At 33.5% G+C, this 144179-nt stretch overlaps 5 protein-coding genes across 5 annotated transcripts; 3 read left to right on the plus strand and 2 right to left on the minus strand.

Annotated features, from left to right (window-relative positions):
- Nucleotides 1–2041: 2041 nt before the first annotated feature.
- On the plus strand, nt 2042–64923 carry LOC132749807 (ATP-dependent translocase ABCB1-like). Its single transcript, XM_060739709.1, has 28 exons — nt 2042–2191; nt 4399–4501; nt 21668–21822; nt 22502–22749; nt 23325–23443; nt 25931–26102; nt 26766–26937; nt 28554–28678; nt 28991–29168; nt 29713–29826; nt 30571–30681; nt 31522–31647; nt 32822–33025; nt 33351–33521; nt 34214–34375; nt 35602–35620; nt 42862–42974; nt 43156–43311; nt 46731–46832; nt 47813–47890; nt 49795–49878; nt 52032–52235; nt 53401–53642; nt 56230–56392; nt 56962–57159; nt 57854–58060; nt 59049–59195; nt 60139–64923. The coding sequence occupies exons 2-28, from the start codon at nt 4450–4452 to the stop codon at nt 60337–60339; spliced, it is 4023 nt and encodes a 1340-aa protein (XP_060595692.1). The 5' UTR covers nt 2042–2191; nt 4399–4449; the 3' UTR covers nt 60340–64923.
- Nucleotides 64924–71759: 6836 nt separating this feature from the next.
- Nucleotides 71760–112153, minus strand: LOC132749810 (gamma-tubulin complex component 5-like). The gene is made up of 21 exons (XM_060739713.1): nt 112053–112153; nt 103050–103161; nt 98418–98514; nt 97588–97667; nt 95294–95405; nt 94928–95072; nt 93927–94016; nt 92762–92918; nt 88951–89089; nt 87852–88105; nt 86366–86481; nt 85179–85435; nt 83491–83737; nt 82607–82769; nt 81777–81839; nt 80754–80930; nt 78055–78175; nt 76358–76515; nt 75504–75718; nt 73994–74094; nt 71760–73128 (listed from the first exon to the last, which is right to left on the minus strand). The coding sequence occupies exons 1-21, from the start codon at nt 112151–112153 to the stop codon at nt 73085–73087; spliced, it is 2949 nt and encodes a 982-aa protein (XP_060595696.1). The 3' UTR covers nt 71760–73084.
- A 4123-nt stretch (nt 112154–116276) lies between these two features.
- LOC132749808 (uncharacterized) lies at nt 116277–119863 on the minus strand. The gene is made up of 2 exons (XM_060739710.1): nt 119785–119863; nt 116277–118575 (listed from the first exon to the last, which is right to left on the minus strand). The coding sequence occupies exons 1-2, from the start codon at nt 119796–119798 to the stop codon at nt 116865–116867; spliced, it is 1725 nt and encodes a 574-aa protein (XP_060595693.1). The 5' UTR covers nt 119799–119863; the 3' UTR covers nt 116277–116864.
- A 7574-nt stretch (nt 119864–127437) lies between these two features.
- Nucleotides 127438–128286, plus strand: LOC132749811 (uncharacterized). The gene has a single exon (XM_060739714.1). It carries the CDS (start codon nt 127438–127440, stop codon nt 128284–128286), a length of 849 nt encoding a protein of 282 aa, XP_060595697.1.
- Nucleotides 128287–134396: 6110 nt separating this feature from the next.
- On the plus strand, nt 134397–142261 carry LOC132749809 (ATP-dependent translocase ABCB1-like; the record flags this gene model as incomplete). The annotated part of the gene is given in 3 exon segments (XM_060739712.1): nt 134397–134901; nt 139115–139464; nt 142068–142261. Coding segments are annotated over 3 exon segments (554 nt in total), but the record flags the coding sequence as incomplete, so codon positions are not given.
- Between the last annotated feature and the right edge of the window lie 1918 nt (nt 142262–144179).

Below are 144179 nucleotides of genomic sequence, written 5' to 3' on the forward strand. Positions count from 1 at the left end.
TCGCCAAGTAAATTTTTAACAGTTGTATGGTTTCAAAAGGTAAAATAAGTAAAATACCGAAATGATTATGTAGATACATATAAAGGAATTCATATACATGTATGACCATAACAAAAGTACTCAACATTTTAAAGGAAGACAGAGTAACAAAAAATATCACCTACAAGGGCCCGACGAAGCAAGGCAGAAGACGAACATTAAGGCAATTCAGTCCCAAAGGGCATTAAGAACTGTCCAAAGAGTAGAATATCCCACTTGGTCCGTCAGATGTAATCAAAAGAGGAAATGATCAACTGTTGAACACTAAGCATGCGGTATATCTAAAAAGTAGTCAAAACTTCTTTTGGTTAAACGTTTAATAATTTTATTAAAGGCAACAATGACCAAAGATTTTGCGAAGCTTGTTAATAACATCTCCATTAAAATCATTTTTGAATCACGACTGAATTTTGATATTAAATCAAAGTTACGATTGTTAAATTTTGTAAAATATCTACGTAATTTATAATGACGGTAGCACTGTTTGAGTAGCTTGCTAGTAATAAAAATATTTAGCTTGTTAAAATCCCTCATGTTGCTAATCTAATTAACTGAGATACATATACCCCGTCAGATGTTGCATGCGGTACGTCTCCATCTAAATGTGGATAGTTTACTATATATACCATAATCAAAATCATCACTTTTATCATAGATTTTTGTGTGAATAGAATTGTTTTTGATAGTAATATGAAGAGCCAAAATGAAGTTTAAACGTAGTTTAATTAGCTCTCAATACTATCTGCAACTGAAGTGTGCCTTTTTTTTTTTTTTTTTAATTGCGTTTATTTAAGGTCGCCGCCGGAGAGCCCATATGGGCGACCGTACACTCAAGTCGGGCCATCCTAGAGCGTCCCGCCGAGATTTTTCGTCGATTTTTTTCCAGCTTTATTGGTGGAGGAAGACCCCAGGTGCCCCTCCGGGCATTATTTCAGGCACGAGCGGGCACCTGGGTAGAACCACCGACCTTCCGTAAGCCAGCTGGATGGCTTCCTCACATGAAAGATTTCGACCCGAGTGAGGATCGAACCTACAGTGGTGAGGGACCTGTGATCTCAAGTCAACGACTTTAACCACTCGGCCACGGAGGCCCCTTAAGTGTGCCGCGGTTGGCCGTGGGTTGTATACCACCCGGAGGTGAAGGTCATTTGACGGCTTCGTAACAACGTACGAAGGCATCGTACTCAAAATACGACGTCTGCATGGTACCTATCCTGTGACCTCGCGTGTCCTTCTGGTAAACTACTTTGTAACAAAATTGAATCTTTAGGTGACTTCAGCTTGAGTGTGTAATCGGATGCGACCGTGACGTTCGTGTAGGAATTTAATCGTGTGCGGTGAGAATGGTAGATAGCGGCCCCCTTTGTAGGAAGGACCTTTGACAATTTTTGGCTGTTTGGAAAGAGCTGTGGGGACCTTTCACATAAAAAAAATTCATATTCGTATGCCCATCTGTTGTCAATTTCGGTGCATTATGAAAGAGCCGAGAAGATGCGATTAGTATTATAGTATTATAATTAATATGATTGCTCGAAACGCATATCATAATAAACAGAAATAAAGGGACGATAAATAAAGATTTTGCCAATGAAAAACCAATGCTGCAGATGCATTTGAAATGGATTTTTTAAATCGCCCGCTTACAATGATGTCTTGTAAGTGCACGTTCAGTTGGGTCACAAATGAGCACATCGTGAAAAAAAAAATGTGTTGATGTCAAAAAAGAGCACATGACCGCAACGTGCGCGCTGTGAAATTATATTGTTTCCGAATAGAAAAATATGTTGTACTCAACATCATAACCATATTTGTGCATAATTTTGATTTTTGAAAAGAATGATATGTTAAATATAAATTTAATTTTGCGTTTAAAACCCTTTTTTTCGGTCAATTTTTAGTACATGAAACAGACTATAGATTTATTTAAGGCAGTTTCATTGGTGCCCTGCTTCGATCAACGGCGCATGAAGAATCCGGGTAGATCACTTAAAAGTATTTATAGATCATCCCGCCATTAAATGCACATATAACTGAAGTTGGCAGTTCTTTTTTTATATAAACGTGAACTCTAATAAAATATTTGGAAATGAAGAAAATTCCTGATTAGAACAAAGACAGTTTGGATAGCAGACAAAAGAGATAAAATTTAAAAGTAAGTAGAATAATTTAACGCTGTTGAAATTGACTGATTCGTATCCAATTAATTTCGTACCCGATTTTATAATATTGTTTTAATTAAACTTTACATATTTTCTCTTCTCTTTGCTCTCTTTTGCTTATTTATGTACTGGACAAGTGTGGTCACTACTTGTCATGCATATCTTAATATAAGATTTTTTTCTTGTGAAGGAACATGGTCCCATGTTGTGGTGCCATGCAAATGTCACAGGGTGACTAAAAGTGCTGCCTGACTATGACTCGAACCTAGGACCCATGGAATACCATTCTGCTGCTATACTTACTGAGCTGTCTAGCTGCTTGCACATCTTCTCCCCTAGTATATAGTGATACAGATAGTTCTAAATGCTTGACACAAAGAAGTTAACTGAAAGTGAAACACAGTGTACCACGGTGCATATCCATATCGGTACCCTCTTTGCGAAATCTGCTGAAACGGTACCCTCTCTGAACATGCACAGGTCATTCTCTGCTAAAAACAAACCAGCGATGGATACCAATCCAGTAACATTTCATTGTAATAAGGAAAGGAGGTATGTCACGTAGAAAAGATGTATACCACGGAACACTAGGATGTTTTATTTATGTGCTGATTTGTCATGTGCCCAATTTTCATGTACTGCAACTTAACAATAAGCTACAAAAAATCGACATGTCTTGCTTCGCCCATCACCTCGACATATTTTTCGGACTGAAATGAACCCGTGGCTTGATTATATATGCATCATACATATTTAATATGTTCATATACATATCATCTTCGGACAAATGGCAGTATATTGTCAAAAATAAATGTAAAATTCATAAAAACACCCTACTTTCGGTTTTGCAGCGGCACGGGCTACCTCTCTTCATTTGAATTTTTATATCACAGGTTACCTCTCATTTTTTAACACATGGGTAACCTCAAAGCACGACATATGCTTTTATTTGCGTTAATCGTTAAGTATGTAATATTTACATAAAAGTAAAAAGTATTACATACACACTTAACGAATAACGCAAAAAAAAGTATATGTCGTGCTTTGAGGTTACCCATGTGTTAAAAAATGAGAGGGTACCTGTGATATAAAAATTCAAATGAAGAGAGGTAGCCCGTGCCGCTGCAAAACCGAAAGTAGGGTGTTTTTATGAATTTTATATTTATTTTTGACAATGTACTGCCATTTGTCCGAAGATGATATGTATATGAACATATTAAATATGTATGATGCATATATAATCAAGCCATAGGTTCATTTCAGTCCGAAAAATATGTCGAGGTGATGGGCGAAGCAAGACATGTCGATTTTTTGTAGCTTATTGTGAAGTTGCAGTACATGAAAATCGGGCACATGACAAATCAGCACATAAATAAAACATCCTAGTGTTCCGTGGTATACATCCTTTCTACGTGACATACCTCCTTTCCTTATAACAATGAAATTTTACTGGATTGGTATCCATCGCTGGTTTGTTTTTAGCAGAGAATGACCTGTGCATGTTCAGAGAGGGTACCGTTTCAGCAGATTTCGCAAAGAGGGTACCGATATGGATATGCACCGTGTGTACTGTACTAAATATTTCTTTTCTATATGTGTGTTTATTTCTTCAAAAATGTAGTTAAATTGAAAAAAAATCTAGAACTATGTAAACAAAACGGTGATGGAATCCATTTTAAATACTGTTCTGAACTATTTTCGTTTCATTATTTGGGAATCTTTAGTAGAATTTCAGATACCACCCTATTCCAAATTGCCCTAATTAATTACTGGTAGGTGTGAATGATTTGACTCTGTCTCATTTTACTGTTTTTTTTCCTACTGTCAAAATGACATTGCCTGTTCAAATATATCTCAATGTCTCTTTGACAAACCTAATAAGTTGGACTAGAATAGACCCCTAAGCACATGAAAAACTGCAAAAAATAATTTTTTTATATGTCCTAAATAAAATAACTTATAAAATAACTTACATGAAAAAATCAAAGGATTTCATAACAACATTAAATTTAGTTTCTCTCTTTTATTTGATAATAATAACTATAGATGTAATAAGTGTGAGATTTCCCAATTTAATTTAAAATCACCCAAACAAAAGATTATAAACGATGTCTGGTAGTCTGGTCATCTTCTAAAAATGGTGAGAAAAAATCTGTCAGAAGAGGAAAATTGTTAATACATGTATTTTTTTTGTCTGCAGAAGTAGTTGGCCAAGTGTCATTTGGTTGTTGAAGGAGAAAAAAAGACTGAAATGGCAGAACTCAAAGGATATAGACCTACTTCTGCTGGGGGTGAATCAAATGGTATGTGTTTTTTTGCTGGGAAGACTTCATAAAATAGAAATATAACTGTGTGAACACAAACACACCTGTATACTCTACAAGATGTAAATTTATTCTCCTAAAATCACTAACATTGAACCTGGCTAGACATGTTATTGAGCAAATGTGCAATATCATATGTATATACATGTATTATAAACTAGCTGATCAGCAGTATATCAATGTAAATTATCAAAGTAGTCTGACACGGGTCGGTCTATTTACCCCAAGAGTGGACACCCCAAGACTACCCCAAGACACCCTAAGACTACCCCAAGAAACCCCAAGACTATCCCAAGACACCCTAAGACACCCCAAGACTATCCCAAGACACCCTAAGACACCCCAAGAATACCCCAAGACACCACAAGACTATCCCAAGACAGTGGTTTGTTGATTATTTAGCAATTGTTAATCATTACCTTTAAGTTAATATAACAATAAAAAATATTTAAGGTAAAATAACCATGATGAAATTTTAGATTTTGGTAGCTTTATCATATTTATTTATAGCTCAGTTGTCACAGAAAAAAGGTGAATCATTTTCAATAGAACTGATCATAACATAATAGTGACCCCAGTGACGGGCTTGAACTCGAGGTTCCTGGAATGAAATGCAAACACTCTTAGAGATTGTATCTATAAACATGTATATCATGCTTATTAAATGTGCATATTTTACCTTTGTTATATATGTCATAGGGTGAGGAAAATATGCAACCTGACCGGGACTGGAACCCGTGACCCTCAGAATATCGCGATTGCAACCTGACCGGGACTCGAACCTGTGACCCTCAGAATACCTCTAACATATGAGCTATCCTGCCGCTTACACATTTTCCTGTCTAAATAGTGAACAGTTCTGAACCGTGACATATATTAAGTGATTCAGAGTTTTCATTATGAACAAATTAGCGATCCAATCATCTGATGAAATGTTGTTAAAATCGGTTGTATTTTCAGCCTGTAGGTTAAAATATCCTCCTTGACCCTTGGCAAGATCGGCTGTTTTGGTTGGCACCTCTGTTGCCATAGATATCAAAAAAAGAAAACCCCGTATTTGTTATTACATATTTGATATACATGTCTGCTAACTGACCTTTGAATCATATTTTCTTTACAGTGACACGATTTAATAGATAAAATGTAAAAAACTGTTCAACAAAGACAAAAAAACCTTCCTTTTGTTGTGTCAAGTAGCCCTACATGTATGTCAACATGATTCTTTTTTATCTCTTAGTTTCGTCATTCAATTTAAAATAAGATCATTTTATATGAATTGTAATGTTAATTGTAATTTACAAATCTTTGAAATATTGAAGAGTCATCCAGCTAGCTTAGAGAAGGTCATTGGTTCCACTTGGGCACCTGTCCGTGTACTTGACATAATGCATGGAGTGGCACCTAAAATCTTTTAGCTTGAAAGTCGCCATATGACCTTCTTATACAAATATTGTGTGGAGATGATCATGATGATGTAACTTAAAACCAAAACCAGAAACTCTAAAAAAATGAAAAGCCGCAGTGAGGCAGTCAGCCAACAGTTTAATGAGATTTAAACTAGATGTGCAGACATGTCTGACTCAAGGCTTGTCATAATGATTGCATTATATCACTTGCCATTGACATGGTCTTGACTCTAGCATTCCGAAGTGTTAACTTGTCTTTAAGTAGGTTATAGTAAAACTACTACTATTTAAAGTGTGATAAACTTGTTGAAACAAGACACAAGATAACAAACACATGGACTGATAATGAATGGTGCAGGGATAAGATATTACTGATACAACTACTGAAGTATTGAGGGAAGGCCCGAAGAGCTTGTTCATAACATGACAGTCAAAAGAGCTAGATAGAGATAATCCCACTTCTTTTTTATTACGGGTTATCAATACATAAACATTTTTTTTTGGTTTATTTTTTATCTCTTTTAGATAAATTGATAGTAGAGCTAGTGAAAAATATTTAAGAATATACCGGTAGCTCTAGTATTTTAAGCCTTAAACATTGTGAATGTCAAAATTTAAGCATTAATTCAAATTCCTTAAAGGCACATCCATCAGTCATCCATATTTTTTAATTCTTTAGAAATGTCAAACATGGGTGTAATAATGTTTAAATAATGAATTAAGTGCATGTTGGATGTTTTACAACTGAAAAAAGTAGCGCTGAACAATGTTATGTGTGACGTAAAGGTAGCAAAATGTAAACAAAGTAGTATTTTGACTTCCATACATTATACTATTTCACTATGATTATCATAAATTACACTCTGAACTAAAGACTTTAACAAGATACCAAAAGTAAACAGTTTTTGAGCAATAAAAATGATAGCATTTCTGAGACATAATGGGCCTTTAACCTTTTCCCTTATATAAGCGTGTTTCAACGGCTTTTTGCCCCCCCCCTTTTTTGAGGCCTCAAACAGTGAAAAAATGCCCTATTTAGACCCCAAACACTGTTTTTCGTTTGAGAAATGTTGTTAAAAAAAGTGACCACTTTTTCGGCGCCGTCCCCCATCCAAATATTACATCAGGGGGTTGCCAGAAGGGGGATGTGCCCCCTTCTGTTTGGGGGGTTTGAAGGGGGGCGGAGTCCCCCTCATCGCCAAGAAAATTTTGGACATGTGACAGGCTAAAAATGGCCTCAGGTCGATCTTAGGGTAACTAGTAACCGACGCTGAAAAGCCTTTTACTCTATCTCAATTCATTGAGAAGTTGCAGCACTTTGAAATCAGTTTTGATGGAAAAAAACAATGCAAAATAGTGATTTTTGGCAATTTTGAGACGTCCCCCCGTTGCCATGGTAACAGGAAATTTACCATTGAGCATGCTGTTACAGAGGCTATGGTGTAGTCAACATTTGTGCCAAGTTTCATTAGTATTGAAGCATTTTTCATAGTTTCATAGCAGTTTGAACTTGTTACAGGAGGCTTTTCAATGAAAACGGCCATTTTTCGCAATATGCTCATGGGGTAAAAGGTTAATACTCATGAGTTTTCATTCAATGATTAAGTACAACTGCACTGGTTATGATAGTGATATTGCTATAAATGCTAAGTGGTTTACAAAATCATTCAGCTGGCAATAGTGAATGTGTGTTTATATCAAGATTTAAGTCACTTGATATATGAAAGGAAACTTTGGCAAAACACCTTAAATAATGTTGTTATGCTCCAATAAAACTGACCTAGTTTACTGACAACATATAATTTAAATTTCATAAACTTCTGATACCCCCATACATGGCTTAACGAAATATTTCCAAAATGATGAATGGGCCTTAATTGATAAAAAAAAATACACCACAGCTTGAATTGGTTAGGTTACAATAATCCATTGATGTAAGATATACCCCCAAAAAAATTTAAAAATGTAAAATATTAAGGTATATGAAGTGTTATATTTATATTTCACCAGTTGCGGTAAACACTGTTTGTGAAGGAGTGTTTAAAATATAGTAATACTATACTGTGTATATTATGATGTGCTAAATTTTGACTTTTTAAGGAAAAGTTGTAAAATTGCCCAAATGCTCATGGCCAATTATAAACCAATTAACTTCCGACTAGTAGTATCTACTTGTGTGTAGGTATTATATACATGTATAAGATGGTGCCAATTTAAAAAAAAAGTTATGAATGGTACCTACCTTTAGTGACAGGACTTGTTACTAAGTATATTGTATAAAATCTGGTCAATGAGTCTCAATTTCATCATTTCTTTACTAAATTTGAATTTTTTTAACTTTGTAATCTCAACATTTTTTTCGGAGGACAGTCTAAAATATTCTTCACATGAGACATCTAGGTCTTGTTACACAACTTAAGCAAGGAAAAATTTGATATACCATAATCGGTCATAAAAATATATCATAACTAAATCAATAATGAAATACAAACTTTCGCTCTGTTTAAAAGTTTATGGCCTTTAAATACAGGTTCAGTCGACAAGAAGTAGTAATACCTATTTACACACATACCTTAAAATGTCACCTGAATATTTTGTGGAAAACTTGTCTAATCTTAACATGTTCATGTTCAGAAGACAAAAAGTTTTAAAGCGCATAACTCCAGATTCATTCTTATTTTCGTGAATAATTTTTCAAAATGTATTTAAAAGTAAAATATCGTAATGTAAATAAAGAAAGTAATTTAAACATTGCAAATTGTGAAACAGCACTTAAAATCCACGTAAATTACCAAAATTGAATAAAGGCCAGAATAAATATGCAAAAATAGCCTTAACTGCATTAGAAGATAGTGATAAATACTGCAAAATCAGTCATTAATTTCATGAAACATGTAAATTAATTCTTGAATTTTGAATATATTGAATTTTTCTTAAAATTCTCTTAAATTTTTTTTCTAAAGGTTGATTTTCTTGAAATTCAAATTGGCTCATCTGGAGGCATGTAGTTTAAAAATGTCAATAAAACATTGACAGTTCATTTATATAAATGCAATTTGTTTCGTATGTTATTTTAAGTCAAACCAAGTATTTAAAGTAAACTAAAATGTTTCACCGAATTCTCCCTACTAGTACAAATAAAAACTAAAAAAACCTCAAAATATGTTATGAAATATCCGGCTTGTTCAAAGTTCAAAACTCTTGTGATGTGAGAAAGTTTATTTACCAGGCAAATATTTAAATTCCTTTTAATTGAACAAATGTGAAATACAGGGATATAGATTATATGTATGAATTTGTTGAGATTTATTTCTTAAAGGCACATTTTGCCTCAGAAATCAATATATTTTTTTCTCTCAATTCTTTAGAAAGGTCAGATACTTGTATGATAATATTTTGATAATGACTTTAGAGCATCTTAGATGTTAAACAACTGCAGAAATTAGCATTGACTGAACATTAATGTGTTGTAAATGTACATTAAGCTTAGTGTAAACAAATAGTATTTTGACATCCATACAAAATACTAACTCACTATAATTAAACCAGTTGCCAAAAAGCAAAAGCATCGAAAGATATTTCATCTATATGGCAAATGAGTAATTTTTTGGAACTGTAATATGATAACAAAATTAAATAAATAGACAAAAAAATGATAGCATTTCAAGGCTTAATGGGCCTTTAAAAAACTTTTGAAGCCTTAAAATCAAATTGCTTTATATTGTATCCCAGTAACAATTTAAATTTGTTATATTCCGGGTGAAAAAAAAAAATATAAAATTTTTGACAGCTTATATGACCCTACATATAAAGAATTGTTTGTTTATACATGTATTTGTTATACTGCCAATAACTGTTTGAATTAAGGGTCATATACTTTCCCTGTTAGGAATCTTTATTTTGAATTTATATTATATACAGCAAACTTCCTTTATTAGCGGAAGAAAATAATTGACCTCATAAATTGACGGCAGCCAATATATAAAGTTTATATAAACATCATGATTATCCAATGAAAAGCCATGTTACAAATGTGAAGTTTTATAAAAGATATAATGCAGGGAAAAATATATACACATGTTGACAAATGTACATCTACTGGATGTTACTAATAATTACTTCCCTTGTTTAAGCAAATTCTTCATTTCTCAATAGATTTCAATCAAACCTGTATAAAAGAATGATAGTAATGTACATAACAATATATCCCCCATCTGAACGCCCTGTTTTCAACATAAATTTTTTTGGATTTTGTAATTTGATCACTTTTGGCAGAGTTATGGCCCTTTGTTTTTTGTTATTTTTACATAAATGTTAATTCGCATTGACATTTTTTGGTGTTTTCTAATCACTTGTTTTTAATCTTATAAGTGAACAGTACACAATCTGAGAATTATGTTCACCCAAAAGTAATGAAAAAGTCTCAAGTTGAGAAAATGATATAAATTTGTATTTCCGTTTTGTATATATATCGGGTATATTTGAGAGATATTTTAACTGCTGAAATTTATAGTTTTTCTCTATTTAAATGGAAGTTTTGTATGGTTCAGATTTCACGTAAAATGCAAGATTTTTTTTTTACATAATATATATAAACATTAAAAGATAGTCTTCTGTAGTATATAAATCATGTTTAGTATTAAGTTACACAGTAATCTTTCATTTTATTCCCGAAGAAGGCCAGTTTTGGAAAAAATAGGATGGAAGAAGGGCATTCCTTTTCTGGTAATATGATTTTATGAAGTTATTTTTATTTGCAGTTTGTTTCTGTTTTTTTATTTAGTTTCAAGTTATAAATGTTTTGATTACTTTGAGCAATTATAAGTTCTGTTATAAAGTTAATTTATTGTAAAGCCATACAATTTGTTGTCCACCTGCTAGGGCTGTCATTGAATATTGCATTATCGATATACATCGATATTTATCATCCGATACAATATCGATACACATTTTCAAATATCGATACAAGCTAAAATTTATTTATTTCTGTTAGTGAAAATACTTTTCTATTTTGCCTAATAAGAGAAGTCACTTTTTTCCCAGTTTTCTTGGCTAACTTGCTTTTTAAACTCTGTTTTCAAATGTTAGTGACAAAAATAACAGAAAAAAATAAACTTTCTGTTGGTTTGTAGTATATATTATTAATGTATAATACAAGCATGCATATTATAAGACCATGAGCTTAATTCATTATAACACATGTTTAAATGTTTTTCATTGTATCTACTGTCAAAGTCGATGTATTGATATATTGTCGATATTTGTCTCTCGATATATCCATACAAAATTTTCCATCAATGACAGCCCTACCGCCCGCTTAGCTGACAACAGTGATCAGCATCAGATTCCAGGGGTTGTTGGTCCGATCCTTGAGCAAGGCGGTATTTCTTTGTCACATTTGATCTCGGACATTGAGTCTAATGGTCGTTTGTTTTTTGACCACTGATTAAGAAATCGTGTGGGATGAGAATTGAGTAGTGGGTCACTTGTGGAGAAGTTGTTAATCAGTAGAGGTTATATAATATAATAATAGAGAAAAGCAGGTTATTAGGTGGATTATGACTGCTGAGATAATTGAGCAAAAAGTTGTTAAAATTGACATAAAAAATAACTAACTCTGCCTGGTATATTGGAATCGCACACGCATTCTCAATTGGAGGATATTGGCGATGCTGCGGTGATGTTTGTAATCTTAATGCGCTCACCTCGGCGTTCTGAATTTTCTTTTATTATTGAAGATTTAAAGTGGATTAACCAACAAAATACAGAATTAACAGAAATACAGGCTGGCCTGGCTCTATTGTACTGTTGGCAAATTTTAAGCAAATAAATGCATTCTGAATTTACTCATTTAATGAAAACAATATTATTATTAAACTTTTCAAACTTGTTTTCTTCTACCTTAAGTACTATAGAAAATACATTGAATAAAGACAAACAAAAACAAAAATGAAACATTTCTATCGGAGTGTGTAATTGCCTGAATATATCAAATTTTGTTTTACATTTTTTTACATTCAAGTGCATGCATCTGCATATTATATCAAATTTTATGATACCTTATTTATTATATTCATTTTGCAAAAGCTCCATGCTATATATGGATTATAGCACATCTGCTTCGTAACGGGTGTTTTAACATGCAGATATGTCTATTTTTCAAAATAAAAGGGAAAATGGAGAAATTAAACATATTGACACATGAGCTGGTTGAGGTTATTTATATTGTGTACCGGTTTCCAGTTCTGTCAAACCTTCATCAGGATTATAGTATACCTAAAGTATATAAAAGTAGATGTCTTTTAAGTTACTAATAATAGAAATACTGGCATAGTGCCAAAAAATTTAGATCGAAAATCGTCCGATTTGTCATTTATGTTCTGGTTTTGAAAAATTCCATAAATAGTAATAGTAGATATTTACCAGGTATAATTTGTTCATTGTCACAATTGAACATAGCAGTTTCGGACTTTTGAGTTGGTGGTATATTCCCTATTTTGGACAAGTAGCAAAATGTTTTGAAACTGTCACAACTGTGGTATTTGCCTCAAGAAAGTCGAGACTTTCCCACAATTTTTATCTCCACCGTTAATGTAGTCATAAAGATTGCTCATTTCTAAATTTACAGTTTTTATCACCTAGATTCTCTTGTATTGGCTTTAAACTTGCATTTATTGATGTTAATAATGTTAACTTTAAAGGAACTCCACTGAGGTCCAAAAGCCTAAAAAACAATAGCATTTTAGATTTTTGCATAGATGAACTGGCTCACTTAAAATGATACACAAATCTTGAAAAAATATGTCCATCTTCCCCATGCCTAAAAAACTCAGTGAAGTCCCTTTAAAATTTTAAATCTATTTTATAGTATTTGAATTAAACTTATTTTTTGTCCAATACGATTGCAGTTTTTTTTTTATTGAATCGTAAGACATTTATGTTATTTTGTTATCATTGCATGTTTATTGCATTTAAAAAATAAAATTGTTCATCGGCTGCACCTATACAGTATCTGTTTTTAGAAACAAAATAAATTATAAAATGTTATTATTATACAAAAATTCCTATACTTTATTTCATTTTATGGCTCTGTTGACTATTGACCCAAAAACTGATCTTAAGGTCAGATTAACAAGTAGCTGTTTGAAGAGTGCAAATTCTATAGTCTGTTTCACAATTATTTTATTATGTGATTTTTGTTTTAACCATATATGGTAAAGGTATTTTTAGAAGTATAAAAACATTTTTCCGCTATATTATACAGGTGAGAAAGGCGATATTGCCAAATATGGTCATGCAATATGACATAATGTTTGTCATTTAAGTATTATTACGAATTAATTCTATCATAGCTTACAAAGAATGGTGATAGAAATCTGTTTGGTTTTTTTTACTGACTATAATTATAACCCAATTTGTTTAAACCTCGGCAGTTCGGGAGAATTATCTTAGGGCGTAGAACTGTTATACTGTACTCACATTATCGTCTGTGTCAGCCATGCTGTGGCCTTCACACTTGGCTATTGGGTATGTTTTTTCATGCAAGCAAGTTGGCATCTCCAAAACTAGTGAAGGAAATGGGTTGAAATGTTCTCTGTGGTTATCCATAACTCTGACTGAATTATTTCTTTTACAGAGTTATGTCACTTTTCTAAAGCATGCTGTCTTTTTGACAGTTTTTGTTGTTTTGGTTTTATTTTGAAACTGTCGAAGATAAAATTTTAACATTTTATATCAAATTTTTTGTTAATTTCTTGTTCATTGGACCTTGGTTTTTATGGTCTCAATTGGGAAAGACCAGTAATATTCAGTTAGTATAGTGAAAGAGCAGTGGTTTCCCAGGTCTTTAATCTGAAGAGGTCAAGGTTGATCACCAAAAGAGTCATTTATATGTTGAGTCTGTCAAAGCCAAAGCATTAATTCAGCTTTTATTTTTTGTTGGAAAACAATTCCGTGTTGTTTCAAACTTGATACATATGTATTTCAGTAATTTTATCTTATCTAAAAGTGTATCATATCACTGTTTTCCAAAACTGCATCCCAAGAGCAATTTATAGGGCGCCTGTTTCAGGAAATAAATCATGCCAGTGTCGGGGAAACAAATCCTCCGCTTTACTATTGTAAATATAGAGAGACTTGGCCAGTAGATTATAGGTAATGATCGAGGGGTCTTCTTATAATATGTTTATGTATTTTATTGATGGCATATTTCATTTTCCACCTTAATTCTTTTCATTTGACAATTATGAAACAATTTATTTAAAAATAACATATTTAACCTTTAGAAAAGCTGAAGGCTGCTTTAAAACTAAGAGTTAGCTGTTTGTAACATGATTGTGATGCACCTTTTATAAGCAGCACTCTGATTGGCTTAAATGATTAGAAGTATATTGCAGATATTGAATCATCATTTGAGCTATTTATAGTATCATTTATGTTCAAAGATTTTAGAATCTTGGAGAAGAATTTCTTGGTAATATGATGCGAAGCTGATGAAAATAAGCCACATAAGACTGTTAGCTCTTCAAATAATGTAAATTTCTTTTACATTGGATCTTGCTTTACAGAGAATTCTCAGATATTCTGTAGTCTTAAATGGTTAACCAATGCATGTACATGAATAGTTATTGAAATATTATTCAGGCGCTTTGTAGAACAAATTCTTCAATTCTTGATATAGGAAAAAACATAACTTAGCTTCAGAATGGCATTAATGGCAACGCTACAAATGTTTGCGTTTTAAAGGTAACTGCATTGTTTTATTTTATCACTTGTATTTATAGTATTGTTGTGGCTGTTGTATAATATTCTATATTACAACTCTTTCAAGCATCAGTCATAAGATTAATATGGAGACCGCATTATGATTTTTCTGTTGTTTTTTTTTAATTTTACAAAAATGTTTCATTATAGATTATGGCTTTTTACCTTTTGATATAAGCATTTTGAACCTGATGTATGTGTTTCAGAGGGCACAGGTATGTAAATATGTGACCTTTGAGTATATAACAAAGAGGGAATGCTTTAATGAAGCAATGATGAAATATAAGTAATAGAAAAAGCATCGAAACAGGACGCGTATCTGATTTGTACGATGGGGCGTGGTCTTAGTGTCACATGTTTTGATGTTCGTTCTCTTTTGTATCATAGGAAAAAAGAAAAAAACGATCCTTGTTGTCACAATATGTTAACACCCAGAAAAAAGTAACCAAATTGTACAAGCATCCGAATTCGACTTTTCTTTCGTTATCCCTTTCCCTGACGCCACAATTAGTAAACCCCAGTAAAAATGTAGCCCATCAACGAGCATGGTCTATTTTTATGCTCCCCGAAAAAATTTCGGGGGAGCATATAGTCGCCGCCTTGTCCGTCCGTCCGTCCATCCGTCCGTCCGTCCGTCTTTCCGTCCGTCCGTCCGTCCCCTTTTCTTGTCCGGGACATAACTTTGTAACAACAAGAGGTATCAACATGAAACTTTGTAGGTAGATAGATCTCATTGAGTAGAAGTGCAGTGCACAAGAACCGTAACTCTGCCTTGCCTAATTTTTGAATTATTCCCCTTTGTTTATTTTTACACTTTGAACTTTGTCCGGGACATAACTCTAAAAGTATAAGAGGTATCAACATGAAACTTTGTAGGTAGATAGATCTCATTGAGTAGAAGTGCAGTGCACAAGAACCGTAACTCTGCCTTGCCTAATTTTTGAATTACCCCCCTTTGTTTATTTTACACTTTGAAATTTGTCCGGGACATAACTCTAAAAGTATAAGAGGTATCAACATGAAACTTTGTAGGTAGATAGATCTCATTAAGTAGAAGTGCAGTGCACAAGAACCGTAACTCTACCTTGCCTAATTTTTGAATTATCCCCCTTTGTTTATTTTACACTTTGAACTTTGTCCGGGACATAACTCTAAAAGTATAAGAGGTATCAACATGAAATTTTGTAGGTAGATAGATCTCATTGAGTAGGTGTGCAGTGCACAAGAACCGTAACTCTGCCTTGCCTAATTTTTGAATTATCCCCCTTTGTTTATTTTACACTTTTAACTTTGTCCGGGACATAACTCTAAAAGTATAAGAGGTATCAACATGAAACATTGTAGTTAGATAGATCTCATTGAGTAGAAGTGCAGTGCACAAGAACCGTAACTCTGCCTTGCCTTATTTTATTAATTATCCCCCTTTGTTTATTTTACACTTTGAACTTTGTCCGGGACATAACTCTAAAAGTATAAGAGGTATCAACATGAAACTTTGTAGGTAGATAGATCTCATTGAGTAGGTGTGCAGTGCACAAGAACCGTAACTGCCTTGCCTAATTTTTGAATTATCCCCCTTTGTTTATTTTACACTTTGAAATTTGTCCTGGACATAACTCTAAAAGTATAAGAGGTATCAACATGAAACTTTGTAGGTAGATAGATCTTATTGAGTAGAAGTGCAATGCACAAGAACCGTAACTCTACCTTGCCTAATTTTTTAATTATGCCCCTTTGTTTATTTTTACACTTTTAACTTTGTCCGGGACATAACTCTTAATGTATAAGAGATATCAACATGAAACTTTGTAGGTAGATAGATCTCATTGAGTAAGTTTGCAGTGCACAAGAACTGTAACACTGTCTTGCGTACTTTTGGAGTTATTGCCCTTTGTTCATTTTGACACTTTGAACTTTGTCTGGGACATTACTCTAAAATTATAAGAGATATCAACATGAAACTTTGTAGATAGATAGGTCTCATTGGGTGGAAGTGCAGTGCTTAAAAATCATTACTCTGCCTTGCCTTATTTTGAAGTAATTGCCCTTTGTTTATTTTTACTTTTTGACTTTTGTCCTGGACATTACTTTAAAACTATTAGAGATATCAACATGAAACTTTGTAGGTAGCTAGATATAATTGGATAGAACTGCAACGCTTAAAGAACCTAAACAAAGCCTGGTCTAATTTTGGAGTTATTGCCCTTTGTTCATTTTTTTTATACTTTCCTGTGTCCAGAACCTTCTCGGGGAGCATCACCCGGTTCAACCGGTTCTTGTTAGAGTCAGACAGTGTGGTAACAGTTGACGCACTGTGTAACAGATGACGCATTGTGTAACAGTTGACGCACTGTGTAACAGTTGACGCACTGTGTAACAGTTGACGCACTGTGTAACAGTTGACGCACTGTGTAACAGTTGACGCACTGTGTAACAGTTGACACACTGTGTAACAGTTGACGCACTGTGTAACAGTTGACGCACTGTGTAACAGTTGACGCTCTGTGTAACAGTTGACGCACTGTGTAACAGTTGACGTACTGTGGAACAGTTGACGCACTGTGTAACAGTTGACGCATTGTGCATGTACGGGGTCTACGATTTAACTCTGACGCATTTTCAACAGAACGCATTCCAAATCTATTATACAATATGTCAATTATTAAATTAACATGATGACATTTTGCCTGGAACCTGATAAATTCTGAGTGCTTATCTGCAAAATGTGCAGGAAATATTTGACCAGCCAAGATGTGATAATAGCTCAATACATGGGATTATACAGTTCTTATCTGAGTCTTGGAAATATTCTAGAGAATAGATAATTGTTTGATTCTGTTAAACCCCAGTACCTGATAATTGTACCTGGATATTAATAATGTGAACATGATGTTAGATAAAGTTCGGAATCTTTGATTTGTATCTCAGTCAGGATTTAAAATATTTCTTTAAACAAAAGTATATTTGCATTAAAGATAATTGGTTAACAGTGGTATGTACATTTTCCGCAAGTGTTTCAAATATTTATAAAAACAATAGAAATGTATCACTTGGATAATCTAAAGGACGTTTTTGCTAGTTTTCTTATAGACTTAAAGGCAGAATTTAAATTGTTCAATAGAATTTCTTTAAACTTGGCATGTTATATATGATATAACAGAAATATTTTTTGAGTGAAAATAATTTGGGTGTCACTATTCTCAAGTTGTAGTACCAGTAATAATCTAATTTTCAATTTAACTTTTGAGTAAATACTGAAAAATTATTCATTAATCACACATAATATGTAATATTATTACTTGAATCTTGAAACTTTTTACTTTTCCTTACATCTTAGTACATTTTTCTCAAGTTTGATTTTATTGAAATATTTTGACTCATCTGGAGGCATGTAGCTTTAAAGGTTAAGACGACACCAAACATTTTTATTTTGACTCATCTGGAGGCATGTAGCTTTAAAGGTTAAGACGACACCAAACATTTTTATTGAGTGATGATTAATTAAGATGGCTGTTAATTGAAAAAAAAAACACCAGGACGTTAAATATTACAATTATGTGAAACAATGTAGTGATCAATGTACAAGTAAAGTACAACTGTCACCTCGGGGCTAATGAATAAATACAACTGGAAGTCGGTTTTATGGACAATGTTACTATAAATTTGTGAGGATATCTCATGTTATTTGTGATTATAAATAAAATTTGCTTCTTAAAAATTCCTTATAGTACAAAGCAAACTTAACACGTGTATTTTACCTGCAAAATTGATGTTAATTGTTTGTGTCAAAATCACATGTAGTTGTTGAATATTTTGATTTAGTGTTAATTTTTGATGATATTCTGTTTGATTTAAGGTTAAATTTTCACGTGTTTTCCTCCTAAGGGACATAATCATCACCTTTGCGCAGTATCGGGTTTACTCCTTATATATTTTAATACTGATATAGTTTAATAGGGGTTAACCCGTTAATGGACATAGGTGACGATATATTACGTACATCCTTTATATATGTAATTAATATACAGTCATGTATATGTAAAATATTGTGCACTAATAATCACCTGCTAGGTTTGCTTTGACGCTATAAATAACATCTACGTAACTGAATATAAGATATTCTAAGTGACGTTTATTCTGGAGGAAATTATTGGAAAGAGTTGCCATGGAATCAACTAGGTATGAAAAAGTGGCCAGTAATGACTTTGTTGATGACACTACAGGAAAATTAGGTAGGATTTTGTGTCATCAGTTAATATTATGTTTGATGTGGCATTAAGAAAAATGTGAAGTATTTTATTCATTATGTTATGATTATTGTTTGACCGATTGAATTCTTGTCATGTGCCTGACTGAATTTGTGTCATATGCCAGACTCAATTTGTGCCATATGTCTGAGTAAATTTGTGTTATATGCCAGACTGAATATGTGTCATGTGCCAGATTGAATTTGTGTCATATGCCAGACTCAATTTGTGCCATGTGTCTGAGTGAATTTGTGTCATCTGCTGGACTGAATTTGTGTCATGTGCTTGTTCTGCTGTAATTTGCTGGAATTGTTTACCCATATGCTGTTGAAATTTTTAAAAGTGGACTTGTGCAGCAATCATTTATGAAATTTTCCATTCATTTGGGGATAACAAATATAAAATGTTAAAAGTTGTTCAGGCAACCCTGACTGCTTGGGTTTGTTGACCAATCACATGACAACCTGACAGATATTTATGTTTTCTGACTGATTAATTGATTCTTGATTTGTTGATTCTATTTTTAGGGAAATTCATGTTTAAATAGAGGCAACTGGTTTACTCAATCAGGGATGGGAATGAGGCTGAATTTCAGCCAAAAGTTTTGAAATCAGGGTCTAAATGTCAACTGATACCTTCACATTCTGGCATATACTGTATGTGGATTTGTAAACAATGTTCCCAAAATCAAGCTAGTAGATATGTTAATATCAGGGTTAAGTGATTAAAATGACTGGTTCCAAATTTAAGATCCCAAAAATTATTAGAGTAATTTCATGTACATTTTTCTAAACTATGTTTAAGACCACCTTGGAATGTACAGTCTAACCTGTATGTAAGACCACCTGGGAAAAGTGATCACCCTGTAAATAAAGGCCATTCTTTAACAAACCTTCACTAATTAAAATAGTGGAGAGTAGCCTCCAAATAAAGACCACTTATCTAAAAAAAAGTCATGTTTGATCTCTCACTTGGATGGCCTTTGTTTACAGGTTATACTGTACAAAGGACTCTTTAATTAAATAACAGGTAATATGCCAGATTATTGGTTTTCTTTGTTGCTTTTTAAATTTTCATCAATATTTAATAAACATTTTCCTTCTGATAAGATAAGCCATGCAAACAAGGTCAAATTTATATTTGTCACACAGTGCTTAAATATAGCCAAGCCTAAGTGCACTCAGTATTCCTTAGATACGTAGAGAAAAATTGAATGTTTCTAAAAATTTTCAAAATGGATCTTTAAAAATTTTGTTAAAGACATTTTCAGACTGGAGATCGGATAACTTTTACCTTCCTTTACCATTGTGAAGCTATAAAATTGGATTAGTGAACAGATTGAATTCTCTTGTTTTATTCCAGACAGATTTTAAGACCTGTTTAACAGGAGGAAATTTTGTTTATATTTGTGAAATCTTTATGTAGCAAGGAATGTGAGAGCAGGTTTTATGTGAAATGGAATCTATAAGAATTTGTTGATAGTTTTTTTTGTGTGAAGACTCCATAGAATTTATGTCTGTGTAAACCCAGATGTTTTATCTCAGTCTTCATTTCTTCCCTCCATCCTGAAAAATCCAGTTTGTTAATTTTCATGTCTTTCTTCTCAACTTTTCAATTGAGGAGATTAAAAATTGATGCGAAGAATCAGTTTCCTTAGCAACCAAAAAAACCAAAAACTCTGTGATCCAAGGCTTGAGCTCCAGGTGTAGTTACCAAAAGAATAACTCTGTGATAATTCTCTCCTTCCAAGACTAAATTTTCAAATTTTATCATCATTTCATATGATGAGTGATGGTTAAAGTTATCTGTTAGTAAAAATGATAAAAGAATAGCAGTTCTAAGATGCAGAAAGACATTATAAACTTCTTTTGTAACAAAGAAAAGTCTTGCACAGTACTACACCATCCCTAACACATATACAACATCAGGCACAGAAATCTGACAAAATAAATAAATTAAAAAAAATTCATAACATAAAGGCCTCTACATTATTCAGACAGGTATATTATAAAAAAAATCGTTTTCCTTATATTAACATATATTTTATTTATTCATAATTTTAGTTTTATTTCAATTACAGGATTAGTAGTGTACTATTTACATGATTAAAAAAGTTTATTGATTAATTGCAGGACGAGTGTCTTTACATGATTAAACATGAAACTATATCATAACAGAAGGAGACATGATTAAACATGAAACTATATCATTACAGGAGGAGTGTCTTTACATGATTAAACATGAAACTATATCATTACAGGAGGAGTGTCTTTACATGATTAAACATGAAACTATATCATTACAGAAGGAGTGTCTTTACATGATTAAACATGAAACTATATCATTACAGGAGGAGTGTCTTTACATGATTAAACATGAAACTATATCATTACAGGAGGAGTGTCTTTACATGATTAAACATGAAACTATATCATTACAGGAGGAGTGTCTTTACATGATTAAACATGAAACTATATCATTACAGGAGGAGTGTCTTTACATGATTAAACATGTATGAATTGTAATGTTATAACAGGACTATAAACAAAAATAGTGCCTCTTCATGATAACCCATGTTTGAGTTATAATTACAGGGCGAGTGTCTTTACATGATAAAACATAAAATTATATCATTACTGGATGAGTATCTTTACATGATTACTCATTTATGTTATATAATTACAGGACAAATGTCTACATTATTACCCATATATGATATACAATTACAGGACGAGTGTCTCCATCGGACATTAAAGCAATGGAGATGAAAGATAGGAATGGTTTTGAGAATGGGACCACTTCTAAAATCAATGATAAAGATTCAGACAGTAAAAATGGTAAAGATAAAAAAGAGGATGCCCCAATGGTTGGCATATTTGAAGTGGTAAGTGGTAATAAACATCATTTTTAGCTCCATCCTTTGCATTTGAGAATAAATTACTACTTTTTCTTACTTTGGGTCTCAAGACATACTGGTGGAGGTATTGATAGTTTTTTCATTCCGGATCACGACAGTAAGCCACATTGAATTTACTGCAGCACATTTCAGCCACTGCATCGTTCCTGGGCTGACCGTCAAGCAGATTTTCAGTACTAGTTGCCTTTAATTTTGACTTCTGTACATGCCAGAGCAAAGGTGCAGTGCAAATTAATGACCGTAGAAAGGATTTCATGATCAATCACAACAAAAGTAACCTGCACTGTCTTGGAATCGAACCAGGAACGCTTGATTCACAGTCCAATGCTCTACCTATGGAGCTAACCGAAAGGTTTCTAAAGACATAGTTCTAGAGCCATGTTATTCATACTGATATATTATAGTGCAAAATCATGGTTAAAAAAATTGGAAGAATATTGAAGAACATTGGAATAAGATTCTTAAGGTCAAAAGTATAATAATTCCCCTTTCAGACCAAAATATAATTTTAGAGGCTACCATTATATAATTTTATACAACTCATTCAATAAATTCCGTATGGAACCTACACTCATTCATTATGCTCTATTTGTTATTATTAATAGCTTTGTGAAATTAAAGGGCACATATTTTTCATTGATTTCAGTTCAAGTATGCTGAAAAGAAAGACGTGCTGTTCATGATACTAGGAACATTAAGTGCTATGGTACATGGGTCAGCATTCCCAATCATGATCATAGTATTCGGTGAGATGATTGACCTCTTTGTGAAATCTGGGGAATTTGGCGAGGTCGCGAAATTATTGGAGTCAATGGGTATCCTGGCAAATTTGAGCTCCACCTACAATGTCACCCTTACATACAAAGGCATTATCGAAGATCCAACATTACTAAGGTGAGTAGTTTTACCACACTGTTATTGTAAATTCTAACACGACCAACTTTTTTCTCTATTGAACATAGAAGGACCGAAAGTGTGTTTAATTGTGCAATTACTGTTGACATTTTATATTTAGACATGTGATGTAACCATAAGACATGTAATGTAAACATTAAAATGCGAAGCTCTAATAAATAGGTACAGAAACAAATCTGGCACAATTTAGCTTTATATCAAGTATGGCAGCATTTATTTGTTCATGTCGTGTTGAAATAATATATTACCATCATTGATTATATTGCTGTTTGTCGTTCAAAAGCACACCATTATATCACAAGGGCGATATTTAGCAAGAAAATCACTGTTTGGGATATATTATTTCTTAAATCATGACTTTCTAGCTGATCAGATTCTTGAAATCCTAAAGTTTATTTTTCTACACCATTAAAATAGTCTTTTTTTCAAGAGTATGATTCTTTAAGAGTAATGTCCCTTTTATATAAATCAGTGATTTCACCAATTAAAGCTGTGTTATTTTTATGCTCCTGGCCTGGGCAAACAATAATTGAACTGTTTTTATTTCATTTCAGTAATTATGAAACTGATATAAAGAATCTGTCAAATGGACTGGTAGATTTTGCAGCGGTACGAGAGGCTGTACAAAATGACCTTCTGGAGGTCATGCAAGAGTTTGCCATATATTTTATTGGTAAGATACAGTAGATGTTGTACTTGTACATGTATATTATATAACGTTCTAAAAATAAAATATTTTTTTCCCACCTATGTATATTGCATGAAAAATGATGCTTTACATTATATACATGTCCAAATAGCAAGTCATGTAAGAAGCAATACTCCTTGCATATCAGGCAGGATTACCTACTGTTTACATCGGTGTTAGAAAAACCTGTGTTACAACCCCACAGTACGACAAGTCACGTGCTTTATATGGTGTCTGATTGCTGTGCGTCTTTTATGAATGAATTGCGTTCTTTGGATGACTTCATTTACTGCTGTGAATGAAGTTGTAAGTTCAAATGCTACTAGACGAAGAAAGTGCGTTATGAGAATATCAGTTTTCATACTTTCCTCACTGAAAATAATTGATATGACATTGTATTATGCAAGAAAAAGAATCAAACACTGGCTGTCGGTACAGACAGGAATAACTAGCTCTCTGGTAACTGTTTAGCGGAAACTCGGCAGAGCCTCATTACCACAGAGCCTCGTTACCTCCGTAAACGAGCTAGATATTCCAGTCTGTACCGGCAACCATTGTAACATTTTTAGCTCGACTTTTCTATGAAAAGGGGAGCTATCCTACTCGCCCCGGCGTCGGCGTCGGCGTTGGCGTCACACCTTGGTTAAGTTTTTCGTACCACCCCACTTTATTTCAGAAGTATTACAAGTATGGCTTTGAAACTTACCATACTTGTTCACCATCATAACCTCCATCTACAGACAAGAGTACATAACTCTGTCAAGGTTTTTGACAGAATTATGGCCCTTTTTTGACTTAGAAAGTGTATTGAGCTTGGTTAAGTTTTTTTGTACCACCTCACTTTATTTCAAAACCATTGGAGGTATTGCTTTGAAACTGACCATACTTGTTTACCATCACGACCTTCATCAACAGACAAGAGGACATAACTCTGTCAAGGTTTTTGACAGAATTATGCCCCTTTTTGACTTAGAAAATACATTGAATATGGGTAAAATCCACTTATTGCCTTAACCCTTTGAGATATTGCTTTGAAACTTTTAATGCTATTTCACATCATTACCCCCATCTGTACGCAAGAGAAGGTAACTCTGTCAAGGATTTGTTTTAAAAATTAAGGCCTTTTATCGACTTAGAATCTTGGTTAAGTTTTTAGTACCAGTCCACTTTTTGACTGAACTGTTTGAGATATTAATTTGAAAGTTGGAATACTTGTTTACAATCATGATTCCCAAACATGTCCAGGAGAAGGTAATTCTGTCAAAGATTTTATTTGAATTATGGCCCTTAACTGTCAATGTTTTGTATTATAGGCAAGCACTAAAAAACTTAAAAAATCTAAAAAAATTCATTCCTATCCACTTGTTCACTTTACCATAAATTATGTCATAATAAAATAATTCTTCACTAAATATCTTAATGCTCATGGCCATTGTTCACTTTAAAAATACAGAGATTCTTGTATTGCCTTTTACTGCAAAAACTTTTTTTATTGGCAAGCAATAAAAAAGTCGAGCGCGCTGTCTTACGGACAGCTCTTGTTATAACAGTACTTGGGACCTCTTAGCGTGATAGTAACCAATCAGTCAGCCGGCCCCTAATCATTGGACTGATCCTTGGCCCCTTGATTCAGTCTGTTAAATGAATGTAGATTAAATGATTGGTCACTATAATGTTATAAAAGCACAAAGTGTGGTGCACTTTTTCTTGAATAGGTCTTGTTTTGCATATTTTGATGTACTGCTTTCAAATACTTTAATCTAGTTATATTAAAAATGAAACATAAAATGCATAAATGAGCTGCATCATGACAAAACCAACATAATGGCTATGCGACCAGCATGGATCCATACCAGCCTGAGCATCCGCGCAGTCTGATCAGGATCCATGCTGTTCGATATCAGTTTCTCTACTTGTAATAGGGTTTGTAAGCGAACAGCATGGATCCTGATCAGACTGCGCGGATGCGCAGGCTGGTCTGGATCCATGCTGGTCGCAAACCCATTACATGTATGTTGGTTTTGTCATGACGCAGCTCAAATTTGTTTCACTTTTCAGAACCATTTACACAAAGACACAGCACGTACATGTACTTTTTTAGAAAAATTAAAACAATTAAAAAAATATCATCAATATTTATATCTTACATTTATGTAATTGTAAACATGTACTGTCACCCTGTGACTATATGTGGGATAGTGTTGATATTACCCATGTTTTTACCCTTTGTCCATCCCTGCAGTATAGAGTCAATGTGGTGTTTTTTGTGTTGTTTTTTTTTGTGCCAATAAACAGAGCATATTTCCCTCTTGCTGCTTCATTTAGCCATGAGTTTGATACTATATTAAAATACTTTCAGGATGGGCACTTTGCTAGGGTTTGGAAAAACAAAAGTTAATGTCTCTGTTAGGAGTGGAAGTTTACAAATTGACAAAAAACATCAAATTTTAAGTTAATATGGCAATATTTCAGTTATTGGTGGTGTCGTTTTTCTGGTCGGATATGGTCAGGTGATGTTTTGGATGATTGCGTCAGAGAGGCAGACGCACAGGATTCGTAAAAGTTTCTATAACAACGTGATGAGACAAAACATTGGATGGTTTGACACGCACGAATCTGGGGAACTAAATTCAAGAATTACTAAGTAAGCCATGTTGTCGGGGGTTTTTTTTAACAATGAGTTCTTTATATGAAACATTTTAATTTTTAAAAGCCTTGTGATCAAGCTTTCAGATTGATTAGATTTATATGAATTTATCATTTTTGGCAGAATTATCGTCATTTTTTACGTCTTTAAGCCGAAGGGAAATTGACAGAAAACCCGTTTTGAAAAAAAAAAATCTGTCACTTACTAAGGAATTAATGTTGTTAGGCTTTTAAGATTTTAAAAGAAATTGAAGGAAGATAAGAGTTTCAGCTCTATTGTGCATAAAAAGGTTTCCTGCTTTTTATCCCTAAATTTGCCTTTAATCCTATTATGTTACTGAACATAATTCATTGCTAAAAACCGCCTCTGTGGTCGAGGGGTTAGAGTAGATGACTTCTAATCCAGTTACCTCTCTGGCGTGGTATTGATCCCTGGGAGATGCTTTGGTAGTTTAGCACGGAGGAAGGTAGTCTAGTACTGGTGTAACTCTCCAGAAACGATGGTAAGGAAGCTACCCGCCTATATGACTGAAATACTGTTGGGAAAAGGCATAAAATGAAACAAACAAACAAACATTGCTAAAATGAGTGATATCATTTCAACGCCATAATTAGAGATATAGTAAGATATACAGATATTTTAACATTGAATCTTTTTCAGTGACATATCAAAAATACATGATGGTATAGGTGATAAATTAGGCGGCTTTACACAGTGGTTTACAGGTGGAATAGCGGGTTTTGTTGTAGGTTTTGCATATGGATGGAAACTGACGCTTGTAATCTTAGCGATAAGTCCCCTACTAGCAGGAGCAGCTTTTATAATGACAAAGGTAAATAGTTTAACATTTGATATTAGGATCATGTCAATATAAGGATCAATGGTGTTATTAGTTATGTTGATATTAGGACAAATCATGTTAATATTAAGATCAGTCATGTCAATATTAGGATCCATCATGTTAATATATGGATCAGTCATGTCAATATTAGGATCCATCATGTTAATATTGGATCAGTCATGTAAATATTGGAATCAATTTTGTTGATATTAGGATCAACCATGTAGGTATTAGATACAATCATGTTTATATTAGTATCAATTTTGTCAATATTAGGATCAATTATGTTGGTATTAGGATAAAATATGTTGATATTAGGATCAATAATGTCAATATTAGGATGAATTATATAAATATTTGGATCATTTATGTTGATATTAGGATAAATCAAGTTGGTACAACATAAATCATGTTGATATTCGGATCAATTAAGTAAATACAGTAAAAACTCTGAAAACCGCACCCTCTGAAAACCGGAATCCTTTGAAAACCGGATGATTTTAAAAGTCCCATATTTTTCCTTATAAGTCCATTGAAAAAATATTCTCTTAATAATTGAACCTCTGAATTCTGGAAAACGGACAATTTTCTATGGCTTCTAATGCTAATCATAAATCATAAAAATCTTCTGAAAATTGGACAGCAATTGAAATGTCAACTTTCTGTGTATTTTAATATGGATTGAGATATACTCCCAACAAGAGAAATGTTCGATTACCAGTTATTAGCACCTGCTTTTTATCTATGCAGGTGTTAAAACACTTGTAAGTGTGTATTAATTTCTTATTAAAGCTGTTTCATGATAAGTATAGGTATGATTTTTCAAAATGTTTTAATTTGGGTTTTTTCGTTTTGTATTTTTTAATATTTGGTATAAAATGTCGAAAAAGAATTGTGAAACTTTTGTTAAATGATTCCTGTTTTGCTTAAAAATTTGATCTTTAAGTTATTTGGGCATTAATTTTATGAAAAAATATTAATTACATATTTTAAAAGTCAATTAAAAAGTTATATTTTTGGGAATGTTTGGTTAAATTTCTTATTTTATAAATTATATTTTTGAATTTGCATGATTAATTTACTCAGGACATTTATTGCAAAAACAAATTAAAATATGACTTAAACAAAAGGGTAAAAAGTAAACATTAAATGATTTAAACAAAGTCAATGTTGAAACACACATTATAAATATCAATAAACGTTTAAAACCTCTGAAAATGAGAATCCCTTGAAAACCGGACTTTTGGTTAAGATCGGACAGGGTCTGGTTTTCAGAGTTTTTAATGTAATGGGATTAATTATGTTGATATTAGGATCAATCATGTGATCAATTACAGGGAATAAAATGTTTCCATTTTCTCAGCCTAAATAAAGCTTTGAAATAAAGAATGCCATTTGATGTAACTTATGAAGGTCTCTGTGGCTTACAACTTACAACACAACAACAAATACAACAGCAACAACAACAAATGTTAATATATATTCGAACTGTAGAGGACTTAAGAGTGATCTGAACTTATGCAGAGTCATCATTCACAAATTAATGAACAAGTTTTTTTCTCACCTTTTCTTTTCTGCCTAACAATTGACTATATTAACATTAACAGTTGATAGGGCTGGCGTCATCATTGGAGTTGAAAGCATACGCTCGTGCTGGGGCCGTAGCTGAGGAAGTGTTGGGAGCTATACGAACTGTCGTAGCATTTGGTGGACAAGAAAAGGAGTGTAAAAGGTATTTTCATCTTTGTTGTCATAGAGACAAACCATATAGGGAGTGGTGGCCTAGTGGTTAATATATATGCCTCTCAACCCAGGGATTATGGGTTCGAGCCCTAATCGGGTCACAACCATGTTTCTTTATATGACACCAGTACTGGGTGGTTCCAGGAAGCGGACTCAAAAGTGGTCAATATAAGTAAATCTAGCTTAAATGAATATTTTTTAGCCAAACCGATCAATGAAGAGACAAAGTCGACCCGGCTACTAATTTATGCTTTTAAAAATAACTCAAGTGTTAATCATGTTGTAATGTTTTTGACTTCAGGTATGACAGTAATTTGATAGAAGCCCGAGATTTGGGTGTGCGGAAGGGGTTGGTGAATGGTGTAGCCATGGGCATGACTTGGTTGATTATATTTGGAGCTTACGCCCTCGGGTTCTGGTATGGAGCAAAATTAGCTCGCGAGGAACCAGATGTTTATTCTATCGGAGATGTAATGATTGTAAGTTTGAAAAAAATTTAAGACAAAATAAACTTAAAGGCACATTATGCCTCAGAAACAAATAATGTTTTTTCTTCTAAAGAAATGGCAAAAGTGAGTTTTATATAACAGTTTAAGAGCATGTTAAATGCTTATTACTTAAGAAATTAGCACTGAATATGAAATTATTTGTCATTAAAGTAGCAAAATGTAAACAAAGTAGTATTTTTACTTCTATCACTATAACTGTACTCATTGCCAAAAATCAACAGAAGCAATAGATAGTTTCGGTAATTGGCCAGTGGGGAACTTTTAAGAAACTTAAATAGGACACAAGAAATGCAGAGATTTTGAGAAATAAAAGTAAATGCATTTCTTGGACACAATGGGCCTTTAATGTAATTAAGAAATCCATCCAACTTTAAACATACTGTTTAAAATTCATGGTAGGATATGTCCATTACAGAAAGTGTAGTGAGAGTTGAAAGATTTTTCTAATTATAAACACTAATGAATAACTGTTACATATATCAATAAATTATTATTTATTTACTCTTTATTTCAGGTATTTTTTGGTGTGCTGATCGGAGCTTTCTCCCTGGGCAATGCTGCACCTAACGTACAGAGTTTCGCTATCGCAAGAGGAGCTGCTTATATTGTATATCAACTAATAGAGCAGGTCTGTTTTAATGTGTATAATATTAGTTATAAAAAAAATTATATTTCAGGCTATATGGCCATATTTATAATACTGCACGTTCGTAACGTCGCTTTTCATTGGATAATCGTGACGTTTATATAGTTTTATATACACGGCTGTTGTCGATTCATAAAGAAATCTTACTTTTTTCTGTAAAAAATGATGCTTGCAGTATTATAAATTTGTTATAAAGATTGCTGACAGGTTATATAAACCGCTGTTTGCAATATAACCCTGCTTAGCGGCTCGGGTTATATTTACAAATAGCTGTTTATATAGGGCCATATAACCTGTCAACAATCTTTATAACTAATAATATATAGGGGCATTGGTGGCCAAGTGGTTATGGTCGTTAACTTAAAATTCAAATTTTATGTTTTTATACTTTTGTACCTTGGAGGAGTTCCTTTAATAAAATTGATGTGCATTTATATAACTTCGTCATTTATTTATCGATAAGATTCATACTTGGGACCAAACAACAAGTGTGACTAGACAGACCTATTAAAATTAGGGATAAACTTTTTTTTTTAAATTTACTTTCTAAAGATTTGTTTAGATTTTAAATTGTTTGCTTTTAGAAAAAGTAAAATAAATTGAGCGTTGCCTCCGCTCTGCGTTGGCTCTTGTTGAATGTGTTAGACATTTTGTATAAAAATATAACAACGAAAAAGGCACATAATTTGTTGTCTAGTTTTAAAATGTACCCTGTATATATTTTAGGAGCCACCAATAGACAGTGCATCAACAAAGGGAGAAAAGCCGCAGAAACTTGAGGGAAATATAATTATGAGAAATCTTTACTTCAATTATCCATCCCGACCAGATGTTAAGGTATAAGTTATTAACACGTCACATGATGAACATTTTTGCAGGATTTTCAGACTCACAAACGTCATCTAAACATAAAATAAGAAATGAAATTGCTATAATCAGGTTTTTACAGGACGTCTTTTGCTCAAGAGAAGAGCTAAAATTTTACCCAGGTGTTGGCATTGGTGTCGATGTCACACATTGGTTAAGTTTTTTGTGCATGTTGGTATCATCAAAACTGCTGAAGGGAAAAGGTTGAAACTGCACAAACTTACTACATAGCATAATAGGAAGTCACTTCCAGGGCCCATAACTCTAATATGGATTTTGACGAAATTAATGCCCTTTTTTCACATTGTTGAAACTGTTTCATTATCCAGGCTCCTGTTTTACTATCAAGCACTGAGAATAGTCAAGCAAGCTGTCCTACTGACCACTCTTGTTCTATGAACACATCTGCTGCAAATTTAAGGATTTGTTTTTGTATTGTTGATAAAGACTGGATGGTCTAGATAGAGTGGTATAAACAAAATGCCACGAGTGGCGGAAGTCACAAGTAAAATATGATGATTTTCATACCACAAGATGAAGATAAATCCTGTATTTATAGAAAAAAATTTAATATAAATTTTTCGCTTTTAAGACATTTGAAGCTTAGAATACTTAAAATTTTGCGTATTGGCTGAATTTCGTAGATAAGTACTGCAGCAAGATACCAGTGAAAATATGGGAAATATGTTTCACTGCAATGAAAAATAAATTTTTACTGTGAAAATACAGAAAATAAAAAAAGGCATTTTATTTCATCACTATTTCTTAATATTTCATTATTAAGTGTATAATAAAAAAGTTTATTTTTAGGTATTACAAGGTGTTGACCTTGAGATTAGAAGAGGTCAAACTGTGGCCTTGGTGGGGTCAAGTGGGTGTGGCAAATCCACCATTGTTCAACTTGTGCAGAGATTCTATGATCCAGAACAAGGCTCTGTAAGTATTCTATGTATTCTTTTCTTGCATATTAGACAGGCTTATCCAGTGTTTTAACCAGTGCTGGAAAAAAACCTGTCTTTCAAGTCTTGTGCTCTATATGATGTCATTTCCTGTGTGCCTTTAATGAATTAATTGCCTTTTTAAGATGATGTCATTTTTTTTGTCATCATGAATGAAGTAGTAAATTCATGGGCTACTTTGAGAAAAAAGTGCTTACTGAAAATATTAGTTTTCTTAACTTCTTTTTGAAATATGATTTAAAATTTGTATGTAATATGCAAGATAAAAAATCAAACACTGGCTATCGTCACAGACGGGAACATCTAGCTCTTGGGTAACTGTTTAGCGGAAACTCGACAGAGCCTCGTTGCAAAGGGAAACAGTTACCCTCAAGCTAGATATTCTGGTCCTGCAGCCATTGTAATATTCTTATATTTTTCACCTGTCCAGAAATATTTCCTTATTGTTACAAGTTTTTGCAATGGTTTGCATTTAGTGTTTAAAATTTACTTTTTGGCTGCACCACTCTTGACCAGTTAAATTATGTAAATGCTTTGTTTTATACTGGTATATAATTGATATACTTGCCTGATAAAAAAGTATTTTTTAGATTTTAGATAAATCTTTTTTTTTATTTTTTGTTTGTTTAAAGCTTAAATTAGTCTGTTGATTCTTTGGATTGGAAGTCCTGTTAATTTTAATAAGAAGTTTAAAGTTTGTGTTAATGTATGATTGATAATCCAAAATTACGCATGAAATTTCCGCTTGTGGCCTAGGGGTTGACTTTACGGGTCAAGGTATTTTGAATTGCAGCCACCATTTAACCCTGTGTTTTTGGAAAAAACAACTAAATGGGTTTTAATTTTTGGAGTCTACGCATCTCTTAGCTCTAGCAGGTGAGGTGGTTTTGACCCCTTGTGTTGGTTAAAGTTTGCCTGAGGTTAGCCAAAATCGTCTTCCCTGTCTTGGTGCCATATGACCTAAACTGTGTTGGTGCGCGTAAAACCAAACAAAATGCTTGAATAACTTGAATAATAATTCATCTGTGTATTGTACTACGAATTTGTACCAGTTTATTCAATATACTTTCAGATAAATTTTACAAGTTAAATATTTGACTGTATATATTTTGCTGATAACAAAACATGACTTTTAATTTTTTTTCCGCTAGATTCATATTGATGGTAGAGACCTTAAAGATATGAACCTGAAGTGGTGGCGAGAACAGATCGGTATAGTGAGCCAGGAACCTGTGCTGTTCGGTACAACAATTAAAGAAAACATCCGTTACGGGCGTGAGAATGTAACAGATGATGAGATAGTAAAAGCAACACAGATGGCCAACGCTTACGATTTTATCATGAAATTACCATTAGTAAGTACTGTGGTTTTATAATGACGTAACTTCACCAGGTTTTTTTTGTTTTTGGGGTGGGGGATGGGGAATAGTTACTGTGGATGGGGTTGGGTGGGATTTTCACATTGTTCCTTTTTTTTTCTGCCTGGGGGGAGGGGTGGGGATGGGAAAGGTTGATTGGTTGGGGAATAGTACCTAAATAGGAGGGGGAATTTTCATGTAATTGCTGCACATTGACAATATTCAAGTTGTTAGTGACAATTTTAACACTAAAAAGCAAATTTCAATAATGAATGAATTTGTTTAAACAATAAGGTATTTATGAAGAAGTGATTGTTTTCAGAAATTTGAAACAATGGTGGGAGAAAGAGGTGCTCAGCTTAGTGGGGGACAGAAACAGAGAATTGCTATTGCACGTGCCCTCGTGCGTGATCCCAAAATATTGTTACTTGATGAAGCCACATCTGCCCTGGATACTGAAAGTGAAGGAGTAGTACAGGAGGCCCTGGAAAAGGTAGAAATAAAACAGTATTTTATTACATAGAGAACATTCACAAGTGAAATACAATTTGATCTTACATACAAAACAGACGCATTTTCTATTTATTTCATGCTATTTTTAGCTTGTTTAAGTAATTTTGTCTGATTTTGCTGTGTAACATGTAGTCAACTTCATGACATCATCAAATCAAATGTTGAAATGTTTACATAAATGACATATTTCACTTTATCACATATACGTGCCTAATTTTCCACACTGCAAAAATGGTATTGCATGGCCATTCATATATTTTTGATGTTACGTCAAGTGTGTTATACCAACATAGTGTAAAGACGCGTTAAATGTTAGAGATACACTATAGGTGTAACTAAATATGATTCTTTTGCAGTCTTTAGTTTGAGTATATGAGAAATAGAATATTATATTCGTGTAAGTTCATTACTGAATTTATTCAACTTGTTGAATAAAATATTATGCTCGCCAGAGGCTCTCATAGTATAATTTTACTTAACTTGTTCAAAGTCAGTATTGAACCTACACTCATTCAATATCTTCTATATATAGAACAGATTATGATATTTGGGAGAAAACACTTATAGTACAAAGAAACTGAGTTGGTAGAACAGTATTCCAAGAGTGTGAGACTCCCAGGTTTGAGTCAAAGGATGAACATTTTTCCTCACCCAATGACATATATTTTTTAGGCAAGTCATGGCCGAACTACCATTGTTATAGCCCATAGATTATCCACAATCAAAAACGCCGATATGATCGCCGGATTTAAAGATGGCCGAATAATAGAGAAGGGAACGCACGATGAACTTATGGAAAGGAACGGGATATATTATCAACTTGTCACCCAACAGGTATGGCATACATTGATTTTAATGTGCTTTTGACAGGCATTTGATTATATTTGGTTTATACAGAATTGATTTTAGTCCGATTGTGTAGGAAGACACACTTCTGCATCCATTTCTGGAAGCAAAAATATCGTGCTTACGTCATCCGTCTGTCTGTCTGTGACTCTGAGTTTTGAATTGTCTCCATTTATATAATTTCCAATAACAGACACAAAAAAGGGTGAATAAATATGGCAGGTAACTTCTGATTTATTGTTTGAGTTCTTTCCCTTTAATGTTAATATTACTTGTTTTCAAACTCAAACTGCCATTGGACGCAGTAGATTTCAACTCTGTATCATATTGAACATAACATGACAATATTTAAACAAGAAGAAAAAAACAAGATACACCCATGTAGCTGAAGGGTTGCCTTTTATAGAAGAGGCATAAACATTAGCAAATGTTTGTCCCTGCATGATCAGAAGAGGTGACTAAATGGGATCAAATTTCTGGAGTCTATACATGTCTTAGCTCTATCAAATTAACCCCTGGTGTTGCTTTGAAGTTCGTTACACTCTAAATTAACCAAAATCATCTTTCCTGTTTTGGTGCCATGCAACCTAAATTGTGTTGGTGCACCATAAACCAAAAAAACAAAATAACACAGATACATTTGTATATCCAAACAAGGATATCTATTTCAAAATGTGTCTTTCTTAATGTTTTGAGTTTGCCCGGCCACCAGTGCAGTGTCTGGTCAGACTACATGGCAGGATGGCTTTATACTGGAAGCAAAATAATGCTTGTTACCTTCGGTTCAAGCAAGAAGTGTGCCCCTCACCGCTGTAGGTTCGATTCCTGACAAGGGTTTAGATTCTTTCATGTGAGGAAACTATCCAGCTAGCTTACGGAACGTCGGTGATTCTACTCAGGTGCCCGTTCGTGCCTGAAATAATGCACGGAAGGGCACCTGAGGTCTTCCTCCACCAGTAAAGCAGGAACGTCGCAATATGACCTATACTGTGTCGACGTGACATTAAACCCAAAACAAAACAAATAAAACAAGCGAGAAGTGGGTTAAGTGTGTAAGGTTAAGATCCAGTAAAATAAGGAAGATTAAATTGTAGATTTAGTCACATGACAAGTAAATAATTTATTTTCATAATAGAAAAATATTTCATGAGAAAAATGAAACTATCATTATAATAATCAAATACTTTACTGTGTTTTCATTGGTTATATTTCAGAGCATGGTTTCAGAAGATGGTAAGCTTCTTAACATTTTTTTTTGTTCAAAAAATATTTTATTTTGTTAGATCATTACAAACCCACAACTATGTAGTTTGTATTCTGATTTTCAAATTCAGAGTTATTCCCCTTTATCTATCAAATTTAGAGTTATTCATCAGATTTACTTTAAAAACTTTGTAGGAAGAGTAACTCCTTAATTTAATTGTTATTTGAGGTAAAAGCCGATTTACTTACTTAACAGCTCATCTGATATTACAATATTTCATGGGGTTAAGCCACTCTGGAAACAATTGATTAATAAATAAACAATCTCTTGCACAAAATAATTTGTATTTTGATTAGTTTTAGCATGAAAATATTTACTCTGTAACCATTATGTAGTGTGTACTTGATTATTGATAAGGAGTGTTTAATAATGTATGATGTATATTTTATATTTTTGCACCTTGGAAATTGGTCATTATAGAAGGTAAAGTTGTACTAATTATTGTTACAGATAGGCCTGATAAAATTGACACAGACTATTTAAGTATTCATTACAGTGGTACACCTGTGTCAAGTTTATATAGACTGTCTATATGTGTATAAAGGGTATATCCAAGTTCTTCCTTTCAGATTAAAGGGAATTGATCATAATTGTCTTTATTGCATTGTTATTTGTAAATTTAACTATAATTGTCTTAGTTCTGGTCATTAAATTTTAATATTTTAAGTATTGTAGGGTTTTGTATAAGAAGGATCGGACGATATGAGTTTGAGCTGTAAAGGGACTGGATATGAGTTTTGAGTCTTAAAGGGACTCCACTGAGGTTATTTTTTTTTTAACATGACGGGACTGGAAATAATTTTTTGAGATCAGGGCCTTTTGATGTAGGGCTAGATCAGTAACTTGTGTGCAAAATATAAGACTATCCGCTTTCTTGGTTTTTCCAGAATAATCATTTTAATTTGTAAAATGATATTAAATTGAAAGGCATTGCAATGCTTTTCACTCAAATAAGGCTAAAAATAACACAACAATATGATTTTCAATTTATTTCATTGTATATTCTAAATAATATTTTTCATATTCTTTTGTTTTAAGTGTACAAGCTGATCTTTGCTAGAAATTCAAATTTTATGTTTTTAGAATTTGGACATCAGTGGAGTTCCTTTAATTAAGCTCAGTATTTTTAACAATTGTATTCAAGGTTGTAATGTGTTCTGTACTGATCTGTTTTTAGAATCTTAAATTTTCCAATTTATTTTAATTGCCATTGTCCACAAAGTGCTGTAAACTCCACTTGTACGATATCACTTATATGACACACTGCTTATAACGATATTGGGGCAGTCCTTGCTCTTGTTTTCATATTGGTTACCTCTCTTGAGATAACAATATAACAATATATTGATATAGCAATATAAATTTGGTGGTCCCCTGAATATGAGTTAATTATAGTGCCATTCTTCAGTTTGTAGGTAAAGGTGAAAGTCATTCGTCACTTTGTGAAGGGAACTGGGTGTGAGGGGAAATGGGTGGGGGATATGCTTAATTGGGAAATTTCCTTCTATGTATAATGCAGGCTTTACATTTATTTTTAAGTTACAGATGTTAAATTAGAACGATTATTTAATAGATATGTTTGTACAGTTTAATCATGAACATCATTTTTTAAAATAAGTACAAAAATCTGTGAGGAAAAACATAAATTCTATGCATTGATTGCCTCAAAATTAACCAGATAGGTTTGCCCTTCAGATTTCTTTCATAAGGCAGTTGATGTATCAATATTGTAATGGCTAAAATATATTAATAATGTAATGGCTAAGAAATATTAACATCGTAATAACTAAAAACACTTTAGGAATCAATTCTACAGTCAGCATGAAATTTTAATGTTTGCATGTAATGAACTTGGATGTTTTCTTTATTTAAACCATTGTTAACCTATTGTTTGCATGATACAGACCAAATCCTTTGCTTACCTAACTGTTGACAATTTAAGACAATATCCTACCCATGTTCACTACCGTTGTTCACTTTTGTTCTTAAATTTTAACCCCCCTTTTTGTTTTCCGTTTGTTGTAAATGATTCCCCACTGAGAAATGTTGTAAATGATTCCCCACTGAGAAAATAAAAAAGACAATATTGAAATGACTTTGCCAGTTGCTATGTCCAATTAGCAAAGCCATATCTTGTATTAACAGGTGGTTCAGGAAAGTGTAATGACTTTTAAAATGACCTTTATCAAACCAAAGTTCAGTCAAAATTCATCCATGAAGTTGTGAGTTGTTGTTTTGAAAAGGGCATTTTTTAAGAACAATAAGTATTTCAATCTAAAGTCAATTTTTGGGGTCAATAATAGCACTGCAGCTATGGGTTCAGTTTGTTTTTATTGAACCAATATTCAATATGTGCGTTGTTGTTTTGAAAAAGGGCACTTTTGAAGAACAATAAGTATTTCAATTGGATATAAGGTAGATTTTCTTGGTCAAAAATAGCACTGCAGCATTGGGTTCCCTTTGTCTATATAGACTTATATAGCAAAAATGACAAAATGTTTTCTTTTATGGTTACTTTGTTTTTAAGTAAACAGACCTAGTGAGTTTTCTTGATTGAACAAAATTTCAACGCTACAAGCTTAAATAATTGAATATATTTCAGAGCAAACATCAGTTCTACAAATATTTAAAGAGTTATAAAGCTCTGGTAAAAAATTATTCACCCAATGTGACCTATATACTGACTTTTGCATTGAAGAATGGGCTTACTCGGGAATTATGAATATTTTGGGGTTTTCTCCCAGCTAATTCAGGGGGTACAAACATACTTTCACAGTTACAGCTTCAAAAAATAGGGGAACATGTTGACTAATCTATTGTGATCGGTAGTACACTGTGAAGCTATAACAGTAAAAGTTTGGTTGTACTTGAGGATTAGCTCAGAAAAATTTAACCCACATTTGCCGAGTTCCGGATCCGGAAAACATATATTGTGACCTAAATTTTTAGCAATATTTCTCAGGTGAGCCATCAAAGGGTCATTATGACCCTCTTGTATGATATTTTTATGTAAGATATTAAAACAACGTATCTGTTGGTCTTCTGCAATTATCATTTTAATTTATAATTGTCATATTTTCAAAAGTTCATTTTTTTTTTATTTCATTATACAAGGTAAATTGTTTTTAAAGTGGATTGGTGTACATTATGGACACATATTCCATTAGTATTTCAAATATTGATAAGAACAATAGAAATTTACCATTTGGATTTTCTTATAAAAATACTGCTTGAAAGATAATAATGATAATGTCTAAGTGATTTAGAATAGACATTTATCTGATAAATGATAATATTTTGTTCTAGAACGCTTTATTATCTGCTATATAAATATATATGTAATATTGCATCATGTATCTTAACGCTTGTCACCAAGAAAATTTAGAAAAATTGAGCTAACCATCAGTTGTAGAGATTGGTCAGACACCACAAATTGTCAATATTCAAACTAAAATTAAGATTCTACGAAATTATATTAATTATAAAGGAATTGTAAAGAAAAAAAAACATTACATTTTAACATAACAGAATTTCCTATTTTCAACTGGAATATTTGAAGAATTCTCACCCCAGCAATAAAAAGATTCAGTCGGTAAGAATGGTAATATGTCAAGAATTAAGACTACTGTTTGTCAGATATGACATCAAGAATTAAGACCACTATTTGTCAGTTATGATGTCAAGAATTAAGACAACTATTTGTCAGATATGATGTCAAGAATTAAGACCACTGTTTGTCAAATATGTGTCAAGAATTAAGACCACTATTTGTCAGTTATGATGTCAAGAATTAAGACAACTATTTGTCAGATATGATGTCAAGAATTAAGACCACTGTTTGTCAAATATGTGTCAATAATTAAGACCACTATTTGTCATATATGATGTCAAGAATTAAGACCACTGTTTGTCAGATATTATGTCAAGAATTAAGACCACTGTTTGTCAGATATTATGTCAAGGATTAAGATCACTATTTATCAGATATTATGTCAAGAATTAAGAACACTCTTTGGCTGATATTATGCCAAGAATTAAGATCAATTATATTTGTCAGATATTATGTAAAAAGTTAAGACCACTATTTATCATATCTGATAAATGTTTATATTAATACAGTTAAACCTGATAACAAAGACAGGTGATCCAAGGGAGAGACTTAACATGACTTAAAGACAAGTTGTCTTTATTTAATGGTTACTCTGCTCATTTTAATTAATGAAAGTTTGTTAAAGAGCAGCCTGAATTTTCAGGGATGATCTCTATTTCAAGGTGTTCTTAAACACAGGTTTGACTTTATTATTATAACCAAGAAGAGAACTTAAAATTTATGCTGTTATAAGTTTATTTTTATTCTTTAAATGCATCAGGATTGAACAGTAATAAATATTGTTGTACATTAATTCATGCAAGAAAAATCTTTATGATATGATTTTTCATAAATGTTCGTCATGACAAATTGCTGTCATGACAATTTGTTTTCGTATTAAAGCTGCATGCCTCCAGATAAGCCAAATATTTCAAGAAAATCAACTATGAGAATAATGTATATACTACTAAGATTTTAGAATAGTTCAAGCAATGATTTATATGTTGTATGCAATAAATGACTGATTTCTGAGTACTTTATTAAAATATAACCATGTTTCTATTTTGTGACTAAACACAGTACAGACTATTATTGAATATTTTGACCTTTATTTGTTAAAAAATTTACATGGTTACTTTCTTTGTTCACTTGACAATACTTTACTTTTAAATACTTTTTCAAAATTTTATGAAAATTAGCAGGAATCTGGAGGAATGCTTCTTTGACATTTCATTGTGTATAAGTTTAGAATAACATATCTGGAGATATCTAGCATGAATTATTGTACTTTAGCATGTTGGTTTATTTATATTAAGTTATAATTCAGTTTATTATAACATAATTTTCATCCTCACCAATTCATCAGCTGAAAAAAAAAGAGGTTAATGTTATCATCTTCAATACTAGAGGACATAAATCCCAACTCCACATTAATCCACCTAACTTTAAAGGGACTCCACTGATGTCCAAAACCCTAAAAACATAAAATTTTAATTTCTTAGATCAACTTGGACACTTAAAACAGAAAGATATGCAAAAGCTTTTTAAAAAAATATAATAAGAATTAAATTGAAAATGATATTTTTTGTGCTATAATCTGAGGAAAGCATTGCAACGCTTTTTAATTTGGGTCATTTTTCATGATTAGAATAATTACTCTGGAATAACAGAGTGATCAAAATAATGATCTGAAATTTTACTCACAAGTTACTTGTCTAGACCTACATCAAATGGAACATTTATCTTGAACAATTATTTTCAGTCCTGTTATGTCAAAAAACCTCAGTTGAGTCCCTTTAATAAATAAAAGTCCTCACTCATCTTTGACCCACCTTTTTCAACAGGCAAAATGACTCACTCTTTCATTATTCCCCTTACTTCAACAGGCAAACCCCTCTTATCATTCTGTATTCAGACATCCATTTCACTTCAAAAGACAAAATTCCTCATTTTCTACATACCTGGTCAATTACTTTGTAACTGCCTTTGTTATAAATAGAAACTGTCACAGATTTATTATATAGAATATGTAATATTTATTAATTAATTAATTTAACCATAGATTATTTAAATATAATATTGATTGTAATGTTGAAGTAATGTGATAATTTATAGTTACAAATTGATTGCTATGCAAATCATATCACAGCAACACATTTGAGCCGTGTCACGACAAAACCAACATAATGGGTTTGCGACCAGCATGGATCCAGACCAGCCTGCGCATCCATGCAGTCTGATCAGGATCCATGCTGTTCACTATTAGTTTCTCTACTTGTAAAAGGGTTGGTAAGCAAACAGCATGGATCCTGATCAGACTGCGCAGATGTCTATTATCATTTATGGGAAACTGTGTATTGAAATGAAAATTTACAGTTGGTTAGCCAACAGGCTAGAGCCCGGTCAGACTGCACGGAAGTCTGGCTCTTAGTCTAATTACCCTGGTTGCAAAGGTTAATCCACTTTCAGTTCCAGGGTTATTAGGCTTAAGAAAATATTTTCAAGGAGTATGACTGTAATGCTTATAATATGGAGCTGGATTATTTCTGGTGGTTTGGCTTTTGCATGTCTCTTATTCAGGAACTTATCCTAAAAACTGGGTTTCCATATTGGTTTATACAGAATTTATTTTTAGTTTGATTTTGTAGGAAGCTATAAGCTTATAGACACACATGGGAATGTGTTCCTGGAACCAACCAGTAATAAGCAATGAGTGTAAAGTTTCTTGCTCAAGGAAACAACGAGTCTTGCCCCTGACAGGGTTTGAGCCCATGCAGCTAGCGATCATTAGTTTACTAGTCTGACGCGTTTACCACTCAGCCATGCTACCACAATTTTGTAATGTTGTATATGTATTTTATTGACGGCAATTTTTATTTTCCGCCTTAATTAAATTGATTTGCCAATTAAATTGTAATTGAAACATATATTATTAAAAATAACATATTTTACCTGTAGAAAAAACTGAAGGCCGCTTTAAATTTGATTATTTGACAAATGTTAAATAATTAAATATCAAAACATGCATCATTCGTTATTCTACTTATTAATATATTATGTTTGTTTGGAATTAAGTATTTACCTTACTCATTATTTATAAACTATACAAAAATACATAAGTTTGGTTTGTTCATGTATAAACAAATATCTAGATTTTAAAAATATTGGACATTAATATTATTTGAATTTTCCATTTCATTGCAGAAGGTGTAATAATCCATTGTGTCCATTTGTCTACTTTGCTCTAATGCTGATAATAATAATGTGTATCTGCAGCAAATTTCTATCAATATGAAATTAGCTATTTTAATCTTTTATATTCTATACTATTTACTGCTTCTTATCTTTTCATAGATATATTTATTTGTATTTTTAACTTTTATTCTATAAAAATATTCTATAATACAAAAGATTTCTGTTCTTTCTATAGATTTCATTCTATTTAATTCATCACACACCTGTGCCGCTTTTGAGACTCTGTAAAAACATTACTACACCAGTTGTTTTGCCAGTATTTATAGATTTTGTATTCTATTTATAGATTTCTATTCTATTTATAGATTTTTTATTCTATTTATAGATTTCTATGCTATTTATAGATTTTTTGAATTCTGTTTATAGATATAGAAGCAGAGTTATATGACAAACAAAAAGCTGCGCTCAGCACACAGAAGTCACTTATTGAGTCTCCACTGAAGCGGGTTTTGTCTGTAAAAGGAGAGACATCTAAAGATGTAATTATAAATAATCATTTATTGAAACAATATGTCATCAAAACTGTATTTTGGGAAACAGTATAGTTAAAGTAATGTTTAAATGCTTCTTAATGATAGACAGATAATTTTTCGATGTTAAGTATTTTTCAATTTTTGTTATCATTGGTTGTCATAGCAACATATTTTATCTGTTGTACAGGAAAAGGAGAAAAAAGAAGAAGTGAATGCAGGAATGGGACGAATTCTTCGTCTGAACGCATCAGAATGGTATCTTATAGCTCTGGGTTTAGTAGGAAGTATCATTAATGGAGGACTCATGCCTGCGTTTGCTGTTATTTTTGCTGAAATTCTTGGGGTAAGTGAGTACCATTATGAAATTTTGATTGATTGATTTTGAGTGCTTGTTAAAATAATCTTAGTCTTATACTTTAAGTATTGGGTAAGTTTTACCTATGGGTTGGGTTTGTCTTACCTGTGTTTGGGTTAACCTTACCTGTGTGTTGGGTCTTACCTGTGTGATGGTTAAGTCTTACAGGTGTGTTGGGTAAGTCTTACCTGTGTATCTGACTAGTCATACCTGTGTGTTGAGTTAGTCTTACCTGTGCATCTGGCTAGTCTTACCTGTGTATTGAGTATGTCTTACCTGTGTATTAGGTTAGCATTACCTGTGTGTTGGGTTAGTCTTACCTGTGTATTGGGTTAGTCTTACCTGTGTGTTGGGTTAGTCTTACCTGTGTATTGGGTTAGTCTTACCTGTGTATTGGTTTTGTCTTACCTGTGTATTGGGTTAGTCTTACCTGTGTATTGGGTAAGTCTTACCTGTGTATTGGGTTTGTCTTACCTGTGTATTGGGTTTATCTTACCTGTGTATTGTATTGGGTAAGTCTTACCTGTGTGTTGGGTTAGCCTTACCTGTGTGTTGGATATGTCTTACCTGTGTGTTGGGTATGTCTTACCTGTGTGTTAGGTTAGTCTTACCTGTGTATTGGGTTAGTCTTACATGTGTATTGGGTTAGTCTTACCTGTGTATTGGGTATGTCTTACCTGTGTGTTAGGTTAGTCTTACCTGTGTATTGGGTTAGTCTTACCTGTGTGCTAGGTTAGTCTTACCTGTGTATTGGGTTAGTCTTACCTGTGTGTTAGATTAGTCTTACCTGTGTATTGGGTTAGTCTTACCTGTGTATTGGGTATGTTTTACCTGTGTGTTAGATTAGTCTTACCTGTGTATTGGGTTAGCCTTACCTGTTTGTTGGGTATGTCTTACCTGTGTGTTAGGTTAGTCTTACCTGTGTATTGGGTTAGCCTTACCTGTGTGTTGGATATGTCTTACCTGTGTATTGGGTTAGTCTTACATGTGTATTGGGTTAGTCTTACCTGTGTATTGGGTAAGTCTTGCCTGTGTATTAGGTTATGTCTTACCTGTGTATTGGGTAAGCCTTACCTGTGTATTGGATTAGTCTTACCTGTGTATTGGGTTAGCCTTACCTGTGTATCTTGCTAGTCTTACCTGTGTACAAACATGAATATCATACAATTATTTCAAAATTTTGTTTCAAAGGGCAAAATTTGCAAGGTTTATAATTAAACTTTGTATCATTCTTCAGACTTGAGAAATAGCATACAAACAGGAAAGTAAGGCAATAGTTATAATTTGTGCCTGTAAACTTTTACTTAAAACTACATCTTCTCATAAAGGGATTAGCCAATTTCATCCAAACTTCATAGGAATGTTTTTTTGGTAGTCACCTATAAAAATTATTCAAAGAATTTAATTCCATGCAACCAAAAGAAAAGAAATAACTTAATATATCTTCTTTTAAAAACACCAAAGAGCTAGAGCTTAGATATTTGGCATAAAACATCTTCTAGTGAGTGTTAATAAAATCCCTTGGGTTTTCCCTATATGTATATAGTAAAAACAAACAAAAAATCTTCTTTTAAAAAACCCAAAGAGGTAGTAGAGCTTATATATTGAGCATGAAACATCTTCTACTGGGTGTCAACTAGGATTGTTAAAAAAAAGCCCTGGGGTCAAAAGTTGCCCCGCCCCAGGAGGTCATTGATTTTCCTTATATGTACATAGTAAAAACTTTATTTATTTTTTAACCAGGTTTTCAACGAAAACCGGGTTATTGTAATGCCGAAGTCGGCGGGCGGGCGGGCGTCAACTTTTGGTTTCCGCTCAATAACTTAAGTTTGCTTTGGCCTATTGACACCAAACTTGGTGTGTAGGTAGCTTATATCAAGAGGCAGCTTGGGATTGCTACCCAGGTGTCTGTGATCAAGGTCAAGGTCACTGTTACTATAAATAGAAATTCAGTTTCCGCTCAATAACTTGAGTTTGCTTTGGCCTATTGTCACCAAACTTGGTGTATGGATAGCTTATATCAAGAGGCAGCTTGGGATTGCTACCCAGGTGTCTGTGATCTAGGTCAAGGTCACTGTTACTAAAAATAGAAATTCAGTTTCCGCTCAATAACTTGAGTTTGCTTTGGCCTATTCACACCAAACTTGGTGTATGGACAGCTTATATCAAGAGGCAGCTTGGGATTGGTACCCAGGTGTCTGTGATCAAGGTCAAGGTCACTGTTACTAAAAATAGAAATTCAGTTTCCGCTCAATAACTTGAGTTTGCTTTGGCCTATTCACACCAAACTTGGTGTATGGATAGCTTATATGAAGAGGCAGCTTGGGATTGCTACCCAGGTGTCTGTGATCAAGGTCAAGGTCACTGTTACTAAAAATAGAAATTCAGTTTCCGCTCAATAACTTGAGTTTGCTTTGGCCTATTGACACCAAACTTGGTGTATGGATAGCTTATATCAAGAGGCAGCTTGGGATTGGTACCCAGGTGTCTGTGATCTAGGTCAATGTCACTGTTACTAAAAATAGAAATTCAGTTTCCGCTCAATAACTTGAGATTGCTTTGGCCTATTGACACCAAACTTGGTGTATGGATAGGTTATCTCAAGATGCAGCTAGGGATTGCTACCCAGGTGCCTGTGATCAAGGTCAAGGTCACTGTTACTAAAATTAGAAATTCAGTTTCTGCTCAATAACTTGAGATTGCTTTGCCCTATTGACACCAAACTTGATGAATGGGTAGCTTATATCAAGAGGCAGCTTGGGATTGCTACCCAGGTGTCTGTGATCAAGGTTAATGCATTTAGTTTTCATGTTAAAACTTGAGTTTGCTTTGACCTTTTGACACTGAACTTGCTGAGTGGCAGCTTTGGATTGCCACTTAGATATCTGGGTACAAGGTCAAGGTAATTTGCTTACAATAGAATTTTCAGTATCTACTCAATAACTTCAGTGCACTTTGACCTATTGATTGTTGTCACATCAAAAGTTGGTCGTTGAAAACCTGGTTTTCGTCGCATTGCGGCGCTTCTTGTTTAAACCTAAAGAGCTAGAGTTTAGATATTAAGCATGAAAAATCTGTTTATGGGTGTCTACCAAGTTTGTTCAAATAAAAGCCCTGGGGTCAAAATTGGTCCCGCCTCAGGGGGTCATTGATTTTTCTGATAATTGTACACAGCTTTTGGAACTGTTGTTTTCCCTTAACAATAGCAACCAGTAAAGTTTTTACGCATGCTTTTTTCAGATACAAATATGAACTTTGTGATATCAGTTTTAGATTTAGATTTTGTTTATAGATTACAATATTACTTTTCGTTTTATATTCAGGTGAGCGATTTCAGGGCCATCATGGTCCTCTTGTTGTTTATATATTTACAGGTTATTTCATAGTTTTTGTTTTAATATTTACAGGTATTTTCAAAGCCCCCAGATGAGCAAGAAAAGGACATAAATATGTACAGCCTGATGTTTCTAGGCCTTGGCGTGTTGAGCTTGATCACTTATTTCCTACAGGTATTCTTAATAACTTGTTGATGTTGATTTCATGTTTGTTAATAAGGTGTAATTTGCTTGATTTTTAATCTTGCGCTTTCCACAAAATCAGGTTGCAGAATCCTGCAGGTGGACAGTTTGGTGTCTAAAGAGCACCACTAAGGTTAAAAAAGCCTATAAACATAAAATTTTAAAATTCTAACATAAATTAAGTTAAGCACTTAAATAAAATGGAAAAATATGCTGAAGATTTATAGTAATATACTCTGACTTATATTGAAAATTGAGGCGTCCGTGGCCGTGTAGTTTTCAAACCACTTGCCTGTAACCCCTGTTGGTTAGAGCCACGCTAGCATCTTTGCATTCTAAATATGTGGAAGTTGTCCAGCTAGCTAATAGACTGTCGGTGGTTCTACCTTGTTGCCCATTTGTGCCTGCAATAATGTACATAGGGGCACCTGAGGTCTTCCTTGGAGAGTTGCCATATGACCTTTACATAAAAACTGTGTTAGTGCAATGTATGTTAAACCCAACCAAGCATAAGCAAAAAAGAAAAATATTGAAGCTCAATAGTGAATGCAATTTTTAGTCAGATTTGGATCAATTTGTATAACAAAAATGATAATTCTGGTAAAATTGGGTGGGGAAATGATCTGAAAATATGCACGCAAGTTATTGGTTCTGACCAACGTCAAAAAGTACACAAATCTTGAAAAAATATTCCCAATACCATTATATCAAAAAAACCTCAGTGGAGTACCTTTAATATTTTCTCCCATACACACTTCCTGCATTTCTTATGGGATTCAGCTAAACTTTCTTCTAACTTATGCTAACAAAACAAAATGCTATGCTGCATATTGTCAAAAATTTATAAATGATCCGAACAACAATTGCTTTAAAAAATTTATTTAATGTGAGAAATGTCTTGATATTTTATTGGTTATATATTTTCATGGTACATGTTTGTTACTGATATTATATTGACAACAATATTTCAGGGGTATATGTTTGGCCGTTCTGGGGAATATCTCACACTTAGAATCAGAGCAATGTCTTTCAAAGCCATGTTGAGACAGGTATGTACAAATTACTATATAATATATAATTATAATTTGAGTGTGTTTTTTTTTTTATGAAATCTAAATATTGTAAATAATCCCTGATAAGTAAATTATCTACACATGTAATTAATTATCTATGTATTTAAATGATTTCAGTTGATTTTTTTATCATTAGGGCTTTTACTTTATTTCATGCTTTCCAGTGTTTTATTGTAATATATCAGATGATTATATTCTGATAAACCACTAGTGAAATTTATAAAATATAATTTTCACTGTAGCCGGACTATATCCGAATGCGGATGAAAAGAAAATCATAACTAAATAGAATAACAGTCAGAAATAAATGCCGTCATGCGTAAATTGTGCTTCTTTAGGAAAAGAAAGTCAATGTTACCATACATCATGTTAAAAATGTAACAAAATTAGAGAAATTTAACAGAACTATATTTCAAAATTGATGATGTGACGTCATGATGTGATGACGTCACAAAGGAGAATGCGCGACGTTACGCGGCAAAATCAGTAAAAAATACTTAAAATCACTTAAAAAGCATGAAATAAAAAGAAAATTTATTTGTTTTACATATAAGATAGAAATATATTTCATTTGTGAACACCAGCTATTATATTTTCACTCGTGGCTACGCCACTCGTGAAAATATTGCATCTGGTGTTCACTTTGTGAAATTATATTTCAATCTTACATGCAAAACAAACAAATATCCTCTATTTATTGTTTCCATTTATTACAAATGCCCTCAGGGGCTTGCATTTTATCAAAAGGTGGAAGTTGATTAGAACTATGAAAATGTGCTTTAAAATATGTTTGTTGAAAATACAATTCAATTATAAAAATCATTACTCATTATCATTATCTAATAAACTTTACAGTATTAGTTCTTAAAATGATTGTTCCTTACTGTAGTATTATTAATTGTTATTTCTATGCCCTCAAAGGGTGGCATATTAAAATTGCACCGTCCATCTGACTGTCCGTCTGTCCGGGCTATTTAAGAGAAGTAGGGGGCCATGTAACTGTTAACAGAACAAAAGAGAACAAAAGAGTTCATTCTGTAACAATAGAATAAGGGGCCATGGCCCTCTATTCAACAAAAGAAAATAACAAAAGAAATGGCCCCTTAGTCCATTTAAGTGGCACGTCCGTCCGTCCGTCCGTCTGCATCCCCATCATTTGTGTCCATACTGTAACTTTGTCATACATTGGGGGATTTTGCAATAGCTTGGCACAAATGTCTACCACATCAAGACGACGTGGTGCGACCAAAAACCACGTCCCTACCTCAAAGGTCAAGGTCACACTAACATTTTGAAGTTCCACATTATCACAATTAGAGTTAATAGGTACACAAATGTGCAGGGCTGTAACTTTGTCATGCATCTAAGGATTTTATAACAATTTGGCATAAATGTCTGTGTACCACATCAAGACCATATGTCGCGTCTAAGAATCACGTCCCTTACTCAAAGGTCAAGGTCACACTACCATTATGACGATTAGAGTTTATAGGTACACACATTCGTGTCCGGATTGTAACTTTGTCATGCATTGAAGGATTTTAAAATAACTAGGCATAAATGTCTACCACATCAAGACAATTTTTGGATTGTTCTTACATTGTAGTTTATAAGGTTAGATTTTTTTCTTCTACAAAATGTGGTGGTGGTGGTGGGGAAGGGGGAGGGGTGCCAATTAGAGGGGGATCTGGATGGGCATTAAATAGAAATAGTATGATATTTCATACTATAGCTAAATGGTAGCTTCATTTAAGAAATTTTTTAACACCTTAAATGTAAGTTTTTTTCCTTCATCCCCTTTTGCATAAATACAATATAATAGCAAATCTTGTGATGTGAAGGGGAAAAATTTTTCCAATATAATTGTTAAAACATTTCAGGAAATAGCGTTTTTTGACGACCATGAAAACAATGTTGGTGCCTTGACAACTAGACTGTCAACGGATGCTTCTCAAGTACAAGGGGTAAGTTCTGGAGTTAGTTTTATTTTACACGGCTAAAATTAAAGCATCAGGCCCCAGGATTCCTGTTGATTTTCAGAAAAATTTTGAAAATGTATTAAAGAGGAAAATATTGTTAAGTGAACAAAGAATATAATTTATATATTGCAAACGGCACTTGCAACCAATGTAAATTACTAAAAAGTGGTCAAAATATGCAAAAAAGCCTGTACTGACTATTAGTATGGCAATAGAAACATGGTGAAAATACTGCAAAATCGGCCCTTAATCTCGCATCACATGGTAATTATTACTTTTATCTTGAATCTTTATACTTATACACACACTTATTTTAGAGCATAATAGGTCAATATCTAAGGCCCATAACTTTTAACATAGATTTTGACAAAATGTTGGTCCTTTTTGAACTTTGAAAATTCTATGTTATCCAGGTTTTAGTTTTACTATCAAGCACTGGGAATGGACCTTTCAGGTCTTTCGTAGCGGATCATTTAGCCACACCTTTTCCATTCATTGCTAGGTCAACTGCTCACAAACAGAATCACAAACATAAGCACGTGTTCTTTTGTGCAAACCAGGTCAACCAGTGACTATGTATTATCTCAGTGTAGTGATTGGATAACAAGTTAGCCAATTTACATAAAACTGTAAACACTGGAAAGGTCCATAGTATGCTGTCCAATTTAGACAGTTTTTGTTAAACTTAAAGGGAGACACAGGCAAAATTTTCATTTCTTGGTTTTGAATTTTTCATTCATTATTTCGTAAATGCCCTCAAAATGAATATATACGACAGTCAAATGAACAAAACTTTTCTCCATATAAAGAATAAAATGGTGGTTTCCTAACTTGACCCGCGTGGGTCAGGTTAGAGCGCTAGCATTTCACAATAGTTGTCAAAGTGAACTCTGGAAACGTTAAAGAACATGTCAAATAAATGACTTAGGCTTGTTGCAATGAATCATACAATATCCACAATATCTGTTATTTTAACTTCAAGGGTTTGTTAAAGTCACCGGAATTGTTTTAAAACTATTTGGTGATTCTATTGGCGTCTAAGTTTTGTTCAACATATATAGATATATTTACACTTCAAACCCAAAATATATAGAATTTAAACAGAAATTCATGCTGAAACTTCAAGAAAAGTCACTTTAGCGTGATTTGAGTACATAAGATCATTTTAATATTTTTTTCATTATTTTGCCTGAATATCCCTTTAATGTTGAAATACCATCGATTTAGAGAACATGATAATTATAAGGATAAAATTGTGGGGGAAAAAGAAGGCCCAAAACGGTCAATGTTGCAGACTTGGTGTGATTGAGCCTGTTCGTGGACGGTTCTAGAAAGAGCAAGCAACGTGACTGTGCCAAACGTGACTGTGCCATATCTTACTACAGATACCAACAATAATTACCATATTGTATTGTTGATTATAGTTTTGTTCGAAGGCACTTTTGATGTTTTATAGACCCCTGGGAACAATATTTGACTTATTTACACATTTTATTATTGCGTTAATTAGGAAAGATCTCCTGGTGATTTGGAGGAATTAGAAAAACAATCTTGAAACACGTGTTATTGATGTAAAGTACACTGACAAATCAAAATAAGGTTGCCTGTACTCAACAAAAGTTGATTATATAGACAGTCAACCATTTTGTTTTGTTTGTTTTTTTTTTCTTTCAATTTTCTGGATTTTCCTTTTGGGGGCATCCATGGCTTAGTGGTTAAGGTCGTTGACTTCGAACTACTTGCCTCTCACTGCTGTAGGTTCGCGGTTTCCAGGTTCTTTAAGTAAGAAAGTTATCCAGCTTGGTTATGGAACATTGGTGGTTCTTCTCTAAACTTAGGTTTGAGCCTTAAAAATGTACAGAAGGGCACCTGAGGTCATCTTCCCACCAGTAAAGCTGCAAAATCACCATATGACTTATACTGTGGTGGTTTGACTTTAAAGCCAGTAATAATAAACAAAAACATTTTCCTTTATGTTTTAAAATAATTCCTGTTTTGCTGATATCCTTCTGGTATTCCGATATCTTTGAAAATTATTACTTATTTTTAGGCTCAAAATGTTGTTTTTGTACATTAAACTGTAAAATATAACTTGTGTTCCTTTTCACTATACTCAATGTTTTAACACTTATTTCCAGGCGGCTGGTATACGTCTTGGTTCAACTTTTATGGCGATCACGAGTATTGTTGCAGGGCTGGTTATTGGGTTTATCTACAGCTGGAAACTTACGTTACTAATTATAGCCTTCTTACCATTTCTTATGATTGGTGGAGCTCTCCAAATGAAGATGTTAAATGGAGCAGCCGGCAAAAATAAAGAAGCTCTTGAATCAGCAGGAAAAGTAAGTATAGCTTCACACCTACCTGGTTTGCTCTAAATTAAAGAAAATGCCGGGGCATCCCTGGCCTGTAGATTAGAGAAAATGTCAGGGCATTCGTGGGCAAGTGGTTAAGGTCGTTGAGTTAAGACCTCTTGTCCGGCACTGCTGTGGGTTTGAATTCAGCAAGGGACTTTGAACTCTATCATTTGAGGAAGCTATCCAGGTGATTTAGTCAATGTTGGTGATTCTACTAAGGTGCCCATTTGTGCTTGAAATAAAGCCCGGAGAGTAAGGCTACCTGAGTTCTACCTCCAACAGTTAAGCTGGAAAGTAAACATATACATATAACCTTTTTCAGTGTTGGTGCAACATTAAAACAAACAACAACAACAAGTTATTGAAGGTATCTATGTTGAATTAAAATAAGTGTTCTTTGTCTTGACTTAACATCATGTATGACAAAGTTCATAACTCTTGCATCTTTATCAGAAATGCAGTCACAGTTTATCCCTGGGTGATCATAAGAGACAACTAAATGGGTTTGAATAAGTGGAGTCTGTGCATTTCTTAACTCCAGCAGGTTAGGTGGTTTTGACCCCCTGGTGTTGCTTTAAGTTTGTACCACCAGAGGTTAACCAAAATCATCTTTCTTGTTTCGGTGCCAATATTATGGCCTAAATTGTGTTGAGCATTTAATGAGATAAAAACATTTGTAATTCAAAAAATACATTATAATTAAAAAAAAAACATATGTAATTCAAAAAAATACATTGAATAAAAAAAAAAACATTTGTAATTCAAAAAAAACATTGTAATTAAAAAAAAACATTTGTAATCAAAAAATACATTGTAATTAAAAAAAAAACATTTGTAATTCAAAAAATACATTGTAATTCAAAAAAACATTTGTTATTCAAGAAGATAACGTATCTTATCATAAAGAAATAAATGTAATGTTAAAATCCAATCTAAAATTTCTTTAGCTGTTGGACCTTTTTATTTACCTCAGTTTCCAGTTCTTTTATTCTCTTACCGGTTTTTTGGTAAAAAATCGACCAAACCCGTTTAAATGCATCACCATGACACCCCTATAGTTGAGCATGCTTTCTTTCTCTGTCACCTCTTGCTGACTAAATGTATTCTTTCCTGGTGTTGTATTATTTTTTTTATTTTTATCTTCTTTCAGATAGCTATTGAGTCTATAGAAAATATTCGGACAGTTGCCTCCCTTACCAGAGAAGAAATGTTTAACAAGATGTTTTCTGACGAACTTGAGACACCGTACAATGATGCCCTGAGGAAGGCACATGTCATAGGCCTCTCTTTCTCGTTCTCGCAGGGCATAATCTTTATAGCATATGCTGCCGCTTTCTGGTTAGGGGCCTACCTGATTAAACAGGCAGAACTGGACTATGTAGACGTTTTCAAGTAAGTGAAATTGGGAAAATATTTGTAGAGGTACCGATAAACAATTGAAGTATTTTCTTCTTGAGTGGGGCTTTTGGTCATAACAACACGATTAAGGCGGCTTTCTAGCTTTACTGGTGGAGAAAGACCTCAGGTGCCCTTCCATGCATTATTTCAACATATCAGGGATTTTTTTTAGGATTTTGGGAACATGACCAATAGCCATGGAATTGGGAATTTCAGCGGTGTTTTGTTAAAAATTGAGAAAAAAATGCATGACTGAAATTTTACAGTGATTAAATAGATGCAAAAAATTACTGTCTAGGATGGCATCTTCAAACATTTAAGCACTATTACAGTGAAGAAGCCCTTATTTTTCAAAGATTTTAAAATTTTATTTCAATATTTTTTTGTAACTTTCATTTGGGAATATTTTCCTGTGGATTGGGAAAATAATATACTATTTTCAGTTGGGAATATGACCAAATAACGGCTATAAAATAAGCCAAAAAGAATCCCTGCATATATATGGGCACCAGTGAGAAGGACCATTGACGTTCTGTACCCTAGCTGGATAACTTACTCACATGAAAGAATCCAGTCTTATTTTAGTCTCGGAGTTCATTAAATTTAGTAATGAAGCTACAAGAATGTAATATTCTGTTTATCACATATCAAATATAAGAACTATTTAAATAGAAAAAAGTATCATTTGTATATTAATGCCCTTATAGTGAAACACTAACATTAAATACTTCTTTATGCTATGATTGTATAGTGCTAAAGATGTCATGTTAAAATATATGCACAACCATGCATTACCACATTTACATAGTTGCAAAAGTAGCAAGCTAGTGTATGTGATAAAAATCGATACACTTTAAAACGTTTTCCCCCTAGTCTAGATTGGTACATGTCTCTGAAAATGAACAGGTGAAATGCTTATATTAGCACATCCACAAATATATTTACACATATCGAAAACATACATGTCTGTCCAGGAAATGAACTGTTATTTTTCTTTTTGAAAAGGTTATTACGTTTCCCATATACTTGTAGGTCATTTTCTTATAAAGGAAAGGTGCTTATGTTATTTAGAGTTCATTAACTTTTGTAACTTTGATAGGAGTGCACATGTTTCTTATAGAGAGAGAGGTACATTGCTTGCTGATGGAATTTTCCATTGAACTATTAGCTCAGACATTCTATTTTTAAAACAGGATGGTGATTTAGAAATGTTAAAACACTTTTCTAATCAATTAAGTATTTATTTTTGAGAATTTTTATTTCAAAATATGCTCACCTAGCCAATCCAATTTGAAGTATAGGCCTATTCCTATTTCTGTTAAAGTGTAATTCTATTTCTGGTTACGTATACTCCTGTTTCTGGTTAATTATAACCAGTTTCTGGTTAAGGATAATTCCATTTTATGGTTAAATATACCCCTATTTCTGGTTAAGTATACTTCTGTTTCTTGTTAAGTAGACTTATGTTTCTGGTTAATTATAACCAGTTTTTGGTTAAGTATACTTCTGTTTCTTGTTAAGTATACCCCTGATTCTGGTTAATTATAAATTCATTTGTGGTTAAGTATCATTCCATTTTAGCTTAAGTATCTGGTTAAGTATAATTTCATTTCTGGTTAAGCTGCTCCTATTTCTCGTTAAGTAAAATTTTATTTCTGGTTAAGTATACCCTGTTTCTGATTAGGTATAACTTAATTTCTTGTTAAGTTTATCATGTTTCTGGTTAAGTATAGTATAAAGTTTATCATGTTTCTAGTTGAGTATAGTATAAAGTTTATCATGTTTCTGGTTCAGTATAGTATAAAGTTTATCATGTTTCTGGTTAAGTGTAGTATAAAGTTTATCATGTCTCTAGTTAAGTATAGTATAAAGTTTATCATGTTTCTAGTTGAGTATAGTATAAAGTTTATCATGTCTCTAGTTAAGTATAGTATAAAGTTTATCATGTTTCTAGTTGAGTATAGTATAAAGTTTATCATGTCTCTAGTTAAGTATAGTATAAAGTTTATCATGTATCTAGTTTAGTATAGTATAAAGTTTATCATGTCTCTAGTTAAGTATAGTATAAAGTTTATCATGTTTCTAGTTGAGTATAGTATAAAGTTTATCATGTCTCTAGTTAAGTATAGTATAAAGTTTATCATGTTTCTAGTTTAGTATAGTATAAAGTTTATCATGTTTCTGGTTAAGTATAGTATAAAGTTTATCATGTTTCTAGTTGAGTATAATATAAAGTTTATCATGTTTCTGGTTAAGTATAGTATAAAGTTTATCATGTTTCTGGTTAAGTATAGTATAAAGTTGATCATGTTTCTGGTTAAGTATATCCAGATTAGATACAGATACAGTAACATTCTGTTGAGGTGATGTAAAAATATATGACTTTGATTGTCACTTTTAGGGCTGAGTAGAGATTAATATCATGGCTAAAACACCTGTCTCTGGTTTGTTTTATTGAAGAGCTTCATCAATTATAACCATGCTTACCTTACAATTAGCAGATTGGAAGTGATTCATATGATAAACTATTACAATAATCAAGCAAAAACAAATTTTACTAAAAATATAAATATTTTTTTAGGGCATTTTCAGCTGTTGTATTTGGAGGTATGGCTATTGGTCAAGCAAGCTCGTTTGCCCCCGATGCTGCCAAAGCTCAAAGCTCTGCTGAGGCTATTTTTAAATTACTGGATCGAAAACCGGAAATGGACACCGAAGATGAAGGAGGAGAAAAACCTAAAGAAGTTAGTAAACCATTTTTTTTGTTTTAATTATTGCTTTAATAGGGCTTTGCTTTAATAACTAATATCATACTTTTTTTCTTTTGAGTGTTTCTTTTTCTGCAAAAAAGAAGTATCTGCAATTTATATTATATTATATATTATATTATATTCCTATAAAATGAAGTCTAAGAGACTCTTCACAGTGTTCATTTCAAGAGCTGCAGTTGTTTGAGCTTTGATAGAAAGAAGAGAGCAACTTATTTGATTCTCAGTTATTGGGGTGATCCAAATTCAAGCCATTTAAATGTTTTCACCCCAAAATGAATTTGACCTAAATTAGGCTGAGAATTTTAATATCTAGGAATACATACACTGTACAATAAAGTATCTTATTGACTGTTTTTATTGTGCTAATGAAAATTTACTTTATGAAATGGGGAACTCTGTAGTTGAGTTTTTCGCATTTTTAATTTTTCACCTTTTTCGTTAAGAGAGAGATAAACTTTTGAAGAGAAAAGCATGCTTTTTAATTGAATATTTTGAGAAAAACAATGTATATATTAACATATACAAAATTGATTCTTCTACAGGGACAGTACACTGGGCAAGTGAAATTTACTAATATTAAGTTTATTTACCCTACAAGACCGGATACAGTAGTTTTAAACAACTTCGACTTAGATGTGGCACCTGGTCAAACTGTGGCATTGGTGGGAAGTTCTGGCTGTGGTAAAAGTACAACTGTACAGCTAACTGAACGATTTTATGATCCGGAAGAAGGGATTGTGGTGAGTTAATTAATAACCAGTATATCAGAATTTATAATACTCTATGTTTGTAATGTTACATAGAATTGGATAATTGTGACATTTATATAGTTTTATATACACAACTGCTGTCAATTTTTGAAGAAATCTTGGGTTAAATATATAAACAACCTTTAATGTAGGTCCATATAACCTGTCAAAAATCATTACAACTTATAATGTATAATCAAAAACGCTAATTAGAATTCACCGTAGCTTTTGATTTAAGGCCTTCTTCAGTGGCATTTATCATACATACAAATATATTCAGACAAAAACAAGGGAAGTGAACAAAAATTTAAACAGAAAATAGTTCAAAATTCCAGATGTAAATTTTTTGGGACCCAGAAAGTGAAAAGTGAATCGAAGTTTCTGGATTTTAGAGCTTCCATAATTCAGAAATTACACTGAATATTATGTAATATTCCTTTCTTTATGTTGTCATAATTCAGAACAGTAGCAATTTTGTAATTTCAAAATCAAGGATACAGAAATTACTGAAATTTCAGTTTAAATTTCAATTTTTCTTTCTGGATATGACATGCGGAAACTATTTCCAAAGGTTTGAGAAATATATATATGACATTACAAAGATGAATGGATCCTTAATTAGTCCCAAAAAATGACTGTTAAGACACTGAACTGTAAACTGATATGAAGATATTTATATTTCCAGCACATGGATAAATACAATATCAAAGATCTGAACCTTCAATGGCTAAGATCACAGATTGGAATTGTCTCGCAGGAACCCGTTCTGTTTGACCGAAGTATTGGCGAAAATATTGCGTATGGTGACAATACAAGAAAAGTAGAGATGCAGGAAGTTATACAAGCGGCAAGAAATGCAAATATTCACGATTTTATATCTTCGTTACCTGAGGTATTTATTTTCCTACTTTTTATTATGCCCCCAAAATTGCGAAACATATAGTTTTTGTAGCATCTGTCTGTCAGCACTACCAAACAGGGGGCCATCTAATTGTAAACAGAACAAAAGAGAACAATAAAGGTTCATTCTGCAACAATAAAGGAAGGGGCCAATGGCTCTCTATTAAATAAAAGAAAATAATAATAGAAATGGCCCTTTACACGGTTCGTACAGTCTTAAAAAGTGCTTAAATTTGAGTCCTTTTCTTAAAAAGTGCTTAAAAATGTAAAATAGTGCTTAAAAGTCCTTGAATTTGATTACTCTCTTGAAAAGTGCTTAAATTTGCTAAAAATGTGCTTGAAAATGATTGAATGACAAAGTGTTTATAAAAATTAACAGTTAACAAAATCAAAAGAATGATGCAATTAAGCATCAAAATCAATGAAATGTTTGCTCAACGTAACAGTTAGCGGAAAAATTGCATTTGTTTAAAACTAATTTGTATTTGATGCGCCCTTTGTTGTTCTTCTTTTATAATAACCTTATAATTGTTGCCAGAAAAAATGTGTTTTTAACAAAAAATAGCAAATAAACTATCCTTCTTAGTTTGAAGATTGTGTTGATGTATGTGCAGCAAATGTGCTTGAAAAATGGGAAAACATGCTTAAATAGTGCTTAAAAAGTCCTTGAATTTTGGCATTTGATGTCTGTACGAACCCTGCTTTAACTCAATTTGGTTGCCTGTCAGTCCGCCCTGCTGTCCAAAATTTGTCTGGTCCATAACTTTGTCTTTTTTGGATGGACTTTAAAATAAGTTTATTTTCTTATTCTATTAACACTCTCTTTTAAAGTAACCATGCCTTTGTAGCGAGTCAAGGTCATGGTTCATCTGCTTGGCCCTGCTTTGGGGGGGCGGGCATTTGTCTGAAATTATGCACTACTGAAATCATTTGCTTTTGAAAGCGAAGAATTTTATAATTCCTTTGTTGTATTCTTTTAGGGATATGACACAAGTGTTGGCGAGAAGGGAGCACAACTCAGCGGAGGACAAAAACAGAGGGTGGCCATTGCTCGGGCCTTGGTCAGAAATCCAAAAATACTTCTCTTAGATGAGGCAACATCTGCTCTGGATACTGAGAGTGAAAAGGTAAGGATAAGTATGGATTTAGCCTGCTTTTGGAATTATAGGTCTACATTTGGCACATTTTCACTAAGTATTTCAAACACTGATAACAACAATAGAAATATATCATTAGGATATTTTTATAAATTCTTGCTTGAAAAAATAAATGTTTAAATTTTTTCGTGTTTTTCTTTTATGTCTTATAAATACTATCAACATAATTATTCTTTGTATTACAGACCTTCCATCATAGACCAATTCACTTTATATCAGCATGCCTCCAGATTCATGCAAATTTTCTTGAACATTTTTAAAAATGCATTTAAAAGTAACATATTGCGAAGTAAACAAAGAAAGTAATTTAGTTGGGCATAATGTCACTTTAACAGCAAAATACCTAACATAGATTTACAGCTATCTGTTTTGATACTATAAGTGAGTGAAGAATTTCAGGCAAAATATAAATATGTTTACTTCAAAATAGCAGTGCAATATTGATTTACTGTTGAAGATGTGACCAGATATGATAATTGCGCTAATCCTTTCTTAAAATACCCGTGCGTCTGTCTAATTATTATGTCAGGATAGTGGCCTTTGTTATTAAAGGAACTCCACAGAGGTCCATAAACTTTGAATTTCATACATAGATCAGCTAATAGAAAATATACTCGGAAATAAATTTAAAAGAAATGTGCTGTAATTTTAGGTAGCAAAAAGTAAACAGAGTAGTATTTTGAATTACATACAAAATACTTATTCAATATAAATATACCAATTACTAACAAGAGCAAAAGATAGTTCCTCTTTATGGTGAACTATGCCAAATGAGTATCTTTTATATTTTAAATTTATAGCAAAATACCAAACATTAGTTTTTGAAAAATAAAAATGATAGTATTTCTGAGACATGATGGGCCTTTAAGGTTCAAAATCCATAATTATGATGTTATTATTTTTATATTCACAGATTGTACAAGAGGCATTAGACAAGGCTAGAGAGGGTAGAACAAGTATTGTTATTGCCCATAGACTTTCTACCATCCAGAACGCGGACAAAATCTGCGTCATACGTCATGGCGTCGTCACAGAGACGGGAACTCATAGTGAACTTATGAAGCAACAAGGATTCTACTATAAACTGAACATGGCCCAGCAGAGAAAGAAATAAGAGTTTTAGTGCCGTAGAAACAAGTTTTAATGACCGATATGTTATATTCACAAGTGAACAAGAAATTTACGATGGTCAGTTTAGTTAGGAGCTTTTTACTACACCAAGCAAAAGAGTATACATGTATTATGCTGCCGTAGACATGCCGTCATTTTTATTTGTTAAACACTTTTTATTTTTGGTAACTTGTTACTGTTTCCAGAAAAAATACTTATTTGTCATATAGATGAACTATCTTTTGCTGGTTTGGCAATTAATATAATTATTGTGAATAAGAGTTTTGTATGGAAGTCAAAATACTACTTTGTTTACATTTTACTACTTTTATGACAAACAATTAACATTTAGCGCTACTTAATCAAGTGATAAGCTTTGAGCATGCTCTGAACCCATTATTTAAACTTTAAAAAAACCATGAGTGGCTTTCAAAGAAGTAAAAATTTATTTCTTTTCAGAGGCATGATGTGCCTTTAACCTGACCAAGATTCTACATTTCTACAAAAGATTTTATTTATCCATAAAAACGTCTACTGTCAAAGTCAATAATGGCGGACAAATTCTACTTTTTTATTTTAGCTAGAAACAATACGTAAGAATATTAGGGCTATCCCACTTGGCCTAGTGTTTGTGTATACATTGTACAAAGTAATAATTATGATATATTTTACCTCTGTCAGTAAAAAAATAACAGAAAGGTTTAATTTTCACCACATAATCTATATACATATACCTGAAGATATATCAAAAAAGTGTAAATTTATTCTCACAGTTCTCTAACAAGTAATTCAACTTAACATCTTTGTTATAATTCTTTCCTGTTAGAAATCTATCCAGCTAGTACGGAACATAGTAGATTCTACTCAGGTGCCCGTTTGTGCCTGAAATAATGCACAAAAGGAGCACCTTTTTCTTTGTTGCTGTTATTTGACTATCCAGCACTAAGAATAAAGGAGCAGACTGGCCGCGACAAGACTGTTGACTTAGAAAGGGACATTGTGAGTGTACCAAATGTTAATGGCACATTGCATTGACGGCTTAATGTTATTTTGTTAAAAGATGGTGTCACCATATGTCAAACACATAACTCATTTCATTTTACAATTCGCCCTACGACAATTTCATTGATGGCCTAATATTAAGTTGCCAAAAGATGGTGTCACATTGCATTGATGCCACATTTTTATGATGTCATTATTTAACAAGATATGTTAGTTTCATATTTAACCATTTCTTTGTTGTTATGTCTATATCTTTTTTTTATTTGTTCATATATAAATTTGTATAATTGTTCCTGTTGAAATATTTGTGTCAGAGACATGTCTTTATTCTCTTGTTTTGATATTTGTATTTTAATGTGATAAAGTTTCAAACCATAATTGATATTTAATAGAGATGCATTTGTAGCCAAGTGGTTAAAGGAACTCCACTAAGGTCTTTAAGCCTAAAGATATAAAATTTGTTTTTTTACATAGATCAGCTAGGGCACTTAAGACAGAACAATTTGTAAAAGATAATTAAGACATATACTCAGAAATAAAGTTCTATTAGCAACTTTTTTTCAATTTCTGGTAATTTTTCACAATTAGAATAAACATTCTGGAAAAACAGAGTGAGTGAATGATCTGAAATTTTAAACATAAGTTAATGGTCCAGACCTACATCAAATGGAACATTAGTCTTCTAAAACTATTACCTGCCTGGTCATGTTAACTTGTTAAGAAACCTCAGTGGAGTCCCTTTAAGATCAGGGAATATGATTCGCTGTTGGTTTGAATCTCACCAAGACCATTCAGGGCTTTTTTTTTCACAAGTTGAGGAAGCAGCCCAACACTTAATTTTGGGGGAAAATTACACGGTATATTTGCAAAAGGGGAAGTAAAAACTTGATGTAAATTTAATTTTTGGGGAAAACTGCAACTGATTTTAAAGAAATTTTCTTTGGGGAAGCAGTCCTATACCAGCCCCTGTTATAGAAGGAAAAAAGGCCCTGCCATTGTATTCTTTTAAGTGAGGAAGCTATCCACAGAGCTTGCTTATGAAAAGCAAACAGCTCCTTGGCTTTGCATAATACATGTAGTTATAATGAACAGATAATAGCAGGCTGAAAAATGAGTCTGACTGGGAAGTAGGCTGAATGATAAATTTGACCTGAGGGAGCAGGCCAAATAATGAATCATTGGAAGCAGGCCCTTAATCTATCTGATCAAAGACCAGGCCCTTTGAGTTTGAATGGGAAGCAGGCCAATGATGGATTCTTTATCGACTGATAAAGTTTCCTGGAAACTGTAGAAATTCTCATACTGATCAAACAAACAAAAATGAATATCCTGTCATATCACTTTTTATGCTAGTGCATGGTAGTGTTATATACATGTACTTGATATATTAATGATATTTTTCTTCAAGATATTCTAAATTTTGACATATCATTTTTGCTTAACAATCAATGTATTTTTCTTCTCTTCTCATTTATTGTTTATACTTTCAAGTCTCAGGAATGGTTATTTTTCATATGTACCCTGTAAACTTGTGTCATTTACAATATTATGATATCTTATAGATTGTGTTCTGTTTTTCTGAAGTATTTGAACTCATAATCATAGGGAACAAGTCATATTTTAGTATGATTGACCAGTTTGTTTTGAAAACAATTTTGAAATTGCCCGATGAAGCAGTGTCTTTCTTTTTTTCCATAATTTGTTGAAATTTAAGTTGATTTTAGTGTAGTTATATAAAGCCATACATCTTATAAATTTAAATATTTAAGGATTCATTTTTATATTTTACAAGTCTTAGCTTATATTCAGGTGAAAGCTATTTCTTCAATCAAATTTTTAATAATTTTACTGAGTTGTGTTGTCTTAAAGCTATTTATGCTACATGCCTTCAGATTCATGCTAATTTTCATGGAAAGTTAAAAAATTTATAAAAAAAAGTAAAATACTTTCATGTAAACAATGAAAGTACTTTACACATTGCGAAACAACATTTAAAATCTGCAAAGAATTACCAAGATAGATCAGGATATGTGAAAATAGGCCTCATTGCGTTATGCAGTACAAATATGTTGATCTCAGTCACTAAATGCATATTAAATCTAAATTTTAACTTTACTTTTTATCTAAGTACATTTTTCTCAAGTTAAATTTTTTTGAAATATTTCGGCTTATCTATAGGCATGCAGCTTTAAGGTTTGTTTTTTTGTTAGACTGTTTTTATTGTAACAAGTGTTAATTCAACTGTATATTTATCTCAAATTCCTTTCTGTTAAAACTCTTTAGTTTTGGTTACCAGTTGCAGTAACTATTTCGAGGACAATTTTAGCCTGACTATTCAAAGAATAGGGAGAGCTTTTGTTCTCACCCAGGTGTGGGCATCACACTTTGGTTAAGTTTTTGTGTGCAAGTTGGTATCTCAAAAACTACTGAAGGGAATAGGTTGAAACTCCACACACTTATTTGAGGGCATAATATGGGATCACTGTCCAAGTCCCATAATTCTAACCTGGATTTTGACAAAATTATGGCCCTTTTTGAACTTAGAAAATTCAACATTATCCCGGTGATATTTTTACTATCAAGCACTTTGAATAGTCAAGCAGGCTGTCCTACCGACAGCTCTTGTTATGTCTTGGTTCTTACCATACTACCTGGGTTACTAACTGCTAATGATTTATATCATCACGGATTTATATTATAAATCTGTGATATTACTGACATTGTTTATTGTACTATATTATGTCATGTAAATTGACTCACATGTTGGACAAACATGTGATTTATTTCATATATAAAAGAAGTGTTTCATTCCTCATTTAGGGATTATAATTTTTATAACATTTTATTACTTATTAGCATGAAACTTGGAATATTTACTAATCATGCCAAGGCGGGCATGTAAGACAATGGGCATAATTCTGACAGCTATATATTTGGAGTTCTGCCCCTTTTTTGTAAAAATTTATTATTACCAGATGAGCGTCAACAAGGCATAGGGCGCTCTTGTTTTATATGAACCGGTTCACATGTATTTATGTAAAAATAATACTGTCTCAACATTGCCATGACGCTGATACTGTTGCTTTAGTTAGATTGTTGAACAAAACATTTCTGTATAAATATGTAAGATTGATAGATCCTTAGACATAATATATTGTATTGATAATTGAATGAATTTGGATATATTATTTGAATTCAAAAGATGAATAGATCTTAATTAGCAATTGTTTGTTAGCCATAGATTTCTGAAACCATATTTTACACATCATCTTAACCATCGACTTTAATTACTCTAATTGTCAATTAAAGTCCATGTCTTAGCCCAGATATCTACTTAATCTAACAATTATTGATGTACAATTTAGTCATTCTGTCATTCCATTTCCTCCATGTACAATGTCACTAAAACCATGTTATGAATGCTGCTTGCAGTAAAAAAGTGAAACTTTATCTGTTCTTTTATTCTAGAAATCCACACTGATTATTTTGTTGTTGTTTTTTATATATATTATGTATTTTAGTATGATAACATGACTTAAAAATGTAATCAAGTTGTCTTTATTGACTAATAAAAGTGCCTATTGGTCGAAGAAATTTGTTTTTACTGCACCTCTCAACATAACATATAGGGGGGGAACAATAAGAACTATGGTGGCTCTTTAGAAGACTCCGCCTACCTGACTTCAAGTCATAGAGCGATATTCTTTCAATGTATAGGCTATTTTTTTTTAAAAGTTGATCATAAAGTTACAAACTTTATCAACTGTTATTTAATTCAAATACTGCTCTAGGTACAAAAAGTTAGTCACTGGGTCAGAGTCAGTTACCACGTACACATGTAATCTTAATTTCAAGGCCGTTGACTTCAAACCACTTTTCTCTCACGGTTTGTGGGTTCAAATCCTGACAGGGACTTTGGCTTTCATCCAGCTAGCTTACGGAACGTCGGTGGTTCTACTTTTCATGCATTTCGAAAATTCGCTACAATTTTGGCTAAGACATATTTTTTTATGTATGAGAAGTATGACTGCTACCATGTATACAGTCTATTTCAAAAATCTAATATTGTCATAATATTTTAAAATGTGATTTTACCTTCAACATCGTTGTTGGTGCGGATGCTCAATCCAAACACCGACCAAGAATGGACTGGCCACATATCATTGTCGATCCAGGTCCGTCTAATGTAGGCTAACAGTCCATCAAAACGGTCTGGAGCTAAGTCTGCCATAGACTCGAACACAGGACCAATGTGTTCTGCAGGAAGGAATGGCAGACACAGAAGTTTTCTGATGAAGCGGTGTGCCCCTCGGTGACTGACATACTCGGCAGACAGGCCTTTTTCCGCACATGTTTCCTACAATCAATGCAGGGGTACATTGTCACAATTAACAACACTAATCAATTAAAAAAATCACAATCAACAACACAAATAATTAAAATTGTCACATACACCGTTCACATGCAGTCTATAATCCAACAATATGGAATTCTAAGAAATGATTGATATGCACAAAAAAAATAATCCAATGTTCGTATAACGTACAACGCAAATGTGTTTTTAAGAATAAATCTTATATTTATCAGGGAAACTTTTATATTGACAAGTTCCCAACAAACAATTATCATGTTTTTAATTGACACGATCCTTCTATAATGAGATCAATACGCACCGACATAAAGTTTTTAGCGCTTCTAATTTCTGTTAATCTGTCGTCAGTCTTTAATCCATTCAGGGAGGCGGGAAAAATCAAAGAGTTGGACCTAATTTTAGTTTTAATTATCATTAAAACTCCGATTAATTAAACATTAATTGAATGTTTGCAAACTTACCTGTCTTTGTAGTTTGACATCAAAGTTATGCACGTGCGCTTAGATAAAGATCATTAAAATTTAACGTAAAAAAGACGTAATTATTTTATTAATATTTCGATATCAATCAAATTCAGTATTAATTTTACATATTTTACATAAAAGAATTATTTAAAGACATTTTAAAGACAGAGATCGAAAGTAGGGGACGAGTTGACCATATTAGGGACGAGTTGACCAAAAGTAGGGGACGAGTTGACCAAAAAGGTGTCGAGTTGACCAGAGGACGAGTTGACCAGGGGACGAGTTGACCGGATTGCGTTCTACTCAGGTACCCGTTAATGCTTGAAATAATGCACAGGAAGGCAGAAAAGAAGATTTTTTTAAGTTTTTATTACATGTTAAATATACATGCACATAAATAGGAAAATTCAGGACAGTCTTTGCTGTTTCAGAGGTGAGATTTTTTTTCTATAGAATAAGGAAAACCCGTGACCCACATTGAATTGACACAGGTACATATAATATATATACCTGATTGACACGTGAAGGGATCGAAAAGGCTAATAAAGTTATATCTTGGTACATAAAGTTGTTAATGCCAAAATGGTCACGTGTTGACAATATAACCTTTTGACTCGTTTTAATACATGTTTCCTTCATATTTTTCATAAGAAATCCAATATCTGTTTAGCACCTTACACATCCTACCGCGTATATAAGACGCTGGAAAGGTACAGCGTGTCTACTCGTATAATCGCATTTATCGCAGTAAGATAGTAGCCTTAGAATCCCAGTAAAATGAACGGTATTTTGCATCTGAGAAATTCTTGCCGAAGGATGGTACACCAGTATATCAAAAAAGAAACGAAGAAATCAGTTGATGTTGAAGATGATTATGATTCGGACAATAGTGGGAGTGACGCCGTTTTTGAGGATATAGATAAACCCGATTATGATCATGAATCTGATGTTGACACTGAAACATCCTGTCAGTCAAAGAGTTTAGCGTTCGTGCCTCAATCGGAAGACGTAGACCGAATAAAAAAATGGATAGACTTAACTGATAAAACAAACTTCCAAAATAAAGGCAGGCGTTCTACAATTCGTCATATACCGATGATAGAAAAATTAAGGCAATGGCGTTCATTAAACTTGGATAATGGTGCTGGTGTTGTATCAACTAAACCTCGAGAGAGAGCACAAAGTTATCAACCTGAGAAAGATTGCGAGCTTGAGACGAATATTGAGGTAACTTCCCATCACAATTTTAAGAGTCCGGAAACAATATGTGATGGTAAAAACACTGATCATGATTTTACTGATCATGTAACAATACAAGAGCGAGAAAACAAATTCCGTTATCCAAGATGGATACGTTTAAAGTCAAGTAGGAATATTGACCAGAGTGAAGAATTCGAGGCGGTTTCTAGAGTCCGACATGCTTCATTAGATGATGATCCTGAGTTAGATATACGTCTTAAACGATGGAGAGAACTTACAAACATCTTCACAGGTCCTGTTGCTTCACCCTAACAGACTGATGCTAGTAATGATGCTATTGGCGCACTTAACACGGCAATGACAATACATTTTCGACTTTATCCCGAGTTAGATATACGTCTTAAACGATGGCGAAAACTTACAAACATCTTCACAGGTCCTGTTGCTTCACCCTAACAGACTAATGCTAAAAATAATGCAATTGTTGCATTATAAACACCGCAGTAACAATACATATTCGACTTTATCCTGAGATAGATGTACGTCTAAAACGATGGAAAGAGCTTACAAACATCTTCACAGGTCCTGTTAGACTGATGCTAGAAATTATGCTATTGGTGCACTTAACGCGGCAATGACTTTATATCCAAAATACAATCATGTTTACATGTGATGTATAAATATATTTTGAATTAAACATGAATACATTCACAAGTAAGTAATATTTTAATTCAGGCAAAGTAAAGTTAAACATATACATTGTACGTAATATAAGATAAAACATAAAGAGAAACCTAAAATAAAATTTGTTCAAAATGTTTATATTAATTTTACATTACAATTATTCAAACAATGTAAATAGCAGATTTTTGTTGTCTTAAATAAAAATATTTCAAATGAAGATTGTTTGTTACTTTAAAAAATATGTTATGAATATGTCACTGTTCACTCTTTGGGGGAGAATATGTGTAAGCGGCCGGTAAGCTCAGTCGGTAGAACCGCGGAACGATATTCTGAGGGTTCCGGGTTCAAGTCCCGGTCAGACTGCACAGTCTTCTGGTCCTGTGACAAATTTAAATTTACTAGGCATAAAATTACATGTATAACATAGTGTAACTATACCAGGACACAACTGATCAAATTAACCCATAGCCAGCTTGTGGCAATTAAATTTAATTTCACCCGTGCAATCAGTGCGGAGTGAGGGGTCAGCCAGGACACCCCTCTCATCAGATCTTGGGCTGCACGCACTGCTCGCCTTTCAGTCAGTACATATTAAAAATTATTTTTTTCACTTAAAAGAACTTCAGTGAGGTGTAGAAACCAAAAATTATAAAATTTGAAATTCTTTGACCAATCAACGGGTGCTCTTAAAGTGATATTCAGGCAAAATAATGACAAAAATATTAAAATGATCTTATGTACTCAAATCACGCTAAAATGACATTTCTTGAAGTTTCAACATGAATTTCTGTTCAAATTCTATATATTTTGGGTTTGAAGCGTAAATATATCTATATATGTTGAACAATATTTAGACCCCAATAGAATCACCAAATAGTTTTAAAACAAGCCAGGTGACTTGAACAAACCCTTGAAGTTACAATAACAGATATTGTGGATATTGCATGATTGAAACAAGTCTAAGTCATTCATTTGACAAGTTCTTTAACGTTTCCAGAGTTCACTTTGACATCTATTGTGAAATCCTAGCGCTCTAACTTGACCCGCGCGGGCCAGGTTAGGAAACCACCATTTTATTCTTTATATGGAGAAAAGTTTGTGCCCTTGACTGTCTAATATACACTGAAAGACTTTTCTAACGCAACACTTGTGCTTTTTAGTGTATTTTGGGTTATTAAAGAATGATGATTGGTGAAATTAAGAGTATAGAGAAATGAACACTTCACACATGTATTGTAAACATTTAATTGTAGTCGATGAATGGAAAAGTATAAAACTTAACAGAAATAAAACATGAGTAACAGAGAATAAATCGCATAATTCACAACACAACGATGTGAATCACAACTCTTATCACAGAATGAGTAGAACATAATATTAATCAGTTAATATCCAATATGTCCTCCCTGAGCTTGTATAACTTTCATACACCTCTGTCTCATGGACATTACATAATTCCTCAGAAATCGCTGTGGAATGTTCCTCCATTATTTGCCATACAAATAAAAACTAAATTTGATCCATCGGCGATAAAGCAGTACATGTTTATAAGGTTTCGTGCTTTGTTGAAGATGCGGTGGCTGAACTGTGCTCTGCTAAATTCAATGTGGCCTACTGCCGTGCTCCGGAGTGAAAACACAAACACCACCACCGTGATTTTTTTCCGGTGTCTGGTCTCCGCACGAGCGTATTTTGGATAATTCCCAAAGTGTGTGCACCTCTTTATTTTCTTAGTGCGTATGGCTTTTAGTCAGTACATTATACATAATAAAAGATCATTCAGGCCATCAAGTGCTGTACTTTAAATGACATATAACATTTTATTTGTTAACAAATACGTCAAGAATGCCGAACAAACAATACCTTTGTCACGTTCCAATTTATATAATTGTTATATAATTTTTATATAAACATGAATAGACTGGTATAATGTAACGTTGAGACATGTACATTTTACCATAATATCAACTTGCAAGAGTGTGTATTATATAGTCACAAATTCACTTTTGTATAAAATGGCAATTGTGAACAATAAAATGTGCACTTTTTGGTACTGTCATAAAGAAACGCTTTTACGTGTTCGCTGGGACATAATATACGTAAATGGAAAAATCTACTGGCGATTAGCGCCGCGTTATATTTAGGTCCAAACACGCGCACATGACGCCATTTTAGTATAATCTGGTTATCTTTCTGTCCCAGGTCTAATTGATCATTTTTTGTCCGAAGTACATAGTGTAAAAAGTGAAACATAAACCAACTGGCGTAGCATTTTGACAGTAATTTAGCACTTAGATGTTTTTGTGTATATTTATAACGATATAAATATATATAGTATCTAAACAGCAGTACGCTCAACTATTGGATGACTCTCAATTGGACGCCAACATAAAATAGAGAAAATAAGAATCCCAAAGGAAAGGCCAAAACGACAGAATTGAAAATGTTGCAGGCTCGGTTTGATTGAGCCTGTTTATGGACGGTACTGTCAAGTGCAAACTACCGTCCACCTCCCCTAGCACCGGCTTAAGCAGAATTGAACACGGAAATGGTGAAATTTTGAATTTAGAAACATCATAATATGTGTTTATATGGCGGTTATCATAGAACCTTCAATGTGACATAGTAGTGCCATTCCATGAAAAGCGGCGTATGGTCCGCAAGTAAAAAAGAGCTTGTGCCCTAAACGAGAAAGCAAAAGGCCGGAACTAAATAAAATGGAATTTCGAAAGAGGATCAGAGGTTATGAAGCCTGCATATTACAGATAAGACATCAAAAGACAAAGATAAAAAGCAGCAAATATCTTAAGGTTGATTCAACATTATTCAAGAAGGAATATTGGAACCACCCAACTAGAAACTGCCGAAAAGTTAAAAACTAAAAATACTTTAGGCACAACAATAATGTCGTGCTGAACGATCTTTAAGGATCGGAAATATAACATCTCTGATTGAATGTACGGAGCGACTTTTTACAGCCTCCACACGGCACAAACAACGCTGATGTGGCGATAAGACTGATTATCTAGTCTCTAGTTGCTTGTCCCCAGGTATATGTTAGTGTTTATTAGAGCATTTACAAAACTAAATTGGTCAAGAACGGCGCAACTAATGAACACTAACCAATTAAGCGTTTTATAAACTTTAACTTTTCTTTCAAGATGGAAACCACATATGACACACTAAGCTTACCTCTTCAACGGTATATCTTGCATCTTCATCAACTATGGCTTTGGCAGTGCCGATCTCTTTTTCAGAGGTAGCGGAAATTGGCCGTCCAGGGCGGGGATCATCCTTAGCATTAGATCTTTCTTCCTTCCTTACATTGACACCCACATAGGAATGGCATTTTCTCCATAAACTAAATCTAGATCCGTTTTTATTTCTGACGCGCATTTACCCAATAACTAACGAAATTTTGCAATAGGCTCATTGTTCCTCTCAAATCACAATGCAACTCAGCCATGTTTATAACCAGTATACGAAACCACATGTATATAAATTACCTGCTAAAATTTTATTGCACGTGCAAATCGTGCGAAATCAGACTGTTGGTTAGAAAAATTAATAATCTTTAAAACGGTATATTATACATGTACTTCACGTGCAAATCATGGTAAAATTGAGTTGTTGCCACTAATTAAAATATGCCCTTCATGAATCAACAGTTTTAAATTACTTCAATCAACACAAGAATTTCGTCATTTTTTATTTGATTTTATTTATTTAAACTTAACATACACAAAGATAAGCTTGAAACATAAATATAGTTACTTAAAACAGCACACCTCCAGATTCATCCTTATTTCCAAATGTATTTAAAAGTAAAATATTGTGAAGTGAACAAAGAAAGTAATTTGCACATTGCTAATGGCACCTACAGTTCATGTATATTACCAAAATTAGGTCAAAATATGCAAAAAAAGCCCTTACTGTGTTAGTAGTACAGTAAAAATATGATGACAAATACTGCAAAATCAGTCATAAATCGCAATAAGATATTAATTATAACTTGAATATTGAATCTTTTAACTTTTCTTACAATCTGAATATGTTTTCCCACGTTTGTTTGTCTTGAAATATTTTGGCTAATCTGGAGGCATGCAGCTTTAACAATGCAAAAGCAATATTCAATATTTGTAGTGAGGACTATTGAACAGCTAGATATGAATAATGTTTGCATATACATGTAGCCTTAAATCAGAATATTTAAAGGCACAATGAGCCTTTAGATATAAATATGTTTAAAGGGACATTGAGCCTCAGAAATAGATTTGTTTTTTCTTCTATTCTGTGAAAAGGGCAGATATGTGTTAAACAATGTGACCAGTAATCACTGGTTTAGAACATTTAGAAGCATAATTATCACCTGAAGTAAATATCAAATGTGAAAATTTGTTAGAAAGATAAAAACAAATGTACTATCAGAATAACACTGCAAAATTCAGCTTTATGGATTACAGTCAAACCCGTGTTAAATACCACCTCTGAATACAGACCACCCTGTAAATAAAGGACAGTTTTGACCAACCCTAGAACATGATAACCTCCAAATAAAGACCACTTGTCTATAAATGCCATGTTCAGTCTCTCTCCTTTGGATGGCCTCTGTTTACAGGCTTTACTGTATATATCATGGTACGGTTTTTTGTCAAGTGGAACCAATACTAGAAGTCAATTAGTGACTTTTCTTCTATACTTCAGGCTCCCAGACCTTGCACACTATCAGGCACCTGGGTGGAACCACCCAACATTCTGTTAGTTTGCGGTGACATTTTAATATGGGATTTCATTCAAACAAACATGGCTTTTTACAAATATTCATGTAATAATTTAGGGTTTTTTAAATATAATTTATACTCCATATATGTCTCTAATTTTTGTAATGTTTTATCCACCACATAAGTATCAATAAATATACTGTAACAAGAGTAGCTTTATAGCCAAGCTGTACCCATATCTCATGTGACAGCATGGCGTCTTTTCATTGTACACACTTGACCCACTTGTCTTGAATTCGCATTGCGCTATCTTGGTATCAAATTCTCCAAACCAAAAGCTAATGCCTCCACTGTAAATATATATAAATATGATAATAATGATATAATATATCAATTAATGATATATAATATATACCTGTAAAATATTATTTATAAACCTATAATCAACAATCTATCAAGCAAGCTGATTCCTTTAAAAGTCCCTTACAGAGTAAATTTTAACAAGCATTTAACATGGTTCTAATCATTTCCTGATTATACAAAACTTAGCTCTATCATATAAAAAAAGGACTTATGTATGGTTCTCAAACTTTAGGTCACATGGCAACTTTTTAGCTTTACTGGTGCCTCTTCATGCATTAGTTCAGGCACAAACAGTCACCTGAGTAGAACCATTCAACGTTCCTTAAGCTAGCTGGATACTTCTTCATACAAAAGAATCCAAAGTCCCTGTCAAGAGTAACAACAGCTGTCCTTTAGACAATGCACCTAACTATTTAATAAGAAAAGGGACATTACTCTGTAAAAAGGTGTCTCAGAGCTATTAGACCTGGGATCTATGCCCATCATGTTAGATAATCACAGAGAACAAGTGTATGCATCACTGTACGCCAGATGGAGTTAGGCGGAAGCACTATCAGTTCATAAACTAACCAGCCATACAGGATCAAGCAAAGGTCTTACTGCACAAGCAGATATTTCTGTATATCAAAAAGTTCAGACATTTTGCGTGAGGGAACATTAATGATTAGCAAGTCAAGCAGTGGTAGAATTTAATGACAGGTTGACTGATATTTACACTTGAGGAAATTTTAGTGATTTTCATCAATTTGCTAAATTTGCCAACATTTTCAAATAGCTAATTTAACCACTTATACAGTATTCACTTGAAAAAATTAGTAAGCCCTAGAAATATTACGAGAAAAATAAACTTACAGTGAGGAAAAGATCCACGCTGTATAACAGAACTAAGGAAGGATCGTAGAAATTGTATACATCGGGAAAATTCCATTTCCGTGTCCTCTATCTGAATCATACTGGAAAAAATCAATAATCAATGTACATGTATGTTTGAATAAAGTGATAATTGTATAAGCATATTATGTTTTATGAATAGTGTGAAGAATCCAAAATTGGCATATTGTTGTAAAGGTAGCAAGTGAAAACTCAAAGGGCTTGGTGCTATAACAGACGTCAATGTGTGAAAGTCATGGGTACCGTACAGTTATCTCAATTGTAAGAGCGTTGGACTGTGAATCAGGCGACCCGAGTTTGATTCCCAGATGGCGCAGGTCACTTGATTGATCATGAAATGATTTCTACGGTCATTTTCACCGTACCTCTGCTCTGGCATGTACAGAAGTAATATCATGTCCTTGCACAAGTGTAGGCACAAGTACAGGTTAACTGCGTGACAGCCTGCCCAGGAATGATGCAGTGGTGAACTGTACTCTGGGGAATTCAAAATGGCTTCTTGCCGTGATCTGGGTGGTTAATTACAAAAAACCCACCACATGCCCATAGAATAACAAAACTTTACACTTTGCCGACTGGAACCAATAATGATTAGCCATGGCCGCCAAGTATAGAGCAAGACCGGTCTACATACTCAAGCAGTTTGATCAGTCTCTTTCTTACTATCAATTAATATTGCTAAAAAAATAGCCATGCTGGAAAATCTTATCTAACATGGGCTTATCTCACACTCCCTGTGCAATACTTCTTTACATATTCATACATATACAGGATATTCACTCCTATTTAAAAAAAAAAATGAAACATCACAGGCCAAATGTAGCAAAATTAGGGGAGCTTGTCTATTAAATTGTCCACTGAATCAAAATAAATTGATAATATCTTTCACGCTTCAATGAGTCCCATTCTACCTACGTCCGACATTTTCCTTATCGATCTGTTACTAAAAATAGCACAACTTAAAATGTCTTATAACACTTTGTCAACAAAAAAAACATCAATTTTTTTTTTGTGATGATAACTATTGTTCTTGATCTTTTTAATGTCATCAAATTGAATATTTCGCCAAAATGTCTGATGAATCAGTAGGAAAATCTTCGCAAACGGCAAAACACTTTTCGTCAACCATTGACGTATGGACTGAATTCTTTATAAACACAAATATCATGACATTTTCCACTTTTAAACGCCACAGAAGAAAGAAAATAGTTCATATAATTGGCCAATGAGTTATTTTTTTGCAAACTATAAAAGAACATCAAAAACAAAAAGATTTTGTGAAATAGAAACAAGATATTCTCTGGGGTATAACGGGCCTTTAAACAAATTCAAAGACTTGGTCAAACCAAAGTAGCATTACATATTAATATTTTTAAAGGCCTAAATTCACTTCAAACGGCTCATAAGAACAAACCTGTTTTCAAGAACGTTTCGAAAGAGTAATCAGTATTATCCAAAAATAAAGTCTAACCTTATATTATCAATCCCACAATCCCATTCTTTCTGAAACCTCAGGGATAAATTCAAAACCTTCAGCACGGCTTCTTTTAGGAATGTATTTTTTTTATGCAGTAGACATCGCTCGTGTATTTTACGAATATATCCCGCATGTATCTCAATGATCTCATCAAGATCCTTCGCTTCCCGTAAATCATGAGTGAACTCTAATCCAATACTGTGTAAAATCTACAAATGAAATACATGTATATCTATATATATTACATCATGTCTATTTATAGAACCATACAGTTTCATCACTTATGAAACCTATGTTGCATCATTGAAATTTAATTCCTTTAATGAAGTCGACAAACCGGAATCGGCCGAAGTACCAGAATCTGCAGGGAATTGTTCAATTTATTGAAATCTATTAAAACATAGCTATATATATAAAGACGTGGAATGTTCTAGTCTCCATTAAGAAAAGTGTGTTTTTCTTAGTTTTCAAACATTTTAATATATTAAATATTTTTGTATTGCTATAGCTCACTCTAGATTATAATATTTTTGTCTGAGTTCTGTCTCAAAACTACTCCATCATGCTACAATGTATTGGCCTCAAAGTTATTAAACTGTTTTTTGGTGATTTTTTTAAGTTCTATCTCATACTAAAAATTTTTTATTCAAAGTGACAGGCTTTTCCTTCTTTTAGAGCATGAAAATATTCAATGTGTTAGGATTACAGACAAACAATACATTGTCAATTATCGTGTTTAAGAAATGGCCTGGATTAACACTTTCACAAAAGTAAGTTAATTTTCAGAATTTGATCGAATAAAACCAAGAAGGTTTACAAGTTAGTTAAAAAAAAACAACATGGCATACCCTTGTCATAATATAGTTGTGCAGACTATTCACAAAGTTGATCAGCTTCATTCTAAGAAGATGCATTCTGTGGATTTTAGCTGACCGTGGGATGTTGTCCGTACTCTGAGACTGAAACAGTCTATCTGTTGCCGACAGGACGCTTTCCTTCGCTAGATCTAAAACACATGGAAAATAGGTTAAACATTTCAAAGAAATAGCAAAACAAATAAAACATGACCCTACTCACGTAGTACATTGTTATTCAAAGAAGCTATTTTTGTTTCTCTTTAATAAAGGATAAGGAAAACAAAATAATTAATGTTGTTTACTAGTACACGTTACCTAGCAGAATAAAGAACTCTGCTACTATAATTGTGATATGCTAAATGTGGTGTTTACTTTTACGTCAATAAATAGAAGATAAATGAGTGCAGCTTCAATGTGCAATACATATTTATCTGCTAGGCAACATAAGTTAAATAGCAAGAGAACCACGATGCTCACCTGAGACTGAAAGTTAGAAAACGACACAATTTTTCAACACAGAAGTAATTTTCTTGCTTATCAGACTGGTGTTTCCCTTAGTTTTATCCATGTCACAAATTTCATCTGGCAGGGGGGGGGGGGTGCCAGATGAGTCGCATGTTATACAATGGCACTCTTAGGATGGTGTTATTTCGCCGTTATGAATGAAGTTATAATTTCATATGCTGTTGTAAGAAAATAGCTACGTTGTATTGACATAAATTTCCATGGAAAATTGTTTTAAATAATCTAAAATATGATGGAATATGGTAGAATATGCAAGAAAAAAAATCTGACATATGCTTATGGATTGGATCGGAATATCTGTCCCTTGGGAACCCGCCCATTTGGGACGAATATTCCAATCTGAACCGTAACATATGACAGATATTATTAATATTACACTGGATGTGTCATTTTTATCTACAACTGCATAACTAAATGTTTACAAAGAACCACAAGTTTATGCTACATGCCAAATATCGAAGATCTGGGTATTGTACAAACAAAAAAGATTTCAATAACAAAGAAAACAAAGATATGTCTACTGTAACTAAATGATACAAAAATAGGGGTGGAGGAAGGAGGGGGGGGGGTGACTTTTATCAATTAAGGGCAAATTTTGCTTCTAATGGCCAGTTATTTTTAGGGAACAAAATGTTCTGTTTCATGCTAGAAACATTTGTTGAGGGTCACCTGAGGATCATTCCAAGGAACGTAGTTTTAAGAGATGTTGTTTAAAGACGGCAGGTTTTGTGATGACAGACAATATACCATAACATGTAAGTTTTTAAAGACAATATTTCAGACAACTCACCATAAAAACTAAGTTCATCAAGACAATATTTCAGTCAACTTACCATAAAATCTAAGTTTATCATGACAATATTTAAGACAACTTACCATAAAATCTAAGTTCATCAGGACAATATTTAAGACAACTTACCATAAAAACTAAGTTCATCAAGACAATATTTAAGACAACTTACCATAAAATCTAAGTTTATCATGACAATATTTAAGACAACTTACCTAAAAATCAAAGTTTATCAAGACAATATTTCAAACAACTTACCTAAAAATCAAAGTTTATCAAGACAATATTTCAGACAACTTACCATAGACCTAAGTTCAAAAGACAACTTACCATAAAATCTAAGTTCAATCAGTGAATATTTAAGACAACTTACCATAAAATCTAAGTTCATCAAGACAATATTTGGCACGTTTGACTTGAAGCAGAAAGCTGAATATATGATTATATATCTCCTGGCATCTCTCATTGATCACAACATCTACTGGGCTGGGTATCTACAATATCAATCCTAAAATATCAAGGCTTTAACAAACAAGAGGGCCATGATGGCCCTGAAGTTGCTCACCTGTATATAGGCCCCCTGGAGCGGGGCCAGTTTAAACCCCATGGCTTTTATTTGAACAAACTTGGTAGACACCCATTAGAAGATGTTTCATGCTAGACATCAAAGGTCTAGCTCGTTGGATTTTTTTAAAAGAAGTTTTTTAAGTTTTTTCTTTACACATATATCTAAAAACAATAACACCCCTGGGGCAGGGGCAGGGCCAGTTTTGACCCCAGGGCTTTTATTTGAACAATCTTTGTAGGCACTTACTAGAAGATGTTTCATGCTTAATATCTACACTCTAGCTATTCGGGTTTTTTAGAAGAAGATTTTTTAAGTTTTTACTATATACCTATAGGGAAAATCAATGAACCCCTGGGGCGGGGCCAATTTTGACCCCAGGGCTTTTATTTGAACAAACTTGGTAGACACTCACTAGAAGTTGTTTCATGCCAAATATCTAAGCTCTAGCTCTTTGGGTTTCTTAGAAGAAGATATTTAAAGTTTTTTCTTTTGTTTGCCATGGCAACCAGAGTTCTGCATGGAATTAAATTCTTTGAACAATTTTCAAAGGTGATCACTAAAGGAACATTCCTGTGAAGTTTGGATGAAATTGGCTTAGTGGTTTATGAGGAGATGTCATTTAAAGTAAAAGTTTACGGACGGACGCCGGACGAAAAGCGATCACAAAAGCTCACCCTGTCACAAAGTGACAGGTGAGCTAAAAACTATAGTATCTCAATCAGGTATATTACATATAACATTAAAATAAAGACAAAATTCCTATCAAAGCTTTTAAGTTAAAAATAGTTTACATGACCATTACTATGTGATCATCTCTACATGATCATGTCTATGTGATCATCTCTACATGATCAGGTCTATCTTATCATCTCTACATGATCATGTCTATGTGATCATCTCTACATAATCATGTCTATGTGATCATCTCTACATGATCATGTCTATGTGATCATCTCTACATGATCATGTCTATGTGATCATCTCTACATGATCATTACTATAAGATCATCTCTACATGATCAGGTCTATCTTATCATCTCTACATGATCATTACTATAAGATCATCTCTACATGATCAGGTCTATCTTATCATCTCTACATGATCATTACTATAAGATCATCTCTACATGATCATGTCTATGTGATCATCTCTACATGATCAGGTGTATCTTATCATCTCTACATTATCATGTCTATGTGATCACCTCTACATGTAAACAAGAGGGCCATGATGGCCCTGAAGTCGCTCACCTGTATATAGGCCCCCACTGAGCGGGGCCAGTTTAAACCCCAGGGCTTTTATTTGACCAGGCCTTTTATTTGAACAAACTTGGTAGACACCCATTAGAAGATGTTTCATGCTAAACATCTAAGGTCTAGCTCGTTGGGTTTTTTAAAAGAAGATTTTTTAAGTTTTTTCTTTACACATATATTTAAAAACAATAACACCCCTGGGGCAGGGCCAGTTTTGACCCCAGGGCTTTTATTTGAACAATCTTTGTAGACACTTACTAGAAAATGTTTCATGCTTAATATCTAAACTCTAACTATTCAGGTTTTTTCGAAGAAGTTTTTTAAGTTTTTACTATATACATATAGGGAAAATCAATGACCCCCTGGGGCAGGGCCAATTTTGATCCCAGGGCTCTTATTTGAACAAACTTGGTAGACATCCATTAGAACATGTTTCATGCTTAACATCTTAGCTCTAGCTCCTTGGGTTCTTTAAAAGAAGATTTTTTAAGTTTTTACTATATACATATAGGGAAAATCAATGACCCCCTGGGGTGGGGCCAATTTTCACCCCAGGGCTTTTATTTGAACAAACTTGGTAGACACCAATTAGAACATGTTTCATGCTAAACACCTAAGCTCTAGCTCTTTGGGTTCTTTAAAAGAAGATTTTTAAGTTTTTACTATATACATATAGGGAAAATCAATGACCCCCTGGGGCGGGGCCAATTTTGACCCCAGGGCTTTTATTTGAACAAACTTGGTAGACACTCACTAGAAGATGTTTCATGCCAAATATCTTAGCTTTAGCTCTTTGGGTTTTTTAGAAGAAGATATTTAAAGTTTTTTCTTTTGGTTGCCATGGCAACCAGAGTTCTGCATGGAATTAAATTCTTTGAACAATTTTCAAAGGTGACCACCAAAAGAACATTCCTGTGAAGTTTGGATGAAATTGGCTTAGTGGTTTATGAGGAGATGTCATTTAAAGTAAAAGTTTACAGACGACGGACAACGGACGGACGACGGACGAAAAGCGATCACAAAAGCTCACCCTGTCACAAAGTGACAGGTGAGCTAAAAATATTTGGTACTGAAATCCACTTTGCACAAAAAAAAACCTTCCGGGTATATCAAATTATTAAATAAAAAAATAAATAAATCAAATAAACTTTATCTTTACGATCATTCCAATTGGTCTGACAATTTTGGATTTTTTATAATTATTCATAAATCTGAGACAGATATTTTTCTTTAGATATACATGTACATACATGATACTGAAGTTTGAGACAATTGGTCACATTAATGGGTTGAGATTCCTTGTCATCTTCACTGGTATCAACTATCACAGCTATCCTTGCCACCTCATCAGGGAAATGTCTATCTAATGCCTCATGTAATGCCCATGTCACTGTTGTTGTGTCTTTCCAGTGCTCGTGTAATCTGATCTAAAAATAGAAAATGTTTGTACATGGATGGTAGCCCAACTAATAGTTCTACACGATGAGATATTGTGCTATTTTGTATATGGGCAATTAAACTCCCCTCTACGAGATTCTGACACAGAACAAAAGTATCGCGGAATTTGGCAGGTCAATATATTTTGACTAAAGAGATGGAACTTTTACACAGCTTTAACCTGTGACCCTCTGAATTTCTTGAATTGACTTGTTCAGCTTCCTTGTTCGGATCTATTTATTTTAGTGATATAAAATTGTGTGCAAGTTCTTCTCCAGGTATAATTGCGGTAACAAAGGTGTACAATAATTTCAATTTTCATGGGTCTTGGAGAAAGTAACCTACAATAGACTTACTCTGGAATTAAGAATATTTTGGTTTCCCCAGCTAATCCGAGGGGTGCAAATAACCTTTAAAATAAATGTAACAGGCCGACTTATCCATTGTGAAGGGTAGTGCACTCTGTGAAGTTATTTCATTATAACTCTGTTTGTACCAGGCCGTAAGCTTGAAAAAAAACACATTGGGATATCATACTGGATGTCATATATTACAATCTCTTATCAGATTGAGTTTACTTAGTTCAGAAGTAGTTAAAAGTTGTGTCAAAATACATACTTAATCACCTTTGTCAAGTAACAAGTTAACTCTATATATAGTTTAATAGGAGTGAACTTGTTACTGCACTGAGGTGACTTCTTCATGGGTCTATACGGTGGCCGACAATAATTATTCGAAATACAAAAGTGATGCCCCAAATGAATATCTTTAGTAGTTAAAAAAATATCAAGCTGCAATCTTAATATTATTATTCTATTTTGTTCTGTCGGACTTACCTTATCAAAGATCTCTGTATAAAAGATGAACATTGTATCACCAGCTCCCATCAAGAAAAATCTCTGAAAAATAAGTAAAAGTGAATTAATTAGAATATACAAATTTTCCAAAAGTATTTCAATTATTGATAAAAATAATACAATGTATCATATGTATAATCAGCAGAGTAAATAGCTTCCTCACATGAAAGAATCAAAAGTCTCTGGCGGGATTCAAACCTACAGCAGTGAGGGGCAAGTGGTTTGAAGTCAACAAGCTGTAACCACTCAGCCAAGGACACCTTATCATTGAGTAGTAAATAAACCTTCACAGGGCATAGACTTACAGTAACTCTCACTTTCCCTCATAGCCTTGAAATAACCCTTGCTTTCACTCATAGCCTTGAAATAGCCCTCACTTACCCTCATAGCCTTGGAAAAAATATCCTCACACTCATAGCCTTGAAATAGCCCTCGCTTACCCTCATGAGTTCCTCACTTACACTCATAACCTTGAAATCCTCACATACCCTTATAGCGTAAAATGACCCTCATTTACCCTCATAGCATTGAAATAACCCTCATTTACCCTCATAGCCCTGAAATAACCCTCACTTACACTCATAACCTTGAAATCCTCACATACCCTCATAGCGTAAAATGACCCTCATTTACCCTCATAGCATTGAAATAACCCTCATTTACCCTCATAGCCCTGAAATAACCCTCACTTACACTCATAACCTTGAAATCCTCACATACCCTCATAGCGTAAAATGACCCTCATTTACCCTCATAGCATTGAAATAACCCTCATTTACCCTCATAGCCCTGAAATAACCCTCACTTACCCTCATAGCCTTGAAGTAATCTATCAGGTGATACTCAGTTTTCAGGGTGTCAACTAACTTCAGGCAGACTTTTTCATATTGTTTACGAACATGAGGATATAAACATTCCTGTAAGATCAACTCCACAGGTTGAAGATTATCCATGTTCAAAGAATCCATTTTCCTGAAAGAAGAATTTGATATTTAAAATGTAAAATATAAGTTCCTAGGAAATGCAGAAAATAAATATCGTTCACTTTTTATATGTTTATTTCTGTTATCTTCAGACAGTAACATATTTTTGAGCTATTTTTAGCCCAATTTGAGTGAAAAGTGTTGCAATGCTTTTTTAATTTTTGGTTATCTTTCTCAATTAGCATAATAAGAATTATTCTAAAAAAGAAAAACAGAGTGAGTGATTAATCTGAAATTTTGCATACAAGTTATTGGTCCAGACCTACATCAAATGGACCATTTATCTTGAAAAATTATTTCTAGTCCTGTAAAAAAACTCTCAGTGGAATCCCTTTAAGTTTCGAAAGCATACAATACCATTTTTGGACAGAAAAAGTACAAATTACGTTTTTATAACCCCTATGGTGCTAAATATCTTAAAAGGACTTGTCAGTCTTTTGAACTGGACAAAACCGTTAACAATTTTTAGGGAAAATTTCAAAATAAGTACTAACCGAATAATGCACAGACAGTGCAGACTATATTAGAGGGCATGGATGTGCCACCTGATCTTAGGTGTGCACTTGTGGTATGGGTAGAGTCTGTTGTTGCTACCACTCAGCTATGGTTCAAGAGGAAATTAAATATACCCGGCACTGTAGACACTAAAGTTCACAATAATGTTCATATGTTGCAGACAAACATACTTACAAACAAATAAACAAACTTACATAGCAAAGTTTTCTTCTATGATACGATGTGGATCTGAGTCTTGTTTCATTAGGTTTTCAAAATGCATTTTCAAGAAACTATCATGTATTCCCTTTTCCTTCATTTGAACTTCAATTTCAGGGGAGAATACTGGTTCACTTGGAGTTTTCTCCCTTGTTTCCTCTTCAGTGTTAGAATCAGTTTTAGTCCCAAGAAGAGTAAGCAAGGAGGAGATAAACTTGTCATATAAGTGAGTTTCTTTAAATTCTGAAACGTAAAATAAAGGAATAGCATATGGCAAGATTTGACCCAAAATATTTGCCTATCAATAAGTACTGTATGTGTAGAAATGTTAGTGGGCTTAAAATTTTTGCGATCTTTGCGGTGACATTCGATCCGCGAATTCATGTTAAGCATGAATATTTCTAAACAGATTACTTCTTAATTGCCCTAATTTTGCGCTTCTGTAGAACAATGTATATATCAGTGTGTTTATATGCTTTCATTACGTACGATTTTATGAAAATAATGAGTAATTGTGCTCTGTTTTCCTAGTTCCTAGAAAAACAAAATATAATCTGATCAGATCAGGTGCCAGATGTTTATGACGCAAACTGTTAAACAATTAGCTTGATGCAATAGAAATATGTATGTACACATTCAAGAAATCTGATAATCATATCAGTCAAACAATAATACACAAGCAAATTAATTTATATACAGAACTGAATGTTACAGGCACAGTTTAAACAGCAGTCAATTCACTACGCAAATTTATGATTTTCCGAGTTCATGATTTTCAGCAGTCACCTCTGCAAATGCAAAATAGCCCAAATATTTGTATAGACCCCTAAAATGGACCTTCCCACGAAAATTTGCTTCCGCCAATTCAAATACACATACAGTATTCATCCCTGTGGCAAACTGTTGGACTGTAAAACCAAGGGTCATGAATTTGATTAGTCATTGCAACAAATTATTATCCTGAAACCAGTCATTTGAAAAGAGCTGTTGGTAGGACTGCAAACAGTGTGCTTGACTATTCTCAGTGCTTGATAGTAAAACAAGAGCCTAGATAATGAACAATTTTCTAAGTTCAAAAAGGGTCATCATTCTCTTAAAATCCATATTAGAGTTATGGACCATGGCCAGTGACCTTTTATTATGCTCTCAAATTAGTTTGAGAAGTTTAAACCCATTCCATTCAGTAGTTTTGAAGATACCAGCCTGCTTGCGAAAACTTAACTAAAGTGAGACTCCGAAATCGGAGTGAGCAAAATAGCTCTCGATATTCTTCAAATAGTCAAGCTAAAAATTACAAAATACATTTTCAATAGCACACACACATTGGAATAAAGCACACTTTTCACTATCTCTTAAATTTTAACCTACATTCAGAGCTAATATTCGTGTATAAAAGTACATAGATATCACATTCATCATAATTATGACCTGTCTCTGTTTTATAACAACAAAGGAGCCGCGACACGACAAAACCAACATAGTGCGATTGTGATCAGGATCCATGCTGTTCGCTTACCAAAATTTATGACAAGTAGAGAAACTGATAGCGAACAGCATGGATCCTGATCAGACTGCGTGGATGCGCAGGCTGATCTGGATCCATGCTGGTCGCAAATGCATTATGTTGGTTTTGTCATGACACGGCTCAAATTAAGATTGTGTCAATAGTGTTAATGGAATGTACCATTCAAATGATCAGAAAATCCTTTCCCATCATATTCTGCTAATTTCCCAAGTCCTTCTAACATTTCCATTGATTTTCCTGTTAGCACTGTTTGCTGCAGCACTGGCTGTAAAAATTTGGGTGCCCAGTCCATTGTATCGTATTCCTGCACCTTTTTGTCCGGAGTACTTCTAGATTTATCAGGGTCTTTAACCATAGTGTGGAAGGCAAAGGATTTCTCCCAAAATGTTTCATCAAGAGTTCCGATTTCTTTGTTCCTAAAAACAAAGAATAGAATTTTAATTTTATAATATATCGGTCAAAATTTTCTTCAATGATATGTCTCAGGAATTTAGGAAAAGGGTGTTATTTAATATTGATAAATAAGAGCTTTAATTAAACCTTTTTGCTACCAATAAAACAGATATATCCATTCATCTAACATATAAATGATCGACAATTTTTATAAGAACCATGTAAAAAGTAATTCAACAAAATTAAAAAAAAAATAGTTTTGAATTTTAATTGAAGAATTTTTAGTAACCAAACTGAATTGTGAAAACATTTAAATAACTAAACTGAATTGAAATGAATTTTTAGTAACTAAACTGTATTGAGAAGCATTATTTGTAACTAAACTGAATTCAGATTAATTTTAGTAACTGAACTGAATAGAGAAGAATGTTTAGTAACTTAACTGAATTGAAAAGAATTTTTAGTGACTAAACTGAATTGAGAACCATTTTTAGTAAATAAACTGAATTATGAAAAAATTGTAGTAACTAAACTGTAACTAAACATAATTGATAAGAATTTTAGGTGACTAAACTGAATTGAAAAGAATTTTTAATAACAAAACTGAATCGAAAATAATTTTTAAAGCCACTGACATCCAGATGGTCAAATGAAATGAATGGAACATAATTTCAAGTAAGCGGTAAATACTGCTCTAGTTAGTTTTAATGTGTAAATTCATTATTACTGACATCTAAATTCAAGAAAGAATGTTGACAAAGTGTCAATATATCGTGGTTTTCCTTTGCATAATCCATTACGTTACTAACGCAGTAGCCAATATAAATTGGAGAAGATAATTCATTTAACATGGTCATGATAACAAAGTTGAATTCCGAAGAATTTGCAGTTACTTAACTGAATAGAGATTGAAAAGCATTTTTAGTAGCTAAACTGAACTGAAAAAATTTAACCTCTGAATGATGAACTCATGATATGGGTCAGTGAGATAACCGTGTGATATCCAAGTGTCTATGATGTTAATGTATGGACGACAGGTCTGTATCCACATGGGCAGTAACAACTTCAACTGTAAATATATACCTTTCTTTTTTATAATTTACATATACATTATTAAATTTTTGTTAATACTTATGGATTTAATTCACTACAGTGGGGCAGTATCTCGAGACACAGAAGTCATGATAACAAAGTAGAACAATATTGCTTTTTTTTGTTGATTCTTACATTTTTCATTCATTATCTTATACATGTTCTTAGACGAAAGTAGAATAGAAAAGATGAATTCAGATAACCTCATGTGTTACAAACTTAAAGCAACACTGGAGGTCAAACAACCTCATCTGCTGGAGCTAAGAGTTGCCTCTTATGATTATGCAGAGATAAACGGTGGCTGCAATTATGATGCCTAAACCCTTAAAGACAACCTCTCAGCCACAAGGGGGAGTATTACTGTTAAAACCTGATTGTTGTACTACTTAAATTTAGAAGACAACAGTCTTAGGTCTGGTTATGATGGCATGGTCAAGTGGTTAACACATAATTATGGCTAGTAAATTTAAAGAATACTAGCTGTATGGGTTTAAATCCCATGAGGGTCGAGTCATCGTTTTCTTGAGCAACATAGCTCAGTACTAGTTAACTCGATTTGAGAGTGTGTCTATAAGCTTATAGATTCCCTACACCATTCAGCTTAAATAAATTGTGTGTAAACTATGTCTTGTCTGATTTTATATAAGTGTCTGATCCTATGCTGGTCTATCTGTTTTTATTTCTATATCAAGATGGACCAGTTTCGCTCTAAGCCCTCAACTCAATATATGACAGAATATATGAATGGACTTGATATTTAGCATTAAAAACTGTGTTTTAGATTTCCAATGCAATTTATATACATGTAATCACCAATCCTTACCAGACACAATTTTATTTTTTTTTGTTCAATAAGTATGTATGTCTGTGGTATATTTCCACATGACATTATGTGACATTTATTTGTCCTTTATGCTTTATCAATACCGTATTGTACTTTTTCAAAAGGGGAAGGGGCGCTAATTAGAACTACATGTATAATAATGTGCTTTAAAATATGTTTATAGAAGATACATGTACCGATCAATTGTAAAAATCATTATTCATTATTATGTTATAATAATTGATAATTCAATACAGGATTATATTTTTTAATAATCCGACATTACTTGAGTGTCATTAATTATTTTTTAAATAAAAATATTTTTTCCTTTTTTTATTCTCTATCATTTTGGATTATAATCTATATGTTTTTTTCGTCTTGAAAATGTTGTGGAGGTCGGGGACGCTTATTTCGAGGGATGAAGGATTGTAAAATGGAAAGAATATGGTATGTAGTCCAGTAAAAGTTGTGTGTTGAATCCTTTAGATTCATACATAAATCAAACAGTAAATTATCATCCTTACCAGATCAGTGGCATTATATTTCTGTCCAAAATTTAGGTCGATGTACTCTCCGTCCAACAGAGGTGTTACAAACAGTATATCACAACTAAGTAGCGTATTATATAACGTTGTCAATAGTAATGTAGCTTTCTGGCTTGCCAGTTTATACTGTTTTCCTTGGTGTATTCCACGCATGTACACCAGACATATTATACCAACTTTGTGCATCAACGGCTCAATATCCCTGGCAACTGTGAGTAAAGTCAAAACTTCCTCTAAAAAGAAAAACATCAAGAATATTGTTAAACACAAACAGATGCACCTTAACACCCTTAAGACTGAAAGCAATTGTCCTAATCTATCAGAAAAGAAGCTGAAGAAATAGATATCAATTTTGAGTGCATTGTTGTAGAAGAATGCACGGTTTTGAGTTAATATGAGCAAGAAAATAATCACAAAGGTCCATAGGTCTCACAAAGGTGATTGTGATAAAATACAAAGCATTTGAAAGAATAAACTGTGCATCATTTCACTATTATTCAAAAATAATCTACATGTATATTTATTGAAATGATGAAAATTTATTGAACTACATTGAGCATAATTTTTTTTTCCGATGTTGTTTGGTTTATTAACGTCATATCTGACATCATATGATGTGTAAGCATTCTTTTTATGCTGTGTATATATTGTGTAATAATGCATTTGACTGTTTGATAAGGGAATAGAGTGAAGTGTGTTAGAATGTAGGATTTTTTTGCTTGGAATTTACCATCCCACCACCACAGAATTGTGTCAAAATATCACATGGCAACTTTCCAGCTTTACTGGCAAAGAAGACCTATGGTGCCCTTCTGTGCTTTATTTCAGGCATGAACAGGCACCTAAGTAGAACAACTGACTTTCCTTCAGCTAACTGGATAGCTAGAAAGAATCTAAACTCCCTGCCGAGATTTGAACCTACAGCAGTGAGGGCAAGTGGTATGAAGTCAACTACCTTACCACTCAGCCAGGGATGCCCCAAAACTTAGAATGTAGAATCTACAAGAAATATCATATCATGTAAAGCTTTCTAAATATTTTTGCTGTTTTTGGTACTTATATAAGTAAATGTACAAACCTTGTTTAATAAGTTTCTGCTCAATCTTAGATAGTTGTGTCTTCAGATCACGTAGAAAATCAGCAACTGTACTGGCGAACGATTGGTAGGTCTGACATATATCTGACCTGTTACCATGACTACAGTCTTCAACAAAGTTCTGAATAAATACAAAATCATTACAGTAATTTCACGTCATATAACAGGGGCCTAGAAAAGACAATTTTCCAATGGAAATTTCCTTTAAAAGCAATTTCCACAAAAAAACAAAAACCCTGACATTAGCAATGTTAGCATTAATTTTTCTCAAAATCAGAAGGCTAAGGTCTCTTCCATATTAAGTGGACAAAAATGACTGCATTATACATGTATATCTAAAAACTTCAAACTAAGCAAAGATAAAGAAATCCATTGATCAATCAATCAATCAATCAATCAATCAATCAAAGGCAATGGTTTGTCATCTAGAATAGAGAAATGCAACATTTTATCATCAAATGATTGCTGTTGATATATTTGTAGATCCTGTATGTTATAATTGAGGTTATATACCACTTTTTTTCTTCTTTTTTTTTGATGCGTTTATTTAAGGTCGCTGCCGGAAAGCCCATATGGACAACCGTACACTCAAGTCGGGACATCCTGGAGCATCACGCCCAGATTTCTTTATTGGTGGAGGAAGACCCCAAGTGCCCCTCCAGGCATTATTTCAGGCACGAGCGGGCGCCTGGGTAGAACCACCGACCTTCCATAAGCCAGCTGGATGGCTTCCTCACATGAAAGAGTGAGAATCGAACCTACAGCGGTGAGGGACCGGTGATCTCAAGTCAGCCACTTTAACCACTCGGCCACGGAGGCCCCTTGTATACCACACTTAAGTGAAATTTTATATATATGTATATAATTATGCTTATAAAACAATTTTCAAACATCGAAGAATATGTAAGATATGTACTACAAATATTTGTGTACATATTATATGTAATCATTAAAATATATGCATTCATTTCTTACTGAAAAATTTGACTTAGACTTTATAGAAAATAAATCTTTTTAGAAAATAAATTTCTAATTACCTCCCTTTATTTACATGTAATGTTAAATTCAGTAATATCTTCATAAATAATGTTTAATGGAAAAAAATTGTGTTACAGGATCTTTAAACATTACCCATATTTATCTATACATAATTATGAATCATGTTCATTTTTATATAAATTACTTTCAAGTCATCTTCCTGGAACAAAGCAGTACCGGTTTTTTTCTGGCTGGTTGGGTTTTATGTCATACCAACATATTATAAGGTGACTTTTTGATAAAAATTCTAAGGGACAAAAAGGGGCATAACTCCCAAAATAAAGCTTTCAGAATTATTCCCCTAGTTTAACAACTGCACCTTGTCATGATAAGCAACCATACCAAGTTTCATATTGATAACTTTCCTAATGTTTGGATTACAAGCTACTTTAAAAGTTCTTGCACGACAACTCCACCTTCTCTGCAGCGATCATAATTCTTCGAAAAAGACCAGGTAAAAAATCAAAATAATAAACTCATTGAAGAGACTGAGCTCCTATGACCTGTTATAGTAATATCAAATAAAGACAGACTCAAAGGATAAATCAATATCCTTTGTGAACACAGTGGTACAGTTTTCTGGCAAGACATAATGATATTTTCTAATCTGTATTCAAATGCAGAGAGGTATATAATAATAAATGATTAACAATTGCTTGCATGCATATATTATAATGCACGGGAAATACGCATGATGTCCCTAAATCATTCACAAATAAACATATTGGAATAGAAAAAATAGACCCTGCAGGCAACATTTTTAAGAAATCAATTTAGTTCAAACAAATATGCTACAATAGATGTCACATACATGTATATTAATAACATTTGTTTTGAATATGTCTTAAAAAGTGCGGATTGGCAAAGGAAATTGACTTATCAGAGTAGTTTATTTTGAACACACTCCATGGTCTCTGGAGAGCAAAACATATCTAATAACTCAGCACTTCTATATTGGATATAAATAATTGTATTGAATAATGAAAACAAGAGCTGCTAATAGTAAAAAAGAGGGCCATGATGGCCCTGAGGTCGCTCACCTGTATATAGGCCCCCCCAACACCCCCCCCCCCCAACATTGCAGGGCCAATCTAACCCAAGGGCTTTTATTTGCACAAACTTGGTAGACACCCATAAGAAGATGTTTCATGCTAAACATCTAAGCTCTAGCTCATTGGGCTTTTTAAAAGAAGATTTTTTTTAAGTTTTTACTATACACATATAGTTAAAAACAATGACACCCCTGGGGCCGGGCCAGTTTTGACCCCAGGGCTTTTATTTGAACAAACTTTGTAGACACTTACTAGAAGATGTTTCATGCTTAATATCTAAACTCTAGCTATTTGGGTTTTTTCAAAGAAGATTTAAAGTTTTTGCTAAACACATATAAAGAAAATCAATGACCCCCGGGGCGGGGCCAATTTTGACCCCAGGGCTTTTATTTGAAGAAACTTGGTAGACACCTATTAGAACATGTTTGATGCTAAATATCTTAGCTCTAGCTCTTTGAGTTCTTTAAAAGAAGATTTTTTAAGTTTTTACAATATGCATATAGGGAAAATCAATGACCCCCCGGGGCGGGGCCAATTTTGACCCCAGGGCTTTTATTTGAACAAACTTGGTAGACACTCACTAGAAGATGTTTCATGCCAAATATCTAAGCTCTAGCTCTTTGAGTTCTTTAAAAGAAGATTTTTTAAGTTTTTACTATATGCATATAGGGAAAATCAATGACCCCCCGGGGCGGGGCCAATTTTGACCCCAGGGCTTTTATTTGAACAAACTTGGTAGACACCCATTAGAACATGTTTCATGCTAAATATCTTAGCTCTAGCTCTTTGGGTTCTTTAAAAGAAGATTTTTTAAGTTTTTACTATATGCATATAGGGAAAATCAATGACCCCCCGGGGCGGGGCCAATTTTGACCCCAGGGCTTTAATTTGAACAAACTTGGTAGACACTCACTAGAAGATGTTTCATGCCAAATATCTAAGCTCTAGCTCTTTGAGTTCTTTAAAAGAAGATTTTTTAAGTTTTTACTATATGCATATAGGGAAAATCAATGACCCCCCAGGGCGGGGCCAATTTTGACCCCAGGGCTTTTATTTGAACAAACTTGGTAGACACTCACTAGAAGATGTTTCATGCCAAATATCTAAGCTCTAGCTCTTATGGTTTTTTAAAAGAAGATATTTAAAGTTTTTTCTTTCGGTTGCCATGGCAACCAGAGTTCTGCATGGAATTAAATTCTTTGAACAATTTTTAAAGGTGATCACCAAAGGAACATTCCTGTGAAGTTTGGATGAAATTGGCTTAGTGGTTTATGAGGAGATGTCATTTAAAGTAAAAGTTTACGGACGGACGGACGACGGACGGACGACGGACGGACGGACGGACGCCGGACGAAAAGCGATCACAAAAGCTCACCCTGTCACTTTGTGACAGGTGAGCTAAAAAGAGCCTGGATAATGTAGAATTTTATAAGGTCAAAAAGGGCCATAATTCTTTCAAAATCCATGTTAGAGTTATGGGTATTGGAAAGTGACCTCCTATTATACTCTCAAATCAGTGTGTGAAGTTTCAACCCTTTCCCTTAAGTAGTTTTGTAGATACTAATTTGCACGAAAAAAATTAACACTTGGCTGAGTACATAAGCACTCCCTATTCTTCAAATAGTTGAGCTAAATATTGGGGGAAAAACTCCCAATCCCCCCACCCCCCAAAAATCCCAAAGAAAAATGTACACCACAATTACCTGTAGAATTTGTATGTAGGCACCGTATCTGGTGAACTGTGTAAGGCATGTATGTAGGGATTCCTCCGACAAATGTGGTACACAAACCTCGTGCTTTGGTACAAAGAACCGTCCATTAAATTCAATGAGGTACAGGTTGGATATTCCCATCAACATCCTGTATAATGTATACAGATTCGTGTCTTTATTAAGTTTCCTCTTGTTTTTTCTATTAAGTGTATAAAGATTATATCTTGCATGGTTTTGAAGGTTCCATGATAACCGCTGTAGAACACATCTGCGGATGTTTCTAAATTCAAAATTTTACTATTTGATGTTTAAATGTTGAATTCTGCTTAAGCCGGTGCTAGGGGGCGTGGACGGTAACTTGCACTTTCCAGTACCGTCCATGAACAGGCTCAATCAAACCGAGCCTGCAACATTTTCAATTTTTCCGTGTTGGGCTTTCTTTAAGGATTCTGCATTTATCTATTTCATTAATAACAGATTGGCAATCAATATCATTGGTTGAAATGCTATTAAAAATGACTGTATTTTCAGCCTGTAGATTGAAATTTCCCCCTTGACCTTTAGCCAATTCAATTGTTATTGTTAGGACATCTTTTGCCTCAGATAAAAATGAAAACCCTGTTACTGATGAAATATTTTATAAAAATTTAAAATTTATAAAATGTATGTTACATGTATGCTGTTTTTGTGACCTAATTATTGTGTCACTAACAATGTCTAAGTAATTTAATATACATGAAAATTTACGTAACCAGAACTAAACGTTTCGGAAATGAAATATTCTGCAGTTATATCTAATTGTTTTGGCAAATACATAGCTTTATACACTTTCATATTACGATTTCAATATTGCATATTTGACCTTTAAAGTGGCCATCCTCCAGCAAAACTTGAGAAAAATAGTAAATGATTTCTTACATAGGTCAACCAGGTCATTTTAAATGGAAAAACATACAGAAGGTTATTGAAACTAGAAATGGACACAGATGCCCCTACATTCCACTGTTTTGTTAGTCCACTGTCGTACAGCAGGACAGGACAGATAGAAATTCTACATGACCCCACCCCCCAACTTCCCTTAATAGGTTACATAAAAACGGCATCCATTCAAGTATATAACTAGTGTCATCGAATTAGATTACAGAAGAAAATTTACCATATCACTTCCCTCAGAAGTACATTTTCAGTGACTACCAATTTATTCCCGTCTCCATGCAGTGGGTTGATTCTTTCTTTGTATGCCTCCCTGAGTGGTAAAATAACATAGGTAAATACACTTACACGCAAAAGATAGTAAGTCTTTCATAAAATTGGCCTGAAAGATTGTCTAAAAGTGTATATCGCAACCTAGAAACCTATAGGACCTGTCTGTGACAAGATCAATAGTAGAATATTCCATTCCAGCCTATGACACACAAAAAAGTAAAAAAGGGGCATAACTTTGCCAGCTGAACCGGGTGATGCTCCCTGAATAGGTTTTGGAAACACAAAAATATACATTTTGTAGTTATGTCCCGCAGAAATCTTTAAGTGCGATAATTCCAAAGTAAGGTAAGGCAGAGTTGCTGTTCTTTGCACTTTACTTCTACTCAATGAGATCTATCTACCAAGTGAGTTTCTTGTTAATACCTCTTGTAGTTTCACAGTAATGTCCCAGACAAAGTTCAAAGTGTAAAATTGAACAAAGGGCAATAACACAAAAATTAGTCAAAGCAGAGTTACGGTTCTTGTGCACTGCACATATACCCAATAAGATCTACATGTATCTACTGCTAAAGTTTCATTTTGATACCTCTTGTGGTTTCAAAGTTATGCCCCGGACAAAAAGCAGACAGACAGACGGACGTCTGACGGACCGAATAGGGATAAAGAGCCATTTCTATTGTTATTTCTTTTGTTAAATAGAGGGCCATGGCCCCTTATTCTATTGTTACGGAATAAATTCTATTGTTCTCTATTGTTCAATTTACAGTTAGATAGCCCCCTATCTATATTTGGTAGTGTGAACAGACGGACGGGCAAACAAAGCGGCGACTATATGCTAAACCCTTCTGGGAACATAAAAATGAATTATCATAGATAGCACATGCTGTCTGATTTGGTATAAATGACCTAGGAAAGTTATTATGCTTGCTAGAAAGTAATGATTTAGAATACCAGTTGTTGTTGAGCTGACAGGACCTGTATTTTCCTGTCTCCACATCCAGTTTCTCTCCTTTCCAATACTGTGCTATCAAATTTCTCGACAGCCAATCAAAATCCTCCGTTTCTCTTGGCTCCACCTCATGAACAGTGCTTGAATCTAAAAATAATTAAATACATAAATCATCATTTCAAAGTCAACAATGACAATTATCCGTTTGAATAAACTTGTGCAGAAACTTTGCTACCGATAGTATGTATATTAAGCCTTGATTACTGTAAGGGGCAATAACTCTTACATACCTCTGAGGCAATATATGGTGTCACAGTCTGCTTTAAACAAATGTACAATTCTTGTAAGGGGCAGTAACTTTTACATACCTGAGACAATATACGGCGTCACAGTCTGTCTGTTATCAAATGACTGATCATTGCTAGGGGCAGTAACTCTTCCTACCTGCTCTTCTTCACTATCTTCATCTTCAGTCCAATCCTGGATAAAGTAAATAAAATGGAATGAAATCCATTTCAAACAAGAGGGCCATGATGGCCCTGAGGTCGCTCACCTGTATATAGGCCGCCCCAACCCCCAGGGCTTTTATTTGCACAAACTTGGTAGACACCCATAAGAAAATGTTTCATGCTAAACATCTAAGCTCTAGCTCATTGGGCTATTTAAAAGATTTTTTTAAAGTTTTTACTATACACATATAGTTAAAAACAATGACACGCCTGGGGCCGGGCCAGTTATGACCCCAGGGTTTTTATTTGAACAAACTTTGTAGACACTTACTAGAATATGTTTCATGCTTAATATCTAAACTCTAGCTATTTGGGTTTTTTCAAAGAAGATTTTAAGTTTTTGCTATACACATATAAGGAAAATCAATGACCCCGGGGCAGGGCCAATTTTGACCCCAGGTCTTTTTATTTGAACAAACTTTGTAGACACTCACTAAAAGATGTTTCATGCTTAATATCTTAACTCTAGCTATTTGGGTTTTTTTCAAAAAAAGATTTTTTAAGTTTTTGCTATACACATATAAGGAAAATCAATGACCCCCGGGGCGGGGCCAATTTTGACCCCAGGGCTTTTATTTGAACAAACTTGGTAGACACCTATTAGAACATGTTTGATGCTAAATATCTTTATAGCTCTTTGAGTTCTTTAAAAGAAGATTTTTAAGTTTTTACTATATGCATATATAGGGAAAAATCAATGACCCCCCCGGGCGGGGTCAATTTTGACCCCAGGGCTTTTATTTGAACAAACTTGGTAGACACTTATCAGAACATGTTTCATGCTAAATATCTTAGCTCTAACTCTTTTGGTTCTTTAAAAGAAGATTTTTTAAGTTTTTACTATATGCATATAGGGAAAATCAATGACCCCCTGGGGCAGGGCCAATTTTGACCCCATGGCTTTTCTTTGAACAAACTTGATAGACACCTATTAGAACATGTTTGATGCTCAATATCTTAGCCATAGCTCTTTGAGTTCTTTAAAAGAAGATTTTTTAAGTTTTCACTATATGCATATAGGGAAAATCAATGACCCCCCGGGGCGGGGCCAATTTTGACCCCAGGGCTTTTATTTGAACAAACTTGGTAGACACTCACTAGAAGATGTTTCATGCCAAATATCTAAGCTCTAGCTCTTATGGTTTTTTAAAAGAAGATATTTAAAGTTTTTTCTTTCGGTTGCCATGGCAACCAGAGTTCTGCATGGAATTAAATTCTTTGAACAATTTTTAAAGGTGACCACCAAAGGAACATTCCTGTGAAGTTTGGATGAAATTGGCCTTGTGGTTTATGAGGAGATGTCATTTAAAGTAAAAGTTTACGGACGACGGACGGACGACGGACGACGGACGCCGGACGAAAAGCGATCACAAAAGCTCACCCTGTCACTTTGTGACAGGTGAGCTAAAAAGTTATGACCAAACTAATGTTTGACTGGATGATTTTAAAGGGCATTTATTATACACTTTTCTAAAATGTGATGTGATTTTGTCGCAAAACACAAAGAAGAAAGAAAATGGAGTTAAACTGCCAATAAACGCTGCTTAGGGACTACAAGTATATGCGACTGTTGTTTTTTTTTTTTAATTCTTATGTACAGTCTAACTTGGGCTGACATTCATTTCTGAGTAGCCGTAACTTGGCAACATCAGTCATGTTGATTTCCAACCAGTATTGAGTTGTGTTGTTGAATACTTAATATTTTTCTTATATATACTTAAGCATTATAACTTCTAATGAAGTCTAAGTTCAACTTTAGTCACCAGTCATGTAAAATATTTTTTTTTTTGTAAACTACCTTCAGAAATGAACTGCATGGACTTTTTAAGGTATCAAAGACTAGAGTATCCAATTTACAGCAGTAAACTTCTAAGTGGCAGCATGACCGAGTGGTTAATGCTTTAAGTAATAATCTAAGGATCGCTTTCAGTTTGGCTTGAAACCCCGTTAGGGGCAAGCCATTGTTTTCTTGAGCAATAAACTTTACATTTGTTGCTCAGTACTGGTTGGTTCCAGGAATGGATTCAAAAGTATGCCTATAAGCTTTAAGCCTCCAACACAATTGAACTAAAATAAATTTTGTATAAATCAAAAGTCCCCATAAACAATACACTGAAAAAATGCATGATTGAAAGATGTTAAATGTTACTTACTGACAATTCCCCATCACTTGGGTCATATATTTCAATTCCTTCTAACAAATAAGCACCCCAGTCAATCTCCTCTTTGACTTCTATAAACAAAATAAACCTCAGTCAAATTGATATTACTAGCATACTAAGTAAATGTGAAATGCACGATGATTTGTAAATATCCAACTGTAAGGTCAGACGGACGGATGAAGGATAACTGATTGTGGTAGCTATTTTGTAGCAGGCAACACAAAAATCATTAACCGGCCAAAACGACTTTTTTTATTCAAGGGCCATAATTATCTCAAACCGGGAAATCTGTTTAAAACATGTATGCGCAAGTACTTTACTTGTTTTACTCTGTAGCAGGCAACATGACTCGAACAAAGACTTTATACAATGTTAAAGGGTATTAATTTTTACCTTATGAAATATTTCAATAAAATTTATCAACATTAAAATTATATAATTACCATTATTATATGGTTGATTCCCGAAAAAGTTTTAACATAAAATGTCTCTGTTATTTAATACACAAGAAAAATGTACCTAAACAGAATAAATTTTCCTGAACAAAATATTATTTTTGCTATTTTAAGTGGTGTTTTATCCATTTAGCAATGATTTTGTGCATGCACCGTTCGCTTTTAAGGCAATAAATTACCATATTTATTTCATACAAGCATTTTGAAATATATACTTTTTTAAAATTCAAACAATAATTTTTGCAATATATATATAGCTTTATAGTTTATACACTTTAAGAGCAAAATGGTAATGTATTCAGTCCAAATTTTGACATATTACAAATAAACTAATAAATAAAGATTTCTTGTGTTATCACACTTTACCTTTTGATGTATGGTTTATAGTCTCTACATATTCACTATGTACAGGATCGTTAGATATCAACAACAAAAACAACAGTATAGAGTAGTGAGTATCCGTCTGTAATAAAAAATAAATGATTCATTGTTAATTTTAATCAAATTTCAATTTCATTTGTTTATTGTTGTTTAAAGTGCCAACATAATCCTTTTGCAGCTCACGCAATAGGTTAACTGGCCTCACTCATTAGTACATGTTACCATGTTACTATACATTTGGTTAACAAGATAGGGATATCCCTGTTACTGGAATACAAAATAATTTTATTTGATTTTTCAGGGTATCATATTTTTTATATAATAGTGGGAAAAAAAATCTGTTGTTCGCTTTCTTCAGTAAAGGTTTAATAATATTTTAAAATTTTTAGTAGAGCTTCATGCTAGGATCATCCTCAAAAAGTTCATTAAATTCAATCCAAATTGTTTCAGAGAAGATGTCATTTGTCTAAAAAGTTGACGATGGATGCACAGACGGACAATAAACGTCAGACAAATTGTGATCACAAAAGTTCACCTGAGCACTATACATGTATCTATGTTGAGCTTAAAACAAAAGAGTTCTGTCAGCAAAAGTAATACAAGGATCTAACACCAGCTGCCGGTACAAACCGGAATATTTACCTTGAGGTAACTGGAGTCTCTGTCGAGTTTCTGCTTAAATTACTCGAGAGCTAGATATTAATGTCTTTGATGAAGGCCGGTGTTTGATTATTTTTCTTACTTATTATTCAGAATTGGGAAACAAATTAAGGAAAATAATATTTTTTATTTCATACTCTTTTCTTTCATAACAGCAAAGACATCATTCTATGAATGCAATTCATTCATACATGGTGTGGGGGAATGATGTTATTTAAATCCATGTGACTTGTAAACAGTAGATAATGCTTTGCAAGAATTAGTCAAATTATAGTACAGTCAAGACTGTCATGTGTGACTTTCCAAGGGACCTTTAGAAAAGGGTCACATTATGACAGGGAGTCTCTTAATACAGTCACAAAGAAAATTGAAATTTTAAAACAATCTATATTATTATACCATTGTGACTTAACATACAAATTTTTTTTTTTTTTGTATTAGATTAATATCAAATTATTTTATTACAAAATAAACTTGAATTTGATAAATAAACTGACTAGGGGGACTGAAACAAGGTCGGATAAGACAGAGAGTCGTTAAAATCAGGAGATCGCTCAAGTAGTCTCGAATGTACATGCAGAATCGGTACCTTTCTGTACTGAAAGTCTCATTAATTCCTAAAAATCTTAAGACCATATCGTCAATATAGCAGTTTTTGATACACGAATACATGAACTTATATATTTTAATATCGTTTTACAGTACTGTTTCCAATTAACACCCCCACCAATTTCTGGGATGTGATTGTGTTATAGAAGTTCGCTCTGAAATTTGGCCTGGGGTTAAGGGGGCAGCTAATGAGCCCCCTTGAGCCCCCTTACTCCCTGGTGGGGGACCAGGGGGCGTAGCCCCCAGAAGCTCTCAGATTTAAGGTATTTTAGAGTGTTCAAAAGTCATAAAAATACAGAATATAAAGTAAATTTTTATTTATTCAACTTTATTGTTGACAAAAAACAAATCTTTAAGCCAAGGTAAGAGGTTTTTCCAACAAAAAGTGACTTTTTGTTGAAAAAACCTCTTATCTTGGCTTATAGATTAAAAATTCCATAATTAAAAAGCAATCTAAAAGATTTACTTGAAAATAACAACTAATGACACTCCAGTAACTTAAAATTAAAAAAAATATAATCCTGTATTATGTACTAAATCATAATAATGAATAATGATTTTTATAATTGAATTATATCTTTATTGTATTTTTAAAGCACATTTTTATAGTTCTAATTAGCGCCCCCCTTTTGCAAAAATGCAAGCCCCTGGGGGCGTAAAATAGAGACAATACAGTATTTCTCATCACCAAGACAGTTAATGAAAGTATAGTCTAGCACATTATGCAGAAATAGGAATTAGTTTTTTAACCTCTGAATATCCTTTAGAAATCTTAAAAGGAAGAATGCTGAATGAACACACACACATGGATAATTAAGATAAGTAATAATTTTGTACATGTATTTAAAAAAAAAAAAAAGGCCTTTTAAATATCCAATAAATATTATGTGGGAATGGTCATGTTTTCAACTGATTAAGGAAGGTGTATGAAATCTCACTCTGTAAGGGTACAATGTAATTTCATACAAAAAATAGTTTCCGGACATGGAAGTAAAACGTCCATATTGGATTTCATCTTTCAAAATACAGTTTTTTTTTCCAGTTCTATTTTTAAAACCCTTAAAGGGACAGCACTGAGGTTTGGACTTAAATATTTTACTCAGACTGGTCTACCATCTGAAGTAGGTCTAAACCAACAACTTGTTTGCAAGTTTTCAGATCAGTCAGTCCCTCACCTCATTTTTCCAGATAGTTAATGTTATTGTGTAAAATGACTCAAAAATGAATAACGTTGCAACACTTTTTACTCGAAAATTTATCTAACACTTACCAACAATATCCATATTATATAGAACTTTTTTTTTTTTTTGCATGTGATACTAAACAAGAGGGCCATGATGGCCCTGAGGTTCGCTCACCTGTATATAGCCCCCCCCCCCACCCCCGGGCCAATTTTTACCCAAGGGCTTTTATTTGTTTTTATTTGAAACAAACTTGGTAGATTACCCATAAGAAGATGTTTCATGCTAAACATCTTAAGTTCTAGCTCATTGGGTTTTTTTAAAAGAAGATTTTTTTTAAGTTTTTACATACACATATAGTTAAAAACAATGACACCCCTGGGGCAGGGCCAGTTTTGACCCCCGGGCTTTTATTTGAACAAACTTTGTAGATATTTACTTAAAGATGTTTTATGCTTAATATCTAAACTCTAGCTATTTGGGTTTTTTCAAGAAGATTTTTAAGTTTTTTGCGTTACACATATAAGGAAAAATCAATGACCCCCCGGGCGGGCCCAGTTTTGACCCAGGGCTTTTATTTGAACATACTTGGTAGACACCCATTAGAACATGTTTCATGCTAAATATCTTAGCTCTAGCTCTTTGGGTTCTTCAAAAGAAGATTTTTTAAGTTTTTACTATATGCATATAGGGAAAATCAATGACCCCCTGGGGCGGGGCCAATTTTGACAGCAGGGTTTTTATTTGAACAAACTTGATAGACATTCACTAGAAGATGTTTCATGCCAAATATCTAAGCTCTAGCTCTTAAGGTTCTTTAAAAGAAGATTTTTTTAAGTTTTTACTATATGCATATAGGGAAAATCAATGACCCCCTGGGGCGGGGCCAATTTTGACCGCAGGGTTTTTATTTGTACAAACTTGGTAGACATTCACTAGAAGATGTTTCATGCCAAATATCTAAGCTCTAGCTCTTACAGTTCTTTAAAAGAAGATTTTTTAAGTTTTTACTATATGCATATAGGGAAAATCAATGACCCCCGGGGCGGGGCCAATTTTGACCCCAGGGCTTTTATTTGAACAAACTTGGTAGACATTCACTAGAAGATGTTTCATGCCAAATATCTAAGCTCTAGCTCTTACAGTTCTTTAAAAGAAGATTTTTTAAGTTTTTACTATATGCATATAGGGAAAATCAATGACCCCCGGGGCGGGGCCAATTTTGACCCCAGGGCTTTTATTTGAACAAACTTGGTAGACACTCACTAGAAGATGTTTCATGCCAAATATCTTAGCTCTAGCTCTTTGGGTTCTTTAAAAGAAGATTTTTTAAGTTTTTACTATATGCATATAGGGAAAATCTATGACCCCCTGGGGCGGGGCCAATTTTGACCCCAGGGCTTTTATTTGAACAAACTTGGTAGACACTCATTAGAAGATGTTTCATGCCAAATATCTAAGCTCTAGCTCTTAGGGTTGTTTAAAAGAAGATATTTAAAGATTTTTCTTTCGGTTGCCATGGCAACCAGAGTTCTGTATGGAATTAAATTCTTTGAACAATTTTTAAAGGTGACCACCAAAGGAACATTCCTGTGAAGTTTGGATGAAATTGGCTCAGTGGTTTATGAGGAGATGTCATTTAAAGCAAAAGTTTACGGACGGACGACGGACGGACGACAGACTTTGTGACAGGTGAGCTAAAAATGCTTATTTAATAATAACTTATATCAGAGACTCCCCCCACCCTATATTTCACAGTCAAATAAAGGCTGTTTCCACTAGCCCCAGATAGGTATATTTTCCCTTAAAAATGCTATATTTTCCCCTGAAATGCTGTGTGCATTCTTCTGACACCAGAACCATGACTTAACAGCAGCTGACATATCAGCTAGTTGATAAACTTAAATGACTGAGACCGAAAGCCTATAGTATAAACGATGCATGTTAAATTGAACTGAAATTGAAAAATTTATTAAATGTGTGGATAAAATCCATTCAAATTTGATATTAGGTTTTCCCCATTTTCTGATTGTTTGTGCTCTATTTTCCCCTTCAGAAAGCCATTTATTTTAAGGTTATTTTGAAATTTAAAAATAAAATCACTGAATATTTATAGTATTACATATATTCCATTATAGACCATTCACTTTAATGGCAATATACTTACTTTTCCAAAATCCTTTCTCTCATACCCAACAGTTTCAAGAAATTCCTGTGACAGAGCTTGCAGCTTTAACGCCTTCTTCAACTCGGAATGTATCTTCAATTTATCACATATTCTACAGGGAAAAAAAACATTTGAGCCGCGTCACTACAAAACCAACGCAATGCGTTTGCGACCAGCATGGATCCAGACCAGCCTGCGCATCCGCGCAGTCTGATCAGGATCAATGCTGTTCGCTATCAGTTTCTCTACTTGAAATAGGGTTTGTAAGCGAACAGCATGGATCCTGATCAGACTGCGTGGATGCGCAGGCTGGTCTGGATCCATGATAGTCGCAAACGCATTGCGTTGGTTTTGTCGTGACGCGGCTCATTAGTTTATTTACATTGTAGTATTTTTACTTCTATACAAAATACTTATTTACTGTATACCAACTATACCAATTGCCACCAGAGCAAAAAGAAGCAAATTTATGGTAGTTCATTAACATGGCAATTAATTATTTTTTTTGGAAACTGTAACAAGATACCAAAAATATTTTTTTTTTGTTGAGAAATAAGAATTATAGCCTTTCTGAGGCAACATGGGCCTTTAAAACTATCTCATGTAAAAAATTATCAATTCTCACATCAAAAAATTTGGGCACAAATGAATGAAATGAACTTAAAAACATCCCCAAAATACCCGTCCTTCCCCGGATTATTTGGGGCCTGTAAACACAAAGGAAAATCTGTGTTTATTTCAAGTTGGGGGACCACAAATTTTTAAATAGAAATTTTCTCTATCCCCCCTGATCAAAAAAAAATTTTAAAATTTTAACCCTTATAAATGCTAAAAAATTTTTAAGGGAAACTTTTCTTTCATTCTTTTTGGAACAAAAATTTTTAATTTTTTGGGGAAAATTTAAAAAATTTTAAATAAATAAAACAGTGGACCATGATAAACCTAGAAAAAAGTTTTTGGCCTATTTAAATAAGGGGAGATCCTAGGGGGTTTAAGGTGTCCCTTCCCCAGAGATAGGGTTTTTGACCCCTAAATCGGGTTATGACGGTTTCTTCATATGAAAAACCAAAAACGGGGTTGGTTCCAAAAAGGCAGATTTTCGAAAAGGTTTAAATTTATAATTTTGCAAGAACTTTTTTTCCGTTTCAAAAATTAAATTTTTTAAACCAAGTTTTGGGCTATTTTTCGTAAAGAAAACTGGTCCAGGGTTTTTTAAAGACAGGGGCAGCCTTTTTGGCAAAATAGTAAAAACAAAGCAAGAAAATTTAATCAAAAAGGAAAGCACGGCAAAAATTGTGACAGGGACGACTGGGGTTTAAGTTTTTTAAAAAGGAAAATCAAAGCCCCCAGGCACACTTTGCTTTAGCTGACCTAGCTAATAACCATGCAGTGTTAGTGATTTTCCCTAAATTTACCTGGGACTCAGTGCTAATAGATCTATTACGTCCCAATTCAAATGGGATGAGTCCTCAATTACAAAAATGTCAATGTTTGCATAACTTCGTAAAACAATCAAATTTGTGACTGTTGATGTTCGCTGATACCATTGATAGGTTGGCCCAAAACGAGGCCAATTTATTTAAAGCGAATAAAAAAAATCGTTTTCAATCAGAGCAAAAAACTTAAGAGAGAATTAACCAATTATCATGGAAAAAGTGTTTTCGTCCCAGGGACTTAACGGCCCTTTTTTTCTTTCCTCCCTGGAAATTTTAGAGAGTAAATTGATATGTTTACTAAGTAAACGCGAACACTGGACATGTGTATATGTATGTCACAGGGAGATTTTAGTCTTTCCTAGAAAAAACTGTATTTCACACCCATACCCATATTCTGTGTATCATTCTACTTTCATCACAATTTCAATTATTCATGTCATTATTCAACCAATACTACTGCAGTAGTATCTGGTAATATCTTCCTTGGACCTGTAACATGTTGACGAGCTTCATCACTTCATTTTTGAATTCGGTCACGCTTACCTTAACACATGCGCACAAGATATCAGAATCTTATAGGGAGAGCTGTTGTTTTCTTCTCTGTACCCTTATATTCTATAATTGTGTGCCAACTATATAATTACAGGTATATTTAATGTTATAAAGCATTATAAACATGAATTCCTTTGATTTTTCATGTATGTACTTTGCGGGAATTATAAAAAAGGCTGTCGGTAAGGACAAGCAAGCTCGACTATCTTAAGTGCTTTAATAGTAAAAAAATGCTTGATTTACAGGTTTTACCCTCCTCCTGTTTTTTACAGGTTTTGGGGTCCCATGTGGTGAACAAAGTGTGCAAAAGTTTTTTTCAAAACCATATGTCAATGGGACCTTTAAAAATATTGAACTATTACAAAAATTTAACGCGGTAAATTTTAAGTCGAAAAAAGGGGATAATTCTGTCAAAATGCCTATTGATAGAGTTTTTCTCCTGCGGTCTTCAGGTTGGGGGTCAATGATGGTGAACAAGTGTGCAAATTTTCAAAGCCATATGTCAATGAATTTTGAAAATATTTGAGGTATTACAAAAACTTTAACGTAAATTCTAAGTCGAAAAAGGCGCATAATTCTGTCAAAATGCTTGATAGAGTTACCTCCTCCTGTCTACAGGTTGGGGTCATGATGGTGAACAAGTGTGCAAAGTTTCAAAGCCATATGTCAATGGGACTTTTGAAAAATATTGAGGTATTACAAAAAAACTTTAACGTAAATTCTAAGTTGAACAAGATTGCATTTGAGAGAAAAAATGCTTTGCACAACCGCATTAATACCTAAGCTCTAGGCCTTTTGGGCAATTTACAAGAAAGGTATGTTAAGTTTTTGAAGCCTTGTACCTTGTACCTACAGACAATAAGATTTTTTTATTTTTTACTATATGTATATATTGAAAATCAATGACCCCCGGGGGGGGGCAATTTTGACCCAGGGCTATAATTTGAACAATCTTGCTAGAGGTTCACTACACAATGTTTCATGCAAAATATCTAACCTCTAGCAATTTGTCAATTGCTAGAAGAAATTTTTTTTAAAGTTTTTACTATATACATATAACGAAAACAATGACCCCCGGGGTAGGGCCGATTTTGACCCCAGGGCTATAAATTTGAACAATCTGGGTAGAGGTCCCTACAACACAATGCCTTATGCTCTAGGCCTTTTGGGTCTTTACAAGTAGGTATTTAAAGTTTTTAACTATATGTACATATAGTGAAAATCAATGACCCCCGGGGCGGGGCCGATTTTGACCCTAGGGCTATAATTTGAACAATCTTGGTAGAGGTCTACCAGGCAATGCCTTATGCAAAATATCTAAGCTCTAGGCTATTTGGGTTCCTTTACAATAAGGTATTTTAAGTTTTTTTACTAATATGTACATATAGTGAAAATCATGACCCCCGGGCGGCGCCGATTTTGACCCCAGGGCTATAATTTGAACAATCTTGGTAGAGAGGTCTACCAGACAATGCCTTATGCAAAATATCTAAGCTCTAGGCCTTTTGGGTCTTTAAAAGAAGATTTTTTAAATTTATTCTTATAATTCCTTTTGGTTTGCCATGGCAACCAGATTTCTGCATGGAATGAAAAATTCTTTGAACAACTTTGGAAGCCCTTCACCAAGGATCAATCCTGCCAAGTTTGGTTGAAATTGGACTATTGGTTTTTTCACAAGAAGATTTTTTTTACGTTCACTATATAATCTATATAACAATGACCCGGGGCGGGGCCTATTTTGACCCCAGGGCTATAATTTGAACAATGTTGGTAGAGGTCTACCAGACAATGCCTTATGCAAAATATCTAAGCTCTAGGCTATTTGGGTCTTTACAATAAGGTATTTTAAGTTTTACTATATGTACATATAGTGAAAATCAATGACCCCGGGGCGGGGCCGATTTTGACGCCCAGGGCTATAATTTGAACAATCTTGGTAGAGGTCTACCAGACAATGCCTTATGCAAAATATCTAAGCTCTAGGCCTTTTGGGTCTTTACAAGAAGATTTTTTAAATTTGTTCTTATAATTCCTTTTGGTTGCCATGGCAACCAGATTTCTGCATGGAATGAAATTCTTTGAACAACTTTGGAAGCCCTTCACCCAAGGATCAATCCTGCCAAGTTTGGTTGAAATTGGACTACTGGTTTTTCACAAGAAGATTTTTTAAGTTCACTATATAATCTATATAACACACACACACACACACACACACAAACAAACACACACACACACAGGTGAATCGCTATATGCCACCGCATCGCAGATGCTGCGGTGGCATAAAAAGGGGCATAATTCTGTCAAAATGATTGATAGAGTTACCTCCTCCTGTCTACAGGTTGGGGCCATGATGGTGAACAAGTGAGCAAAGTTTCAAAGCCATATGTCAATGGACTTTGAAAATATTTGAACTATTACAAAAACTTTAACATAAGTGGTTACACCGACGCCGACGCTCGGGTGACTACAATAGCTCTACTTATTCTTATCGAATAGTCGAGCTAAAAGGGGCATAATTCTGTCAAAATGCTTGATACAGTTACCTCCACCTGTCTACAGGTCCGGGGTCATGATGGTGAACAAGTGTGCAAAGTTTCAAAGCCATATGTCAATGGACTTTGAAAATATTTGAACTATTACAAAAAACTTTAACGTAAAATTCTAAGTCGAAAAAGGGGCATAATTCTGTCAAAATGCTTGATACAGTTACCTTACTCCTGTCTACAGGTTGGGGTCATGATGGTGAACAAGTGTGCAAAGTTTCAAAGCCATATGTCAATGGACTTTGAAAATATTTAAACTATTACAAAAACTTTAACATAAGTGGTTACGCCGACGCCGACGCGGACGCCACGGTGACTACAATAGCTCTACTTATTCTTATCGAATGGTCGAGCTAAAAAGGGGCATAATTCTGTCAAAATGCTTGATAGAGTTACCTTCTCCTGTCTACAGGTTGGGGTCATGATGGTGAACAAGTGTGCAAAGTTTCAAAGCCATATGTCAATGGACTTTGAAAATATTTTAACTATTACAAAAACTTTTACATAAGTGGTTACGCCGACGCCGACGCTCGGGTGACTGCAATAGCTCTACTTATTCTTATCGAATAGTCGAGCTAAAAAGCACAAGAAATGATAATATTATAGCAAGAGCTATTGTTTCTTCTCTGAACCCTTATTTCTATTACTGTGTGCCAACCATATAATAACAGGTTGCTTCTCCAAAGTAAAGTGAGAACTTGCATACACGTATATCCATGACATTTGGTGGCCAGTGTGTGTGTGGGGGTGGGGGGGACCATGTTTGCATATAACTCTGAGTTCAATTAGCATTGCTCTGGGACCCAGAGAAATTTGAGGACAAATTTCATTGTAACAGGGACTATGTAATGGTTAAGATCAACGGTTCACTATCTAAGGGAGATGATGTGTAAGTCAGTTAGTCACGGAAAAGAGTCAACTCGGCCCTATACCAACTCGGCACGGGTCAACTCGGCCCACTTTACAAAAATATACCTGTAGGCCTATACTGGTCGGAGACCATCAACCGGACACTTTTGGAACATTATTTCATACAAATTTCATAATTTTTAACCTAGAGACCAAAAAATTAGACACAGTGCAGCTAGGTTCTTCTCCTAACTAACAAACTAAATTGTTTATTTTTTATTGTATTGACACTAATATCTGAGGCTCCACAAGGAGGGTATCAAAATTACCTAAATAGTCTACACTACAGTACCATGTGTCCGGACACATATTTACATGACGAGGTTTAATTCCGGTAAAAGCTTGGGTGTTTTGATTTTTGATTTTTAACATGATAAACAATATTTCAGCAACAAATGCTGAAGTTTTGGATATTCTATTGTTTACTCTGCAAATGATTATAGCTGGTATATGAGGTCAGGCATTGCTTTCTCGACCCCCGAATTTCAACTTCAACATTCTTGAAATAGACATTAAAATATTACCATTTACGGAGGTTGAAATAAATTTATTTACTTAATTTTAGAAAAAACATGCATTTATTGTTGATAAAAAAGTGACTGACAACCAATGAACAAAGAAAATACTAAATTAAGCATTTTCGGGGCCGTCCGGGTTTGGTGGTTGTCCAGATTTGGTGGTCCCCAACCAGTAACGTATTTACTTTGCTTTGCATGTTGTTAAGGTAAATGAATAATAAGAAATATCTTATTTTTATTATATAATTATACGTAAATTGTACCTCTGCTGAAATAAAGTATATTTAGAAAAAAAAGTTATTTATTTGTCTTGCAAATTCGATAAAATTAATATAGACACAGGCATGATTATCGAACCTGGGAAGAAAAATATGAACAGATTGATAAAAATACTTCATATTTTTTTTTCCCAGGTCCGATACTTGTGCCTGTGAATAAAGATATAATAAAATTATGTTTCCTTAGATGCATTTCATTTGTAAAGTAATTTTCAAAAAAATATGAAACAAAAACGTGTTTACTTAATAGCATAAGCTTCTAATCAAATTTGAATGAATGAGTCAATCATAATTATCACCTAATTAATCGGTATCTTTAACATACACATTGATTGATAATAATAGCTCGTGACAATAGGAGTCCTTTGATAACCTTTACCCATTTTTAAAAGTGGGCCGAGTTGACCCTTGCCGAGTTGGAATAGGGCCGAGCTGACTCGGGGGCCGAGTATGTTTTAGGGCCGAGCTGACCCGGATTCTTAGTCACTAAGTAGCTTGATAGCTGGCTGGTAGAGCCGCGAAACGGTATTTGAGGGTCAAGATAATCGGCCAAATAATTAAAAAGATCAGAATGGAACAACCTGATCTTTTGGTCCAAGGAATGATCATAGAGGAGACAGTTGAACACTGAAATTTTCATGGAAATAAATGTAACATTGGTAGCTTTTTTAAATGAGAAAAGAAAAGTAGAGTCAGTGTACCCGGTTCCGCACAGGACCCGGTCCCGCACACTTTCCCATTTTTCATTTTTTCTTAAAATAATCAAATGAATTTATTTAGTTTTCATTTGTGTTTCACTGAACTGGCATGTTTTCAACAGGATATGACATAATCTGGGATCTTGTACCCCAGCCTCTCCCTAGACAGTGCAGACGAAAATGTAAATACATGTACATGGCTGTGTATGTCACACATAAAAACAACTTATTCAGCAATTAAACCATGCTAATTTCTATTTTAATGTTAAGATCATTATAAAATATATATTTGAAAAGAAATGTATGTTTTTGTTATGGCAAATTTGCTGTTAGTTATGAAATATATGCACATGAATTAACTTCTCCCAACTACCAAATGTCAAGTCATTTCACCTTGATTGTTTTGTTTAAAATGATACCAAACTCTTAATCCAACAAATCATAACTAAACAGATGAAAAAAACTTCAATAATATAATGTTTTATGTCTGTCTTTACTACCTACAAGTGGTAAAAAGTATATTTCAATTGCTGTTACATGTTTCCTGTGTGCTACTATGCTTGGAAATAAATGTTTGTATACTGTAGTAAGAATGTGCATTAAATTTATTTGAAGTCCTGAAAATTTGCAAAGAAATATAACTTATCTGGACTTACAGATGTTAAATAGTTTATAAAACATGTTTAAGATGTAAAATAACCATTCAGTATAAAAATGGCCTTGTGTGCGGAACCGAGTCCACTATTTATCATATTTGGCCCATTCCTGTTGCTTAAAATCAACTGCGCCTAGAAGTATGACCTACTTAAGATAGAAATGTTTCGGTAATCAGTTTTTATGGGCAAAGGATGTAATTTTCAAAATAATACGGGGAAGTCAAAGACCGGGCCCGCGAAGCGGGTCCGGGCTTTGGCTTGCCCGGCTATAGATTACACGTGTATATTTAAAAGAAAATCAAATAAAAAAACAATTAAAAATATATAGAATTCTATACCTATCAATGAAATTTTCAGTGTCAGTTCTAGTCGGGCGCCGCCATTTACAATGTAAATCAATGATAATAGGCGGGGTATTCCGATAACGGAACAAATCTCAACTTTTCGGATCAATAATAATCGTCGAGTGTTCCGAGTGAAAAGGGAAGCGGTGCATGTAATACCGAATGACACCTTTAAAACGGAAAGAATGAAAGGACTTTTTTTAACGACTTCCCCGTTTATAGGCTTTGCCTAATTTCATATTATCTATTATAAGAAGAATTTTTAACTATAAGATAATTTTCTTATTTTTACTTAAGAAAGTGTACGGCTTCGGGTACACTGACTCTAGACAGATCTATAAAATGTACATGTACGGACTTACTGGTTCATAAGTTTTGTCTACCTTCGTATCGGGTTATGCAATTAATTAGAAATGTCATACGGGGAAGTCAAAATAAGTTTTTCAATTTTTCAAGAGGGTGAATCGTTTGTTATTCCGTCCCCCGTGCGAATAATGAGTGGGACGAATAAAAAAAATTATTCCGAAGCGTAATTTTACGTTTAAAAGCAACACCTGGTCAACCAAAAATACAAAATAAATATAAGACTATGTTATTTCATTAATGCATGTTATTCCTTACTTCAAAATCAGTAACTTGTTTGATAAATTTACGGATATCTTGTAAATTATCTTTTTCAATGGAGCGCGCCATATTTGTTGTTAGGTGTTCGTAAAATTACAGATTTATGATGCTCACTAACTTACATAGGTTAATGACCACTAATTGTGATACAACGGGGCCAATTAATTATCGTTAAGGGCTGGCTTGGTGGTTCCTCGGGGACTGGTTTGTCGAAAAAGGTCCTTATGATAACAACTGAAATAAAGAAACAAAAATATTGTGGGTAATACATGTAGGTTGAAAAATGATTAATCGAGTCCAAACTTGTCATGTTTAAAAATAGATTTGAAACGCTTCAATTCATAATATCTATAAATACCTCACTTAAGTTACTAGCTATATATATTGAAAATTTACAATAATATGACGGGGTGAGCCATAGCATGGTGGATTAATGTATCTATACAATTCTGATCTTTCATCTGAGCCTAAAGCAGCATGATCTCTGTCGGCGGAAATGCTTCGGTTGATTCGTCGGCAGAACCACTGTGCTAACTTGACACTCATCCTTTTGTTGTTTCGTGGATAAAAATAAAGAAGAACATATGTTTTCTTCATGAAATGTCGCTAGCTTTGAGCTATTTGATAGTGCGTAAGTTCGAAACTTGTACAAAGCCACAGACTTTTTTCATCTTAATGGTTCTTTTCTTTACATACGTACTTTGCTTTTTAAATCATTCATATTTATGATTATAAATATTCAAAAATTCAAAACATAAATAACATTACGACTTAAAACAATCTGGGACAAGATAAATTGGGAAATAAATATATAGGTGCATATTTTAAGCATCTACATGAGACGGAGTAATTAAATGAGAACAGGAAAGAGACCCTCAAAACATAAATGCAAAATTTTTACTAATCAGCTTTTCAAAAATAAATTCATAATACATGTAGGATGAAAAACGTATATTAAACATAATCAGTCAGATTGGTATTCGGTAATGAGTAAAAGTGAAAATGTTGAAACGTGAACATAAAATGCACCAGAAGTCGGTTTTGTTTTTGTTCCTAGTGGAGGTCCCTCAAGACCCCTCATTAGGGATGAAGGTTATGTAAAACCTAAACCGCCCCATACACAAACTATTGGATCCGTACCTGTAGAGGTGTGCTGCTCTAAACGCCTCGAATGTCTGAAAATGCATATTTATTATTGCTATTGTCGCGAGTGATTTTTCAAATTATACCAATATATGTCCCCCAGTTTACAGGCACAAAATTTAATGTTCATATCGTGTATGTTTTGAAAAAAATACTACGGGACAAACTAGTATGTACAAAATTAATATAGTGAAAATCGGCCCAAATTTTGATATTGATAAAACTTAAAGCTTCAGTCTCATTTACATCCCTGCAGAGTCCTGGAAGACGTCCGGGGTGATCCGGGAACGACCGGGTACAACCAGAGTACATCCAAAACTCTGCCGGCAATGTCCGGGATGATCCGGGATCTTCCCATTGTATACACACCGGTCTCTCAAATATCGTCAGTAAGACCGGATGTACACAATTGGGAACATCCAGCATTCGACCCCGGATGGAATAAAATATTTAATATCACCGCGGTGATCTGGGAAGTAGCTTTGTCGGCTTCATCCCTAGTTCTGCCGGGATTACACATGTGAAGCACCGTAGCTCTGTCGGCACAAACCGGGGTTGATCCGGGGTATGATATAGTCGGTAGAACTAAGGTAGAGCCTCGGTGAATGCCTGTAGAACCACAGTGAATGATAGCAGAGCCCCGGAGGATACCGACAGAGCCCTGGAGGATGACGATGGAGCTACGTTTGATACCGGTAGAGCACTGTTCATTAAAAAAAAAAATCACGACAATTTGCGATGATTGCAGATGTTTGTATTAAAACCTTTCAAACCTAGCTTAAGGTCTTCAGCGTACCCGTTTATATACTATGACATGACGTGAATGCCGCATCAGATGAAAAACAAAAATGTTAAAGGGCGGCTTATAAAGTTTTGGAAGCCAGAACTATTTCAAACCATGTCCCTTCTGTCCAGTCTTGCATAAGGATTATTCAGAAAATCATCATGAATTACTATTCAGGAACAATAGTAATAGATATTATATTAAGTAAAAAGTATGTATCAACGTATTCATTTTCGTGCGTTTTTAATCCCCCGGCGTTCTATCGGGGCTCTGCAGGGATCGTTCTGGGCTCTGCCTGGGTAAACCGGGGCTCTACCGGTGTCATACGGGAACGACCGTGGAAGCATCGGCATGAACCGTAGCTTCACCTGGGCTCTGCCTGGATGTTCCGGAGCGCATCTTGGGTGGTAAGTTGGGAATTACCGTAGTGCTGCCGGGGTAAGTGTGACCACAACAATAATTTCACCCCGGATCGTCCCGGATCATTCCAGTAACTTACCGGGGTGGTCCTGAGCTCTGCCGGGAGTAAGTGAGACCGCAACTTAAGCATTTGAAACAAATATATGTCACAAGCAGGTTTTTGTTAATTTCAGTATCTTTTTTTTTTCAATTTGTCAAATTTGAGGGCTCTTTTGTAACGTATTTTGACGTCAAAATTGCAACGTCAATAAATCGCGCCGTAACGTCATATTAATTAATACTTGCAATGTGAAACGCTGGTACATGATTATACGCAATTAAATAATGATAACTGACAATTATTATGAAATAGATAATATATGTCCCTCCAGTACATCCGTATTCATGGGATGTTTCTTTACTTTATTCTGTTTAACAAGGGAAATAACAAAGCCAAAAAGGCTTTCAGGATTATCCCCTCTTATAAATGTTGAATTTTAAATTTGATTGTTAACAAATGCTCCATATTTAAAGTGAATATCTTTGATAACCTTTTGAGAAATTTACCTTTACAAAAAAGTAAAAACAAGTCAAAAGGGGCATAACTCAGAGAAAAAAATAAATTAAACAGTTTCCTGTTCTTTCAAAATGCATGCCAATTTGAAAACTGAAAATTTGTTCCAAGATTCATGTGATTAACTTTAAACAATTTTTGAGAAATTGACCTTAGAAGAAGAAATAAATAAAAAAGGGACATTGTTTTGCTAAAATGTTTTTAGAATTATCTGCCCTTCTGAAATGGTGTCATGTTTTGACAGTGGACATGCATGTATATAAATTTTGAAGTGAATTACTTCGATAGTTACTGAGAAAATGAAATGAAATGAAAGTAAACGCAAAAACAAAGGCTAAAATCTAAGTTGAAAAGGGGATATAACTTTGCAACTTTTTAAGGATTATCTGCTCTTTTAAAATGACGTCATTTCATTACAATAACACATGTCTAGTTTAAATTTAAAGTGGATAGCTTTTATTGTTTCTGAGAAATTTGACTTTATTTAAAAGGTTAACCAACGCCGACGCTAACACAATGGCAATAGCTCAACTTTATTTCTTGGAAAGGTGGAGCTAAAAACATGAAAACTGAACGGGACGGGCAATAACTGCGTTTTTATCATTCATAATAATGGTGTCCAATTGATATTCGATCTTTTAATGTCCCATATGAAACTGAAACTTGATTATAAACTTCCATTTATTTGTCACAAATCCGGTTTTCTTCCTAACAAAGAAATGAAATGAAAAGCAATGCTCTGTATCTACTCGATTGTTTTTAAAATTATGTCAAGTGGCTGATATGTATGTGCATTATGTGCGTAACAAAGGGCTTTTACCATTACTAACGCTATTGTCTTGACAAATGCATCAAATATTAATTTTTTTTATCTTTTCTTCCTGTATTTTTAAAGGGTATGAAGTTACATGTATATCTTATGATAATTTTTTTATAAAATTTATCAACAGTGAAATTACATATTGATTGCATAATCACATGGTCGATTTCTTGGAAGAGATGTAATACGGGATGTTTCTGTAAATTATGTAACACATATTGTACGCAAACAAAATATATTCTGGAAGAAAATATTATTTTACTATTTTAAGTAGAATTGATATGTATGTCATGCGTTATGTGCGTTCGATAATCATTTGAGCCGCGCCATGACAAAACCAACATAATGGGTTTGCGACCAGCATGGATCCAGACCAGCCTGCGCATCCGCGCAGTCTGATCAGAATCCATGATGTTCGCTTACAAACCCTATTACTAGTAGAGAAACTGATAGCGAACAGCATGGATCCTGATCAGACTGCTGGTCGCAAACCCATTATGTTGGTTTTGTCGTGACACGGCTCATGTACAATTCTACATTCCCACGTCATGTTAATTTTTTTTTTCATTTTCACCTTTTGGCTAACTGTAAATTAAAGATTGTTCAATAATGTAAGTGGGTAGTTGTTGTTGTCTAAGTTTAATGAGGGTCCATCTACCCTTTCAGGCACTGCATGAGAGTACCCCGGACATGTTACCAATCATGCCCTGAAAATGTGTTAAAATCGAAAGTGGTAAAGCAGTATATGATAACGAACAACTATTGCACCGTGGAGAAATGAACTGAAATGATTTTTTTTTTCATTTTCTTCGCGATAAGAAAGTTAGAAAGAAAGAAAGAAAGAAAGAAAGAAAGAAAAGAAGGAAGAACGACAGAAAGAAAGAAAGAAACAAATAAACAAACAAACAGTCGTAATACTGATTTTTGTCATACAAATTTAATAGCAAAATGTAATTCGTTTTTGTTTAAAAATCCATGTCCTCTATCAGACAAATAGAAGAAAAATTGGTTTATAGCAAAGACACAATTAAATTTGTATGATTGAGATTCTATTGTAAAAGTACAATTCATTAAGTTTAAAAATGCAAGATGTACAATAGTGTATGTTATACCAGAACTTCAATACTCTCTTTCAATAAAATAGCAACCTAATTTCCTATCATTTTGAGTCATGTATTATTATTATTTTCATTGGGTTTTACCTAGTACCAACACAGTATAGGTCATCTGGCGACTTTGCAGCTTTACCGGCGGAGGAAGACCTCAGGTGCCCCTCTGTGTTTTATTTCAGGCAGGAGTTGGCACCCGAATATAAAACCACCGATGTTTCGTAATCTAGCTGGATAGCTTCCTAACATGAAATACTAGTACTAGTAATTCGAATTCCCTGGCGGGATTCGAACATACAGCGGTTGCGGGGCAAGTGGTTTGAAGCCAACGATTATAGCTACTCGAGCACGGACCCTTGTAGCATGTAAACAGACGTTTAAAGATCCACTTTCTATCGTTCATAATAAATAAATATGATAATCTATAATTAGCTTGTTTCGACCATTTTGAAGCTTTGGATCGAGTTCAAATTGTGTTTCGTGCTATCGTTACTGACGTAAAATGTCCTGCTTGTTTCACTCCAGCATACAACAATGGGCATTTCCAAAGACTTCACGATGGCTAAACCGCTTTTGAAATCCGGTGATACGTGATGAATATCATCACTGCCATGGTTGCAAACAAATAAAGCGCCATCTGGTGAGAGACTTAAACCTCTGCAGCTTCCCAGGTCATTATAAGAGCCGGTTTTCTCACCATTCCAGTTAAACCTTAAAACTGATTGCTTCCCGGCGTCAGATACAAATATATTCTGGCTGTTGGATGTCACATAAAATGGAAGATTGAAAATATGCCCAATATGCCCAAACCTTGCTTTCATTTCAGACAGTATTTTACCTTTCATATTGAGAATTTTGACTCTACCAGGGTAGCAGAATGTAACGATAAGTTTATCTTGGCAATGACTTATGCCATAACACTCCCCATCAACCTTTAGTTTTTGTTTCAGTGAAAGTTTATTTGAAGAAGTAGATACAAATTGAATTGACTTTTCGTTTGGCAGCGTGAAAATTGCTTGTTCTGATGTTACACAGGTGACGTCCCAAGGCGCGGTTTCTAATTTTAGATGATGAATCGTGGAATTTGAGACTAAGTCAACTAACTTAATCGAAACATTACCAGAGTCTGCAAGGATGAATTTGGAATGCGTAAGAAAAGACATTCCCGTTACCCAGCATTTATATTTATCTTGGGATGTCTTGATATCTATTGTTTCTTGATGAAAAACAGATGTTATCTTTCCGATGGCATTTTCTTTTTGGATACTATCTAGTAACTCTTGATTGGGCTGAAAATGGTACTCCCGGATGTCTTTATGGGAACGAAATTGTAACAACGTCTTCTTGCTATCTTTAACTAGTTTCCCTGCTGTTTTTAGTTCGACGAAGAGCTTATCAGCTTGTTTAGAGTCGTTGAGTTGTTTTAATAAGTCAACTGATTCTGTCAACTTCATTTTCACATTGTTACATATGATTTCCATTCTTTTTAGATTAGAATCGTTCTTCAGTTTTATTACTTGCATCTTTTTCTCAGCTTCCCTTTCGATTTCATCTAATCTTTGATTAATTTTTAACCTGAACACTTTTATTTCAGTCAAGACGTCTGTCAAAGCTTCGTTGGATATGTTTGTCTTTTTCTTGACATCACTGGATATATCTTTACATTTCTCAATCACTTCGTCCATTGCTTCAAGGATTTCTACTAAGTTCTTGCTATTCAGACTCTGGCCTGATACGTCAGGTATGTAATTGACCTTGCAAGAATTCCGTGGATGATCAAGGGTAGTACAAACACTACACAGAAGTTCATCATGATCATGGCAGTAAAACTTTATCTTTTCTTTCTTGTGAGTAAAGCAGGGAGTTGTGAATTCATCATCCTTGGTCTGTTTAAGCTGGGCATGAAATGTTTTAGGTATACTAAACTTATCCAAAAGCATATGAAACCGTGAGCGTTTCTTGTGGCTGTCGAAACAAGGTTCGCACAAATGTTCCTTGCAACTCATACAGATCCCAAAACCCGGTGCCTTGATGCCGATTTGCTCGCATGGATTACAAAAGATGTTTGAATCGTCATCATGGTTCTTTGACAGATTTGAAAATGGTTTGTCTGGAAGATTTCTACCATGTACAGCCATGCTGTAAATAAAATACTGTTTAAATATACAAGTTTACATTTATTTAAAACAGCAAAGAAGTAACGACAATGGTTATAGTGTCTCGACATTGCAATTATGTAAATCTAGTTTACTTATGTCATTGCTCAGAATTGTTCACTATTTAGGGGAGAAGATGTGTAAGCGGTCGGATAGCTTGTTTGGTAGAACCGCGGTACGGTATTCCGAGGGTCCTAGTTCGAGTCCCGGTCAGGCTTCACTTTTTTCTCACCCTGTGACATTTGGCGTCCGACGGGTAAAGTAAGGTAAAGTATGCATTGACCACCTGGCAAACGTAAGGGACCAATATATGGGCTATATCTATGCAATCCTATATGGGATGGTAATTTTTGGACCAATATACATGTTTTCCCTTATCGGGTACAACTGGAAAAAATCCATATAGGTTTGCACATAAAGAACCCATATGGGACCATAGTTGGTTGATCCATACAGGTTAACGTGTCCAATGTAGGCACTCTCATAATTTGTTATAGATACAGGTCCCATTTAGATTGTATATGGGAAAGTGCATATGAATCCCATGTAGGAAATATAGGCGCAAGTCCAAATGAAAGGCGTGTATTACCTCCAGATGAGCCAATAACATTTTAAAAAATCGACCTTGAGAAAAATGCATTAAGATTTTGAGCAAAGTAAAAATATTCACAATTCAAAAAATAATTAACATCTTCTAAGCAGTTAATGATTGATTTTACAGTATTTATCAACATATTTCTATTGCGTGACTAATGCAGTAAGAGCTAATTTTCGCAGATCGCAGTTTGCAATATGTAATATAAAGTTTACTTGACAATATTTTCCTTTTTAAAAACATTCAAAAAGTTTCGAGAAAATTTCCATGCAACTATATGGCATACTGCTTAAAGATATTTTTATTTTTAATAACAAACTCAGTTTTCTCGGTAGCGCTTTCATAAAGATATTCTTATGAACTATTTTTATGATATCAAATACCATGAAAAAAAAACTGCATTCCGTTTAAACAAAGTAATGTAAAGATAGTTCTTTATCTAGCATCAATTTGCTTTTACTTGCTTTTCCATTGCTCTTATATTTTTTCAACACCGTTTATTGACATTTTTACAGGAAAAAGATAATTCTGCAGATTTTTTTTATTAGATATAGGAAGTTAAACTAACTGAAATAATAATAAGAATGCAAGGCTCACCTTTTTGTCGACATCCAGTATGCTTAATTGGAAAAAGAAAATTGATTGTAAAATTTCAATAAAAAAAACTTGCTTTTTTATAATACGGTGATTACCAGTCTAATTGTTTTTGATTGGTGGAAATATTTCCACATGAGCTTTATTTGTTTCATGCAAAGGTCTATAACTAGGCCAGTTGAGTATTTCTTATTAAAGGCTATATATGTAGTTTGTTGTCTTCCTTTTGATTTCGCGTCAGTAACAATGGACACGTGCGAGTCCAAATGATGAATAGTCAATTACATAAATTTAGTAATGAATTTCAAGATGCGGAATATCTTAGTCATTGACTCAGTTACATAGTTGGTACATTTGAACTACTTTTTATCTTATTGTTTAGTTAAGCTAAACGTTAAGCATTTTCCGGACCACTTAGAATTATGGCAGGATTTATTTTCCTTAATGCTTTGTCTAGGATATGTACATTACTAAATGTATGATTATGAGAAATGAAAAAGTAGGCTATGAACTAAGATTATTATGCCACGACTAATAAAGGGAGATAATGTGTAAGCGGTCGGATATTTCAGTCGGTAAAGTCGCGGTACGGTATTCCGAGGGTTCCGGGTTCGAGTCCCGGTCAGGCTGAACTTTTTCTCCCCCTGTGACAATTAGACAAATCGCGCACTTGCCACTTTCTACTGTATCAGAACCAGTACTTGACTTAAGTTCAGTACTGCTGTAACAAGCATATAGTTCTTCAGTACCAGTACTTTCCACTTTATACTGTATCATTACCAGTACCAGTGCCAGATTTAAGTTCACTAAATATTGCTGTAACAGAACTTTTATTTTTGGAAGTAGTTCAGTACATTTTATTATTACGTACCATATTTTTGCATGAAGATACACTGTCAAATGACAAATAAATATAACAATATTAAACATATACTTATATAATGAAATATTGAGAAATATTGATGAAATAAAATGCGTATTTTCATGTTCCATTGTTTCACTGTAAAAAACTATTTTTCACTGCAGTGAAACTTATTTTCTGTTTTTTTCACTCTTGTTTCTTCTTAATTTAGACAATGCACAAAATTTAAGTGGCAGTCAAACGAATTCAGGGCTGGGAATCAAAACTGCGTCGTATCCTACAAAATGTAAACAAACGCCGCCATCTTGGAACGAAAAACGTATGTTTTTGTTTATTTCTCTTTTTGTTGGAAATGACTGAAAACCAGATATATATATTAACACGCTACACTATTTTCCGCTTCGTTCGGTATATGTTGCTTGCACAACTATTTTGTAAAACAAAAGTTATAACGAACTTGCAACTCGAAGCGGGCAGAATTTTTTATGAAAATGTGTGGATACGACGCAGTTCATATTGCTTTATCTATCGTTTTTTTCCTTCAAATCAATTATATATTTGTTTTCGAGTTCACCATAAACTTTGAAATATGATTTTGCATCATATACTGAAATTTTATTAAAAAGAGATGTTTATTTTCTAAGAAAATAATGATTTTTACGAAATGATACGACGCAGTTGAAAATGAAATATGATACGACGCAGTTGTATTTTTGGCAGTCTTTTCAACAGGGATAATTTAGGCAATGTATTTCTTTTTTATGGAATAATAACTTGCGCTAGATAAAAACCCCCCAGATCATTTGCGGTGTATAGCAATGTTCTGTTGCTTTTGATTATTAAGAATACATTGTGTCATGTCCAATATAACATATAATTTGAAAGTTTACATTGCGGAAGCTACTTTTCAGTTAAACATGAACATTTTACCTAATTGATCATAATATCTGAAATAATTTCTTATATTTTCCTGTATGTTCAATATTATACCTAATTTTTTTTTCGCAAAAAAATGTAGAAATCTATTAACTTGAATTCATTTTGGCTAGCTACGCTCTTAGTTAACTGTGGTTCTGCATGTTCTGAGTAATGACTGCTTTTTTGTGGTTTCTTTCAAACTTTCACTCTACACGTGAGCTTTACTAGGGACGAGGACCTCAGGTGCGCTTTTGGGCATTATTTCAGGCAAAATGCTGCACCTGCAGAGAACCATCGATATTTTGAAACTAGCTTGATAGGTTTTCCACATGAAAGAATAAAAAGTCCCTGGTGGTTTTCGAATTCATAGCAGTTGAGTTCAAGTGATTTGAATTCAGTAAACATAAACAGCTCGGCCTCGGTCGGACACACCTGTCTGATTTGTTTTTTCAACAAAATTTGTTAACGTCAGCTGTACAAATAAGCATATTTTTATTAACTTCTGGCGTGAAGTTTTAAGATTATAAATATTTGAATTATTTATAAAGAGAATAACATTTAAATTTCTTATTTCGGTATGACTAACAGAGAAATTTTCAATGTAAACAGGGGGTAATCCTCTGTGAAGTCATTTTCAGAAAACTTTTGTTTAAAGATATACTATGCTCATCTTTGAGTTAAATATTTTCATCAAAGAAATTTATTAAAACCTATGCAATTCGTACTGAATATGTCTAATTTGAATAGAAAATGAATAAAACTATGCATTGGAAGTCACGTTCTCTATTATAGGACAAGTAAAGTTGGTCTTTTCTTAAAAAAAAACTGCCAGTTTTTTAACGACACTATATATTCATATTTTGACGACCTATAGTGTGTAGAGTGTTAAACATGTAAATCAACTTTGTGTGAAGTCAAAACATGTTCATTTCATATTTACAAAGAGACTATGTAGCAAATATCATTATTTTTTGATATCAAATTTGAGCATAGTATATCTTTAAGTTTTCAGGCAATTCATTATCAAATAAAAATCACACTTTAGTATGAAAGTATGTTAAGATGTCATGTCTCTAGTCTGTTGAAAATTCGGTGCGATAATCTGACCTAAATTTTCTGTTCAATATTGTCACGGATTTATATAACATCCGTGATATTGTGAAAACTTCTACAATACTGTTGAAAGATCATGTCTGCCTATATCTGTATCAAATGTATCGGTGCACAGCGTAAAAATACCTTTGCAAAACGGACACCTTCTTTACAAAATAATTTGTAGTTGTATCATAATATTATGTAACTCGATTTTGAAAATTTAAAGTTTTTTGATGGAGAAGAATGATACTTAAGTGCAAATATAAAAAATACATTCCGTAGACCTTTCCCAACGGCGATAAAGAAATGCAATACGACAAAATCAGCGGTAAAGTTCTCGTCGCTGAACATAAAATGACTAAACGGAACGCATAACCTTCTTGCAAAAAATATATTGTAGCTTAACCATTTATAATTCTAAAAATTTAATGTTCAGTTTCAAATAATAAATCTCATCTGTCCTCACCGATTATTAAGAAAATGAATACAATAAAATCGGCACGTAAAAGACATAAGTAATAACGGAATTGACGGAAATTATTGCTAATTACAAGTAACAAAGGTAGGCATGCAATTTGCGCATAGCTCTCTCCCGATAGCGAGAGACCTTTTCAAAATTTGTAATTCTTTCTCTCTTTTTTAAAAAAAAAGGTCATTCCTGATTAATACAGGGTCCAGGAGAGGTTACACTGGAATATTGAATTTTGTATCAAAAATAGTAATCACTCCCATTTCGAACTCATGGGAACAAGTTTATAAGCATGCTAAGGCAACACTAGAACACGTTGTCATATGGGTGTGCGATCACGTGTTTCAATGTATATTGCATTTGATACAGCTTTTCGGAATTTGTAGATGCTTATGATAGGTAATAAAATGCGACCGAAAAATGCAGCCTTAATAGAATTGTATTACATTTCCATTTTTATGAAACCAATGAGTGACCTCTGCTTTTGACTTAAGTCGTAAACAAGAAATGTTGTTGGACGTTTTTAGCATACCTAGCACATAATTTAAATAGTTTAACCAATATGCAGCCTGCAATCAAAATACAACTGCGTCGTACGTATCATATTTTATTTTCAACTGCGTCGTATTATTTCGTAAAAATCATTATTTTCTTGAAAAATAAACATCTCTTTTTAATGAAAGTTTAGTAAATGATCCAAAATTATGTTTCAATTTGAAGTTTATGGCGAACTCTAAAAACGAGTATATAATTGATTTGAAGGAAAAAAGATATATAAAGCAATATGAATTGCGTCGTATCCACACATTTTCATAAAAATTCTGCCCCGCTTCGAGTTGCTAGTTCGCTATAACTTTTGTTTTACAAAATAGTTGTGCAAGCAACATATACCGAACGAAGCGGATTTTTTTTTTTTGGTTTCAATTATTATCACATTTTTTTTTTTAATTACGGTATTTGTATATCATAAAGGGTTTATTTAGTTGTTTTTTTTTTTTTTTTTTTTTTTTTGGAAAACCGAATATTTTTGTCAAAACGATTTGAAATCTATTCTCTATTGTATAAAACTAATAAAGAAAATGATCAATCGTAAAAATACTAACGTGATACTGAAGGAAAACAAGTGTGCACATTTCATTTCCCCTTTTTCGCAGCGAAATCATTCCTTTGCTTTATAGACAAGTAAATGCACTAAAATACTTCGTTACGTGGTACCAATTAATAAGCATGTATCAACTATGTTACACGATCACAAATAGGTTAATGATATGCATGGGCTATTTCTAGATTACCTCACCAAGAAGTTGAATTGCGTTCAGTAGATCTAAATATAACTCGATCATGTGTGATTTGGTAAGCAGGACCACCCTTTGGAGACGGAATACTACTACAGTCACCATTCTCTATTGTATAAAACTAATACAGACAAAAAACAATTATAAAAGAAACTAACTTTTGCGTCTTGAAAAACAATTGAAACGGAACAATTTCGTTTATAATTTATTACGGTTTAAACCGATAAATCAAGTAAAAATAGAAATCCTATTTATATAAACAAACTGGGATTACCGAAGTAACTAAAATAGCTTAGATTTCCGTAATATTACTTCGTCTGATTCCGCAGTATGACGGAATCGCCCGAATTGTCACGATTGCAATCGGAACTACATCGGCTATTATCATTAATCCGAAAGGTGACGGAAAAGGCCGAAAAGTTGCGATTGGCACGATTGCAGGCCAGCTGGTTTCCTGTTCAATCATGCACCAACAGATGTAAGCAGGAAACCACCTAACCGGAACAAGTTTTCCAAATGAAATGGCTTGCAGCCGTGGCTGCAAGCCAAAAAGAAAACTTTTTCTATGAGTCATCTTCTCGCCCATTTCCGTCAAACTCCGGATAAATATTAATAGAGTCCCAAATACCAATCGGTACACCTCGGGAGACTTCGTACGATTGTCGATGAGAGAAGTGATCTAGAAGTTTCTCAATAAAACGGACAAAAGATTGTTTGAGGTAATGCTCTTACTATTGCTTTGTAGAATCCCAAGTGAGGAAAATGATTTGCATGGTTAAATATTCATAAAAAATCTCCCAAGCAGACGATAGTTTGAATCGATGTACTCTTCACTATTGAGGGAATATAGTTGCCGGAACATATAGGCTTCCATTTGAGAATTTTTTTCAGTATCGATAATTGTTGGAATATTCCTTTATCCCTTTATTCCCTTTCCGTTTGATAATTTTTTGATAAAATATAACGGACTAATTAAGGTACGAAAAGTTAAAAATAAAACAGAAAGAGAAAAATAACGTAAGATTTTCTATGTAACGTTTGAATTTCGACGTTACGTCATGTGACTTTCATCATCATGTGCAATCTCCACACAGTGATCTCCCCTTAATTCTTCGGCGTAGATCTCTGCCACCAAGGTCCCGATATATCAGAATTTCTGATATACTATATTTTTTCAAAAATTGTTTTATCTACTGCTTTTATCTATCAGATAAGTTTTCTCTCATTTATTTAACAATGTTTATGAATGAATAAATAAATAATATAATTATTTAGAAATAATTTTAAAAATTATGAGATTATTTTCTACCGAGACGATATTTTGATATTTTATATTTTTTAGCTTTTGAATTTATTTTCGTTATTTTGTATACTTTCGATAATTTTTTGATAAACTATATCGAACGCAGGCACTAAAAGTTAAAAATAAAACAGAAAGAGAAAAATAACGTTAGATTTTCTTTGTAACGGTCGATATTTACATTTGAATTTCGACGTTACGTCATGTGACTTTCATCATCATGTGACGTCTTTGAAGGCAGTGATTACAATTCTGCCAAGGGAGGTAATCACTGTGAGGAGTTTGCATCATGTGACGTCTGTACAATTCTGCCAAGGGAGGTAATCACTGTGAGGAGTTTGCATCTAGGGGCGAGTAATGTATAAAGACTGAAGAAAACGTAATGTTCTAGTTCTTTCCCCTGAAAAAACTTTATGCTGAATGGCTCTCGGCGCGGTGAAAAATTACATAAAAATATTGGCTCGGTATAATATACAAAAAGCATAATGTCTCACAAGTAAATAGTGCATATTAGTGTTACGGGTTGTTTTATTTATTATGTTAATTGTTTATTTTGCCGTGCACTGTTTTGTCATTTTTCGCGGAAAGAATCTTAATTCGCGAAATGCGTCAATTATGTTTGTCCCGTGGCGTTTTGTTATCGTTTTGCTATTTTTTATCAATGGTTCGTAACTACGCTTATAAGCGGAAATTCACGAAAACGGCCAAAACAATTCAACTATGTCTGTTTCTCGTGCAATTTTGTAAACTGTTTTTGTATGTCCAATCGTTTTGTACGTTGCATAAAAAAGTTTTAAAAACAAGTTTTAAATTGGTTTTTAACATTTCCTTTCTTCCAAATTCCCGCAAACTTTCCTTCTTCACTTCACTTCGTCTTTATTCTCTTACAAGTTAAAATATACTATTCTACTTAGTACATAAATTCTTTAAGTTTATAAATAAAATTTTTAAAAATAACTTATTATTAAGTTATTTATTGAGACGCTGTGGTAAAATTATTTTCATTTAATTCATTTACTTAAAATAATTCTTATTTACATCGTTCAATTGTTGTATTGTTGTATTTTATGTATGTTTTAATTAACTTGTATTATAATCATGTATTTATGTTTTTAGGCTTTTTCTTCGTATTATATATTAAATTAACAAACCTACGCCAAAAGTTCATTATTAATTATACCCTGTAACATTAGCAACCCTTGAACTGAAATAACACCCTCGATGATGGTTATTTCTGAGTGGTGGTGGTGTTGGTAGTTTTCACTCCAGATCACAACAGTAAGCAACATTGAATTCACGAGAGCACAGTTCAACCACCGCATCGTTCCTGGGCAGGCTGTCAAGCAGTTTACCAGTACTAGTTGCCGTCAGTTTCGCAAGGCCAGAGCAGAGGTACAGTGCGAATGAAAGCATTTCATGATCAATCACAACGAAAATGACCTGCGCCGTCCGGGAATCGAACCCGGGTCGCTCCAACGCTCTACCTATTGAGCTAACCGGACCGCTGGTAATCTCTGAAGAGTTTTAGTGAACACAAATAGTGTTTTTCATATGTAAATGTGAGCAAGGTCATTTAGCAATTACAAGTACCATGTTGAAAAAAATGTTTGTATCATTTTAACTTTTCTTTTGTACATTATTGTAATTCAAGAACAACAAACAAGGCTAGAGATGTGTATGCCATTGTTGTCATTTTCAGGTTCATGTACACGACACAATGCAAGTTAGAATCCGGGTCAGCAATGGAACTTATGTACGCTGCGAAGAAATACCAAATTGTAGAACTAGAAAGAAGGTGCATAGAGTTCTTGAGATATCGGTCGATAACGTTTGCTGTATTCTCACTGAGTCAAGTAGAATTTGTCCTGACGAAGAATTTGAAGAGAAATGTCTGCAATTTATCATGAAACACAGCTCAGACGTTATAGAATCCGCCGGGTTTTGTTCACTTTCCGAGGAATGCTTGAGGAAAATACTCGAATCTGATGGCATGTCTGCTCCAGAGAAAGATATTTACAAGGCATGCAAGAGATGGGCATTAGAAACAATTCGACAAAAGGGGAATTATGAATTAGATAACCTATGTATTGAGAGTAAAGGCAATGAAGAGCTGAGGAAAACTCTAGGTGACCTGGTATATCTTATACGATTTACAAACATACCGAAAGAAATGTTCTCTTCTACAGTTGCCAAAGAAAATATTCTATCCTCAGAAGAAAAGGTGGAAATATTTCAATACATGCTCGATAAACCTTTTGAAACACCGCAAGGGTTCCGATTCAACACTGAGTCAAGACGGGACGTCATCAGTAATAAAGTAATCAAACAGTTTCTTTATGATTCGAATGTGCCTTTCGTAATCAAGAAGGGTGAACAGCATGGTATAAATTTCAAAATTTCAAGCGGATTTGTAAAATTGGCGGGAATCAACATTTTTCGTTCATATGACCTTGAAAAACCTTGTCAAGGAAAAATCACTGTATTGGAAGGTGAACAAGAATTGCTAATAATGGATGGTGTCTGTATAAACTCATATGAAGCAGAAAGCTTTTATTTATACCGATGAAATTTTATTTGACCAGCCACTCCGGATAAAACCGGACGTTATGTATTCGGTGATACTTATAATTATGGCCGACGGTCACAGTTATTTCGGAAGTCAACAACGACGAGATATAGCAGAAGGCATTGATGATAATACAGGCGTAAATATACAATTCTTTAACTGTCCAAAGTCGACAGGCAACCGTACGAACACTGAAGTCGGACAAATAGACGGACTTATTGTTAAAGTATTTGATTAATTACAAATACTACATTCCAAATGATGCCACATAGACATATAACACTTACATTTGTTTGAAGGAACGGAGTTATGACTAAAAAATTACGTCTTTTTAATACCACTATCAACACGAGCTGACAGTTTTCATATGTGCAGTCTTCAAAATTCTGGAAAAGAGATCACTTGGGTGTTTTGAAGAAAAAAACAACAAATGATTAAAAATCGCCAACTTTGTCAAATTTTCCTTTTATTTGCTATTATTGTCATGTGGTCGATATTCCATTGTCGTAATTCGTAACGAATATCGTTTTATGTTATGTCCTCTATTTTGTATATATACATGTATCTTGTGTATTTGTCTGTAATCTATATGTTATATTTCTCTACAGTCCGATATACAATCCATTATCCTATATCATTCCTATATTATTTTATTTCATCATCTTTTCATCCTACTAATTACTTATATTTCATTTAGCTATAACTTGCATGCCGGACCACAGTTTTTACATGCGCACTTTGATAAATAATTGAGCCCCGTCACGACAAAACCAACATAATGGGTTTGCGACCAGCATGGACCCAGACCAGCCTGCGCATCCGCGCAGTCTGATCAGGATCCATGTTGTTCGCTTACCAACTCTATTACAAGTAGAGAAACTGATAGCGAACAGCATGGATCCTGGTCAGACAGCGCGGATGCGCAGGCTCGTCTGGATCCATGCTGGTCGCAAACCCATTTTGTTGGTTTTGTCGTGACGCGGCTCAATTATATTTCTAAGGTGTACACCAGAAATTGTTTCTCTTTTTTATTAAATTATCTAGGCGTTTGTTTTATGTCCTTTACAGGTAATTGTTGTTTATCATTATGTTTCACTATATCATGCAACTTTCCATTGATTGTTTCTGTATTTCGGAGCCGTGCACTTTGATGAATATATTTCTAAGATTTGCACCAGAAATTGTTTCTCTTCTATTATTAAATTATCATGGCGTTTGTTTTATATCCTATACAGGCATTCATTCTATCATAGAGAAGAACCATACGACAAAAACAAATGGTTATATTAACAATCGCCGACTTCATCAAATTTGTTGGTTTCAGAAGTCCCCACCTAAGATTTTCCAAGAAGATGCAAATATCTCAATGACGTAAATTTGATGGTTTTCCTTTGATTTGATATTATGTTAATCAAATTTTCTGTCACTCATGTTTACATAGCAAATATTTTCAATTTATATTATGAAAATTATTCAACTGCCTAAAGCAGACTGCAATAACAACTCAACAAAATGCACAATTTTACACAATTGTTTCACCTTCACTTCACAAAATTTCCGAGCACCTGATCTTATTTGCATTTTCAACTACACTGTGTTCATATATGTACTTATAAATGTAATCATATTGTGTTGTTTTTTTTCCCTCTAAAAGTGTAAACGGTTCTTGTTTCTCGATTTAGCGTGTACAATCAATACGCTTTTGATTTTAGGATGGGCAAATTTTGTGACAAATTTAGCATGTCAAATTTTCAGTAGATAACACGTATTTTTATAGATATTATTATAATACTTTAAATATTATTCTTTATTTGGATGATCATTCCTAGTACATTATTAATTATAAAGATTTGTGATAGGTTATATAGCATAATAGGTTATATGGCATAATATAAGCTGAGTGGCTAGGTCATATAACCAGCAAAATACCGAAATTGTAATACTAACTAGTACATATTTATAAAACATAATTACATTTTACACGTGAACAATATTTACGCAATACATTTTAGGATAGGCAGAAAAAGCTGTAAAATCTTGTGGGTCTTACTATTTTAATCATTTTCAGTTCATAAAACTTATATTTATTTTCGTTTTAATATTTATCCTGTTTCATAATTTATACTACATGTACATATACCCGTATTGAGAATTGATCAATTTCGACTTCAAACAAACCATTCACTTTGTATAAAAACACAGTATTTGTTCAATATCCACTGGCAACTGAAAGCACATGTATATATTTAAACATTGTTCCGTTCAGTTTGTAAAATATTATTTGACCATCAAGTGGAAACCTACAAGTGTATCGGTCAAACACACACTGTCAATACTAATGTACTAAAATAAACAAACTGTGTTGAATTAATCAAACAGAAAATCCAAACACATAAAATCTACTAACTGTTGAGTGGTCAAGTCGGATTAATGATAATAGTTGCTAATAAAACTTAAAACTTCATGCTAAAGCTCTTTTAATAATTACACCAAACACTTCTACAAATAACATTATCTTATAAATAAAAGAATAATATCGAAAATGCTACTGTCATTGCAAACACCATTACTACTACTACTACCACCACTACCACCACCGCCCCCACCACTACTGCCATTGCAACCACCACAACTCCTATAATACCATCACTACTACTACTATCACCACAACTGATAACACCACCTCCACTACCACTTCCATCACCACTCCCACCACAACTACCAACATCATTACCACAATCACTGCTACCATTACAATCAATAACACCACTACCATCACTACTACCACTACTACTACTACTACTGCTACTATCACCACTACTACTACCACCACCACCACCAACACCACCACTACATCTACTACCACTACTACTTCTTCCATCACCACTTCTTTAACTACCCCACCATTACTACCACCAGCACGTCTACTAGTGCTACTACCACTACTATTTTTACTACCACTACGATTTTTACTTCCTCTACCATTTCTACTACCACTACGATTTTTACTACCACTACCATTTCTCCTACCACTACCATTTTTACTACCCCCACCATTACTACCACCAGCACGTCTACTAGTGCTACTACCACCACCATTTCTACTACCACTACCATTTCTACTACCATCACCATTATTACTACCGGTTATTACAATCATCATGGAATATAGATGTTGGTGTATACATGATGTGAATGAATGTCTGAAGTATATCCTTCAGGTATAACTATCGTTAAAAATAACCTTCTTTTAAGCCAAATTCTTTATTCAAAGGACTATTCAAATAAATTATGAATTTTTAATAAAATTATGAATCTTACCGCACATTAATTTTTGTGAGTGATGAAAATACAACAATAACAAAAAAACAACAACAACAAAGAAGAAGAAGAAAAAGTAGAAAACTGTCTTAAGTGTCAATTAACAAAGAAGATGTATTTAAAATTGTTTAAATAAGGGGAGACAATTCTTAGAACATATGTGCTAGAGTTATGAGCCTTGCCTCACATGACACATGTGTTTATAATGGCAATTGTTTTAAGTTTGAAGTGAATTATTTTAGTAAAATGAAATCACTAAATAATCAGTCAGCATATTCACGGGGGAGGAAGTGTTACACGAGGCATGTACTTCTTATGATAACTTGTCAAGGAGTTCTTGTGATAACTGTCACGGAGTTCGCCGGAAAACTATTAAATATACTACAAAAACACTCGTCAAAAATGGAAATTTTCATTTTTAAAAAGTGGGTTTTAGGTGCTGAATTAAATTTTAATGATTAAGCTTGCCTTACATATTGTATTATGTGTCAACAACTAATTCATAGTCCATTTTTCATCGCCTCTTGCTTAAAATCTGGTAGTTTTGAGTTAAATTTCCAAATTATTATTATCTCCCTCGTGTTACACTTCCTACCCCGTGATATTGCTAAGGTTTTTGCTATACGTTTCTCCTAGCGTTCCATAGTTACATACTATTTCTTAAAGGCCCATGATTCCTCAACAACATTTATTTTTTATTCTCATCAACGTTTTATTTCTGATATCTTGTAACAGTTTCAAAAAAAAAAACCTCATTTTTCACATAGATGATCAATCGTTTGCTTTCTTGACTCTGTTGGCAATTGGCACAATCGTAGTGAATTAATATTTTGAATGGAAGTCAAAATACTATTTTGCTACCCTTATGAGTTTTGACACACAACTTTACGTTCGTTCAGCGCTACATTTACAGTTAGAAAAAAAACACGGATTACATATAAATCCATAATTGAAACATATTTGACATTTCTAAACGCTTGAAAATTCATATACTTCTGAGGCATATTGTGCCTTTAAATGCACGAAATGCGCTTGAGTATTCAGCAATTTAATGAGGAACCGGGTGAACGTTAGAACAAAAGTCATCTCATTTATTAATAAATAAATATGTAATCAACGGTTTAACATTTGAAAAAAAAATGTATAATGTTCTTTTTGTTTCCATAATATCGGGAGTTATATTTCTCCAAATACAGTCTGCCAGTCAATGTGAAAGAGATCCGTAAATAAATCATTACGATATAGAATGATTTAATAAAGCCCGAGTACAGTTAATATCAGTTTGACCTCGTGCAATTGTTTAAGTGGCAAATTTATCAATCGATGCCATTTGTTAGGGACAGATCGATTACAAAATCTCCATATGTATGTACATTGTATTAGATCCTATAAATAATCGATCACAAACTGACAATTGTAAATACCATAAAGTATCTCAGTGCAAAATGATTTAAAGGGGAAAAGGAATGGCGGGGTTGGGGAGGTGGGGGTCAAACACAAAACGTTTAGTAATTTAGGGGAATTTAGTGCACGGTCACTATCGCTGTTTATCGTAGAATAGGCTGAGTCCAATTTCTACAATATTTACCTCCCTTGCCAAAATGGCAGCCATTTTTAGGGCAATATAATAAACATGGGATAGTGGTATCCTTAATTGATAGCCATAAAAACTATATCAGCTTTGCGGTGTATGTTTTTTATGATACAGTACAGGTTTAATGTATAATTTGAAAATCGTCTTATTTGTGTTCTGTAAACGATGTCGGCTGCAAATTTGTGAATCAAGCTTTATTTTTATCAAGGGAAGCAACTATGTAGTTTTCTAGACGGTTATTTTGTACACGAGATACAGTTGCCTAGAGATTTGGGTCATATTTCCTTTAAGTCGTTTATATTGGGCCATAAAAGATTATAAAACTATTTATAACTAATAAAATAAAAGCTTGAGAAAATCCAATATCACAATTGTAAAATGATGCCTGTTGAAATTCTTTAAGCTGATTAAATGCTCGTTAGGTTAATTTGCTGACACGAAAGGATGACTACACAATTAGTTCTACTGAACTTTGACAGGTTATATGGCTATATATATACGGTTGCTTTGTATATAACCCGAGCTTTTAGGCCTATAACCTGTTAAAAAATGTTAATTAACGAATTTATAATACTGGAAACATTCTTTATAAGAGAAAAATGAAATTAAATATCAAATCGCTATATGCAACTAAACTAGTGGCCAGAATGGGAAAAATGGCTAAATTTTATGGCCAACATTTTTGGAAACAGTAACATTAAACCCAAAATTAAAAAAGTCTTTTGAGAAATAGACGTGGCAACAACTGTGTCGCTTAATGGGCCTTTAAAACAGGGGCCTGTTGTCTCGTTAGTTGTTACTGTTATTTTTGCTTTATCATTTGAGAATAGTTAGAAATCTTTCTTTAAACAGTTACAAGATAGTAATTGTTATTATATTTCTAAAACTGACTAATTATCAATATAAAGATTGAGTGATACAAGTTGAATCAGTGCATTTAAAGTAAAAAAAAAAAAAATCCCCGCATTATTTTAAGCTTACCCGTCACATACTCGTAACCTACATGTGTTGTATTTGTATATTTTATATTGCATTTTATCTTGGTGTGAGTTCCAACGAAACAGTCGAGTCACCTTTAAATTGATCGAAGAAGTTCATTTAATGGCACAGGAAACATTTTTATTGAGAGAAAAAAATCCCCGCGGTTCACAAAATAGCACACGGTAGATATATACTGTATGCTAGTATATCGATTGTTATACCTTTATATAATCGATCAGTTCAAAATACAGCACACGCGAGTGCTGCCTTATAAATTCGTCGTATATAAATATTACTACGAACACGGGTTTAAAATTATATTTTCAAATAACTATATGAAATTAAGATACATCTTTTTAGCTGGACTAAAGTGTTTATATTTTAGCTGACACATTTAAGGTACTTTAAGGACATACATTTACGTTGTTACGGTTAAAAGGTTTTACCTGTGAAGGTAACAACGGGTATTAAGCGAGAAATAATCTGTAGACAGAATTACAATTGCTTCGTATTTATCGTTCAGTTTGACCTATAAGCGTGTTTGGACATTTAAGGTTCTTTAAATTTAAATCTATAACATTTTAATCCTTATTAACGCTGTCTTGAAAGTTCAATTTTGGAATACGTTCACATGTTAGAATTTACATAAAAGTGTCAGCTGTTGTTTGAGGAATTGTCTTACTTCTGTGAGAGAAGGACTTCAGAGGACATGCACAGCGGTAAGTGAATCACCTAATATTTTATTATTAGTTTATTATAAAGAATTTTGACAGGGTATATGGCCCTGTATAAACGGCTAGATGTAGATCTAGCCCGAACCGTTAGGAGACAGTTATATTGCAACAAAAAACGTTATATTATTTGTTAAAAAGATTTTTGACAAGTTATATGGCTCTATGTGGCTCTATATAAATGCTTGTTTGTATATAAAACAACATTACTATAACTAATAATATACACAGCTGCTGTCGATTTATGTAAAAATCTCTCTTTTCTCACAAACTGTCGTTTATATCGGACCATATAACCTGTCAACAATCTTTATAACTTATAATGTAAATGGTTGTTTGGAAATATAACCCGAGCCGCTAGGTGAGGATTATATCGCAAACAACCGTTTAAATACGGCCATATAACCTGTCAGGAATATTTATAACGAATTAATAATACAGCCAGCATCATTTTTTTCAGAGAAAAAAGTAAGAATTCTTCATAAATCGATAGCAGCCGTGTATATATAAACGTAACGATTATCCAATGAAAAGCGACGTTACAAACGTGCAGTTTTATAAACAGTTATCTAATCTGTTATCTAATTTTTGTAACGAATTTATAATACTGCAAACTTCCTTTATTACAAAAAAATCATATATGAACTAAAGCCGGGTATATAGATTATATAAACGTCATGATTATCGAATGAAAAACGACGTTACAAACGTGCAGTATTATAATGTTTTATATAAAGGATATTGAATGAATATAGGTTCGAAACTGAATTTATTATATACTTATAAATGAAATATTGAGAAATATTGATGAAATAAAATGAGTATTTTCATTTTCCGTATTTTCACTGTAAAAATTTATTTTCCACTGCAGTGAAACATATTTTCCGTATTTTCACTGGTGTCTTGCCGGACTACTTTCTTTTAAATTCTGCCACTACACAAAATTTAAGGGAAAGTCTTTCATTTTTATCGCATAAAAAGAGAAAAATGTATATAATAAACAGAAAATTTAAGTTTTTTCTATCAATACATGATTTATTTCATCTTGTGGCATGAAAATTACCATATTTCACTCGTGGCTACCGCCACTCATGAAATATTTATTTTCATACCACTCGATGAAAATAAATCATGTATTTATAGAAAAAACCTTAATATCCTCTATTTATTGAACCAGTCGAATACAATTTTATCATGTGATTGCGTTGATTTCTGTTGATAAAGTACATGCTTGATAAATTTAACTTCATGCATGAGTTTATCCGTCGCCTAGCTCAGCTTTATCAAACTCCCCATGAATTCATATTGAAATAAAATGAAGAGAACGGAATATTTAACCACCTAAAAGTTTGAAAATATTTCTAGATCATGTAACTCAATTTTTTATGGTTTTATATCATAAATCTGATGCTCAAATAAAGATTTATCAAATATTGTTAGTTAAAAAAAAGCATTATTTGTAAAGATATTACCGAATTTACATTTCATGTAAATAAAGGGAGGTAATTAGGAATCTATTTTCGATAAAGTTAAAGTAAGAAATAAATGCATAGATTTTAATGATTACTTATAATGCGAATAAACATTTGCAGTACATATTTAACATATTCTTAGATGTTTGGAAATTGTTTTAGAAGAATAATCATATACATATATAAAAATTCACTTATTTACTTGTTACATCCTAAATTACAACACTGAAAAAAATGTTTTAACATTAAAATCTCTCTTGCATTTGGCTTAAACATTTGGGACTACTTTTTACAGATATTACGTGTGGCATATTACTGCGCACACCATGGACTCGAGAGGTTCATAACATTTGAAATTTCAAAAAAAAAGAAAAAAAAAAGATACGCATATTAAATTTGAAGACATGATACATAGAATTGATATTGTAAAATTTATCAGGCTCGACACGAAGGTGTAGGCAAAATAAAATATAAGAATACCATATTTCCAAAGTAAGAACTGTTAGAAAAAAGTCTTTTTCATTGACACGCTCTAAGTGAAACGCGTCTTTACGCTGTCTGCATAACGTATATGACGTCACGTCAAATTTTTTTTTATTTTATTTTTTTTTATTTATACATTTTAGGAACATAGCACATGATACAAAATATAAAATCATACAGTTAAGAGATAACATAAATAAATCATATATATAAAATGAGATCATAAAACAGCATAAAAGAGCACACTTTTGTCATAAAAAATAAAATAAGAGGTACTATGCACCTATGGATAGCCCATTAAGCTAAATGCTTATTTCCAGTGGGGTCCATAGAAATAAAAATAAAATAAAATATCAATAACCCTTTTACAGGACTTGCAACGGGCAAAAACCACACGAATATGTGATAAATTATGTAATGTGTTGTTGTGAAGTTATTAACAATAAAAAAATAATTGTATCGGTTAAAAAGTACGGAATGCCGTTAGGGCCATCGCCTATGAATGTGTTAATCTGAAACGCGATAGTCGATAGTACGATGGTGAAAACACGAAATCACGACAGTACGATAATGAAAACGCGATAGTACGATGATGAAAACACGACAAAACGATGATGAAACGCGATAGTACGATGGTGAAAACGCGATAGTACGATGGTGAAAACGCTTTAGTACGATGATGAAAACACGACAGTACGATGATGAAAATGCGAAATCACGAATCTACGATGGTGAAAACGCGACAGTACGATGGTGAAAAGGCTCGCATAATTATAATGATTAGGATTTTATTCAACTCGTTCAATAAATTTAGTATTAAACCTACACTCATTCAATATCCGCTACATATGTAAAAGTGGTCTTTCAAACAGAATTTTATTTGAAAGACACTGGTGTAAATTATTCCATACTTACATTTTTATTATATGTAAAATAAACAGTATACTCAACATCACTAATTTCGCGACATCATTTATCTCACGGTAATGGCATATTTTCATGTGACCAGTGTTATAATTGGTCAGAATTGACATATTTTATTCAAACACCTTAACAACAAAGGTTTTGTGCAAAATAATTTAAATCTATAGAATTTTACGTAAAACTGAACAACATTTTACAAACTTCTGCAAAAAACAACAATAGTCCATTAAAATTGTGCATACGTCTGAAACAATCATCATTTTCTAAATGTTCTTGTTTGTTGAAAAAATAAATTTTGAGTTACAATGTAAAAATACTTTTAATATTTAAAATTATGCAAAATAACTTAATTTTTTTTTACTGAAACATGAAAAAACTGAAATAAAACACCATTACCGCGAGGTAAATGATGACATACTGTTTTCAAAATGGTCGACACACTGTTTACATCTGACAAATTAAAACTAATTTTGATTGAATATATTGTTGTTTCCTTGTGTCATATAGCAGAAAAATGACTAAATGATACAGTTTATGACAGTTTTTGTAGTGTAACTTTATTGTTTGTGTTCTTTACTGTTTTAAAGTGTTAAGTACCGTGAACTAAGAGGAGCACAGTATATGTTTAATTATGTCTATACATAAGCTTTCTTCTAAATAAGCGCTAATTGTCACGTTTACGTTGATTTACTAAACGACGTTACGTCATACTGTTCTATAAAATTATTATGTAAGAATATGTTTTTTCTAAAGGAAGTGACGTCACTTTATTTCTACGCTGAAAAAAATGAAAGGTAACCTTGCTTTTTTTTTACTCCAACAATGGAATTCAAACACTCACTTCGCTTTCATAATCATTTAGTTTTTGAACTTTGTGTTCTTATAGGCTACTTTTTACAATTGAATGATATACTAATGATGGAAATGAGGTGAAAGTATTTGTGGCAATATTCAAACTGCGGGACCCCACTATTCTGAAATAATTAAACCTCCATTACTTTCTGTAATAAATTACAAAATATCAAACTGTAAGTTGACATTTCAAGACATAAGTGGTTGAAATACACAGCTTAAAGGATGATATGATTTATGATTTGCAAATAGAAAATCTACTTGTGTTCTGTTCGTGTTATGTACAAGTGTATCGTTTGTATTTCCAGAATGTGTTCATTGATGAAAATAGATAATTAGAGGGAACGGTCTCATTTAAAACTAGTAAGAAGGTGTTGTCATTGTCATTGTCATTTCTGTGTTTTTTTTCGTTTTATATCTATCTTTTCACATCCCAATTGTTGAGTTGGAATAACGAATTATATATTCAGGGCGCGTAACTCCAGCTGAGCAGTCTGACAGCAGTTCTGTCAGCGGAAATCAGAACGGTACGGAAGAGGTGTCAAATAACCAAGTGAAACCCGCAATTGATGATAGCCCTGAAAATATACCACCTCCGCCTAAATATCAGGAAGTTGTCGAGATGAACAGGGTTTCAGAAAAGGCGGGAGATAGCGTTGCGATGAACGGATTTAGCGCTACAAATTACGATAAAAGCGTTGATGAACTGCCGGAGAAATCCGCCAATGGCGGGAAGGAAGACAAAAAAGACGGTGACACGGACAGTAAAGCAGACGAGAAAAAAGAGGAAGAAACGCCCATGGTCGGGCTTTTCGAAGTCGTAAGAACGAATCTTTCTATACTTTTTTTATTTGCTTATTACACAAATCGATTTTAACTTTTGACTTGATGAAATGTTTCAATTATTCATTGATTCATTCAAAACATAATACCAGATGATAACGTTTCATATCAGAATAATTCATGGAAAAGAGAAAACAGAAATGAAACTTTTAATGTAAGCTAGCAGTTTTTCTCATCTAATAATAAGCTGCGTATGAAACTATTTTTCAAAATACATTGATATCTGTAACCACTTTTTAAAGGCACATTATACCTCAGAATTGAATATATTTGTTTTCTTGAGAAAAGGCAAACATGTGTTTAATAATTTTTGATAGATCTACAAATATTTTAAACGTATGACAGGTTTATCACCAGAAGAAATAGCGCTGAATGTGAATCAATTGTAAAAAAGGTTGCAAAATGTAAACAAATGATATTTGGACTCCCATACAAAAATACTGTATCAATACAACGGTGCCATTTTCCAAATATAGATGGTTCAAAAATAGGCTCATTGTGTATAAGCATACTTTCTCGGATATTGTACATAACATTTTTGATCAATGAAAATAATAGCAATGTTATAGCATCATGGGTCTTTAATACATATTCATGGTAGCATGTGTACCCCAAAATGGCTTCCACTTTGGCAAGGGAGGTTAATATTGTAAAAATCGGGAAATATCCAACTACATGTATCTACACAGATATCAAAATGTATATAAAAACTTCGGTCATTTATGAAACTGCCCAGATACATAAACCTCAACTATTAACTGATGGTGTACGTGTTACCATAATATTGCAACAAACACACACATCTAGGCAAAAAATTCAGAGTTCAAAATCAAGCACACACGCAAATTTTATTACATCAAATTTAAATAAAACATCCGCTGGGGGAATAGTTTATTGATATATGACACTCAAGATAACTATCGTTTAAATTTTTATATATTCATTCCTCAAGTCTCACATGACACGTTTCACAACATGTTACAAAAATCAACGGGGAGATTTATGTTAAACTTTTCCATCATAATATGTTTTGTAACGTAATGATACTCTTTATTCAACGCTTCAATAAGTATCAATTAAAATGTTGATGATAACACACAGGTTTGCGATAAACCAAAACCGTCTATCCGGTTACCCCTTGATGTTTCGACCTATTTAAAGAAAAAACTTTTAGCGTGATTTTTGTCTGCATCCGTCCGTATTTTACACCTTTCAAAAAGGAGGAGTAATTTCCCTTTTAATTTCTAACCAGAATTTATAATTTTCCGAGTTTAAAATAGCGCGAATACTTGTAAAGGCTCCCAAAATGGACCTCTCTGTGCAATTTTCTTCCGCGAATTCAAGTACACATACAGTATATACATGCACCAATACAGACACTGAATAATCGTGATAAATTCCGCTAAAAATGGAAAATCACTATAGATTGTGCATGTTTTCCAAGGATCATGAGTGGCTCGCCTGCCCGTTTGGTTTACCGTATACAGCTGTGATAAATGCCTTCACGTAATAAACGTGCATGCAACTGTTAGCTTAATTAAAGGTCAGTAGGTCAGATGTCAACTTTCAAGGTAACAGTGACATATACTATGAAACCTCTTTCCGACATTGTCTTCCAAACTCATTTTACGTCAATTCGATGAACTCAAATATAAACATTGAAAAACCGGTCAATATTGTCTACCACAATTCTTCAACATTTTCACTGTGATTATTGCCATATCAAAACGACGAACCATTCTGTTACTAGGTCAAAGGTCAAGGTTTCAATGTTTTAAACTTGTAGTGCATTTTCTGGTGATTCGTTGCATCACTGCAATATTAAGAGCAGGCTTTTTACACATTTAAGGCACATTATCAGAAACAAATAAAATTTTACTGTTTTAGAAGGGACAAACACGAATTTTTAATGCTTGAATAATGGTTTAAGAGAAATGTCAAATGCTTGTTACTGAAAAAAGTAGCGATAAATGTGAAATAATTTTGCCATAAAGAAGCAAAATGTAAACAAAGTAGTATTTTGGCTTCCATACAAAATACTAAATCACTTTAATCTGTACTTGCTGCCAAAAAGCAACAGATGTGATAGACGATTCCAGTAATTGGCAAATGAGTAACTTTTTGATACTATAAGAGTACACTTAAATCAAAAAGCAATTCTGAAACATAATGGGTCTTTAATGATTCACATACATTGTATTATGAGCATTGATGCAAGCAGAGTATCCATAGCCTTTTCGGTACAAATCGGAAAACATCGGCTATTTCCGTAAAGTTTCTATCGCAGAGCATAATAGCCGGGGAGATCAGATTGTTACTTTACCTAACATACTTAGAAATTATTTATCGCATTTTAAACACGCTCAATGTTTGATTTTTATTCATCTTTTTTTTCAAGATTATGTTAAGTTTGTTTTTGTTTTAACAAAAATGTTATTAACGAAAAAGATATATAGATTTAACATTAATCTTTATGTACATATATTGTGTTCTTGTGTGCTTTTTAACTGATTCGTATACGATTTATGTCCATGTCAGGGAATTCTTGGCATAACATTTTTATGGTTCATTCCATTTTAGTTTCGCTATTCAACAAAGCGGGACAGACTGTTTATGATATTAGGAACGCTATGCGCAATGATTCACGGGACAGCGTTTCCGCTGATGATCATCGTGTTCGGTGAAATGACGGACCTGTTCGTTAATTCCGGCAAGTACGAATATGCCGTCGACCAGTTGGTGAGTCTAGGAACACTGGCAAAACTTAACTTCACATCTGAACAAGTGATCAAGGACCCGGATCTTTTAGAGTAATATATGTTCTGTATATTCTTATATTTACGTAACTGATTAATATTCTGAAGTCATAATGACCATATAAAATGTTGCCGACTTATACAATCTCCTCTGGTTCCTGGAATTATTCACGAAGGGGGTACAAGTAAGGCTGGAAATATGACCATATGACCGTTAAAGTGTCTACACCGTCATTTTTTTCATATATTGGCCAGTTTACTTACCGCGTTGGAAATCCTGTCAGATAGTCGCAATTTATTGCACATTTCTGCGTTTCTTATTGCACGAATCATGCGTATTTTTTACATTCCGGCATTACTGATATACACGGTGGTCTATGTTACAAACAAAACTGATAATATAACACAATGAAACTTGACTTACTGTAAAGAAGGGCAATAAACGCGTGTGCACTTCAAATTATTATTATTTTTTAATTGGGTTTTATATCTCACCAACACAGTATAGGCCATATGGCGACTTTTCAGCTTAAGGTGGAGGAATTAAGACCTCAAGTGCTTTATTTCAGGCATAAACGGGCATCTGATTAGTACCACCAACATTCCGTAAGCTAGCTGGATAGCCTTTTCACCTGAAAGAGTCCGAAGAATCTTTCACGGCTCGAACCTGCATCGATGAGAGTCAAGTGGCTCTAAATTAAAATAAGAAGCGAAATCCCGTTATTGGGAAAGCAAGGGTTGTATTTAAACATGCGCTTATTGACAACTCACTACAGGAAAATATTCAAACGAAACTTATCATTCACAAGGGTGTGTGGTTTCCCTACAATCCAATCATAATTATTTCCGGGGTAACGGGAAGCCAGGCTTAACTGTTAATTGCATTTAGATATATTATCTTTGATTTGATTTATCAAATGGTATATGTGTGAATACGAATCTTTTCACTATGTTCTCATGTTCATACAACATTTTTTTAGCCTACACAAACTATACACTGTCAAAAAAAGGAAAAAAAAACACAACGGAATAGAAGTTTTTCTGTTTCTTATATTTTTTTTGCTCTCTCTTTTTTGACCTTACGTTTCGAAAGACTTCCCCTTTTATTTTGTGCATTGGCTGACTTTAGAAGAAAGTAGTCTCGCATTATATATATCGGTTAAAATATGGAAAATAAGTTTTACTACAGTGAAATGTAATTCTTACAGTGAAAAGACAAATAATGAAAATATGCATTTTTGTGCATATAGATACAAATGTTTTCTTGCTTTGTTTCACGACACATTTATAAATAAAGGATATTCAAATTTTTTTTCTTTCTGTAATAGAGGACTTATTTTAATCGAGTGGTATGAAAATAAATATTTCATGAGTTGCGGTTGCCACAAGTGAAATATGACAATTTTTATATCCCAAGATGAAAGTGAGTTCTGTTTTTATAGAAAAAAAACTTGTTTTTTTTTATTTATTATATACATTTTTCTCTTTTTTGAAATTTTGACATTTCAATTTGAAAGTCTACTTCTTAAATTTTATGTTTTGTCTAAATTTAGAAGAAAGTAGTCCGGCATGACATCAGTGAAAATACGGAAAATATGTTTCACTGCAGTGAAAAATACATTTTTACAGTGAAAATATGAATTTTATTATATAATATACTAGAAGTTACTAGTGTTTCCTTGCTTTATTAATGCTTCATTCATAAATCTTGTTTATTTGCTACTTTTAGGCCATATTTGTCATTCATAACGACGGACACGAACAGTACTGTGGACATATCAGTTATAAAGAGTGCCATTACCGATGATCTTCTTGATACCATGCGGACATATGCATTTTATTTCATAGGTAATGCGCTTCTTCCACATTCCATAATTTTCCAAAACTATCTGTCAAAACGCCTCTAAGTATTTAACACATCTCTTTTTATATGCAT

This window comes from Ruditapes philippinarum, unplaced genomic scaffold (genome assembly GCF_026571515.1).
Source record: "Ruditapes philippinarum isolate M1 unplaced genomic scaffold, ASM2657151v2 ctg1954_1_1_1_1, whole genome shotgun sequence".
In the NCBI taxonomy this organism is placed as follows: Eukaryota; Metazoa; Mollusca; class Bivalvia; order Venerida; family Veneridae; genus Ruditapes; species Ruditapes philippinarum.

Excerpts from the sequence above, each read along its gene's own strand:
- LOC132749807 (XM_060739709.1), top strand. The coding sequence starts at position 4,450 with ATGGCAGAACTCAAAGGATATAGACCTACTTCTGCTGGGGGTGAATCA. Across the intron at positions 22,750-23,324 it reads GAAGATCCAACATTACTAAG|TAATTATGAAACTGATATAA; the intron begins GTGAGTAGTTTT and ends ATTTCATTTCAG. Across the intron at positions 23,444-25,930 it reads GTTTGCCATATATTTTATTG|TTATTGGTGGTGTCGTTTTT; the intron begins GTAAGATACAGT and ends GCAATATTTCAG.
- LOC132749811 (XM_060739714.1), top strand. The coding sequence starts at position 127,438 with ATGCAAGTTAGAATCCGGGTCAGCAATGGAACTTATGTACGCTGCGAA.
- LOC132749810 (XM_060739713.1), bottom strand. The coding sequence starts at position 112,153 with ATGAGTGTCAAGTTAGCACAGTGGTTCTGCCGACGAATCAACCGAAGC. Across the intron at positions 88,106-88,950 it reads GCAGAAACTTATTAAACAAG|AGGAAGTTTTGACTTTACTC; the intron begins GTTTGTACATTT and ends TTTTCTTTTTAG. Across the intron at positions 85,436-86,365 it reads CATGAGTTCATCATTCAGAG|GAACAAAGAAATCGGAACTC; the intron begins GTTAAATTTTTT and ends CTTTGTTTTTAG.